The sequence below is a fragment of the Pseudonaja textilis genome, chromosome 1 (assembly GCF_049901715.1).
Source record: "Pseudonaja textilis isolate UNSWEBS1 chromosome 1, rPseTex1.2, whole genome shotgun sequence".
NCBI lineage: Eukaryota > Metazoa > Chordata > Lepidosauria > Squamata > Elapidae > Pseudonaja > Pseudonaja textilis.
The window spans coordinates 608,525-730,534 of NC_141990.1; the positions used below are offsets into that span (position 1 = coordinate 608,525).

A 122,010-nucleotide genomic window follows, 5' to 3' on the forward strand; every position below is an offset into this window, starting at 1 on the left:
TGAAGTCCACCAGGCTTCAAGCTTCAAGGTTGGAGACCCCTGGTCGGGTCTCTGCGGGAGGGGGCCAGACCCGGCCCGGCTCGGCGCAAGGAGCCGCATTGAAGCCCCGGGAAGCCGGAGGGGGGACTTTGCTCCAGCCCGCGGCCAGCACCGCCGGGGGTCCCCACCTGCCTGGCCAGCGGCCACCCCGTCCTCCCCCCCCCCGCCCGCCTCCGGCCACCGCAGGGCTGGACTTCGGCGCGGGACCCGCTCCGCTTTTTCAGTGTCATTTTATTTACGACCTAATTGCGCCGCCGAATCTGAACTGTCAAGCGAGACCCGCCGGGGTCTCCCTTTCTAGGGCTTGGGGCTCCCGCTTCTCCCCCACCCACCCCCGGCCCCTCCCCGATGCCCAGAGCAGGACCCCATTCGGGAAGGGGGGGCGGGGGTCTCCTCTGACTGCAACGCGGTTTCTGCAGGTGCGCTCGCGTCTTATCTCCTTCCCCGACAGGTAGAGGGGGGCGGGGAAGCCCCAGAAATCAACCGATCGCCCGCTCTCTTTGATCGCTTCCTCCCCGCCCGCCCCCGCCCCCTTTCGCAGACAGGTGTCCCTTGGCCGGGTTCCTGGGGCTGGATGAGGCCCGATCTCCCCTTTCTTGCGCCCAGCTGGTCTACCAGGTGAGCTCGGCTCCCTGCAACTGCCTGCCTTGAGAAAACGGGGGGCGGGGGGCGGGGGCGCTTCTCATCCCCGCCAGCCTTGTCGGCAGGCCCTGGATCCGGAGGCTGTTCCCTGCCGCCTCCCCCCGCCGACAAGTGGAAGCGTGCGCGCACCGCCGGCAGGTCCAGCAGGCAGCTGCGCGCAGCCCTCGCCGGCTTGGAATGCGCCCCTCCCCCCGGCTCGCTTTCGGGGCTTCGCGCGGGATTTCCTCCCTTTTAAACTCCAAAGGCGGCGCGGGGCGGGGGGGCGGGGGGGCATTTGGCCCCACTTTCCCTCGGGGAACCAGGGGAGCCGCAGCGGGGAGGGGGCGCCAGGAGCGCTCCGTGTCTCCTCCGCGCTGCCCCCTCGGACACTAGATAGATTCAGATTCACCGAGTTGGAAGGGACCTTGTAGGTCATCTAGTCCATCCCCCCCTCCTTGCAGAGGGCTCGCGCTCCCCCCTCGGAATACACCCTCTCCAAGAGAACACCTGTCTCGGCGCTTCTCTTCCCGGGCCCCCATTTCTCCAGGTGTTTCAGGAGGGGCAGGTGGGGGGAATCCCGGCCCAGGTGAAGGCTGGAATGCCCCCTTGGGGGGGTGGGGGGGTTGGGGGGGTGGGGGGGGAGGCGGGGCTTCCATAGGGGGCTTCTTTCACCTTTCTGCCCTAGAGCCGTTTCTCGACTGTGGCAATTTATAAGATGTGTGGTGGACTTCAACTCCCAGAATCCCGCAGCCAGCAGAATTAGAACTCAGAGTCTCTCCGTTGATGTCTTCTGACCCCCTCCCTGGGACACCCCTGTCCTTTCCAGACCCCCTTTCCCCCTTCTGGCCCTCTGGGGCACTCAGCCCTGTCCAGGGGGGGGTGAATTGAGGGAGGGGGCCTCTCTTTGATTTTATTGATGTACAGGTCATGTTTCTAGACAGGGGGTCTCCAACCTCCACTTTACGATTTGGGGACTCCAACTCCCAGAATTCCTCAGCTTGGGAGTTGGAGTCCCCAAATCTTACAGTGCCGAAGGTTGGAGACCCCTCGTCTGCTGGCTGGGGAATTCTGGGAGTTGAAGTCCCCAAGTCTGAAAGGGGCCCAGGTGGGAGACCCCCCCCTCCTCTCCCTCAAGGAGGGGCTCTGGGCTGTGGCTTTGCCAGAGATGAAAGAGGATGGAAAGACGGGGGGGGGGTGCGCCCAGCCGGCGGAGCTGAGCCTAGTGGTCAAAGCCTTGCTCGGAATCCAGGCTGGCCTCTTCCCAAGCCCCTTTTTCCTCTTTGTCCCCCAGATCTGACCTCCTTCCTCCCTCCCATTCTGGGTTTTTCTCCGGCCACAGATCCCCAGCTGAGTCCGGCGATGGTTTCCTTGTTCCAGGATCAAGCCAGGATCACGTTTCCTTCTCTGGATCCCCTGGAGAGCAACCCAGGTGGTGACCGAATGCAGGCCTGTGAAGAGTCAGCCTCTCCTGCCCGGCAGGTAAGGGTCGCTCCTTGGCCACCTTTCCAGGGAGCCCGGGGAAGCCCCTCCCCAAGAAGCTGACCCCCCCCCCGTCCTTCACCTGAGCTGGGGAAGGGGAGGGGGCTGCTCTAGTGGGGGAGGGGTTTGGGCAGTATCTTCCCCTCGCCAAGTTGAAATACCTCCCTCCCCCTGCAAGGTTCCCCCCCCCAGCTGCCCCCCCACCAAGACTGGGAAACTAGGAGGGGGGGGTCTCTCTTGTGCCCTCCTGTTCTGCAGCCCCATGGCGGAAGGGAGGCTCCCAGGCAACGGGGTCAGCGGAGGTGGGGGCAGCTGGATGGTGTCTCGGTCAACAAGCAGAAGCTGCCCCCTCCCCGTTTCTAAAGAGAACTGGCCGTCCGAGGAGGAGCAGCAATGGAGGGGAGCTCCTGCTCAGCCGGGGGGGGGGGTCCCAGAGGGCTCCCTGCCTGCCTGCAAGTCCCACCAATTCACCTGGGACCCTTTGGAAGGCAGGGGGCAGATTCCACCAAAGGACAGCCGGCTTCTCCTTTGGGCTTTGTTAAAAAGAGAAGAGAAGAGAAGAGAAGAGAAGAGAAGAGAAGAGAAGAGAAGAGAAGAGAAGAGAAGAGAAAATAGAAAATAGAAAATAGAAAATAGAAAATAGAAAATAGAATAGAATAGAAAATAGAATAGTGAATAGAATAGAATAGAAAATAGAATAGAATACAGAAGGAATAGAATGCAGAATAGAATATAAAATAGAAGAGAATAGAATAGTGAATATAATAGAATAGAAAATAGAATACAATAGAATAGAATAGAAAATAGAAAATAAAAGAGAATAGAATTGTGAATAGAATAGAATAGAAAGAATAGAATACAGAAGGAATAGAATGGAATAGAATAGAATAATGAAGAATAGAATAGAATAGAAGAGAATAGAAGAGAAGAGAATAGTGAATAGAAAATAGAATAGAATACAGAAGGAATAGAATGGAACAGAATAGAAAATGAAGAGAATAGAATAGTGAATATAATAGAATAGAAAATAGAATACAATAGAATAGCATAGAAAATAGAAAATAAAAGAGAATAGAATAGTGAATAGAATAGAATAGAAAATAGCATAGAATACAGAAGGAATAGAATAGAAAATAGAATAGAATACAGAAGGAATAGAATGCAATAGAATAGAATAATGAAGAATAGAATAGAACAGAACAGAATAGAAAATTCTTTCTTGGCCAAGTGTGATTGGACAGACAAGGAATTTGTCTTTGGTGCAAAGGCTCCCAGTGTGAATAAAAGAAAAGAGAAAAACATGTTTTTAAGAAGAGATTAACAGCCATTAGTCTGAAATGGCACAAATGGCACCTGCTTGAGCCAGGGGTTGGACTAGAAGACCTCCAAGGTCCCTTCCCGCTCTGTGTATCCTATTCTGTCCTATCCGATCCTATTCCTATTCCGGAGATCTCCAAACTCGGCACTTTTAAGACTTCAACTCCCAAGTCCGCAAGTGTCAAAGTCGCCAAGTCTGGGGACCCCTCATCTCTTCTTCTCTTCTTCCATCCTATTCCATATTTCCTCTTCTCTTCTCTTCTCTTCTCTTCTCTTCTCTTCTCTTCTCTTCCTCCCCACAGGAGCACCCAGCCTTCCACCGCCAGCGCCCCGAGGGACACGGCCAGCCGGGATCCCCGCCCAGCTCCGGCGCCTCTCCGCCCTGCCCCGAGCGGCTCTTCGCCCGCTTCCCGGCCGAGAAATTCCGGCGCTCGGCCTACGAGGAGGGCGGCCCCCGCGGCGGCCCCCGCTTCGCCAAGGCCGCCCTGCGGACCCCCTTCCACCCGTACCAGCGGCAGGGGCCGGAGGAGCCCTTCCCCGCCGCTGCCCAGGAGGGCTTGGAGGAGACCAGGCAGGCGGCCCAGGGATTCCCCCCGCCGCTGCCCCACCTGGGCCCCGAACCGGCCTGGAGCAGCAACGGCATGCAGTACGGCCGCCTGGGGCAGGAGCCCCACATCCCGCGGGCCCTGGTGAGTCCTCCGGCTCTCCAGCTGAAAGGCAGCGCGGGGGATTTACACCTAGTCAGAGGGGGGAAGGGGCCTTGGAGGTCATCTAGTCCAACCCTCCCCCAACAGGAGACCCTACACCATTTCTGACAGGATGGGCTTGGTTCTGAGCAGCCTCAGCGGCCTGCAGCTCAACCTCCGGGTCCCCCAGCCGGGCTCTGTCTCTACACCCACCTCCACCCTCCAGAGCAGGTGGCTCCCACCTTGGCCACTTTAAGACCGGTGGACTTCCACTCCCAGAATGCCTCAGCCAGCTTTACTTGTGGACTTCCACTCCCAGAAGGCCTCAGCCAGCTTCACTTGTGGACTTCCACTCCCAGAATGCCTCAGCCAGCTGGCCAAGGAATTCTGGGAGTTGTAGTCCACCGGTCTTAAAGTGGCCAAGGTGGGAGACCCCTGCTCCAGAAGACCCCCCTCCCCCTCCCCCCAATTGCTGAACCCGAGAGGGTGCAGACATTTCGGATGGAGACGTTTCCGATTCTCTCGAGGAAGTTCCTTCCATGAACTCAAGAATCCCAGGGTTGGGAGGGGCCTCAGAGGCCTTCTAGTCTGACCCCGCCCCCCGCCCAAGGCAGGCGTCCTCGTTCCCTCAAAGTTTTGTTCCCATTCCTGGAGCATTAACAATGTTTTATTCAATGTTTTATTCTCACTCCTATTTTTATGTTTCCTAGCCAGGCAGGGGGTTGGACTAGATGGCCTCCAAGGCCCCTCCCAACTCTGTTCTCCTGTTATCCTCTATACAGCCTCGAGTTACAGCCGTTCATTTAGCGACCATTCGAAGTTGCAACGGCACTGAAAAAAAATTGACATGTGGCCCGTTTTTCACACTTACGGCTGTGGCAGCAGCGTCCCCCAAGCTCAGGGGGATCAACGTTCAGACGCTTGGCCACTGACTCGTACTTATGACGGGCGCAGTGTCCCCTTTGCAACCTCCTGACGAGCAAAAGTCGGGGGGGGGGACACCAGATTCACTTAATGACCGTGTTACTAACTGAGGAACTGCAGCGAGAAAGGTTGTAGAATAGAGCAGTGCTCACTTAACAACTGTCTCATTTAGCGATGGAAAGTTGAAAGGGGATCACATGACACGGGGACATTGTAACGGTCATAAATAGGAGCCAGTTGCCAAGAGTCCTCACTTTTTATCCAGTGGCCATGGGGGCGGGAATACTCTGCAACGGTCGTAAGTGTGGAAAACGGTCCTGAGTCCCTTTTTTTCAGTGCCGTTGTAACTTCGAATGGACACTACATGAGTGGTCGTAAATCGAGGACTTCCAGTAACATTAGGCTCAGGGTGTCAGGCAGCCCTCCAAGGAAGGCTGGGTGGGCACCGATCCCTCCGTGCCCCCCTTCTGGGTTGAAGGACCCTCGGAGCCAGGCGGAACAGATGGGCTGGCAAATAACCCTTAACATGGATGGCGAGAGCGGTGGAGGATGGAGGATGGAGTCCAAAACGCAGGGTTTCCCCCATGTTCCATAGCCCAGAGGTCTGGGCTGGGCATCCTTTCCCTCAGCTCTCTGACCAGTGTAGGTGCATCCGAATATTCTCTGCCCATTGGTCAGAAATGGTGTAAGGTCTCCTGCTTGGGCTGAGGGATGGGGGGGCTGGACTAGATGACCTACAAGGTCCCTTCCAAACCTGTTCATCTGTCAAATCTGGGCTAAAACTTTGATGAAAGGGAGCAGAGTGACATCTGTCAGAAATTGTGTACGGCCTCCTGGGTGGGGTGTGTGTGTGTATGTGTGTGTTGGACTAGATGACCTCCAAGGTCCCTTTCAACCCTGTTCATCTGTCAAATCTGGGCTAAAGCTTTGAAGAAAGGGACCAGTGTGTCAGAAATTGTGTACGGTCTCCTGGGTGGGGTGGTGGTGGTGGTGTTGGACTAGATGACCTCCAAGGTCCCCTCCCAATTAACCCCTGTGATTTCTGTCATTTCCCCTCCCCCGCAGGAAGTGGATGCCAGGCTGAAGACGGGCCCCCTGGAGGAGCAGCCCTTCTGCTGCCAGCCTCACGGGCTGCCGGAGTTCTGCCCCTCTCACCCCTTCCACCAGGTAAGGGCAGGAGTGAAGATAGCGCCCCTCCCCCCCGGGCCCACTTGGGGGTCCAGGAAAAGCCTTGGGGGTCCCCCATGCCCAGTGCCTGGTCATGGTGGGAATTCAGGTGAGAGAGAGGGAGCTTGGAGGTCTTCTAGTCCAACCCCGCTCAGACAGGTGAGCGTCTATCTGAATGCCCAACCTCGGCCCTTTAAGACTGGTGGACTTCAACTCCCAGAATTCCTCAGCCAGCAGACCGGGGTCTCCCACCTCGGCCCCTTTAAGACTGGTGGACTTCAACTCCCAGAATTCCTCAGCCAGCAGACCAGGGTCTCCCACCTCGGCCCCTTTAAGACTGGTGGACTTCAACTCCCAGAATTCCTCAGCCAGCAGACCGGGGGTCTCCCACCTCGGCCCCTTTAAGACTGGTGGACTTCAACTCCCAGAATTCCTCAGCCAGCAGACCGGGGGTCTCCCACCTCGGCCCCTTTAAGACTGGTGGACTTCAACTCCCAGAATTCTCAGCCAGCAGACCGGGGGTCTCCCACCTTGGCCCCTTTAAGACTGGTGGACTTCAACTCCCAGAATTCCCCAGCCAGCAGACCAGGGGTCTCCCACCTCGGCCCCTTGAAGACGTGTGGACTTCAACTCCCAGAATTCCTCAGCCAGCAGACCGGGGTCTCCCACCTCGGCCCCTTTAAGACTGGAGGACTTCAACTCCCACAATTCCTCAGGCAGCAGACCAGGGTCTCCCACCTCGGCCCCTTTAAGACTGGAGGACTTCAACTCCCAGAATTCCTCAGCCAGCAGACCGGGGTCTCCCACCTTGGCCCCTTTAAGACTGGTGGACTTCAACTCCCAGAATTCCCCAGCCAGCAGACCGGGGTCTCCCACCTTGGCCCCTTTAAGACTGGTGGACTTCAACTCCCAGAATTCCCCAGCCAGCAGACCGGGGGTCTCCCACCTTGGCCCCTTTAAGACTGGTGGACTTCAACTCCCAGAATTCCCAGCCAGCAGACCAGGGGTCTCCCACCTTGGCCCCTTGAAGACATGTGGACTTCAACTCCCAGAATTCCTCAGCCAGCAGACCGGGGGTCTCCCACCTCGGCCCCTTTAAGACTGGAGGACTTCAACTCCCAGAATTCCTCAGGCAGCAGACCAGGGTGTCTCCCACCTTGGCCCCTTTAAGACTGGAGGACTTCAACTCCCAGAATTCCTCAGGCAGCAGACCAGGGTCTCCCACCTCGGCCCCTTTAAGACTGGAGGACTTCAACTCCCAGAATTCCTCAGCCAGCAGACCGGGGTCTCCCACCTTGGCCCCTTTAAGACTGGTGGACTTCAACTCCCAGAATTCCCCAGCCAGCAGACCGGGGTCTCCCACCTTGGCCCCTTTAAGACTGGTGGACTTCAACTCCCAGAATTCCCAGCCAGCAGACCGGGGTCTCCCACCTTGGCCCCTTTAAGACTGGTGGACTTCAACTCCCAGAATTCCCCAGCCAGCAGACCAGGGTCTCCCACCTTGGCCCCTTGAAGACATGTGGACTTCAACTCCCAGAATTCCTCAGCCAGCAGACCGGGGGTCTCCCACCTCGGCCCCTTTAAGACTGGAGGACTTCAACTCCCAGAATTCCTCAGGCAGCAGACCAGGGTGTCTCCCACCTTGGTCCCTTTAAGACTGGTGGACTTCAACTCCCAGAATTCCCCAGCCAGCAGACCGGGGGTCTCCCACCTCGGCCCCTTTAAGACTGGTGGACTTCAACTCCCAGAATTCCCCAGCCAGCAGACCGGGGGTCTCCCACCTCGGCCCCTTTAAGACTGGTGGACTTCAACTCCCAGAATTCCTCAGCCAGCAGACCGGGGTCTCCCACCTTGGCCCTTTAAGACTGGTGGACTTCAACTCCCAGAATTCCCAGCCAGCAGACCGGGGTCTCCCACCTCGGCCCCTTTAAGACTGGTGGACTTCAACTCCCAGAATTCCTCAGGCAGCAGACCAGGTGTCTCCCACCTTGGCCCCTTTAAGACTGGTGGACTTCAACTCCCAGAATTCCCCAGCCAGCAGACCGGGGGTCTCCCACCTCGGCCCCTTTAAGACTGGTGGACTTCAACTCCCAGAATTCCTCAGCCAGCAGACCGGGGGTCTCCCACCTTGGCCCCTTTAAGACTGGTGGACTTCAACTCCCAGAATTCCCCAGCCAGCAGACCGGGGGTCTCCCACCTCGGCCCCTTTAAGACTGGTGGACTTCAACTCCCAGAATTCCTCAGCCAGCAGACCGGGGTCTCCCACCTCGGCCCCTTTAAGACTGGAGGACTTCAACTCCCAGAATTCCTCAGGCAGCAGACCAGGGTCTCCCACCTGGCCCCTTTAAGACTGGTGGACTTCAACTCCCAGAATTCCTCAGCCAGCAGACCGGGGGTCTCCCACCTTGGCCCCTTTAAGACTGGTGGACTTCAACTCCCAGAATTCCCCAGCCAGCAGACCGGGGGTCTCCCACCTCGGCCCCTTTAAGACTGGTGCACTTCATTTCCCAGAATTCCCCAGCCAGCAGACCGGGGGTCTCCCACCTCGGCCCCTTGAAGACGTGTGGACTTCAACTCCCAGAATTCCTCAGCCAGCAGACCGGGGGTCTCCCACCTCAGCCCCTTTAAGACTGGAGGACTTCAACTCCCAGAATTCCTCAGGCAGCAGACCGGGGTCTCCCACCTTGGCCCCTTTAAGACTGGTGGACTTCAACTCCCAGAATTCCCCAGCCAGCAGACCGGGGGTCTCCCACCTCGGCCCCTTTAAGACTGGAGGACTTCAACTCCCAGAATTCCTCAGGCAGCAGACCAGGGGTCTCCCACCTTGGCCCCTTTAAGACTGGTGGACTTCAACTCCCAGAATTCCCCAGCCAGCAGACCGGGGTCTCCACCTCGGCCCCTTTAAGACTGGAGGACTTCAACTCCCAGAATTCCTCAGGCAGCAGAGGGGGTCTCCCACCTTGGGAACTTTTTTGCTGGCTGGGGAATTCTGGGAGTTGAAGTCCACACGCCTTCAAGGGGCCGAGGTGGAGACCCCTGCTCTAGGCAAAGGCAGCCTGGGGAATTCTGGGAGTTGAAGTCCTCCAGTCTTCAAGGCCGAGGTTGAGAAACGCCGTTTGCCTGTCCTCCCAATTTTGGGCCGTTGGCGGATCTGTGAGGCGTTTCGCCCACCTCTTCATCCAAACTGTTGCAAAAATATGAAACAGGGCTGACTGGATGGGGGTGGGGGTGGGGGTGGTGGGTGGGGGTGACATGATAACAGTCTTCCAATATTTGAGGGGCCATCAGAGAGAAAAAGGGGGTCACCCTATTCCCCAAATCCCCCAGAAGGCCGGACAAGAAGCAACGGATGGCCGCTACTCAAGGAGAGAAGCAACCTGGAACTAAGGAGGGATTTCCTGATCGTAAGGACAATTAACCAGTGGAACGACTTGCCACTAGAAATTGGGGATGCTTCATATCATTGGAGGATTTTAAGAAGAGCCTGGAATGGTCTAGGGCAGGGGTATCCAACCTTGGCCACTTTAAGACTTGTGGACTTCAACTCCCAGAATTCCTCAGCCAGGTTGGACACCCCTGGTCTAGGGCCTCCTGACTAGGCAAGGGGTTGGACTAGAAGACCTCCAAGGTCCCTTCCACCTCTGTGATTCTTTCACTTACGCCCTTCTGTCTCCTCTAATGACCAAAATGCTCCCGCGTGGCCCTTGAGAAAGACAGGGAGGGAAGGCCTCGCCGGCTGTGGATTCTGGGAACTGCGGCACCAACCGACCCAGAGGGATGGCCACGGGTCCCCTTTGACTTACAACCCCACAGCAAGCAAACTGTTCTAAGTGACAAAAGCACAGTCTTCACACTTACGACCACCGCAGCGTTCCCCAAATCCAGGCCTTTGCCCACAAGCCCTATTTAGGACCGTTGCACGTCACGTGGTCACCTGTTTCGGGACCTTCCCAGCCGGCTTCCAACAAGCAGTCGGGGGGAGCTGGATTCACTTAATGATCCCATGACACACTTAACGACTGGGGCAATTTGCTTAACGGCTGTCCCCCCACAAAAAAGGTTGTAAAAGGAGGTGCAACTCCCTTAGCAACCGTCTCACTTTAGCACCTGTCTCGCTTAGCAATGGAAATTCCCCTCCCGATGGTGGTCACAAGTCGAGGACCCACCTGCATAGGAGAGCAGGAGGCTGCGGGGCGAACACCCCGAAGGGAAACTGGGGTCCTTGGCAGAGTTGGAGAACCCCAGGTGGGCTTCCCACAGCGAAATCTTTGGGTTCCTTACCCCTAAAAAGGCGGGTGACTGTTTGGCCGTAAAAATCAGACCGAGAAAGCAAGCCAGGCTGCATTTCTCCTTTTGTTCTTCTCCTTCTTCTTCCAGTATCTCGCCAGCGGTGCCCTTCCGCTCCCCTTCCTCTCGGCCCCTCACCACCCGTACCAGAGGATGGGGCCCCCAGGCCCCCAGCAGCCGCCCCCACCGCCCCTCTTTCCAAAGCCCATCTACTCTTACAGGTAAGCGCTCCCCAGCTTTCGCACCCGCATCCTCTCGGCTGCTCCAGGGAATTGGGCTCCCAACTGGGCGGGGCCTCTTCAGGAAAGTCTCTCCGTTCCCACGACAGGACGGGGACGCGGGAGGGAGGCCCAAATTGGAGGCAGGTCTGCCACGGGCGACAACGGGGATGCAGACCCACTGACCCCCACCCCGCACAGCCCCTGGGAGGAAGACGGAGGAGAGGCCACCACCGAGGCCGAAGGATGTGCCGTGGCTCTCCGGGGCAGAGGCCCACCGATCGGGGCTGCAGATTTGGTCGGGAAGAGGGGATGGGGGAGGCGCACCAGGATCCGGTTTTGCCAAGAAAAGAAAACCTGGTCTAGTGCAGAAGTCTTCAGCCTTGGCAAGTTTAAGGCTTGTGGGCTTCAATTCCCAGAATTCCTGAGCTGACATGACTGGAGGAATTCCGGGAGTTGAAGTCCACAAGCCTTAAACTTGCCAAGGCTGAAGACACCTGGAATAGATAGATAAAGAGAGGTAGAATAGAGAGAGAGAGAGAGAGAGAGAGAGAGAGAGAGAGAATAGATAGAGAAGAGATAGATAAGATGGATGGATGGATGGATGGATAGATAGATAGATAGATAGATAGATAGATAGATAGATAGATAGATAGATAGATAGATAGATAGATAGATAGATAGATAGATAGATAGATAGATAGATAGATAGATAGATAGATAATATAGATGATGGATGGATAGGTAGGTAAGTCGGTAGATAGGGAGAGGGAGAGAGAGAGAGAGAATAGATAGATAAAGAGAGAGAGGATAGAGAAAGAGAGAGATAGGATAGATGGATGGATGGATAGAGAGAGAGAGAGAGATAATATAGATGATGGATGGTAGGTAGGTAGGTAGAGAGAGAGAGAGAGAGGATATAGAAAGAGAGAGATAGGTAAGGATAGATAGATGATAGATAGATTGATATGCAGGGATAGATAGATAGATGGATTGATGGATAGATAGATAGATAGATAGATAGATAGATAGATAGATTAGATCGAGGGTCTTCAAACTTGGCAAGTTTAAGGCTTGTGGACTTCAACTCCCAGAATTCCCGAGCTGACATGACTGGAGGAATTCCGGGAGTTGAAGTCCAGAAGTCTTAAACTTGTCAAGGTTGAAGACACCTGGAATAGATAGATAGAGAAAGAGAGGTAGAATAGATAGAGAGAGAGAGAGAGAGAGAGAGAGAGAGAGAAAGATAGAGAGATAGATAGATAGATAGATAGATAGATAGATAGATAGATAGATAGATAGATAGATAGATAGATAGATAGATAGATAGATAGATGATAGATAGATAGATAGATAGATAGATAGATAGATAGATAGATAGATAGATAGATAGATAAGATCGAGGGTCTTCAAACTTCGCAAGTTTAAGACTTGTCGACTTCAACTCCCAGAATTGACATGACTGGAGGAGGAATTCTGGGAGTTGAAGTCCACAAGTCTTCAAGCTGCCAAGGTTGAAGACCCCTGGATTAAGTAGTGAAGGCACCAGGCTGGGAATCAGGTGGCTGTGAGTTCTAGTCCTGCCTTAGGTGTGAAAGGCAGCTAACTGGGAGTGCGGAGGTGTGCAAAACCAGTAAATAAAGCCCGCAGCCCGCCTGTCGTTCTGCAAGATGACCGGCTTTGCCTACCTCTGCGATCCCACGGGATTCTCTCTTTTGACTGGGACTTTTCGTAAGGAAGCAGCCGGCTGAGGAAACGTTGCAAAGTCCCTCAAAGGAGTTGGGGCTGTGACCTCCCCAAGAAACCCTGGTCAGAAGAAGAATTGGGGGTTCCAACTCGAGTCGGGGTTGCACAAGAGCCTGTCGAAAGGGAATCCAGACAGCTGTGAGGAAAAGTCATTTCTTTATTCCACAGAGGAAAGAGGTTTGCAGCTGAGGGTAGCTGGTCAGACAAGGGGCCGGAAAGGGCTGCTTTATAGGGGGGGCTTGTCCTTGGTGGGGGTCTTGAGGGGTGCAGATGTGTGTGCGAGCTGGTTCTAGAGTGATGCTTGAGGGACAAAGGTGTATGTAGATGTTGACCCCCAAGAAAGCGGGGATTAAATCCAGAGAGGTAGATGGAGTCTCTACATCTGAACAGTGGTCATAATTAATATTTACATTGTGTTAATTGAGTCATGTGTGTGTTTACAATCTTCTCTCTATATATAAAAGTGGAATATCGCTCACGCATCGTCACAAAATCTCCAGCACCGTAAAGCCTACACACTTGAAATTTGGCCCCTAGGTTCCTCTTGGCTTCTAGGGGCTCCCTAAGAAAGGATTTTTCCAAAGGACCCTCAGAGCATTTAGAGTATTTCCGATATTATTATTATTATTATTATCAACACACTCTGATGCTAAGGAGTTCTACTCCCCCTCCCCACCTGGAAAGAAATCTCTTCCAAATGCAAAACACAAGCAGAGGAGTCTCAATTTCAGAGCAGCTTTAGTGTACTAAACAGTACACCAAACAGTTGAGCTAAGCCACGCCCAGGCTCCTTGGTGTCGTCTCCTCGCTCACAGCAAATACTGTTTCAGTTTCCAAACAGCCCTCAACTCACACACCGACAGGATGCTAGCCAGAAGAATACCAATGGATGCTGGTAGGCAGAAGCAGAATTTCTACACGCCCCTTATTTTCCTCCCCCCCAAAACTAAGCCCGGCCACATAGTTTCGTAGCGAAGCCCGGGGACAGAGCTAGTTTGGAATAAGCGTGTAACCAATGTTTACGTTGGGTGCCCAACAGGTCTTCTCCGCCATGCTAGAGTCCCTCCCCTCCCTGGTCCTTTCCCCTATCATCCTCTCCCCCCCCAACCCACCCCCCCGTCCCCCAATCCACGTAGCAAAGCAAGGGAGACGTCCCACGCTAACCACGGCTTGTTCTCTCTCCTCCACAGCATCCTCATATTTATGGCTCTCAAGAACAGCAAAACCGGAAGTCTACCTGTCAGCGAGATTTACAACTTCATGACCGAACACTTCCCTTATTTCAAGGTGAGTCACGGTCCCCCCGGTCCCCCCGGAGGTGCTCCTTCTTCTCATCGGCAGAGGCACGGGGCAGACCGGGGGTTGGGAACACCGGGCAATTCAGTGGGGAGAAAGAGCCAAATGCACAGGTGGTCCAGGTCAGGTGAGAGCCCTGGCTGGATCCCTTCCACCTGAGCCAGCCAGGTGCGGCACCTGCCAAGGAAGCCAACGCAACCCCAGGCTGCATTAAGAGCAGGACTGGATCGAGATCACGCTGGAGTCTTAACTCCATTTTGGAAAGGCCAATCCTTGGAATATGACGTCCATCAGTATTTCTGTTGCTGGCTGGGGAATTCTGGGAGTTGAAGTCCACAAGCCGAGTTTGGAGGCCTCTGCCCCAGACAGACAGCTTAACAAACAGCTAAACTGCCCCCCTTTTGCACCCTCCTCCCTTCACCCAGCACTGGGGAAGGACGGGGAGCCCCCAGTGGGAGGGGACGCAAAGAGAAGAGAACCCCCCTCCCAATGCCTTCATTCCCCCCCACCATTAAACTCCCAAAGACTGCAATGAGGGAAAACAGCAATTGTGAGTTTGGGACCAGGTGTGTTTTTTTGGGGCTGCCAGGTGCCCCTCGGGCACTCTTTCTGCACGACACACGCGTGTTTTAGGCGTGTCTCCGGGGCGCAGAGGCCGCCTCGAGCCGGCCTGCCGATTTCCCTCCCCAAATCGCAGCGAGGCTGGCAGGCCTGCGAGTGGCTCCCCCGAGAGCAGCGCCCAGGGGTGGAGGCGCGATTAATCCTTTGGCGCGAGAAGCAAAGACGCCCCGCCGGGAGGGAAACACCCCAGTGACACAACACACACTCCTCCCGGGCTGCCCAGCCTCCCTCGCAAGGGGGGCGTTGACACAAGAGGCTGCTTGGCTCACTCCTACGTCCGTCCGGCAACCTCTTTGAAGAGCCCAGCCCTGTTTTCCAAAATGGGGGTGCCGGGGGGGGGGGGCCTTGCGCAAGGCGGGAGGGAGGCGGCCCAAAGGTTTCGCCGAGGGCGGAGTGAGCGATGGGCAGGCACAGCCGTTGTCAGCCTTAACATGCATGGACTTCAACTCCCAGCATTCCCCAGACAACATACTGGGAGCGGAAGCCCTCCCCTCTTAAAGCATCCTGGCTGGGGGATTCTGGGAGTAGAAGCCCTCCTCTTAAAGGCGGCTTCCTGGTGGATTCTGGGAGTGGAAGCCCTCCCTCTTAAAGCATCCTGGCTGGGGATTCTGGGAGTGGAAGTCCTCCCCTCTTAAAGCATCCTGGCTGGGGATTCTGGGAGTAGAAGCCCTCCTCTTAAAGCAGGCTGGCTGGGGATTCTGGGAGTGGAAGTCCTCCCTCTTAAAGCATCCTGGCTGGGGATTCTGGGAGTGGAAGCCCACCCTCTTAAAGGATGCTGGCTGGGGATTCTGGGAGTGGAAGCCCTCCTCTTAAAGCAGGCTGGCTGGGGGATTCTGGGAGCGGAAGCCCTCCCTCTTAAAGCGGGCTGGCTGGGGGATTCTGGGAGCGGAAGTCCAACTGCTTTAAAGCATGAGGCGGAAACAGTGGTTGACCTGAGGCCAGTCCCAGTGGCTTGGTGAGCAGAAAGGCACCCAAAGGCCAGGCTGAGTTTGGGGAGGGGCATCAGCCTTCGGTCCCGGTGTCCTCCTCCTCCTCCTCCTCCTCCTCCCTTGGGGTCTCCCACCCTATTGTTTCCCTGGAGTTTTGCTGGCCAGGCCAGGGCAGGGCCTCCAGGGTCCCGGTGGGGAATTCCGTCTCCCTTTTCTGGCTTCTTTAGATGAACAGAGTGGGAAGGGGCCTTACAGGTCATCTAGTCCAACCCGTTGCCCAAGCAGGAGGCTCTACCCCAACAAGACTGGCTTCTCGCTGCTGGGGGAGTGGAGGGGGGGGGGAGACAACCTGACCTTGGCACATTGGCAGCGTGAAGGGGGGAGGGTCAACGGGAGGGTCTTTCTCCCTTCGGAGGATGGGCAGAAGGAATGTCTACTACCCCAACGTGACTCCCAGCCGGACAAAACTCACCCAGGGCTCCGCTCTCCTTCCACCCAGAAAAGGGGGAAGGGGCTGCAGGCAGACTCAAGCCCCCTCCCCCAGTGGAGGGATTCAACAGTTTTTATTACAGGGTCTGCGGGTGTGGCTTGGTGGGCGTGGCTTGGATTGGTGGGCGTGGCAGGGGAAGGATATACTGCCGAATCCCCCTCCCCACCCCACTGACCTGCTTTCCAGCTCCGTTCTCCCGTGCAGGGCAACCCAAGGAGACCCAGCCGATCAGTTGTGGGCATGGCTTGGTGGGCGTGGCATTCTGTGGGTGTGGTTTGGTGGGCGTGGCTTGGATTGGTGGGCGTGGCAGGGGAAGGATCTACCGCAAAATCCCCCTTCCCTCCCCACCCCACTGACCTGCTTTCCAGCTCCGTTCTCCTGGGCAGGGCAACCCAAGGAGACCCAGCCAATCAGCTGGGACTCGATGGGAGGCGGAGAAGAGAGATGGGGGTTGGCGGGGCCGGTCAGAGGCGGGATTGGCCGGTTCTCCGAACTACTCAAAATGTCCACTCCCAGATCTCCAGAACCGGTCAGAACCGGCTGAATACCACGTCTGACCCCTGACCTCCCCTCCCCATGATGGGATACGTCCCTGGATTTTCCTCAGCTGTGCAGGAGGAGGAGGAGGAGGAGGCTTCGAATCCTAGAATCCAAGGGTGGGAGGGAGCCAAGAGAGGATTCCCCCCCCCACCCGCATTCCCAGCCCATTTTCCTGCTCCTAGGGTTTCCTGGTGGTCTCCCGTCCCATTGCCAGCAGCTCAGGCCCTGCTAAGCCTTCCCCAGGGACCTGCTCGGCTCTTACCCCTCCGAGGCCTAAAGGAGGACCGTTTGGGCAGGCTGCCTCTCTGAATGCGTGCCAGGGGCCCCGCCCTGTGTGGAAAAAATCCCCAAATCCCCTGGGAACCTCTGAAGGGCCCCGTGGCGGCCCCTCCCTTCTCAGGGATGAAAGTCCCAATTATCCGGCTAAGCCGTAATCCGGCCCTGGAATAGAGCCGGCTCCTCGACTGGCACCGGAAGGGGCTCCCTTGGCTCACCCTGGCACAGGGGTTGGGGGCCGCTAGCAGAAAGAGCCTGGGCCCCTTTAAGACTTCAACTCCCAGAATTCCCCAGCCAGCAAGGTAACATGGTCGTTAAGTGAATCTAGCATTTCCCCCCCCTTGACTTTTGCTCGTCAGGAGGTCGCAAAAGGGACATTGCGCCCATCATAAGTACGAGTCAGCAGCCAAGCGTCTGAACGTTGATCCCACTGAGCTTGGGGGACGCTGCTGCCACAGCCGTAAGTGTGAAAAATGGGCCACACGTCAAAAAATTTTTCAGTGCCGTTGCAACTTCGAATGGTCACTAAAGGAACGGCTGTAACTCAAGGATGTATAGAGGATAATAGGAGAACAGAGTTGGGAGGGGCCTTGGAGGCCATCTAGTCCAACCCCCTGCCTGGCTAGGAAACCTAAAAATGGGAGTGAGAATAAAACATTGAGGAAATGTTAATGTTAACGCTCCAGGAATGGGAACAAACCTTCGAGGGAACGAGGACGCCTGCCTTGGGCGGGGGGGGTCAGACTAGAAGGCCTCTGAGGCCCCTTCCAACCCTGGGATTCTTGAGTTCATGGAAGGAACTTCCTCGAGAGAATTGGAAACGTCTCCATCCGAAATGTCTGCACCCTCTCGGGTTCAGCAATTGGGGGGAGGGGGCGGAGGTCTTCTGGAGCAGGGGTCTCCCACCTTGGCCACTTTAAGACCGGTGGACTACAACTCCCAGAATTCCTTGGCCAGCTGGCTGAGGCCTTCTGGGAGTTGAAGTCCACCGGTCTTAAAGCGGCCAAGGTGGGAGCCACCTGCTCTAAGCACATCGATGAAATAATAGAACAAGATCATAAATATTGTGAATGTAACGTACAGCAGGTCCTTGTCTTACGACCACAATTGAGCCAGGCATTTCCATGGCCAAGTGAGACAATTGTGAAGTGAGCTGCGCCCCATTTTACGACCATTCTTGCCATTTGTTGCTAAGCGAATCACTGCATTTCTTAAGTGAGTCAGACCCGGTTCTTAAGTGAATCTGGCTCTGGGTCACCAAAGGGGATCACGTGTCACCCCTCCGGGACGCCGTAAACATGAGTCAGGAGCCAAGGGTCTGAATTCATGCCAGCCACAGAGATGCTACAACGGACATAAGTGTGAGAAACGGTCATAAGCCACTTTTTTCAGTGCAGGTGTTCGAGGGGATCTGGCAAGGTAATACAGATGGTCCTTGACTTATAAACATTCGTTTAGTGACCACTCAAAGTTGCAATGGTACTGAAAAAAGTTATGACCGGTTTTCACACTTAACGGCTGTTGTAGCTTCTCCACTGACACGTGATCAGACGCTGGGCAACCGACTCACATTTACGACGGTCGTAGTGTCCCAGGGTCACCTCGTGACCCCCTTTTGCGATCTTCCTGATGAGCAAAGTCAATGGGGAAGCCAGATTCGCTTAAGGACCGCGGTACCCATTTAACAACTGCAACGATTCATTTAACAACTGTGGCAAGGAAGGTCGCAAAGCGGGGCAAAGTTGACTGAACAAATGTCTCGCTTAGCAACAGATATCGGGGGCTCGATTGTGGTTGTAAGCCGAGGACTACAGTACAATGCAACGCAACAAACACAACACAATAACCCAATATACTGCAATACAGTAGAATTATGAGACAATTATTATGATTAACGTATAGTATAATTTAAAAAAACAAATCCCAAATTTGGGGAAAACTCAGTGGGGCCAAGGTCTCCCTGGGTCACATGACCCCTGTTTCACTTAACGACTTACAGCAATTCACTTTCTTTTTTTTTTGCAAATTTTTTTTTTTTTTTTTTTTACCAACAGTCCATCTCCCATTTAAGTCTCCAAACTTGGCCACTTTAAGACTGGAGGAATTCAACTCCCAGAACTCTCTAGCCACCATAGGGACCCTTGGAGGTCAACTAGTCCAACCCACTGCTTAAGCAGGAGATCCTGCGCCAGCAGGGTCCAAACTTTGGAACTCAAGGACTGGTGGACTTCCACTCCCAGAATCCCCCAGGCAGCAGAGCCAACGTTGCAAGCCAGACCTCTTCCTGCTTCTCCTCCTGAGTCCATCCGTCCGGATGACCGGGGTCCCGGGGCCAGGGTCCCAGGGCCTGCTTCCTCTTCCCAGCATCCCCCTCTCCTTGTTTTTTTGGCTTGCAGACCAGGTTGTGTGTCGGGTGACTCACTCGCGGCCTGTGGGACGGTGCCTCCTCGCCAGCTGGCCAGAGGGGAGGGAAGGCCCTTGCGACTCCCATGCAGCGGGAAGAAAGCGCACTTTCAGAGGGCGCGGCCATTGTTGTGCAGGAAAGGTGTAATTAGCACACCTTTCCCAGCGAAAAAAGGAAAACACACTTACACACACACTCTCACACACCGCCTCCTGTTTGGGCCCTGGAGGCAGAGCGCCCAGCAGGCGGCTGATCCCATCTTCCCGGAGCTGTTGGCAGGCGGCGGGCAGAGAGTTTGGAAAATGGGTTTCCTTACCTCTCCGGCCGGCGAGAGGCAGACGGAGAAGCTGAGCAGCTCCATGTCCCCGGGGGAGGCCCCAGCATCGCCCCTGCAAAGTGGGTCCCGGTTGGAAGGGACCCTGGAGGCCATCTAGTCCAAGCGGAAGACCCGACACCGTTTCTGACCAATAGGCCGTCCAGTCTCTTTTGGAAAGAAGGTGAAAGGAGGCCCCGGAGCTGCGTCAGGACCTGGGCACCGGCATCCCCACCCTGGCTGGGTGTGGAAGGCCTGCCGCTGCCCCAGGGAGCCTGGCCCCCCAACACTCAGGGCCACAAGGCCGAGAGACCCCCGTCCAGCTCTCCAGCCCTGACGGGAGAGACGATTCGTAGCTCAGGGTTGAAATGAGGGGAGCTGGGTGGTTTGTTTCCAGGCGTTGAATGACCTAACTAGGTAACATTATCAGTGCTAGAAGGGAGTGGGGTTTGCAGAAGGAAGGGAGGGAGGAGGAGGAAGGACTGTGGGGTCCTTGGCGCCCTCTGAGCCTGGTGATTTTCTTGCAGACATTTCAGGACCCAACTAGGGAACATCACCAGTGCCGGAAGCAGAAGGGGTTTTGCTCCCTGTTTACCTGCAAGCGATTTGCCCCATTGGTGGGCGTATTGTCGGTGGTTCCTTGAGTAGGTTGTTGTTTATGGTTACCTTGTTTGTCTGAATCGGCAGTTCCTTGCTTGGGACTTTTGTTTACTTCTGGAGGGTTGGTCTACCTCAGGTAAATCTCGGTTTCCATCTCTGTTTATCTGGGTGCTGATCACAGGTGAGGAGGTGTTCTGGCCCTTTCGGTTTCCTCTCTGGTTCCTCGGAACCGCATGCAAATGTTGTTTATCTCTCTGTGCCTGTGGATGGCTGGTTTTGTCTGAGGTCCAGGCTTCCAGGAATTGTCCCGCCGACTCGGCTCAACCCGAGGCGGTCGCTATTTCCCCGTTGAAACGGTGGTGAAATCTGTCCGTGTCTTGTGAAATGAAGGGGTTTTCATCGGGCCTTCAGACCCGTCGTTGGTGCGCAGGAGTGTGGTTTACAACGGACTAACAAGAGAGTGGGAAGGGGCCTTGGAGGTCCTCTAGTCCAACCCTTTGCTCCAGCGGGAGACTCAAAGGCCTGCCCAATCCCCTCTTAAGAAACCTCCAACGTTTTACGCCGGATGTTGTAGAGGCCTCCTGTTTTATCCCTCCTGGAACCTCCTTTCGGTTTATGTAGGACAGAGGCCTCCAAACTTGGCCACTTGTGGACTTCAACTCCCAGAATTCCTCAGCCAGCTCTGCTGAGTCCACCAGTCTGAAAGTGGCCCAAGTTTGGGGACCCCTGAGGAAGTTCTGGGGGGCTTTTGTTGCTGTGTCGCCAGTCTGTCGGTTCTGGCGCAGCTCCTCTTGCGGAGCACCTTTCTCAACACAACTTGCTGTCTGTTGAGGCCTTTGCGCTTTTCTTGGTCTCGCCGGGAATCCTCCACTTTTTCACAGAATCGTAGAGGTGGAGCAGATCCTAGAGGTCATCTAGTCCAGCCCCCTCAGATAGGACCCACCTTTTCGTACGCTGTCACCGTGCCTGCCCGAGAGTGGTCGCTAGTTGGCTTTTTCAGAGCCGGGATTTCGGCCTCTGTGGCTTTGAAGGCTCCCTTGTCCTCTGACGCACTAGCAGGTCCTGTCGTGCAACTTTCCATCTTGTCATCCGATGACTTTCCATCTCAGAATTCCGCAATTCTGCTTTATTCCTTGTTAAGGTGAGATAAGAAAAAGAAAAAAAAACCTCACAGGGACAATCTGTGTCAGCAACAATGAGAGCTTCGGCATTGTCGGCTCTGCCTGGGCGAGGGTTTCCGTGTCCCAAACGATGCGGGCAGGTGTATCTTTGGGAGGAGCCGAAGGTGAGGTGCACCTGTTGTTTTGGGAAGCATCCTGGAAGGGAGTCAAGGACAGGAGGGGGAGGAAGGCTCCGTGGGGTGTGGGTCCTTGGGGGTCTCCGAGTTCGGTAGCTTTCTTGCAAACATCTCACGACCCGACTGGGAACATCTGCGCAATATTGAGGGGTGAAAAGCCTGCAAGAAAGAAGCACCAAGGACTCCACAGTCCCCCTCCGCCTCCTCCCCTTCCTCTTCTTCCCTCTCCTCCTCCTCCTCTTCTCTGAACGCCCCCCTTCCAGCACTGATGATGTTCCCTAGCTGGGTCGCGAAACGTCTGCAACAAAACCACCAAGCTCAGAGAGCCCCAAGGCCTCCATAGTCCCTTTCCTCCTCCTCCTCCTCCTGCTCCTCCTCCTCCTCAACCACCCTCCCTTCTAGCACTGATGATGTTCCCTAGTTGGGTCACGAAACCTCTGCAAGAAAAGCACCCGGCACAGAGAGCAATAAGGACCCACAGCCTTCCTCCTCCTCCTCCTCCTCCCCCCTTCCAGCACTGATGATGTTCCCTAGCTGGGTCACAAAACGTCTGCAACAAAACCACCCAGCTCAGAGAGCCCCAAGGCCTCCATAGTCCCTTTCCTTCTCCTCCTCCTCCTCCTTCCTTCCAGCACTGATGATGTTCCCTAGCTGGGTCACGAAACGTCTGCAACAAAACCACCCAGCTCAGAGAGCCCCACCCCCACAGATATCCCCTTCCATTGGGATTCCCCTCTAGCTGTGGGGAAGCCTTGTGTGGCTCTTCCTCCCGAGGGCCCCTCCAAGCAGGACCCACAACAGTGGAAGAATTGGGAGCGCTTGTGTGTAAACACAGAGCAGCCGCACACGGGGAAGGGCATTCCAGCTCCGACAATTGCGCGACACGGATCTCTCTGGCCGGCTGCCTTCTCTGCCCCCATCGCCCGTTCCCCTGCCCCGTTTCCCACCCCCCCACTCCCCGCACGACTGAGGGAATTTTAAAAGACCCCACCACCACCCCGCCACCAGAGTAGGCTCTGCCCACCTCGGCCCCTTCCTGTGTGGGGCGCTGCGTGGTCACCTGATGGGGGTGGGGTGGGGGCTGGCTTTTGCTGCAAGCATTTGGCTGCGCAAAGAATAAAACGCGGATTAGAGCAAAGCTTCCTGAGGTGAGCCCCAACTTGGGTCTGGGGTCCGGGGGGGGGGGTTGCAACTCACTCGAGGAGGTCAATTTTTTGTCCAGTTTATTCGGCTTTTAAAGGAACTTCGCTATTCTACGCCTTGAGAGAGTGAGAATCTCAGAGACACAAAGACAGGCAAATTCCCACAACAAAAGCTTGGATGGTAAAAGGGAGTGAGCAGACAGAACAGATAATCAGAACTGGAAGGGACCTTGTAGGTCATCTAGTCCAACCCCCTGCCCAAGCAGGAGACCCTTCTACACCATTTCTGGCAGATGGCAGTCCAGTCTCTTCTTGAAGGTCTCAAGTGATGGTGCTCCCACAACTTCCAACTTCTCTTCCATGGGTGGATTGTTCTCCCTGTCGGGAAAATTCCTCCCTATTTCCAGGTTGAATCTCTCCTTGTTCATTTCCATCCATTGTTCCTTTTCTGGCCTTCGGGTGCTTTGATGGTGATATTGACTGTTTTAATTAAAGAACCATAATTTATCTAGGTTTGTTTTTGCTCGCAAACAAATTCTGGACTTTTGCTCGAGATTAAAAACGAGGAAAAGGAGACGGTAACAAGCCCAAAGTCACCCAGCTGGATTTCGTACCTAATTTGGACCTAGAACTCACCGTCTCCTGGTGACTGGCCCAAAGCCACCCCGGTGGGCTTTCACACCTAAGGCTGAACTAGAACTCGCAGCCACCTGATACCCAGCCTGGGGCCTTCACTACTCAACGGCTGGACCATTTCTTTCCTCCAATTGCCGCTGTCTGAATGGTTGTGATTCTGCTTCCTTGCTCTTAGACGGCACCGGATGGTTGGAAGAACTCGGTCCGGCACAACCTGTCCCTGAACAAATGCTTCGAGAAGGTGGAGAACAAGGCCGGCGGCTCCTCCCGGAAGGGCTGCCTGTGGGCCCTCAACCCGGCCAAGGTCGACAAGATGCAGGAGGAGCTCCAGAAGTGGAAGCGGAAGGACCCCGTGGCCATCCGGAAGAGCATGGCCAAGCCAGGTGGGGAGGGAGGGGCCCCTTGGCAGAGCCGGCCTCCGGGCCCCGGGCACCGGGGGTGGGCCCTCGCTGGGAAGCAGCCCCCCCAGAGCATCAAGGCAGGAGGGGTGGGATGGGGACTTAGGCTCCGCCCTTTAGCATCCCTGGTTTGGCAGGAGAGGGGGGGGTCTCCCTTTTGGATGAGGTTGAGAAGGAAAAAGAAACGGGCTTTTTCCCCCCTATTAATTTTTATTACTTCATTTGCCCAGAACGGCTGGACCAATTTTCATTCCCAGGGCAAAAGATTTATAGTTGTATAACTGTGGTCCAAGCTAAATGGGAAGCGGGAGGCGGGGGGCAGCCAGGTGGAACCCCCCAAAATAACCCCAATTTTCCGAGAATGCCTCTTGCATAGTCAATCCGGAGTTAATCTGGGAGAGGTTGCGTGACAATAGCCAAAGAGGGAATTAAATTGGCAAAGCCGATCGGGGAGCTAATTTGGCAAGGTAACTAAACCTGGGAATTAGTCACCTGGGAACAAAGCAGAAAGAGAATTCAGCCAACAGGTAACCCGATATTCTCTCTGGCAGGGACTCCAACCTTTGGCCACTTTAAGGCTTGTGGACTTCAACTCCCAGAATTCCTCAGCCAGCTTTGGAGTTGAAGTCCACAAGTCTTAAAGTGGCCAAAGGTTGGAAGAGCCTTGCTCTACGGCAATTCTGGTTCTCCCCAAAAGTTGGACTTCTTGAAGACTTTCTTTTCACCTTGAAGACATTTTGCTTCTCACCAAAAAAGCTTCCTCAGTTCTTCTTCGGTTCATTCTTCACCCTTCACTCAGAACCGAGGAAGCCTTCTTGGATGAGAAGCAAAACCTCTTCGGGGGGGGAAAAAAAACTCAAGAAAATCCAAACTGCCATTTTGTAAAAACCACCTTTGAGCAAGCCAACATTGTTTGAGTTGTCAGTTAAGATCCAAGAGCTGGAGGTGTTGGGCTGCGGAAGTATAGATAGCAGTTCTAGGGGCCCCTGCAAAACGCAGCCTGGGTGGGGCCCTGAGCATCTAGTCGGTCCTTGGGCTGTGTACGTTTTAAAACCCTTGGAAGAAAACCCCTTTGGGTGACCAGAAACCTTTTAGCATCAAAGAAAAACCCGTGAAGAAAAATAGATGGTGCAGGAGGCTGGATGGCCCCAATTCCAGACCGGGTCAGGCAGAGCTTCACCCCCCTCCCCAGGTGTGTCATGCCCCTCCCCTTGGAGTCTGAATCTGAGCGGGGAGATGAACAGTTGACCGGGAGAGGGGCTCCGTCGGCTGTGGGGATGGAGTTTAAAGAAGAGGCGGTTGGGAGGGACGTTTGGCAGGAACAAACGCTGAGTTCATCTAGCGTTGTGAGTTTTAGCCTGCATTCCTGGCCTTCCTCCTGTCTGTGTGAATTATCGCCGTGCCTCTCTGTGCTTCTCTAGCCCGGCTGGACTGCTTGATTGCAGCCATTCTGCTTACAGCGTTTGGACTGCAGCCAGAGGCTGTTGCAGGTTCGTGGGAGAGTTTTTCTCCAGGCTGGAGAGTAACCGGGACGTTGGGGGCAAAATTGGAGCAAATAAAGGGACTCAGGCCTATTTTCTGGCAGTGTTGCCTTCTTGCTGCATCCCAGGTCACCACAGGGCACTTCTGAGGGGTCTCGGGCACAGGAGCAGGAGGCTTTGAGGGGGCAGAAGCGGGGAAAATCCACCCTGAAAAGTCTTCTTCGGTGCTGAGGCTTCCTTTTCATTATTTTTTTTTAGAAGAACTGGAAATTCTGATCGGGGACAAGTCAGAGAAGCGCCTGTCCTGCAGTCCAGCTGGCGTCGGGGGTCCCTCCGACTCCGGGCAGATGCCGCTCCAGCCACTGCCTCTCTGTGAGCCTCCAACCCCTTGCTGCCCCCCTCCCCCAGCACAGGGAGCGGGTCGGGGGGTGGAGAGCACCCCAACCTTCCTCCAAGTGAATGGGGAGCGAAGGAGCGGCCCCATCCATCCTTTGGGGCAGGGAGGGGTGGGGAGCAGACGAGCCGGCCCAGCCACCATCTGGGGAAGTGGGAGAACAGGGAGTCAGGGAGAGCCCCCCTCCCCGTCTTCTTCCCTCCCACCCCTCCTGCCTCACCCAACGCCGGACACTCACCACGTTCTCCCCACTCCCTGCAGATGCCCAGAATGGACAGGGGGCTCTGCCTTCCCCTCTGCCGGCCCAGAGCCCCCCGGGATGTGGGATGAAGATGCTGGCAGCCTCCAGGCCGGAGCTGCTGCTTCTGGATGGCGACCTCAGCATGGATGTCGACGCCTTGAACCCCTCCATCACCGGGTTCGACCTCCAAGGTACCCCTTCCCCTCTGGATCAGGGTCCCCAAACCTGGCCAACATTGGCTGGAGAATTCTGGGAGTTGAAGTCCACCAGTCTTAAAGGGGCCAAGGTGGGAGACCCCGGTCTGCTGGCTGAGAATTCTGGGAGTTGAAGTCCACCAGTCTTCAAGTGGCCAAGGTGGGAGACCCTCCCGGTCTGCTGCCTGAGGAATTCTGGGAGTTGAAGTCCACCAGTCTTAAAGGGGCCAAGGTGGGAGACCCCCGGTCTGCTGGCTGGAGAATTCTGGGAGTTGAAGTCCACCAGTCTTAAAGGGGCCAAGGTGGGAGACCCCCCAGTCTGCTGCCTGAGGAATTCTGGGAGTTGAAGTCCACCAGTCTTCAAGTGGCCAAGGTGGGAGACCCTCCCGGTCTGCTGGCTAAGGAATTCTGGGAGTTGAAGTCCACCAGTCTTCAAGGGGCCAAGGTGGGAGACCCTCCCGGTCTGCTGGCTAAGGAATTCTGGGAGTTGAAGTCCACCACTCTTAAAGTGGCCAAGGTGGGAGACCCCCTGTCTGCTGGCTGAGGAATTCTGGGAGTTGAAGTCCACCAGTCTTCAAGTGGCCAAGGTGGGAGACCCCGGTCTGCTGCCTGAGGAATTCTGGGAGTTGAAGTCCACCAGTCTTCAAGGGGCCAAGGTGGGAGACCCTCCCGGTCTGCTGGCTAAGGAATTCTGGGAGTTGAAGTCCACCACTCTTAAAGTGGCCAAGGTGGGAGACCCCAGTCTGCTGGCTGAGGAATTCTGGGAGTTGAAGTCCACCAGTCTTCAAGTGGCCAAGGTGGGAGACCCTCCCGGTCTGCTGGCTAAGGAATTCTGGGAGTTGAAGTCCACCAGTCTTAAAGGGGCCAAGGTGGAAGCCCCCAGTCTGCTGGCTGAGGAATTCTGGGAGTTGAAGTCCACCACTCTTAAAGTGGCCAAGGTGGGAGACCACCCCGGTCTGCTGGCTGAGGAATTCTGGGAGTTGAAGTCCACCAGTCTTCAAGTGGCCAAGGTGGGAGACCCCCGGTCTGCTGCCTGAGGAATTCTGGGAGTTGAAGTCCACCAGTCTTGAAGTGGCCAAGGTGGGAGACCCCCGGTCTGCTGCCTGAGGAATTCTGGGAGTTGAAGTCCACCAGTCTTCAAGGGGCCAAGGTGGGAGACCCCCGGTCTGCTGCCTGAGGAATTCTGGGAGTTGAAGTCCACCAGTCTTGAAGTGCCCAAGGTGGGAGACCCCCGGTCTGCTGCCTGAGGAATTCTGGGAGTTGAAGTCCACCAGTCTTCAAGTGGCCAAGGTGGGAGACCCTCCCGGTCTGCTGGCTAAGGAATTCTGGGAGTTGAAGTCCACCAGTCTTCAAGGGGCCAAGGTGGGAGACCCTCCCGGTCTGCTGGCTAAGGAATTCTGGGAGTTGAAGTCCACCACTCTTAAAGTGGCCAAGGTGGGAGACCCCTGTCTGCTGGCTGAGGAATTCTGGGAGTTGAAGTCCACCAGTCTTCAAGTGGCCAAGGTGGGAGACCCCCTGTCTGCTGGCTGAGGAATTCTGGGAGTTGAAGTCCACCAGTCTTCAAGTGGCCAAGGTGGGAGACCCCCGGTCTGCTGCCTGAGGAATTCTGGGAGTTGAAGTCCACCAGTCTTCAAGGGGCCAAGGTGGGAGACCCTCCCGGTCTGCTGGCTAAGGAATTCTGGGAGTTGAAGTCCACCACTCTTAAAGTGGCCAAGGTGGGAGACCCCAGTCTGCTGGCTGAGGAATTCTGGGAGTTGAAGTCCACCAGTCTTCAAGTGGCCAAGGTAGGAGACTCTCCCGGTCTGCTGGCTAAGGAATTCTGGGAGTTGAAGTCCACCAGTCTTAAAGGGGCCAAGGTGGAAGCCCCCAGTCTGCTGGCTGAGGAATTCTGGGAGTTGAAGTCCACCACTCTTAAAGTGGCCAAGGTGGGAGACCCCCGGTCTGCTGGCTGAGGAATTCTGGGAGTTGAAGTCCACCAGTCTTAAAGTGGACAAGTTGGAGACCCCTGGTCTGGTTGGACCCCTTTTGGGGGAGCAGCTGAGAGAAAGGGGCAAGCAGAGACAGCCTTTCTCTCAGCCCCTCTCCGAAAATGGCTTTTGGAAGGAGGTGGGGTCATGTGCCATCCGGTCAGCCCTGGCAGGGGCAGCCATGGGGGACGGTGGCTCTTTTGACGGCTGGCATAGAGGCAGGTGGGCCCAGGCACGGTTTAGCTCTCTCGGCGGTGGGGGGGCATTCACAAATGCCCTTCAAGTCGAGGGCACTGCCAACTCTCCCCTTTCTCTCCATACAGGCAATCCTCGACTTATGACCACAATTCAGGCGTGGTTAAGAGGATATTATTGCCCCGTTTGGTCCCCGTTCCTGGCAGGGGCTTCTTAAACAAATCCCTGCCATCGTTCAGTTAGTCGTTAAGTGAATCTGGCTCCCCCGTCCCTTGACTTTGCTGGTCAAACAGTCGCAAAGGGGGTTCACGTGACACCCCCCCAGGACACTGCGACATAAATACAAGTCAGTGGCACGAGCAGCGGCCATAAGTTGTAATCTTGAACGGTCCCTAAATCATCCCCACCCTCTTTTAACGACCCCATAATCCCCTGCGGGGTGGAGTCTGGCCAATTGAATGGAGCAGAGCGTTTGAATGGCCGGATGCCCTTCCTGTCCCCAGGGCGGAGTTTTTTTTTCTCAGCAGATAATATTCTCCTTGTGCTGAGAGAGAGAAATAGCTGCTGCTACCCAGCATCGAACTCACAGCCTCCTGGTTGGGGGGGGGAGAGCTCCACCTCTAGGCCACCGCACTGCTCCCGTGAATGGTCACTAAATGAATGGTTATAAGTCGAGGATTACCTGTCCTGTATGCTCCTCCCCCCCTCCGCCCACTGACCCCTTTCTGGCTTTCCTTTGGGGGAGAGGAAAACGGTCCCCCACCTCTTGCGCCCCCGCCCACCCCACCTGGTCTCTTGTCATCCTCCCCGCAGGGACCCTCTGGGAGGCATTGAAGGATGACAGCCTGGCGACGGAGCCGCTGGGCCTCATTTCGGCCTCCCCGACCGCTGCCCAGCCGGACTTCCTGGCCCCCTGCCCAGCGGATGCCAACCACGGCGGCGACAAACTCCCCCAGCACCACAACCTACCGGATGTTCAACTGACCACGCTCTACTCCGCCTTCCTGGAACTGGACACGGGACCGGCCCCCACCTACCTGAACCCTTCGGGCTCCAAGCCCATCGCTCTGGTTTAGACCCCAAGCCAGACCGGGGGAGGCTCTGGCAGAGTTTGGCTTGAAAATCCCTTGGGCAAATCCACAGGAGGCCCCCCACCCCACAACCCCGAGATCCTCCAACGGTACCTAAGTGCCTCTTGAAATGCCATCCTGCACCTGCTCACGATGCCGGGGACCAAGGGATGACTCGCCACAAGCCGGGACGGTCAGAAAGCACGTTGGCCGAGAGTCCAGACGAAACCTGGGCATTTTACAGCCCTCCGGCCCTTTTGGCTCTGCCTGTCTGGCCACTGGGATTGCTTTCCATTTTGAAGACACGTGCTATTGCCCCCCCGCCCCCATTTATGTATGTGCAGGTATACATGCCTACACAGCCTTCCCAGCCCTCCACCAGAGTCCCAGGTTCTCGTGTGGCACCCTGGGCAAATGAATCGGCACCCCGTCTTCCAGACAAAGGATTGAGGCCACCAGGGACGACGTTTGCGAAACGAGGTTCAAAATTACGCTCCGAATGGCTTTCTGGACACATGCTCAAAACAGCCCAGGGAGGGAGGAAGGAGAGGCTGCCTTACCCAGGTGGTGCCAGGGCTGAAGAGGACCCAGCCCAACTCACTTGGCCAAGCCTAGCGCCGTAGCCTAGGAAAAGTGCCCCCCCCCAAAGGCAGACACCTCCCAGAGAGAAGACTGCGTGTTTGTCGCAAGCGATGTAAAATCTTCTTAACTGTACGGATAAGGAATGTAGCACTTTGGACCAAAGTCTTCCCCCTCGGGGCCATTTTAATCTTGCAAAGACAAAAGTAGGGTTTGATTTGAAGGGGGCCAAGAAAGGCGCAAAATCTTTGGGAAAAACCTTCGAATGAATTTTATTCATGTAAGTTGCATCTCCAACAAGATGTGTTTACACCAGAGGTGGCCAACTTGGGCCTCTTGAAGACCTGTGGACTTCAACTCCCAGAATTCCCCAGTCAGCGCATGCTGGCTGAGGGAATTCTGGGAGTTGAAGTCCGCAAGCCTTCCAAGTGTCCCAGGTTGGACACCCCCACACGCATCCGCTCCACACCTGAGTGATGCTTGATTAATGTACAGCAATTTCAGATTTTCGCCTTTAATGAAACCCTGCAAAGGCTTCACTCACCTCACGGCTTTTTTTCCCACTTCCCAGCACTCTGGATTTTGTCCAAAACTCCGCACAATAAATTCTCTTTATTTGCACCGTTTATTTGAAAGGGAAGGCTGCCCTCTAGTGGAGCTGCTGACTGGTGAGGCTGGGAATGTCAGTGTGTGGTTGTTCCTTTGGCGCCACCTAATGGCAGCTGGGTAAATGAGGCCAAGTTAGACTAGAATAATAGAGTTGGAAGGTACCTTAGAGGTCTTCTAGTCCAACCCCCTGGTCAAGCAGGAGACCCTACACACCATTCCAGACGAATGGCTGCTCAATCGCTTCTAAAAAGCCTCCGGTGATGGAGGCCCCTCCCCCCCAAGCCTCTGGAGGGAAGAGGAGGAGGAAGAGGAGGAGGAGGAGGAGGAGGAGGAAAGAAAATGAAAAAGGAAGGAAAGAGAGAGAGAAAGAAAGAAACTGGAAGTTAGGAAGGAAGAAAAAGAGATGGCCAAGAAAGAAAGAGAAAGAAAGAAACAGAAAGACAAGAAGGAAGGAGAAAGAAAGGAATGAAAGAAAGGAAGTGGAAGGAAGTTAGGAAGAGAGGAAGAAAAAGACAAAAGAAAGAAAAAGAAAAGAAAAAGTGGAAGTTAGGAAGAAAAAGAGAACAAAGAAAAGAAGGAAGGAAGGAAGGAAAAGAAAAGAAAGAAAAAGAAAAAGTGGAAGGAAGTTAGGAAGAAAAAGACAAAAGAAAGAAAAAGAAAAGAAAAAGTGGAAGTTAGGAAGAAAAAGAGAACGAAGAAAAAGAAGGAAGGAAGGAAAAGAAAAGAAAGAAAAAGAAAAAAGAAAGTAGAAGGAAGTTAGGAAGGAAGGAAGGAAGGAAGGAAGGAAGGAAGGAGGGAAGGAAGGAAGGAAGGAAGAAAAAAAAGAAAGAGAAATGCTATTTGCTCTGAAATTCTTTCAGCTCCTCAAGACTGGGTGCATCCAGGGGGGCCTCGTGGCCCAAGCAAAGGTGCCCCACTCCAGACCCATAAGCCACAGCCAAGACAGAGGTGGTGGTCAGTGGCAGAGAACAGCTGATGGGGGGACACTCTGGGGGGCACCCACCCATTTCCTTCTATAAAACCAACTCCAAGCACAGGGTGCCTGCTTGACATGCTTTAAATATATATATATTTTCATCTTTTCTGTAAGAAAATGGTCCTCGCCCAAGGAAAACACGTCTCTTTTTTCGTTCCTGAGAGAGGAAATAGGATCCATGTATTATCCCGGTTGTGCTTTTAAATAACTAGACAAGAGGGGCAGGCTTTGAATCAGGGGTTTTTTGGGGGGGGCGTCCCAGGCTGGGATAGGGGCTCCCATACAGATGGCAACCTACAATGGCTTTTAAACGTTTTTTTTCTGGCCACGGAAGCCCTGATCAAGAGGCCAAAAAAAACATCCCAGGAAGTTGTAGTTTTGAGAAAGAAAATCTTTTTTAAAAAATTAAATAATTGTAAAGTAATTTTTATTTTAATTTAGGATCATCTGCTGCTAAAGTTCCAAGAATCTTCCACCTTGACTGTTTTAAGACTTGTGGACTTCAACTCCCAGAATTCCTGAGGTTAACATGACCGGAGGAGGAGGAGGAATTTTGGGAGTTGAAGTCCACAAGTCTTCCAAGCGGTCAAGTTTGGAGACCCCTGTGCTAAACGATGGCGCTGCGGGGAGATTTGGTGGGTGCTTGTGCTGGAAATGCAGAGCAACGTGCTTTAAAACAGGGGGTCTTCAAACTTGGCAACTTTAAGACTTGTGGACTTCAACTCCCAGAATTCCTCCTCCACCAGTCACGGCAGCTCAGGAATTCTGGGAGTTGAAGTCCACAAGTCTTAAAGTTGCCAAGTTTGAAGACCGTTGCTTTAAAAGTAGTGCTTTTAAACCGTGGGAACTTGAAGAGGTGTGGACTGCAACTCCCAGAATTCCCAGCCAGCATAGCTGGCTGGGGAATTCTGGGAGTTGCAGTCCACACCTCTTCAAGTTCCCACGGTTTAAAAGCACTACGCTCTTTTTAGCCTGTTTCCTCCATGGTCTCTAGCCTCAAGGGTCTCTCCTTGGGGCCAGCCCCTTGGCAGATGCCCCCAATCACCCACCCTGGGACCCCCACGGGCACATCCGCTGTTTCTCACAGAGCTCTGTTTGCCGACTCCCAAGACAAAATCCGACGTTTTCAGTTCCTGTTTCCATGTCAAGATGCCCCAATTCGGCTAGCCAACACAACCAGGAGCAAAAAGGCCCAGCATCCACAGCCAAACAATGGAGAGTTTTGTCCCTGGCGGGCGGGCGGGCGGGCAGACAGCAAAATAAAACAGGGACAGTCTAGCAGGCCATAAAGGAGAATATTTATATAGCTCGGGTGAATTGAGGAGCCCTTGGTGCCCTCCCGCCTCTCGCAGACGTTTCATGACCCAGCTAGGTAACATCATCAGCGCAAGTGGGACAAATGTGTGCCGCAGAGGGTTAAAAACGGACCGGAGGGTTGCTTTTCTTTTGTCTGTTTGAACTTCCAAGGCGATGCTTTGTTCATGCAGGTAGAAAGCTTTCCCCGTTTACTCAGAGGAGGAGGAGGGCAGCCAAGGTCGCTGTGCCCGCCTGGCCTCGGTGTCCCCCCCATAAGGAAGGTGGCTGCTCATCAACTTTAATCCTGATTTAATTATCCTCCCTGGCTGGATTATCTGGGCATCCAGCTGGCGAAGGCGGCTGCCTGCTTTGGGGGTGGTCCAAATGGAGCTGCCCGGTGGCCCAGAAACCCGCGGTGGCCCCCTGACCGGCAGGGCCGAGAGTGGGAGGGGGGGCCTGGGTCCTCCTAAATCCAGGGCATCGCAGTGCCCCTCTGCTTGGGGGGTGGGGGGTCTCCTCAGCTTCCCAGTGGAGGGTCCAGAGCTCAGCAACCAACACACAGCAATTCCCACCAAGTGCGTGTGGACGCACCCAAATCCAAGAAGAGATTGGACAGCCATTCTGAGCAGGGGCTGGACTAGAAGACCTCCGAGATCCCTTGCCACTCTTATTATTCTATATAAGCTTTGCTGGCTGAGGAATTCTGGGAGTTGAAGTCCCCCAGTCTTAAAGTGGCCGGGGGTGGGTGGGGGTGGGAAGGCCTCTGGGATAAGGTGAGGTCTTCCATCTCGCTCTCTTTCTCTGAGGGTTATTTTTAGGAAGCTGGCAAGCGAGGCTCTTGGGCCGGCTAGCTGGGAGCAGTGAGGCTGTGCCTGGCACCTGCCTGGGCGACCCACAACCGCAGGCAGCCCCGAGGCGGCTATTTTTAGTCCCCGCCGGAGCCTCTTAGCTGCCCGAGGGCAGGGAACGAAATGGGCCGGGCGTCAATTCCTCCCAGCTCAGCCTGGGATAAAGAACTGCGCTACCTGCTCCGTCATCTCCCCAGGATGCAAACGTTGCAGAAATAAACTGGGAGGGTTTTGTGTGTGTGTGTGTGGGGGGTTGCAAGCCTTCTTCCTTCCTTCCCTCCTTCTTTCTTCCCTCCTTCCTTCCTTCCTTCCTTCCTCCTTCCCATCCTCTTTCCTTCCCTCCTTCCCATCCTTCTTCCTCCTCCCTTCCCTTTCCTTCTTCTTTCCTTCCCTCCTTCCCATCCTTCCTTCCTTCCCTCCTTCCTTCTTTCCTTCCCATCCTTCCTTTCCTTCCCTTTCCTTCCCATCCTTTTCTTCCTTCCCTTTCTTCTTCTTTCCTTCCTTTCCTTCCTGCCTTTCCTTCCTTCCTTCCTCCATCCCATCCTTTCTTCCTTCCCTTTCCTTCCCATCCTTCCTTTCCTTCCCTCCTTCCCATTCTTTTCTTCCTTCTTTCCTTCCTTCCCATCCTCCCTTTCCTTCCCTTCCTTCCTTCTTCCCTTTTTTCCTCCCTTCTTCCTTTTTCCTTCCTTCCTAGAACTGATAATGTCGCCCAGTTGGGTAATGAGACATCTGCAAAAAAGCAGCCAAGCTCAGAGAGTCGGACCCCAGACTCTTCCTCCTCCTCCCACTCGTTTTTTCCTCTCCCCCCACCCAAAACCATTTCTGCCTATTTGCCTCGCCTGGGGGGGGGCAGAAGGAGGCCTCCCACGACTCCAGAGTGGCTGGCGGTGCACCAACTGATCCCAGAACTGGGCAGAATCAGGACGGGCCTGAGCAACAGCCAGGGAGGGGGGGGTTTTGGGGGGTGTTGATCTGCATCTACCAGGACCACCTGCAAGGTGTTTCCCCTGATGGGGGGGCTGGGGGGCGTCAGTGAGCAGTCAAAGGGCAGAATGAGCTGCAAGGAAAGGATTCCCTCGCGCGTCATTTTGCATGCTGTATTATTATTATTTTTGTGGGGGCACTCCAGATTTAATCCTATTCAGAATAAAACGTGGACATTTACGATGAAGTCTTGATTTGATACAGTTGGCCGAACTTTCAGAGCGAGGCCCCACCAAAAAGCCCCCCCCCCCACCCCTTATATCCTTACCTTTCCCGCCTCTGCTTTTAGGGCCAAAGCGCTCCAGCTCCCTCCCGGGCGGGGTGGGGGGGAACATGCCAGCTTTCAGAACTCAGTGGCGCCATTTTCTCTTCCCCCGACTTTTTATTTGCACGCCCTGCAGCACACACGGCTGCTGCCCAGGGGAGGGGGACGCTGACCCCACCTCCAAAGGTGGCACCTGAAGGTTGGACCTTCCGCAGAAACGCACCTGAAGGCTGCAACCGGCCCGGTTTCTAGTTTCAGAGACCTGCACCTCTCAGGTGACCCTGAGGACGCAGACAAAGACCTCGATGCAAATGACCGGCGGCCTGCAAGGAATATAAATCCTTCCCTTCCCCACCATCCAGTAGGAGCCGAAGAAGCTCCTTGGAGGAGAAGGGAAACGTCTTCAAGGAAAAGAACGGAAAGTCTTGCGGGGGGGGAAAGCCCCCTTGGGATGGTTTCAGAGGCGTTTTGCTGCCCATGCGGTGGGTAGCCAGGTCGGTGTTAAGAGTGGACCGACTCCTGCCACACCAACCTCTGGGGGCCCTTCCCCCAAAGGCTTTGCAAGAGGCGCCTGAAGGCCCCCAACCACCCAGGCAGAGACCTCGGAAGGTTGTCCGGAGGCCTGAAAATCAGTCAAGTTGCAGCGATTCAATCTCCAGGCCACCTTCAGACATTTTCATGTGATTTTGATTCAGAATCAGAATAGGGCTGGAAAGGAGCTCAGAGGCCATCTAGTCCAGCCCCCTGACCAGACAGGAGAACCTATAAGCACTTCGGACAAGGGGCTGTCCAGTTTCTTCTTAAAAGCCTCCAGGGATGGAGCCCCCACTATTTCGGAAGGCAAAAGCCCACTGGGAGTCGTTCTCAGGGTCAGAAAGTGTCTCCTGAATTCCAGGTTGCTTCTCACCTTGATTAGTTTCCATCTATTGCCCTCCCTCCCTCCCTTCCTTCCTTCCCCCTCCCTCCCATTCCCATCTCCTTCCTCCCTTCTCTTCCTTCTTTCTTTCTTTCCTTTTTTCTTTCTTTCCTTCCTTCCTTTCCTTCCTTCCTTCCTTCCCTTTCCCTTCCTTTCCTTTCCTTTCCTTTCCCTTCCCTTCATCAAAGAATCCCGGGTTGCCCCTTGGAGATCTTCTAGTCCAACCCCCTACTCCAAGCAGGAGGCTCTAAACCAGTGGTTGCCAACCAGTTGCCTGGAGACCCCTGGTGGTCCGCGAGAAAATTTTGGTGGTCCGCAGAGAAATATCCCCCCAAAAGCAATTGATCCAGGCTGCGCAGGAACACAAGGCTTGCGTTGCTTGCATTGCGGACAACACGAGGTAGGGAGGGGAGGGGGGAAAGGGCAGGGGGGGGAGAACTTGCCCCGCGCGCCTGGCCTGGCCACCGGGCTGCTTCTTTCCGCTTCTTTCTTCTTCTGCTTTTGGCTGCATGCAAGGAAAGCAGCCAAAGTCTGTCTTTCTCTCCCCCAAAGTCTGCCAGAAATGAGTCTTTGGGGCCCTGCAAGGCCTCCTGCCCCAAGAGGCTCCACTGGTGCAACGAGTCTCACAAAGACTCATTCCTGGTGGAGTTTGGGGGGGGGGGAGAGAAAGAAAGACTTCTGCTGCTTCTGCTGCTTTCCTTGCACGAAGCCAAATGTCTCTCCTCTCTCTCTCTCTCTCCCTCTGAGAACGGAGCTGGAGACAGGATCCTGCGATCCCAAATAAAGGACGATCGATCGGGAGGAAAACGGGGTGGCGGATTTTCCTGCAGACATTTTTGGGGGATTTTCCCAGGGTCTCTGGTCCGCGGGATTTAACATTTATGAGTTTGGTGACTCCTGAGGTCCCAAAGGTTCTGGAGACCCCTGCTCTAAACTGGCCACGCCCAATTCCTGCAACCATTCTTCATAGGTCTTGGTCATGGCCGTTTCCAAACCGGACTTAAGAATTCCAAATGACCCCACAACCAGCTGTAACTTTAAGTCGGATTCAGCATTCCCCCAAATATTGACAAGCCCCCCGCAAGAGGCTACCTGCATCCCACAGCCCTGAGCTTTGAGGAGGGGTGGGCTTCCTTTGCCCAACTGACGGTTTCTTAGTGACCCCCCCCCAAAGAAAGTGGCAGCTTCTCAGCTTGCGCCACACACGCCCCAAGGAGCCCCTCCCCCCTTCTGTCCCCCCCCCCGGGTTGCCCCTGCCTAAGAAGGAAGGCTCAGCTTTGACGGGTGATGCACACAGGCAGATTGTGCGGGATGTAACACAACCACACAATGTCTGATCATGGGGGTCTGCAGGGGGACGGAGAGAAAGTCACACCCTCGGATGGCACCCATCAAAGCTGGGCGTGGTTTTCACGCCTGTTGTGTTCGATTGCAGGGCGGGGGGCTGGGGGTGGGTGTGGACTTTTCGAATCACACCTGGGAAAACTTTCCAGAAGAGATCGGGCTGTCATTTGTCAGAAATGGAGTAGGGTCTCCACCTTGGGCGGGGGGGTTGGACTAGATGACCTCCAAGGTCCCTTCCAACTCTGAGGATCAAAATCAAATCACACGTCCGAACACAACCGACTCCCCAGAGGAACACAGCGGGTCACAAACGGAAGCCCCCACCCCAAAGCTGCCCCGCAAAGCAGTTCTTTCAGGAACCCCTCCCCCCGCCCCACTTTGGAAGACCCTTCCCCAAATGCAAAAGAAGAGAAGAGAAGAGGGGGGCTTAGGGAAAAGACGCCCCCTCCCCAGTCTCCGCCCCCCCAGGCATTAGGGGGAGCAGAGCCTGCTCTTTCCAAAGAGGGTTGCCCACCGAGCAATTTTTGGGGGGGGGGTCCCTAGAGGTTTGGGGGTACGAAAAGTCCAATGACAATTCTTGGAGAAAGCAGGTTTTCTATTCCCTCCGCCGCCCCCTCACATCAAACCTGGTCCCAGAGCCCTTTCGCAACGGCGGGATCCCCCTCCCCTTCTCCCACCAAGACGGCCAAGGGGGAGGGTCCCCCCAGGAGAGACCCTCCCACAGAGTCTTTGGCAGCCCTCACCCCTCCCTCGGTTCCCCCCTGGGTGAAGGACCGAGCCCCAAAGAAATGGGTCTGGGGTCTTGGCCCAAGGATGTTGGGATCTGGGAACGAGGAGCGGTGGGGAGGGGGTGATCTGGGGTCGTCCCGGAGCCCCCAATTCCTGCTGATCTTCAGCGCCCCATTCTTGAGTGGGGGGAGAGGGGGACTAGAGTTCCCACCCAAAACGAGCCCCCACCCCCAAGCAAGAGGGGGGACTTCCTCAAACAATAGGGGAGGGGAGACCCTCCACTGCCCCCTCAGCTGCGGAGGGAGGGGCGCTGCCTCCAGAGTCCGGGGGGGGCGGGGGGGACACACGGGACGACATCCTAGCGGGGAGTCGAGGGGAAAAAGCTTCAGCTAGTCCGTCCCAGAGTCCGGTTCTGCCGAGTCCAGTCCGGCTGCCCCTCTTGCAGCCACCTGGCCAGTCGAGGCTCCCGGACCCCCATCGGGAGGGGGCGTGGAGGGTGTGGGGGGGTCCGCGCCGCCCATCAGGGCCCCCCGCTGTAGGAGTAGTCGGCCTTGTTGTGCATCACCAGCTTGTTGTCCACAAAGTAGAAACTGTCCGACTGCGTCTCGTAGGGTGCCGGACCATCTCCTGGACTGGGGGAGAAGCGGGGGGGAGGGGGTCAGCTTGACCGGAGGCAGCCCAAACCCAAAGCGCCAGCCCTCCCCCGTGCCTCCCCCTCCCCCCTTGCTCACTGAGGTCCTCGGAGAGCTGGGGAACTCGTAGATGTGCTCGCAGGTGTTCTTGGAGGACGGGATGCAGAAGCCGAACTGGAAGTCGAAGCTCTTGAGCAGCCGGTCCCGGAAGTAGTGCCTCTCGATCATGCGGAAGTGGCTGATGGGCTTCTCCCCACCGTGAACTCCACCCTGCGGAGGGAGGGGGGAGGGAGGAAGGAAGGAGGGAGAGGGAGGAAAAGGGGGAGTGGAGGGGAAGCAAAGAGGGAGGAGGGAGGGAGGGAGGGAAGGGAAGGAAGAAGAATAGAGAGAGGGAGGAAAGAGGGAGGGAGGGAGGGAAGAAAAGAGAGGGAGGGGAAGCAGGGAGGGAAGAAAGAGGGAGGAGGGAGGGAGGGAGGAAAAGAGGGAGGGAGGGGAAGGGAGAAGAATAGAGAGAGGGAGAGGAGAAAGGGAGAAAAGAAGAGACGGGCTCTCATTCCCAGCTCCAACCAAGCCGGGATTAACTCCCACCGTTGCCCCTAGTTTGCACATCACCTCCAGATCCTACAGTTTGCAATCCCTGGCAGGGACTGGCTCCGCGGCAGCACTCGCATTCAGAGCCCTGGCAGGGTTGGGCCCCGCCTGGAGTGGGGGGGGCTGGGGGCCGGTCTACAGAGGGAAATTCTCAGCCGTCCTTCCGAAACGTTGCCAGGCAGCCTAACCCCCACCCCCCTCCGGCCCAGAATCCCCCTGAGCGCGAAAGAGGGCCAACCCATGGCGAGTGCACAGATCCCACCTGGGAATGATGGGAACTGTAGTCCAGGACTCCTGGAAGGCACCGTGAGCCCAGAAAGTGGGGGTTGCCCCACCCCTGGAGGCTTTCAGGGAGGGACTGGGGGCAGCCGTTCGTCTGGACCGGTCTGGGGTTGGGCTAGATGACCTCCGAGGGGCCCTTCTGAGGGTGCAGGGGCAGGTGGGATAAAGCCAACCCTCCCCCTTTCCGCCCCAAAGGCGGATTCCCTGCGGTGACGGCCCGGCACTTACGTGGCTCCCACTTGCCGCAACCGCAGGAACGCCGGGGTGAACTGGTAGCGCACGAAGCGCCCAGCGTTGGGGTCGCCCTCCTTCTTCCCGCCACGCTCCCGTTCTGGCAGGAGGCAAGAAGAGACGAAGCCCGGTTGCCCCGTGGCTGGAGGGGGGGCCCCCACCCTGCGCTCCCCCTTTTGGAAGGCCATCCTGGCACGGACCTCGCCCAGCCGATCTGCACCCACCCAACACACACACACACACACAACCCCGTCTGCACAAGGGATGCCCTGGCATGGCGGGACTGGCACGCTTCTCTGTGGCACCAGAGACGGAGCCCAGCAGGGTGGGATGAGGGTCTAAGCCAGGGCAGTGCGACCGTGGGCACCTCAACTCCTCCCATTCTCCCTCCCTCCTTCCTCTCTTTCCTTCCTCTCTCCCTCCCCTTCTTTCCTTCCTTCCTCTTTTCTGTCCTCTTGCCCCCTCCTTCCTTCCTTCCCTTCCTCCATTCCCCTCCCCTCCTCCCTCTCTCCCATCTTCTTTCCTCCCTCCGTCTCCTTCCTTCTCCCATCCACCTCTTATCCTTCCTCCCTTCCTCCCCTTCCTGCCCTCCTCTCCTTCCTTCCTTCCTTCCTTCCTTCCTTCCTTCCTTCCTTCCTTCCTTTTCCTCCCTCCCTCCCATCCACCTCTTATCCTTCCTCCCTTCCTCCCCTTCCTGCCCTCCTCTCCTCTCCTCTCCTTCCTTCCTTCCTTCCTTCCTTCCTTCCTTCCTTCCTTCCTCCCACCTCTTATCCTTCCTCCCTTCCTCCCCTTCCTGCCCTCCTCTCCTTCCTTCCTTCCTTCCTTCCTCCTTCCTTCCTTCCTTCCTTCCTTCCTCCTCTCCTCCCTCCCTCCCTCCCATCCACCTCTTATCCTTCCTCTCTTCCTCCCCTTCCTGCCCTCCCTCCTCTCCTCTCCTTCCTTCCTTCCTTCCTTCCTTCCTTCCTCCCTCCTTCCTCCCTCCCTCCCTCCCTCATCCACCTCTTATCCTTCCTCCCTTCCTCCCCTTCCTGCCCTCCTCCCTCTCCTCTCCTCTCCTTCCTTCCTTCCTTCCTTCCTTCTTTCCTTCCTTCCTTCCTCCCACCCACCTCTTATCCTTCCTCCTTCCTCCCCTTCCTGCCCTCCTCTCCTTCCTTCCTTCCTTCCTTCCATCCTTCCTTCCTTCCTTCCTTCCTCCCTCCCTCCCTCCCTCCCTCCTCCCATCCACCTCTTATCCTTCCTCCCTCCTCTCCTTCCTTCCTTCTTTCCTTCCTCCCATCCACCTCTTATCCTTCCTCTCCTCCTCTCCTTCCTTCCTTCTTTCCTTCCTCCCCTCCCTCGCTCCCTGACCTGGCCTAAGAGACCCACAGCCCTGATGGGGCATGGAAGAGCCCCCCATTAACCAGGATCGGCCGCTCTGGCTACCAATGTTGGGGTCCCAGGGGCAAAACCATTTTTTCCCCATCTGTCCTATTTGACCCACTCAACATTTATTGCTTGAAGGGAAAACCGGCAAGGAATTTCCCCACCCAAAATACATCCAGGCCACTCTCTCTGCCACAATCCTCCCCGTGTGGCCAGCACAGGTCACCCTCCACTTGCAACCGTTCGCTTAGTGGCTGTTTGAGACTGATTTTCACACTGAATGACCATCGCAGCCTCCCCAGGGATTGAAATTCGGACTTAGGACGGTGGCCAGGTCACGTGGTCCGTCTTTTGGGGACTTTCTCCCAAGCCAAATCAACGGGAGAAGCCAGACTCACTTAACAACCCTGTTAACCAATTGGTTCACTTAACAACGCTGGCAAGAAACGGTGCAGCCACGGGGCAAAACTTATTTAACGACCGCCTCGCATAGCAATGGAAACTGGGAGCTCCGTTGTGGTCATAAATTGAGGACTCCCTGTAATCCCTCTAACTCCGGGGTCTCCCACCTCGGTCCCTTGAAGACTTGGGGACCTGAACTCCCAGAATTCCCTAGCCAGCAGGCCAGAAGTCATAGGCCCCCTCCCAAAGTCGGTGAAGGAGGGGCGCGGGAAGGGGAGTGGGGGGCCTTCCTGCCCGCTGCCGTCTCACCTGAAGCCGGGGGCTTGGTGATCTCAAAAAGCACCGTGCCGGATTCCATATCCCGGATCTTAAACCGGGTGAAATCGATCTTGAAGACGTTCTCCTCCGGGGTGCACAGGTAATCTGCAGGACGGGGGGAAAAAGCGCCAGTCAGAACGACAGCGGCACGGAAAAGGAATGACTGACGACTGGTCCTCGTACTTAGGACGGTTACAGCATCCTCGCAGCAAAATCCGGGTGCTTGGCAACCAGCAGGCATTGACAAGGATGGTGGCCTTTTACACCTGGGCAGGAAGAGCCAAAGGGACAAGCCCAGGTTAGGCGAGGCCTGGCTCAGCAACAGGGACCTCGGAGTCCTCGTGGACGATCCCTTGACTGGGAGCCAGCCAGGTGCAGCCAGCAGCCAAAGAAGCGAAGGCGATCCTGGGTTGTGTGAACAGAGGCAGAGGATCAAGATCCCATGAAGGGTTAGTACCTCTTTAGAAAGCCTTAGGAAGGCCACACCTGGAATCCTGCAAGCAATTTGGGCCACCCCCTTCCAAAAAAAGATGCTGAGACTTTGGGAAAAGCGCAGAGAAGAGCAACAACTAAGAGGATCGAAGGCCTGGAGACTAAAACGTACGAAGGACGGTTCCGGGAACCGGGAATGTCTCGTCTGACGGAAAAAAGGACCAGGGGAGACAGGAGAGCATCCTCCAGCATCTCAGGGGCTGCCCCAGAGAAGAGGCAGTCAAGCTCTTCTCCAAGGCACCTGAAGAAGGCAGGACAAGAAGCAACGGATGGAAACTCACCCAGGAGAGAAGCAACCTGGAATTGAGGAGGAATTCCCTGAATGTCAGGACAATCAACCAGGGGAACTACTTGCCACCAGAAGTCGTGGGTGCTCCATCACTGGAGATTTTAAAGAAGAGACTGGACCATCACTTACTTGAAATAGTCTAGGTTCTCCTGCTCGAGCAGGGGGCTGGACTAGAAGACCTCCAAGGCCCCTTCCAGCTTTAGGATACTGAGTGCCATGAGATTAGCTTCCCCGGGGCTAAAAGAGATTCTCCGGCCATAAAGTCAGCCCTGCTGGTCCTCTTACTAGCCAAGGTGGGTTCAGAAAACCCGAGCGAATCCAGCTCAACGGCTGCTTGGAGGAGAGCCAAGCTGGGCCCAGACGGAGCTAAACTCTCGGGGTTTGCAATCCGAGGCTCACAAGACTGTCCCGGGGGGTTGGGGGCTTCTTGAGAGCCCCCAAGCAAGGGGAGTCAGGCAGACAAACTTTGGGCCAGAGGAAGCCAGCCGATCGGGGGCAAAGCGGCAGGAAGGCAGGCCAACACCCTCAGTGCCCGTGTCTGCGGGGGGGGGGCATGTCAGAAGAGGGGCTGGTGCGGCCTCCCCCGGCTGCCCACTCTGGGGGGGCTGGGACACGACAACCCCCAAATCCCCTCCCAGTTGACACACACACACACCCACCCCGAGCCCACCTGGCTATGGCTCCCTCTGGCTGGGCCTGCCTGCCAACTGGCTGCCGATGCCCACCCACTGCCATGGCAACCACCTTCCCCTCCCTTGGCCGCAGGGTTGCCATAGCAACCCTGGGGAGCAATGCCCAGAGGTGCCAGAGGGGAGAGCTGGTGAGGGGCCTGGGCAGCCCCCCCCCAAAAGAGCTTAGCACCCCAGGAAATCCTGCGCTCTCCCCCAGGAGCCCCCAGCGGCCCTGCCACCTGTGAGCCCCCCCCACCCCCCTCTTCCGGCTGAGGCTGAACCCAGGGAAGGAGCTCCGGGGGGCTGTTGAGGGAGGGGCTTCCATGGGGCAGCTGTGGCTCCTCCCCAGGGGCAGATTCCATGGTGCACAGCTGGAGGAGGAGGAGGAAGAGGAGGAGGAGGCCTCCAGACCGCAGACCTGGCAGGCACAGGGGTTGCCCAGGCTGGGGGGGCTCTCCACGGAAGTCAGGTGGGAAGAAAGAGGGAAGGGCATCAGCCGGAAAAGGGGGCTGAGCTCTTGGGGGCTGGGAGGGAGGGAGGACAAGATGGGGGCTCTCGCTCCGGCTGGGCAACCGAGCGCCAGGGAGGCTCTCCCGGTCTCCCCGACCTGACGGAAGGGGATAATCGATCGAAAATCCCCCATCGACAGATCATCCCCGGACACAACCACCCTGCCAAGCCGCCTCCTGCACCAGAGACCGCCCGATCCCGGAGACGGAGGGCCAGATCCCGGAGCGCTGGAGCGCCCAATGCCTCTCGCTGGCTTCCCGCGAGCAGCCCAGAGCCCCTCGGAGCACTTAAGCCCCGACCCCCAATCCAATGGCAGAGCGCGGGCTCCCTCCCTGTAGCCCGACTGGGGTGGGATTCAAATTTGGTAACAACTGGTTCTGTGGGCGTGGCTAGGTGGGCGTGGCCATGTAACTGGGTGGCTGTGGCTTTTTGCAGCAATCCCCCATTTTGGGGCCTTCTGGGCTTCAGGAAACGCCTCCTGGGCGAAGCAGTAAGAGAGCGAGGGATCCTGGCACAGCTGATTGTTGGAACAGCTGATCATCCTCTCCTTCCTTCCTCTTCCTCTCCTTCCTTTTCCTCTCCTTCCTTCCTCCTCCTCTCCTTCCTTCCTTCCTCCTCTCTTTCCTTCCTTCCTTCCTTCCTTCTTTCCTTCCTCCTGGGAGAAACAGTAAGAGAGAAGGGATCCCGGCACAAGCTGATTGTTGGAACAGCTGATCATCCTCTCCTTCCGCCTCTCTCCTTCCTTCCTCCTCTTCCTCTCCTTCCTTTTCCTTCCTTCCCTTCCTCCTCCTTCCTTCCTTCCTTCCTTCCTTCCTCCTCCTCTCCTTCCTTCTTTCCTTCCTCCTGGGGGCGAAACAGTAAGAGAGTAAGGGATCCCGGCAAAGCTGATTGTTGGAACAGCTGATCATCCTCTCCTTCCTCCCTTCCTTCCTTCCTTCCTTCCTTCCTTCCTTCCTTCCTTCCTTCCTTCCTTCATACATCCACTCCTTCCTTCCTTGCTTCTCCACTCCTTCCTTCCTTCCTTCCTTCCTTCCTTCCTTCCTTCCTTCCTTCCTTCCTTCCTCTTGGGTGAAGAAGTAAGACAGCGAGGGGATCCTGGCACAGCTGATGATTGGAACAGCTGATCATCCTCTCCTTCCTCCTCTCCTTCCTTCCTCTTCCTCTCCTTACTTCCTCCTCCTCTCCTTCTTTCCTTCCTTCCTTCCTTCCTCTGGGCAAAACAGTAAGAGAGTGAGGGATCCCAGCACAGCTGATTGTTGGAACAGCTGATCATCCTCTCCTTCCTCCTCTCCCTCCTTCCTTCCTCTTCCTCTCCTTACTTCCTCCTCCTTTCCTTCCTTCGTTGGAACAGCTGATCATTGGGAGAGAGAAAAAACGAAATACCTTAAGGACGGACTGGGGAGGAGGGGCGGGCTGGGCGGAGACCTGTATCATGAATTATTAGATAATGGTTTATCAATTAACTGATTGGTGTAACAATTAATTAGTTAATTAACTACTGATTACTGATGCATTGATTAGTATAATTCTTCGGTAGTTATTTATACTGTCTCGTTGATTGCCTAGTTGACTTATGTTGATTGTCTCGTACATCTATAGATTAGTTTAATTGGTCAGAGTGACCTTAATTACTGATTTGTTCACTGATTAATTAGCAACATAATTAATTAATTGATTGCCTATCATATTGAATCATTGTTATTGATTAGTGTAGCACTGATTACCAACAAATAAGAGAGTGATGAATCCATACCAGCAAATAATTCAACATTAATTAATTAATGTTGATTAATTCATTCAACATGGAACACCAACAAATGAGAGGGGCTCAACTAGGCCTCTCCTAAACAAACCCACCAGGCCAGCCAAAGACCCCAAAACCTCCACTACCCAACACCAACGAAAGAGAGACATCGCTACCAACGGCTACCCAAGCGACTCCTGCGTGTGCCTTAAATGTTCTGGAACCATCACTGAAAAGGAGGATCGCATTAAATGCTGCTACCTGTGTGACAACACCGGCCACCTCACCTGCTTAACATTAATCTAACGCCCAGCCCATCTCCATCAGCTACCTATGAGGAAGGGGGAGGAAGGAAAGGGGGGGGGAGGGGAGGAAAGAGGGGAGAGGAGGGAGGAAGGAACGTGAGGGGAGGGAGGAGGAGGAGGGAGGGAGGAAAGGAGGAAGAGGGAGGGAGGGAGGAAGGGAAGAAGACCGGGTAGGAGGAAGGAAGGAGGGGAGGGGAGGGATGAAGAGGGGAGGGAGGGGGAAGGAGGAAGAGAGGAGGGGAGGGAAGAAGGAAGAAAGGAGGGAGGAAGAAGGGAGGGAGAGAGGGAGGAAGGAGGGAGGTGCAAGGGAGGGAGGGAGGGATGAGAAGAGGGGAGGGAGGGAGGAAAGGGGTAAGGGAGAAAGGGAGAAGAGGGGACGGTGGAGGGGAGGGAGGAGAAAAGGGAGAGGGAGGAGTGGGGAGTGAGTGAATGAGGAAGGAGGGGGAAGGAGGGGAGGGGAGGGAGGAAGGAAGGGAGGAAGAGGAAGGGAAGAGGAGGGGGAGGGAGGGAGGAGAGGGGAGGGAGGAAGGCAGGATGGGAGGAATGGAGAAGAGGGGGGATTAGGACCCTCCCATCTCCCCCCAGGCTTCCAAGACTGCTGGGAGTCTGGAGACCCCTGGGGTTGCTTCCTTACAAACCAAGGATCCGCCTGGATCCCCAGCCTGGATCCCTCGGTGCCCCCCAGCCCCCCCTCCCTACCAGCCCAGCCTCCTGAGAGGCTGCCAGGGGGGCCATGAGTGACCCCACCCGCTGCTAAGGGTCCGGGTTTGGCTGAGCTGGCTGAGCCCTTTTCGATCCAGACCTCGCTGGGGGCCAGCCAAGGGCCTCCCCCCCACCCCAATAATCCTGAAGACCATTTGAGGATCTAAGGGCCCCAAAAGGTCTTTGAGGTCACTTAGTCCACCTTCAAGTTTAAGCAGCTTAGGGGTTTGCTGCCGTGGCCCCTTTAAGACTTGTGGACTTCAACTCCCCGGGGAATTCTGGGAGTTAAAGTCCACAAGTCTCCAAGAAGCCAAGGATGGGGAATCCTGGCTGAGGGGAATTGGGACACCCGCATCCAGCCAAGGGGAGCCCGCCTGCCCTCAAGATCTGACCTCCTGCCCGTGTGGACGCAGAGAGAGACAGAGCCATCCCGGTCTCCTTTGGTGTGAGACCCCTTGAGGTCTTCAGAGGGCGTTCATCTCGCCTTGGTGCCCTTTCCCCACGCTCCCCTCTCTCTCTTCCGCACCGTGTCCCCGATTATCCTGGGTCTGTCCACCCTTCTCCTCCGGGCATAGGATTTGGGGAGGGGGGTCTATCCAAAGAAAAACCGAGTAGAGGCACAACTTTGGTCTGCGGACATTGGACACCTGTGGGGGGGGTCTCCAAACGTGGCCCCTTTAAGACTTGGGGACTTCAACTCCCACAATTCCCCAGGGCCGATGCCACAGCTCTGAAACGTTTCGTTCAGGACGTTACAGCCTTTTATTTTTATTTATTTAGTTGCATTCCATCTCTATTATTTCAATGGTCATTTATAGAAGGCGGCAAAAACACACATAATACTCCTTCTTCCTCCTATTGTCCCACGACAACAACCCTGTGAGATAGGTTGGGCTGAAAGTGAGGGATTGGCCCAAAGTCACCCAGCCAGCTTTCATGCCTAAGGTGGGACTAGAACTCCCAGCCTCCTGGGGATTGGCCCAATATCTCCCAGCCGGCTTTCCTGCCTGAGGCGGGACTAGAACCCCCAGCCTCTTGGGGATTGGCCCAAAGTCACCCAGCCGGCTTTCGTGGCTGAGGCGGGACTAGAACTCCCAGCCTCCTGGTGATTGGCCCAAAGTCACCCAGCCGGCTTTCGTGGCTGAGGCGGGACTAGAACTCCCAGCCTCCTGGGATTGGCCCAAAGTCCCCAGCCGGCTTTCCTGCCTGAGGCGGGACTAGAACCCCCAGCCTCTTGGGGATTGGCCCAAAGTCCCCCAGCCGGCATCCGTGGCTGAGGCGGGACTAGAACTCCCAGCCTCCTGGTGATTGGCCCAAAGTCACCCAGCCGGCTTTCGTGGCTGAGGCGGGACTAGAACTCCCAGCCTCCTGGGGATTGGCCCAATATCTCCCAGCCGGCTTTCCTGCCTGAGGTGGGACTAGAACCCCCAGCCTCTTGGGGATTGGCCCAAAGTCACCCAGCCGGCTTTCGTGGCTGAGGCGGGACTAGAACTCCCAGCCTCCTGGTGATTGGCCCAAAGTCACCCAGCCGGCTTTCGTGGCTGAGGCGGGACTAGAACTCCCAGCCTCCTGGGGATTGGCCCAAAGTCCCGCAGCCGGCTTTCGTGGCTACGGCGGGACTAAAACTCCCAGCTTCCTGGTGATTGGCTCAAAGTCCCCCAGCCGGCTTTTGGAGCTGAGGCGGGACTAGAACTCATGGTCTCTTACTTTCTAGCCTTAATCACTACTAGATGAAACTCTCTTTATCGTTACGGTCCTTCCAAGAGCCTCCCAATAGCCAAAGCACCAAAAAAAGAACGTTGGCAGGAAACGGGAATGTCTCGTCTGACGGGAAGAAGGACCAGGGGAGACAGGAGAGCATCGTCCAGCATCTCAGGGGCTGCCCCAGAGAAGAGGCAGTCAAGCTATTCTCCAAAGCACCAGAAGGCAGGACAAGAAGCACCGGATGGAAACTCACCCAGGAGAGAAGCAACCTGGAATTTAGGAGGAACTTCCAAACAGGGAGGACAATTAACCAGTGGAACTGCTGGCCACCAGAAATCGTGGCTGCTCCATCACTGGAGGCTTTTAAGAAGGGACTGGACAGCCACTGGTCTGGAATGGGATCGGTTCTCCTGCTTGAGCAGTGGGGCTGGACTAGAAGACCTCCAGGGTCCCTTCCAAGCCAGAAGCTCCCTTGCCCAGGCAGAGGGTGCGTGCCTGGGGCCAATTTGCACAGCCTGCCTCCCCCCTCATCGTCTCCCTGACACCTGCCAATCACCGGCCGGGTTACAAGCCCGAGAGGCAGGGACACCTCCAGCTCGGCCGGTTGCGAAACCTCCTCCCGGCAGCCTCCCACCAACCGCCTCGCGCTGCTGCAGCTGCGACTCATTTCCTTTTGCCGAAGCCACAACCTCTCATTGCCAAACCAAATCTCAATGCCATTCGGAACGCAGGCAGAGTCGGAAGGGACCTTGGAGGTCTTCTAGTCCAGCCCCTTGGCTCAAGCCGTCGTCCTAACAGAAGGGGTGTCCAACTTTGGAACTCTAAGCCTTGTGGGCTTGTGAACTCCCAGAAATGGCTGCGTAGACTCTTAAAAAACCTCCAGCGACGGAGCGCTGGATATTCTCTGACAGAACATAGAATAACTGAGTTGGAAGGAACCTTATAGGTCATCTAGTCCGGGGGTCGTCAGCCTTTTGGACCTCAGGGACCCTCAAAGTCATCATTTTATATCCTGCAGGCCACTAATATGAATTTTGACTGATGGTGGCTGCAAGAAAAACGTCTGCAGGAATATCCCCACCCTGTTTTCCTACCGATCGATCGTTCTTTATTTGGGATGGCAGGAGACCGTCTCCAGCTCCGTTCTCGGGGGAGAGAGGAGAGACTTTTGGCTTCGTGCAAGGAAAGCAGCAGAAGCCGCAGAAGTCTTTCTTTCTCTCCCCCAAACTCCGCCAGAAATGAGTCTTTGTGAGCCTCTTGGGGCAGGAGGCCTTGCAGGGTCCCAAAGACTAATTTCTGCTGGAGTTTGGGCGAGAGAAAGAAAGACTTTGGCTGCTTTCCTTGCGTGCAGCCAAAAACAGAAGAAGAAAGAAGCGGAAAGAAGCAGCCCGGTGGACAGGAGAGGCGCATGGGGCGAGTGGGGCAAGTCCCTCCCCCTCCCCCCTTTCCCCCTCCCCTCCCTCCGTGTTGTCCGCAATGCAAGCAACGCAAGCCTTGTGTTCCCGTGGGCCATGTGGGCAGCGCAGCCTGGATTAATGGATTAATTGCTTTCGGGGGGGGGGGGACGGACATTTCTCTGCAGACCACCAAAATTTTCTTGTGGACCACAGTGGTCCCCGGCCCACCGGTTGGCAACCACTGTTCTAATCTAACCCACTGCTGGAGCTGGAGAGCCTATACCAGACGTGTCCAATTTTGGGAACTTTAAGACTTGTGGACTTCAACTCCCAGAATTCCCCATCCAGCACAGTACAGCTGCCTGGGGAATTCTGGGAGTTGAAGTCCACAAGTCTTAAAGTTCCCAAAATTGGACACCCTTATTCTTATTCCAGTCCAAATAAAATGGCAGTCCGAAAAGTTTCAAATTCCGCTGTATGAATAGGATCGCCATTGCGAGGGGCAACTCTGCGCCCCAGGCCAAAATGGTAATTTTTTAAAAAATTTGAATTTGAATTCAGTCACAATTTCAGGCATTTGCACGCCTTCGGCTCTTTCCTCTGTTCCAACCAGCAGCCGAGAAGTTGTGCAAAACCAGGAAATGTCTCACAGCTATTTCTGCTTCGAGGGTGACGTCATTTCCAGACAGAACCAGACCGAAAGGGGCTTTGTTCTGAACGAATAAATTTCATAGTTTAAAGAAATTAAATAGAGTAACAAGTGGAACATTAAAGAGAGGTCCAACCTGGAATTAAGGAGAAACTTCCAGACAGGGAGAACCATTAACCAGCGGAACTACTTGCCTCCAGAAGTTGTGGATGCTCTAACACTGGAGGTTCTTAAGAAGAGACTGGCGTGGACAATCACCTGTCTGAATAGGGCTGGTATAGGGTCTCCTGCTTCAGCAGTGGGGTTGGACTAGACGACCTCCAAGGTCCCTTGCACCAATGTTCTATTATTAATGTGCACAACAGAACAATCTCGAAACCACCGCAAAGGCAGACAAGTTGTGCCCCACCAAAAACTGCCAGGAAAAAGAATAGACAATAAGGAGACAGACCAGTTTAGAGCTGAGTTTTACAGATTAACAGAGTGGGAAGGGACCTGGTAGGTCATCTAGCCCAACCCACCGCCACCCAAGCAGGAGACCCTCCACCATTTCTGACAGATGGGAGTCCAGTCTCTTCTTGAAAGCCTCCAGGGATGAAGCTCCCACAACTTCTCTTCCGTGGGTCAATTGTTCAGAAAATTCCTCCTTATTTCCAGGTTGAATCTCTCCTTGTTCCGTTTCCATCCATTCTTCCTTGTCTGGCCTTCAGGTGCCTTGGAGAATAGCTTGACACCCCCTCCTCGCTCCTCCCTGGCACCTCTTGGCAGCTGCCAGCTCCAGAAGATGCCCCCCTCCCCAGGCCCTGCTCAGTGACCCCCACCCACCTCAGGAAGACAGGATTACGCCCCACCTCAAAGGGATTTGGGCAAGGTAAGTTCATTAGCCAAGGACTCCAAATAGACCGCTGATCCGTCAAGGAAAAACGGCCGGGCGGGGTGACCGGAGCCGCCTCAGGGCCCCCAGCCCTTCCAGAAAGTCAGGGGGCAGCCGCTGTGGTTGCCCACCTACCGACCCAGGAAACCAGGCCACGCACTCGCTAAGTTCGGCCATCCTGCATGCCCGAAAATATGCACCACCAACAAGCAAATATTTGCAATTCACACATTCTGGCTGGCTTCCAAAACAGACCTGGGCACTTTTTTTATGCCCCATGGGCCCTATCAGGCCCATCTGTGCAGGTAGTCCTCGACTTACAACGGTTCATTTAGTGACCGCACTGAAAAAGAGGACTTATGCCCGTTTTTCACACTTAATGACCATTTTTTTCACACTTATGACCACTGCAGCATCCCCATGCTGGTCAGGCAATCAAATTTGGACACTTGGACACTGACTCATACTTATAACGGTTGCAGCGTCCCCAGGGACCCCTTTTGCGACTTTCTAAGAAGCAAAGTCAATGGCGGAAGCCGGATTCACTTAACAACTGTGTGACTCATCTAACAACTGCAAGGGTTCACTTAACGACCGTTGTCAGGCATTTTCTCAAAGTTTCCTTTTTATGAGAGCAATAATGGCTTCCAAATAGCAGGAAAAGTCAAAAGTGGGAAAAAACAAATGTTTCGCTTAGCAACATCAATTCTGGGCTCCGTCGTGGTCGTAAGTCGAGGACTATCTGCGTTGCTTTTATTTTGAAGGTCAGCTGCTAATTCCCCCCCTCCCCGCATGGACGTAGGTGTGATTGTGCACACCTTACACACCTTCCCAGCCCTCCACAACAATCCCAATTTCTCAAGTGGCCCCGTGGGGAAATTAAATGGCTCATCCCCGGTTCCAGGATGGCGCAGCTGGGCAACAGGGCACTCAGCCACGGACGCCCAACAGGTGCCACCAGCATGGTGACCTCCAGTAAATGACACGAATTGTCACTGGTGTCAGAGCGGAACAAGTGAGGTCATTTCCTCCCCCCCAGGGGAGAGAGAGAGAGAGAGAGAGCTGCTTGCACAGAATGAAACGAGAAAAAGAAAGAAATGTTCTGATTTTAGGTGGCAGGTGAGAATTTATTGTCAGGGTGCATCAAGCACAATTCCGGCTTTTTTTCGGACAGAGCGTGTGACTTTCTCCCCCACAGTTATGGTGCAAGTAATGTTTCCCGACCTTGGCAGCTTTCAGAGGGTGGACTTCAACTCCCAGAATCCTCCAGCCGGCATGCGGAGTTGAAGTCCATTCATCTTAAATTAGGGTCTCCAACCTTGGAGTTGGGAGTTCTGGGAGTTGAAGTCCTCCAGGCTTAAAGTGGCCAAGGTTGGAGACACCCCCCGATTTAAGGATGAACGGACTTCAACTCCGCACGCCGGCTGGGGAATTCTGGGAGTTGAAAGTCCACCCTTTGAAAAGCGGTTCAAGTTGAAAAACACCCTTGCGGAGTAAAAACTACACTGCCAATCACCCAGGGACCCTCATGAGGTCTCCAAGCCCGCCTGTGAAGTGGCTTAATGCTGGGGTGCAAGTGGAGGCCACCCGGTGCCCGCTGGGTGTCCTCTGGCAGTCGAGGATCTTCCGGGAGGCCATTGGCAGAACCGGGCGGGATTAAGGATTTGCCGAGGTCTGTCAGGACGATTTGAAAGACGAGGCTCACCGCTAAATAAGATGCTCGTTGGCTGCCCCCGAGTCTCCTTCCGATCCACTCCCCACCCTCCCTAATGCCCAGTAATCTTGGACTGACCTCACGGCACAGGAGGGATGCACCTGCTACTTTCGGGGTGGGGGGTTGGGGGGTTTAAGCCAGGGCCAGGCCAGGCCTTGGAGGGCAGAGCTGCCAGGGCTCAGGAAAGGGGGGGTCTCTAAACCAGGGGCAGCCACCGCTTGGCAGCCCCCTCAAAGCTCCTCTCTCGGGGCTGGAGACCACCCCCCAGGCTCCCATCTGCGGCAGCCTTTCCCAGGAGAACCCAGGGTGTGTGTGTGTGTGTGTGTGTGTGTGTGGGGAGATGCTCCCCACCTGTAGATTCTCCCTTTGGGAAACTGGGTCAATCTTTGCACTGGAGGGGTGTGTGTGTGTGTGGGTGGGTAGGTGTCCCATGGGCTGCCTTGACCCAACCCCAAGAGTTCTTTCTCGGGGTTCACACAACCGCAGCTTAATCCTGCTTAAGACTCAGGGGCTTAGCCGAGGGTCAAGGCGGGCCAAGAGCCCTTGGGAAGAGGAGGCCCGGGAGGGGCAGCTTTTGGGGGCCAGGCTCTGCCGGGGGGCTCGGAAGAGGAAGCGGGCCGGGCCCCCAAACCCCAAAGAACCTGGGAGACGCCCAACGCGCCCCGCTTCCCCTCGGCCGCGCCTCCGCCCGGAGGAGCCTCTTCCGCGGGGCCCGGCTGGCAAGGGGCCCCCTCGCCCTCCCGGGGCCGGCCGAGAGGCTGCAGCCCCCCGCGCTTCCCCGGCCACGAGCAACTTCTTGCTCCGGCCCCGGACCGGCGAGGGGGTGGGTGGGCCCGGACGCCCCCCTCATGCCGGCGAAAGCAGCCCCGCCGGAGGAGGGGGACCCCTCTCAGGACCGCCCCCGGAGGCTCTGCGCGCCTTGCGCCCGAAGCGGCGCAGCGCAGCGCAGCCCGGCTGGCTCCCTCCCTCCCTCCCCTCCCTCCGGCGGGGGTCCCGAGCCTGCCCGCCGCCCGCCTCACCTGAAGTGATCTTGCCCAGCCCCAGCACGTCCTCGGGGCTGATGCTCGCCTGCGCAGCAGCTCCTCCTCGGTGCACAGGCCGGCGGTGGCGGCGGCGGCTGCGCCCGCTCCGGCTGCCCGTTGCTCGCGGCGCCGCTGCTGCCCTTCTTCACCTTCATGGTGCCGCCGCTGCCGCTGCCGGTGCCGGTGCAGATGCTGCTGCTACTGCAGCCGCCGAGACTGGAGCCCTCGGAGCTGCGCGCACCCGGCCGCCGCCTCCGCTCCTCCTCCTCCTCCCTCCTGTCCGCCCGGCCTAAGCCCTGGGCGGCTGCAAATCCTCCCCTTCGGCCGGGCTCCGCCCCGGAGGGAGGACCAGGGCGCCCCGGAGCACGTGCAGAGCGCCGCCCACCGGCTGAGAGAGAGAGGAGGGGGGGGGGGTGCACACGCCCCTGGTCGTCCAGGGATGGCGGGGCAAAGCGGCCCCTGGGCATGTGCAGAGGGCTCAGCTTGTGGGTGGGTGGGCTTGCCCCGCGGCCGCTGGAGGTTTTCAAGAAGAGATCGGTCGGAAATGGGGGTCTAGGGTCTCCTGCTTGCGGGGTGGGTGGGTGGGTGGGTTTGGACTAGATGACCTCCGAGGTCCCTCCCAACTCTGTTCATCTGTAATATCTGCCTGGGATGCTTCTCTCTTTGCTAAGTCGCCTTGCCTTTCCAAAACCCTCCGGCCTCTTCGGAGCCAGTCCCAGGTTTGTTGAATCCTGGTTTGTTGAATCAACCACATTGACTTCAAACAAGCTAGACCGGAGATGTCCACCCTTGAAGACCTCTGGACTTCAATTCCCAGGATTCCCCAGGTGGGAGACCCTCCGGTCTGCTGGCTGGGGAATCCTGGTAGTTGAAGTCCACAAGCCTCAACGTGGCCAAGGTTGGATTCCCACTCTAGACTGCAAATCTCCGTTTGCAAATCCTCATTTCTGGATCCGTGCAGAACGGCGTACAGCTTTGTGGCAACACCACCGCAGCTCCACAGATATGGCCGGGGCGGGGGGGTCTGCCTTGCACCCCTTCCATCAAGCAACGCCACTAAGTGGGACCCTGCAGTGGTGTCCTCTCTCTCTGGTAGCCCCTGCCCTCTGCAACCCCAACAGGTGCAGGTGTACTCCCAATCGGTCGGCATCAAAGTCCTGGGCTGTTCCCCAGGGATCTGGGTGCGAGGTCAGGCTGCAATGCCGTTTTATGAATGTGGTGTGTACCATTTCTCCACGGTTGGGGCCCAGAATCGCTGCTACGGTGTCTCTGACTTGGTTGGATCCACTGATCCTCTATTGATCCCCCAAGGTAACTTGTCAGACAGGCAGTTTGGTCTAGTGGTGAGGGCCGCAGAGTGGAAAATGGGAGTTCTAGTCCCGCCTTAGGCAGGAAAGCCGGCTGGGTGACTTTGGGCCAATCACCAGGAGGCTGTGAGTTCTAATCCTGCTTTGGGCCCAAACCTCAGCTGGGTGACTTTTAGCTGGTTGCTGTGATGCAGAAAAGAGGAAACGGAAGGTATATCGGATATATTTGTCGCCTTGGGTTACTTGTAAAAAGAATAAATGCAAGAGACAAATAAATAAAATTGCCCACAGGCCGCAAGTTTGGACACCCCCAGAATCTCCTTGGCTGCTTAAAACCCAGCATTTTTTTTTTACTTTTTATATTATAAGCTGTCCTCTGTATCAGGGAACTGGGCGGCATAGAAATTTAATCAACCAACCAACCAACCTGCTGAATAGGATATAAATAGAATAACAGAGTTGGAAGGGACCTTGGAGGTCTTCTAGTCCAGCCCCCATGCCAAGGCCCCCTGTTCAACCGTTCCAGACAAGCAGCTGTCCAATCTCTTCTTAAAAGCCTCCAGTGACAGAGCATTCATAACTTCTGGTGGCAGGCTGTTCCGCTGGTTAACTGTCCTCCCTGGTAGGAAGTTTCTCCTTCGTTCCAGGTTGCTCCTCTCTCCTTGGTCAGTTTCCATCCGTTGCTTCTCGTCCTGCCTTCGGGGGCTTTGGAGAAGAGCTGGACTGCCTCTTCTTTGGGGCAGCCCCTGAGATACTGGAAGGCTGCTCTCCTGTCTCCCCGATCCTTCTTGTCATGAAACGAGACCTATTTTAGCTTTCCCTGTTTGCAAGCGGCCTGTCCACACTGGCTGCTCCCCACCCTTCCCTGCTCCAAAAACACAGAAGCGAACTGCAAAAGAGGCTCAGCGTTCCCACCGGTCAGCCAACGCAACTTTAATGGGAGAGCGGTCCGATGCTTGCTCGGGAGGCAAAGGGGGGGATCTCCCCCTTCCGCTCCATTATGGGCATCCGCTGGGCAGGTTTCAGGGGAGGGAAACGCCCAGCACCCTTGGCAGCTGAGCCTTGAGCCGGAGTCGCCTCTCCATCCAGCCCGGCCAGCATTAAGGAGAATTCCCGAAGTCCTTTGGGCTCGTTCGCAGCGAAAGGGACACGCTCCCTTAATAGGGGCAGCCTGTGGAAACCTCGGCCCCGCCTTTCTCCAATGGGGAACTCTGCCATGCTGTCTGGGCCGACCACTATCAGGGTAGTTGCCCAGCCAAGAGTCTGCTACGCTTCCCCGGGCGTCCAGAGACCCCGTCCCCTCAGTCCATCTTGGTGGGCTCCTTCCGGCGCTGCTTCCTCTCCCAAACCATCTTGGCCAGCGAGAGGAGGATGGGGACGGCCATGGGCAGGAAGAGCGGGATGTAGATGGCAAACTTCTGGTCGTCCGGGAAGTAGAGCAGGTGCAGGAGGGAGGGGTCGAAGAAGGCCCGCTCGGACGAGGTGGCCGCAGCCTTGCTGGCCTGGAAGGCCGAGTCCAGGCGACCCAGGCTCAGCTCTGTCATCGCCTGCTGGGCAGACTCTACCGCGTGGTAGACCTGCGGGGGGAGGGCAAGAACACCGATGGGGCATCCTGAGGACCCCTGAGCCCCCACCCTCCTGACCCTCAAGGCTGCCCACCCCCCGTACCTCCGAGGCCACGGCATCCTTGATGACAATGTTGCCGATCTTGTCCAGCAGCTGAGCCAGCGAGGTCAGCGTGGTGGAGACGGTGGCCACATTCTCCACCGTCCGGCTCCACAGCAGGCGGTCCAGCTCCCAGTCCGCCAGGCCCTCGTTCCCAGGGCTCTCCAGCAACGCCCCTTCGGGCAGGGGGCCGGAGGAGATGCCGAACAACAGCCTGGGGAAGGCAGGGAGGCAAAACGTCACCGGTTGGGAGTCCCGCAAAACCCCAGAGCTTTTTTTTGGGGGGGGGGGAAAGGCCTGGGGGGCAGCGGCCGAGCCCTGCTGCTTTATGGTTGTCTGGCTGGTCAACATTCTGGCCAGCGGTCAGGCTGGCTAAAGAGGTGTAGACCCATAACAATAACCCTCAGGAAGGCCGCTAGAGCAGAGGTCTCAAAGGGTGCAGCTGTCAACTCATCACACATTTTGTATACACGTTTTATAGTTGACAACAGAAAAAAGGAGGGAGTTTCAAACAGCAGGTGGCAGTGTGGAATCGAAAGTACATTCCATTCGTATTTTCTTCAGAGACCAACTAGATGACTGAAGCTTCGGCCACGCAAAAATCTAATTGGAGAGCAGGATTGATGACTCTGGGCTGTGGATGTGTTTCGTTGGATGATATATCGAGGGGTGGGGGGGTGGGGGGGGGTAAGCAGGATCAAGGGTGACAGCAAATTACGTATCTCAGAGTTGGCTCTGCCCAGGTTATAATGCCGGAGGTAGAATGTTAACATCAAATAAATCCTCTTTAGTTTCGGGAGTGCGGCTCGAAGACTCATGACTGAATTGGGGTAACTGCCGGAATCCTGACAGTGCCCACTGTCTCCTGCCTGAACGGAGAGTTAACCAAGACAGCCCCCACCCCAAAACCACCCCCACGCTGTGCTCACCGCAGCTGGGCCAGGAAGACCTCCATCGTGCGCACCATGTCCACCTCCACCGTCCTGGGCAGGGAGGTCTTGTTGGCGCCTTCGGGCTCAATGTTGTAGACCTGGTGAAAAGGGGCGGCAGCAGCTCAGAATGGAAGCGGAGCCTGTGCCCCCTCCAGATGCCCCCAAAGGACTCCCCCACTCTTTCTCCGCTGGCTTTTGCTGGGGCCAAAACCCTGCTTCGACTCCCCCCACCCTCCAAAGGAGACCAATTATTTCTGACGGGCCACACGCTGTGCCCCGCCCCCCTCACCATGATCCCGCCCCAGCGGGGGCTGTGGAAGGCGTTGGTGGGCACGGGGGCCCCGTCCTTCCCGCGAATGTAGAGGGGCGAGTGCAGCCGCTCAGGGATGTAGAGGAGGAAGTTGAGGACGGGGTACAGAGAAGCCGCGCTGGAACCTGCAAAGGAAGCCGGAGAGGTTGGGCTCACCTGTCCCAGGTGGAGGAAGGAGGCGCAGGTCAATTCCCTGGGATGCCCGAGGGGAAGAATGGCTGGCGAGGGCAGGAGGACAGTTGGACTCCGAAGGAGGAAGCGCCCCCCACCTGCCCCCTCCCAATTCCCCGTTGAGTTGTGGGAGCCCCCCTCTGGGAGGGCTTTCAAGATCCGGGTGAGATAGACTACTCTCTGGCATGGCCTCAGGGAGCGTTCCTCAACCGTCGAGTTTTCAGACCTGTGTCCCAAAGGTGGTTTTTTTCCCCAAAAGGCAACTAGACTTTGTTTTTCTTTGAAGACGTTTCGCTTCCCATCCAAGAAGCTTCTTCGGCTCTGACTGGAGGGTGAGGAATGGAAGGATTTCTACTCCTTGCAGACAGCTGGTTGTTTGCATCCTTTTAAAGTAAGGATCTCTGAACTGGGCGACTTTAAGACTTGTGGACTTCAACTCCCAGAATTACCCAGCCAGCAAAGCTGGCTGGGGAATTCTGGGAGTTGAAGTCCACAAGTCTTAAAGTCGCCCAGTTTGGAGATCCCTGTTTTAGAGGGTCGTTGAGGCCACCTGGAGGTCCATCTACATCCTCAGGGTCACTCCAGGAGTGCAAATGTGTCTGCAGCCTTCTTTGCACTACTCAGGTGACCCTGGGGATACAGACGGACCTCCAGGTGAGAAACACAGGTGCATGGAATCGACTCAGGTTTATGGGCTCTTACAACCCACTCAGAGAAGAATACGACCGGGCTGGGTTTGGAGCAAAATCCTCTTTTTATTGCTTCTTTTTGTAGTTTTGGAATTGTAAGCAACCCCAAATCACTTGGCTGTGATGGGATGGCTGGCTGTAAAAAGTGGATGGATGGATGGATGGGAGGGGGGAGGGAGGGAGGGAGGGAGGGGAGGGGAGGGGAGGGGAGGAAGGAAGGAAGGAGGGAGGGAGGAGGGAGGGAGGAGGAGGGGAGGGAGGAAGGAAGGAGGGAGGGAGGGAGGAGGAAGGAAGGAGGGAAGGAAGGAAGGAAGGAAGGGAGGGAGGGAGGGAGGAAGGAAGGAAGGAGGGAAGGAAGGAAGGAAGGGAGGGAGGGAGGGAGGAAGGAAGGAAGGAGGGAAGGAAGGAAGGAAGGGAGGGAGGGAGGGAGGAAGGAAGGAAAGAAGGAAGGAAGGAAGGATGGAAGGGAGAGAGGAGGGAGGGAGAGAGGAAGGAAGGAAGGAAAGAAGGAAGGGAGGGAGGGAGGGAGGAGGAAGGAAGGAAGGAAGGAGGGAAGGAGGGAAGGAAGGAAGGAAGGGAGGGAGGGAGGGAGGAAGGAAGGAAAGAAGGAAGGAGGAAGGAAGGATGGAAGGGAGAGAGGGAGGGAGGGAGGGAGGGAGGAAGGAAGGAAGGAAGGAGGAAGGAAGGAAGGAAGGGAGGGAGGGAGGAAGGAAGGAAGGGGAGGGAGGGAGGAAGGAAGGAAGGAAGGAAGGGAGGGAAGGAAGGAGGGAAGGGAGAGAGGGAGGGGGAGAGGAAGGAAGGAAGGAAGGAAGGAAGGGAGGGAGGGAGGAAGAAGGAAGGAAGGAGGGAAGGAAGGAAGGAAGGGAGGAGGGAGGGAGGAAGGAAGGAAAGGGAAGGAGGGAAGGAAGGATGGAAGGGAGAGAGGGAGGGAGGGAGAGAGGAAGGAAGGAAGGAAAGAAGGAAGGGAGGGAGGGAGGGAGGGAGGGAAGGAAGGAAGGAGGGAAGGAAGGAAGGAAGGAGGGAGGGAGGAAGGAAGGAAGGAGGGAGGGAGGGAGGGAGGAAGGAGGAAGGAAGGAAGGGAGGGAGGAGGGAGGGAGGGAGGGAGGAAGGAAGGAAGAAGGAAGGAGGGAAGGAAGGATGGAAGGGAGAGAGAGGAGGGAGGAGAGGAAGGAAGGAAGGAAAGAAGGAAGGAGGGAGGGAGGAAGGAAGGAAGGAAGGAAGGAAAGAAGGAAGGAGGGAGGGAGAGAGGAAGGAAGGAAGGAGGGAGGGAGGGATGGGAGGGAGGGAGGGAGGAAGGAAGGAGGGAGGGAGGGAGGAAGGAAGTAAAGAAGGAAGGAAGGAAGGAAGGAAGGAAGGAAGGAAGGAAAGAAGGAAGGAGGAGGGAGGGAGGAGAGGAAGGAAGGAGGGAGGGAGGGAGGAAGGAAGGAAGGAGGAAGGAAGGAAGGAAGGGAGGGAGGGAGGGAGGAAGGAAGGAAAGAAGGAAGGAGGGGAAGGAAGGATGGAAGGGAGAGAGGGAGGGAGGGAGAGAGGAAGGAAGGAAGGAAAGAAGGAAGGGAGGGAGGGAGGGAGGGAGGAAGGAAGGAAGGAAGGAGGGAAGGAAGGAAGGAAGGGAGGGAGGGAGGAAGGAAGGAAGGGAGGGAGGGAGGGAGGGAGGGAGGAAGGAGGAAGGAAGGAAGGAGGGAGGGAGGGAGGGAGGAGGAAGGAAAAGAAGGAAGGAGGAAGGAAGGAGGGAAGGGAGAGAGGGAGGGAGGAGAGAGGAAGGAAGGAAGGAAGGAAGGGAGGAGGGAGGGAGGAAGGAAGGAAGGAGGGAAGGAAGGAAGGAAGGAGGGAGGGAGGAGGAAGGAAGGAAAGAAGGAAGGAGGGAAGGAAGGATGGAAGGGAGAGAGGGAGGGAGGGAGAGAGAGGAAGGAAGGAAGGAAAGAAGGAAGGAGGGAGGGAGGGAGGGAGGAAAGGAAGGAAGGAAGGAGGGAAGGAAGGAAGGAAGGGAGGGAGGGAGGAGGAAGGAAGGAGGGAGGAGGAGGGAGGAAGGAGGGAAGGAAGGAAGGAAGGAAGGGAGGGAGGGAGGAGGGAGGGAGGGAGGAAGGAAAGAAGGAAGGAGGGAGGGAGGGAGGGAGGAAGGAAGGAAGTAAAGAAGGAAGGAAGGAAGGAGGAAGGAAGGAAGGAAGGAAGGAAGAAGGAAGGAAGGAAGGAAGGAAGGAAGGAAGGAAGGAAGGCCCATTTCTGAAGTCTTCTTGGCAACTGTTGGAAAGAGGCCTTTCCTTCCCAGCCCTAACCTCAGCTCCAGATCTCCTGGTGGCCTCCTTTCCATCTCATCCTGCTATTTTGAATTAAACTAGGACAAATATATTATTTTCCGATCCAGCCGTACAGCCCCCAACCCATGGCCCCAGGCCGGCCCTCTGCCCAAGACCGGGGAGGCCCCATGGGGAGAGGAGGGGGGGGCCCTTAGCAAGTTCCCAAACTGAGATGGCGTCGCCTTGGCTTACCCAGCCGGGCCTCCACGGGGTTAATGACATGCGGGAGACTGTGCACGCTCAGGGTGTAGCTGGCGGAAGCAGAGTCGAAGCGGGGCGTAACTCCCAGCGCTGCGTAGTAGAGGATCTGGGGTGGGGAGAGAAACAGGGCCCATCAGCCTGGGCCGGGCAGAGGGTCCGGCTGCCCCCCCCGCGGCCTCTGGCCTCACCCACTTGAGAGTCCACCGAGAATTCGGCCAGCGGGCTCAGCTTCTCCAGGAGGGGCTTCACGAAGCGCCGGAGGGCCCCCTCGATGTCCCAGTGCACGTCGTGGGCCTTGGGGTCAGGGTTCAGCAAACTGAAGGTGATCTCATATCCTGCAGGGGAGCCAGGAAAGTTGTTTTTTTTTGGGGTGTGTGTGTGTGTGTCAGGAGCCTCCCCAGGTCCATTTAAAGAGAACAAGGTACCTTCCATCATACGTGGTGGTCATGCCCGGAAGCCCAAAAATATTGGACTAAAATATGGCTTAAAAGAGATAGCGGAAGAGCGAACGGAATTTAAACTGGAGTTGTTTTTGTTGGGTATAACTAAGGGGAATTATAGGAAGATGATTGAATATAGGTTACTACATATTTTGACAGCATCAAGAATAGTTTACGCACCATGTTGGAAACAAAATGAAATGCCTTCTGAAGAATTAGTAATTCAAAAGATTCTAGATTGTGCCGAAATGGACAAACTGACATTAAAACTAAAAGAGAAAGAAGAGTCGGAGTATTACAAAATCTATATAATTGGTATAAATGGTTGAACAATAGAAAGAGAAAGGAAATAAGAAAATTACTTGAGACCTTCGAGAAGAGACTGGACTGCCATTTGTCAGAAATGGTGTAGGGCCTCCCACTTGGGTGCGGGGTTGGACTAGATGACCTACAAGGTCCCTTCCAACTCTGATTATGTTAGATATTTACATGAAATTGGTATGTATAACAACTTGTGTAATGATGATGACACAGTACTGTTAAAGTCAAGATCAATATGTGTAAAAGGTGAAAAAAGCAACAAAAATTAGGTTGGAGACCCCTGTTCTAGTCCAACCCCAGGAAGCGCTACACCCCGTTTAGACAAACATCTGTCCAATCTCAGGTTACAAACCTCCAGGGTTTTCTTGGGGTGCGACTGGCTGGAAGGGCTGAAAACAGGCCTGTTGGGATGGGAAGGACATGTGAACCCACTTAACAACAGAAACTCTGGGCTCAATTATGGTGATAAATTGATGAGCCCCTGTATTTTTATTTTTATTTGTACATTTAACGCGTGGCATCCGCAGAGGTTGGGAGCGGGAGAGGTTAACCCTTTGGAGAAGGACTCAGTAATCAGGAACGTATTAGAGTATGTGCAGAGATGAATGGACAAACACTGGCAACCAAGGAGGAAGAGCAATCTTGAGTATTATATGATGTGGAAAATATTTTATCAATGGTTATTAAGAGAATAGAAAGGGAATTTGGAAATGAAGAATCAAGGAGACTAGAAAATGAAGATATAGAAAAAAGACAAAAATTGTTATTATATACTTATGACTGTAACTTTGTCGCTTGCATCCTTACGATTTATATGGACTGTTTCCCGGTGTGATTTGATTGCTTATTGTACCCTATGACTGTCATTAAGTGTTGCACCTGATGATTCTTGACAAATGTATCTTTTCTTTTATGTGCACTGAGAGCATTTGCACCAGACAAATTCCTTCTGTGTCCAATCACACTTGGACAATAAAGAATTCTATTTTCTATTCTATTCTATTTTTATTGTACCCTATGACTATCATTATTAAGTGTTGGACCAGATGATTCTTGACTTTTGATGAATCTTTTCTTTTATGTACTCTGAGAGCATTTGCACCAAGACAAATTCCTTGTGTGTCCAATCATACTTGGCTAATAGAATTCTATTCTATTCTATTCTATTCTATTCTATTCTATTCTATTCTGTTCTGTTCTGTTCTGTTCTGTTCTGTTCTGTTCTGTTCTGTTCTATTCTGTTCTGTTCTGTTCTACCCTATGACAATTATTAAGTGTTGGACCTGATGATTCTTGACTCTTGACAAATGTACCCTGAGAGCATTTGCACCAAGACAAATTCCTTGTGTGTCCAGTCACACTTGGCCAATAAAGAATTTTATTCTATTCTATTCTGTTCTATTCTATCTCTATCCCATCCCATTCTATTTAAATTCTATTCCTATATCCTTCTATTCTATTCTTATTGTACTCCCTGACTATCACTAAGTGTTGTACCTGATGATTCTTGACTCTTGACGAATGTACCTTTTATGTGCACTGAGAGTTTATGCACTAAAGACAAATTCCTTGTGTGTCCAATCACACTTGGCCAATAAAGTATTCTACCTACCTATATGTAGGATGAGAACAATAAGATATAATTTCAATATCATCATTAGAAGAGCTGTATAATGTTTAGCTGTGTGATGTTATCTTAATTCTAAGCTTAGAGAATATCAATGTGAACGTGAATGACCTTGTAAATCAGAGGTCTCCAAACTTGGCAATTTTAAGACTTGTGGACTGCAACTCCCAGAATTCTGGGAGTGGAAGTCCACAAGTCTTAAAGTGGCCAAGGTTGGGGACCCCCATTGTAAATGGTGATGGATATGGCAAAGGGGTGTTTAAGCCCAGACACAATGCTTGAGAAAAAAAGAAAAATGAAACGTTTGTGTTTTTGAAACTGAAAAGATAAATATTATTAAAAAAAATGGAGAAGGACCTGACGCAGTGGGGCGGGGGCTGCCCCCCTCTCCTTCAAGCTTCCCCTCCCCCCCCCATTCCCAGGGTCTGGCCATACCGAAACTGGACTTGAAGGGGCGCTTCCACTCGGCTCCCGGCTGGCCCAATGGGACTCGGTCGGCCAGGGCCTCCACAAGGGTCTCGGGGGTGAAGGACATGGCCTGGATCAGCTGCTGCAGCCGGTCGCTTCAGGGCCCCCAGCAGGTCCTTTGCCCCCGGGGGCCCTGAGGATGGCGCTCCGGTGCTTCCCAATGTACATCTCTGACCCCTGCCGGAAAGAGACCAAGAGCTATCAAGATCAAGGGAGGCACTAATCCCACCCTGTAAAGCCTTAGTAAGGCCACACCTGGAGCCCTGCATGCAGTTTTGGTCACCACACTATAAAAAAGAGACTCTGGAAAAAGTGCAGAGAAGAGCAACCAGGAGGATGAGGGGACTGGAGGCTGAAACATACGACGGACAGTTACAGGAACTGGGCCTGGCTAGTCTAGGGAAGAGAAGGACCAGGGAAGACAAGAGAGCATCTTCCAATATTTGAGGGAGGGGCTGCCCCGGAGAGGAGGAGGAAGGGGTCAAGCTATTCTCCAAGGCACCTGAAGGCCAGACAAGGAATAATGGATGGAAACTGATCCAGGAGAGATTCAACCTGGAAATAAGGAGGAATTTTCTGACAGTGAGAACAATCAACCATTGGAACAAAAGTTTCCTTCGGAAGTTGTGGGAGCTTCATCCCTGGAGGCTCTCAAGAGGAGATTGGACTCCCATCTGTCAGAAATGGTGTGGGGTCTCCTGCTTGGATGGGGGGTTGGACTAGATGACCTACAAGGTCCCTTCCAGCTCTGTTTATCTGTTCTCTGTTAAGATAAGGCAGACTTGCCAGCGGCCTTTGGCCCTCGGCCAGCTGGACGGGGCCAAATGACTGACCGCCCCTCCGAGGGGAATTTGCACAGGCCCGGCACGGAGCGCTGTTTGTAAATGCTCCGCTGCAAAACGAGGACGGTTCCATCTTCCGCAAGGCTGGGGATTTTCTGCTAAACTCTTGTTCTCAGGAAACAACTATTGGATGGGAAACTACTGGGGACCTTCTACCGCTGCACCAGAGAGAGCATCTTAGCTTACTGCACCTCTGTAGGGTTTGCCAATTGCACAGGGACAGAGATAGGATGTCACTCCAGAGGGTGGACGTCACTGCCCCTCAGAGGCTCCTGGGTTGCCCTCTCCCCTCTTTGGAAGAGCTTCATAGCTCCCGCTGCCTCAAGAAAGTTCAAAACATCCTCAAAGATCCATCTCATCCTGGGGACCCCTTTTTTTGAACTATTACCATCTGGCAGACGGTACAGGAGAATAATAAAAACAAGGACAAACAGGCTGAAAAGCAGCTTCCATCCCAGGGCAGGAGCTCTGATGGATTCTACCGTAGAGGTCAATATTATGGCAACATCAGAGGAGTTTTCAATTCAATTGTACAGAATGCAAAGGAGGCGTGTTTGTGTTTATTTCCATGGTCATAAACTGTACATGGAAGATGGTGTTTGATTTCGTCGTACGGGGTGCAAGGACAATCAAGGAAACTAAGAAAGTAACGGAGGGCGCCCGACAGCCTACCTGGGGCAGGAGCAGAGAGCCGTGGGGGATCACGTAGATGGTGAGGGAGCCCACCGGCAGCCCTTCCGCCGGCTGCAGCCCCTTGTCCGCCTCTGGAAGGAAGAGGAGGGGCGACACTCAGCTACCCAGGGGGACCCAGTCCTGACGGGCCCCTTCCCTGGCGCGCACACACTCAAGAGCTCTGGGGAAGCAGGTCCGATGGCCAAGAGGCCGCTCCGGTCCCTGGATGTGGCCAGGCAGGACCTGGACAGCCCCCTCCTCCCCATCCCCCTCGGCCGTTACCTTGGACTGAGGCCTGCAACAGCAATGCCTGCTCCTGGGAAGTGGCGAGGCGAAAGGAACGGTCGTAGTGAGCAACCACCCCGGTCTTGGCTGAAACAAAAGGGGGGGAGAGGACTAAACACCTGGCGAAGGAAAAGGACAGGTGCCGCGTCCAAGGGGAGGGGCTGCTCCGTGTAAAAGGCAGGCAGGCATCCTGTCCAAGGACCCCCGTGTGCCGCTCCAAGCGAGAGGAGGGCAACAGACTGCAGAGGCCGGGGGGCTTCTCTGGGGGTGCAACTGTTTAATTCATTTATATGCCGTCCGTTTCATGGACATGAAAATTATCTTTTGCCTGCCCCTCTGGCGCGCTCTGTGCCCAGGCTGACTGGTGCCACCCTTCCTGTTGGCAGGGAAAGCTGCAGGCGCTCCAGGTGAGATGGAAGCAGGGGATTTATTCTGGACCTCCTCTCTTTCTCTCTTTCTTTTATCTGATCTCTTTTTTTATTCTCTTTTTTTCTTTTTTGTCTTTCCTTCTCTTTCTCTTCCTTTTTGTTTTTCCTCCCCTTTTTCTCTTTATCTGACTTTTTTCTTCTCTTCTTTCTCTTTCTCTCTTTCCCTTTTTTTCTCTTTCTCTACCTTTCCTTCTTTCTTCTTTTCCTTTCTTTCCCTCTTTCTCTCCTTTCCTCTTTCTTTCTCTCTTCTCTTTCTCTCTATCTCTGTTTCTCTACCTTTTCTTCTTTTCCTTTCTTTCCCTTTCTCTCCTTTACTCTTTCTTTCTCTCTTCTCTTTCTATCTCTGTTTCTCTACCTTTTCTTCTCTTTCTTTCTTTTCCTTTCTTTCCCTTTCTCTCCTTTCCTTTTCTTTCTTCTTTCTCTCTATCTGTTTCTCTACCTTTTCTTCTCTTTCTTTCTTCTTTTCCTTTCTTTCCCTTTCTCTCCTTTCCTCTTTCTTTCTCTCTCTCTCTTTCTATCTCTGTTTCTCTACCTTTTCTTCTCTTTCTTTCTTTTCCTTTCTTTCCCTTTCTCTCCTTTCCTTTTCTTTCTTCTTTCTCTCTATCTGTTTCTCTACCTTTTCTTCTCTTTCTTTCTTCTTTTCCTTTCTTTCCCTTTCTCTCCTTTCCTTTTCTTTCTCTCTCTCTTTTCTATCTCTGTTTCTCTACCTTTTTTTCTCTTTCTTTCTTCTTTTCCTTTCTTTCCCTTTCTCTCCTTTCCTTTTCTTTCTTCTTTCTCTCTATCTGTTTCTCTACCTTTTCTTCTCTTTCTTTCTTCTTTTCCTTTCTTTCCCTTTCTCTCCTTTCCTTTTCTTTCTTCTTTCTCTCTATCTGTTTCTCTACCTTTTCTTCTCTTTCTTTCTTCTTTTCCTTTCTTTCCCTTTCTCTCCTTTCCTCTTTCTTTCTCTCTTCTCTTTCTATCTCTGTTTCTCTACCTTTTCTTCTCTTTCTTTCTTCTTTTCCTTTCTTTCCCTTTCTCTCCTTTCCTCTTTCTTTCTCTTTCTCTCTATCTCTGTTTCTCTACCTTTTCTTCTCTTTCTTTCTTCTTTTCCTTTCTTTCCCTTTCTCTCCTTTACTCTTTCTTTCTCTCTTCTTTCTATCTCTGTTTCTCTACCTTTTCTTCTCTTTCTTTCTTCTTTTCCTTTCTTTCCCTTTCTCTCCTTTACTCTTTCTTTCTCTCTTCTCTTTCTATCTCTGTTTCTCTACCTTTTCTTCTCTTTCTTTCTTTTCCTTTCTTTCCCTTTCTCTCCTTTCCTCTTTCTTTCTCTCTTCTCTTTCTCTCTATCTCTGTTTCTCTACCTTTTCTTCTCTTTCTTTCTTTTCCTTTCTTTCCCTTTCTCTCCTTTCCTCTTTCTTTCTCTTTCTCTCTATCTGTTTCTCTACCTTTCTTCTCTTTCTTTCTTCTTTTCCTTTCTTTCCCTTTCTCTCCTTTACTCTTTCTTTCTCTCTTCTCTTTCTATCTCTGTTTCTCTACCTTTTCTTCTCTTTCTTTCTTCTTTTCCTTTCTTTCCCTTTCTCTCCTTTCCTCTTTCTTTCTCTCTTCTCTTTCTATCTCTGTTTCTCTACCTTTTCTTCTCTTTCTTTCTTTTCCTTTCTTTCCCTTTCTCTCCTTTCCTTTTCTTTCTTCTTTCTCTCTATCTCTGTTTCTCTACCTTTTCTTCTCTTTCTTTCTTCTTTTCCTTTCTTTCCCTTTCTCTCCTTTCCTCTTTCTTTCTCTTTCTCTCTATCTCTGTTTCTCTACCTTTCCTTCTCTTTCTTTCTTCTTTTCCTTTCTTTCCCTCTTTTTCTCCTTTCCTCTTTCTCCCTCCTTTTTTGTCTTTCTTTCTCTCTCTCCCTCTCTCTCTGGGATGGCTGGCCCCAAATCCAAAGCCCACGTGGCCCAGCCACTTCAAGCACCAGACCAGGGGAGCCTGGCCTCACACCACGGCTCAGCTCTGCAGCGCTGGCTGAAAGGCCATCTGTGAAGGCTTATGTGCCACGCCAGCCCCAGCCCAGAAGTACCCCCACCCACCCCCGCCCACCTAGAACCCCTTACCATTCAAGGGGATCTCCGTCTCCTGCACCTGCTGGAAGGGGAGTTTGTGCTCCTGGTCTTTCGGGAGGACCCCCTGGGCAAACACCACCGAGACGGGCACCGTCAGCTGGAACTGAATCAGAGCGCGCCCCATGAGCCAAAAAGAGGCACAACGACACGCGGAAGACCCCCGGGTCCCTGCCCTTAAACCAGCCAGGAATCCTCAAAGCTGCTGTCCAAGACGTGTAAGAGGGCTTCCGGGTTGAGGATATTAGGTTTAAACAAGGAGTGTGGCTTCACACCCACGAGGGGAATTATCTTCTGTCTAGGACGGCCAGTCTTGCTCATCTCTGCACCTTTTCTAGAGTCTCAACATCTTTTTTTTACATTATAAAAAAGAGGTTGAGACTCTGGAAAAAGTGCAGAGAAGAGCAACCAGGATGATGAGGGGACTGGAGGCTAAAACATACGATGGACGGTTGCAGGAACTGGGCCTGGCTGGTCTAGGGAAGAGAAGGACCAGGGGAGACAGGAGATCAGTGCTCCAATATTTGAGGGAGGGACTGCCACAGAGAGGAGGAGGGGGTGAAGCTATTTTCTAAAGCAGCGGTCGCCAACTGGTAGGCTGTGAGAAAATTTTGGTGGGCCTCAGAAAAATCTCACCCCAAGAGCACCCTCCCCCCAAAGCAATTAATCCAGGCTGCGCAGAAACACAAGGCTGCTCAGCCCACATGGCCTGCAGAAACCCTCCCCGCTCACTCACTCCTTACCCGGCAAACTTGTCTGCTAAGTTGCTATTTTTCCTTTTTCCAACCATCCTCTGTTCTGCTGTGCCGGGAGATTTAGATTAGCTAGGAAGCAGGAAATGATTGGATTTCTTGCTTTCTAGCTAAGCACAGCCAAACTCCCTTAGGACTGAAGGTTTGCTTGCAAGCAAATTCAGTGCAGACTCAAAGCAAGCAAATTTGAGAGACTGAGCTAGCCGATGGCAGATAGATTGATCACTGATTCTGTGATTCTGTGAGCAACTCAATCTGCCTGCTTGCTTTGCCTCATTTTGGATAAAAGTTGCTTTTTTAATAAAAAAATTCAATATTTACATACATGGTGTGTTGTGAGTTAATTTTGTGAGTTTGTTTGCTAGCAAATTTTATGAGTTTGCTTGCAAGCAAATTTTATGTGACAGACTGAGCTAGCCCACCGATGGCAGATAGATAGATCTCTGAATGAATCTGTGATTCTGTGAGCAACTCAAATCTGCCTGCCTGCTTTGCCTGATTTTGGGTAAAAGTTGCTCTTTTTTAATAAAAAATTCAATATTTATATAAATACTTATGATATTTACATACAAGACATGCCCAGCCAGTCACACGACCAAGCCACACCCACAAACTAGGCCACGCCCACAGAACCAGTTAGTGGTCCCTGGGATCTGAAATTATGAGTTTGGTGGTCCCTGAGGTCCAAAAGGTTGGCAACCCCTGGTCTAAAGCACCCGAAGGCCAGAGAAGGAAGAATGGATGGAAACTGAACAAAGAGAGATTCGACCTGGAAATAAGGAGAAACTTTCTGACAATGAGAACAATCCACCCATGCAAGAGAAGTTGCCCTCGGAGGTTGTGGGAGCTTCATCCCTTGAGACTTCCAAGAAGAGACTGGACGGCCATTGGTCAGAAATGGTGTAGGGTCTCCCGCTTGGGTGGGGGGGTTGGACTAGATGACCTCCAAAATCCCTTCCAACTCTGTTCATCTGTAATCTGAGTCTGCGGCTTGTTTTGGGGAGCGTGTCCCTCCAAATGTCTCAATCTAAGCCACAGCCAGAAGGGGTGAGTCAGTCCCTGGTCAGTCCTTCGGGGTCAAAGGGCAGGCTGGACAGGGAGCGGAGTTCGAAAGCTGCCCGCCTCCAGCGCAGCAGCCAGCCCCAGGGGGTCCTGGAGTACAACTCCCATCGCCCACAGCCATCGAAAGGCCGGGCTGATGGGGCCGGGAGTCCCTTCTCACCAGAAGCGCGTCCAGCGCGGCGATCTCGGAGTCCGGCAGCGCCGCCCGGTAGGTCTCGGTCGTCTTCCACCAGAGGGGCAGCCCCACCAGGACGGCCATGGCGGCGAAGGAGAGGGAGGCCTGCTTGCCCCGCGCCTTCTCTGCAGGGCGGGAAAGGGAAGCCCCGTTCATTCCCGCCTCGCCCGTGGCGGGGAGTTCCGCAGGACCCGCCACAGTGGGCAAGGGGGACCCCGAGCCCCCGCCAAGGGGACCCGGCGCGGGGAGGGTCACAGGAGCCCCCTACAGACTACCACCACCCCCACCCGGCCCCAGCTCCGCACCTGCCGCATCCCGAGCCGCCGCGCCTCTCGCCTCGGCCGCCATCGCTCCGCGCGGAAGCCGCCTTCGAGCCCGGCCGGCGCGGGGGCGGAGTTACGATGCTTGGAACGAGAGCCAGCCAACGGAAACGAGCCTCGTCTGATCGGCAAGCGGGAGCGTCCAATCAAAGGCTCGAAAGGACACACGCCGCGTGAAGGAGCGTTTGCCCATCTTAAGGAAGGGCAGGGAGGGAAAGCGGACGGGGCTGGGCGGGGCTCGGAGGAATTTATTAGGCTGCCTCCAGAGCCCGCAACTAGCAAAGAGAGGCCCCGCCTTCCGTACGGCAACCGAAAAGGGATAAATCAAGCAGCCTCCTTTGAGCGCTTTTTGTTTAACCCTCTCCTGCCCGAGAGCGAGCGAGCCAGCGAATGGAGGCAAGGGAGGGAATTGACGAGTTGACAGCTGGAAGGAACCTTGGAGGTCTTCTAGTCCAACCCCCTATTCAGGTTTACTGAGCCGGCCTGGACTTGCATGACAGCAAAATAGTGTCCAGCTTTTCCAGTTTGAAAAAAGTACGGGTAGTCCTCGACTTATGACCATAACCGTGCCTGAGAATTCTGTTGTTAAATGAGGCAGTTGTTAAGTGAATTTGGCCCCATTTTGCCACCTTTCCTGCCACGGTCGTTAAGTGAGTCTGGCTTCCCTCATTGATTCTACTTTTTCCCGACTGTCACAAAAGGGAATTGCCTGACCCCGGGACACAGCGACCGTCGTCAATGTGAGCCAATTCACCAAGTGTCTTATAATCATGTGACTCTGGGGATGCTGCAACAGTCGTAAGTTGGAAATTCAGTCATAAGTCTGAGGAACAGTCACTAAATGAGGACTGCCTGTAAACATCTGGGCCATCCCTGCCTGGAGGGGAGGGGGAACCTGAGGGGGAGGAAGGGGCTTCTCCCCGTTTCACCTGCAGCCTCCTCATCCCTCTGAGCGAAGTCCTTCCTTTGAGGTCACTAAACAAATGGTTATAACTCGAGGACTACCTGTAAAATCCTCCCTCCCGGCAAGCTGAGTTCCTGGAGACGACACAGAATCACAGTTTGAGGGCTTCCCAGAGGTCATCTAATCGAGCCCCTGGGTGCCCACCAGAGCAGGGTTTCTCAACCTTAAATCCTGGGAATTGAAGTCCATTTTCAAGGGGCTGTTGAGAAGCACCGGAGCGTCTTCGAAGAGAATGAGCGGGAAGGGACCTTGGAGGTCTTCTAGTCCAGCCCCCTGCTGTCTAGGCTCTTAAAAACCTCCAGTGACGGAGCACTGGATATTCTCTGACAGAATATAGAATAACTGGATTGGAAGGGACCTTGGGGGTCTTCTAGTCTAACCCACTGCTGGAACTGGAGAGCCTCTACCAGGGCAGTCCAACTTTGGGAACTTCAACTCCCAGAATTCCCCATCCAGCACAGTACAGCTGCCTGGGGAATTCTGGGAGTTGAAGTCCACAAGTCTTAAAGTTCCCAAGGTTGGACGCCCTTATTCCCACACTAGACGCTAGACCATTTCAGACCAATGGCTGGCCAGTCTCTTCTTGAAAACCTCCAGCAATGGAGCACGCACAGCTTCTGAAAGTAAGCCATTCCACCTCTTCTTTGTCAGAGTCTATTCATGAACCGGAATAGGGTTTGGTCCAAGGTCAGCCAATGAACAGGCATAGCAACTAAGTCAGCCAATGATGACTGTTTGGAAACTGAAACTAGAAGTAGCCTGGGGTGGCTCTATATTAAGCTCGCAGCTCTGTTGAGCTCTGAGTCGGCCTAGTGAAAATGAAACTGCTTCTCTGCTCTGCTGTGTATAATTCTTGCCAGCTGAACTGAAGTGAAAAGGAGGTCTGTTTCTGAGCTGCTGAGTTGCTGGCAAAGTTCTGAACCTGTAACATGTCTACTTCTGTCCAAGTTTGCTCCATGTTGGAGAAATCTACAACTGGTTTGTAAAATTATACTTATTATGTTTATAAAGACGTTAAATGAAGCATCCGCCATCTGTGTTTATTTTTGTGGCGCTGAATTAACACTGCAAAAACTCTGAACGCTGCTCCAGCCTCTTTGAAGCTCTCTAGTGGGGGTGTCTTCCCCTCACCCCCCCACCCCACCCTCCCCTCACCCCGGTCAGACCAGTCTATTGGGGGAACCTGGTCCAGCCAAATATGGGGTGGATGCAGCACCCTACTTCCGCCTTTCAGCCCCAATCCAGGGCCCTCCGTAGGTAGGCAGCGGCTTTCGCGACAAAGCTATTTTTGTGTTGAATTTATATTTACAGACAAAGAACTTTATATTTACCGACCCTTATTTCTTTGTCGGTAAATATAACATTCAACTCGCTAAACTTCCTTTCCTGGTGTTGGAAGAATTATCCTTCTGGGTCCTGTTCCAAGTGGGGGAAAAGAGACTGGAAACATGGAGGCTGTTTGGAAAGATGGTTTAAGGGTGGACAGCAGGACCCCGTGCCTGGGAGGAAGGAAGAACGATGATCACTGGCTTCCAGGTGAAAAGAGAAAAAGCCCCCCCACCTGCCCCCAGATGCTGGGAGACCCTTATATACAACCTCTGTTGGGCCCCACCTTAGTGTTTCCTGTTCCTGTGCCAGAAATGTATCCCATTGGCTGCCAGACTCCCAGGAGGCGGGGTCTTAGCTAACCTTGTAGGCTTTACCTGAACCCCATGGCTTCACCTGAGTTCCAGCCTTGGTTGAGCCTTGCTGGATGATGATGATGTCATGAAAGGACTTTAGGCAATTCCTATAGCTCTACCTGGGGATCTTTGTTATGTAAAATATTCTGGCCCAGGCCTTAATGGCCCACCTATGAACAAAGGTGTTGGGGGTGTTGAGCTTCTGCTTCTGAGTTTCTACTCTTTTTAGGGGAAATATTCTGCCTTTTAAATATTTTTAAGAAGAAGAAGAACTTTATTGTCATTGTACCATGAAACTAGGGAGGCACCCCAGTGACTGTTCACAATACAATAAAACCAGAGCACTTAAAAATGAAGATAGAAAAATAAAGTGCCCACGTTTCCTAAGATATTTCATTTTCTTTGGAGAGTGGGGGGGTTCTCACTTCCTACAATGGGGCCGCTCTCGTTCCTCCAGCCAGCAGATCCCAAGTTAGAACATTCTTGCTAATGTCCGGCCTAAACCGCCTGCTGTCGGTTCATCTCCCCCACCCCCAGTCCTCCCCCCCCACCCCAGGTTCTGCTCCCACCTTCTGGGCCCACCTTCGATCCAATAGCAGCTATTCTATCTCCCTTGTTGGGGGCCCAGGAAGTATCTCATAACAAAATAGACCCGGAAAATCAGATTTCAAGGCATTCTCCTTAAAGAGAACGCGGCCTTTTGGCTTGGACGCTATATAGTTTGGGACTGTGGTTGGTTCGTTCATTCCTTCCTTCGTTCATTGTCCCAAAGGTGTTTTGTTTTTTTGTTCCCCCCGCCCCCCAGGAGGCAAATGGATTTTCTACTTTTTCTTTGAAGACATTTCACTTCTCCCAGAAGCTTCTTCAGCTCGGACTGGATGGTGGAGAAGGGAAGGGTTTATCCTCTGGGCAGGCAGCTGGTCATTGGCATCCTTTTTTAGAGGCCACCTGGAGGTTTCAGTTGTGTCCTAAGAGCCACCTGAGAGGTGCAAATGGGTGTGGGGCCTTCTTGGAATTGCTGGAACTTACTGTCAAAAGATCCAAGGAGGCTCCAATTGCAACCCTATTTTTTTTCCCCTGTTTTAGGGATGTTATCATCGTAAAAGTTATCTAATCCAGGGGTCTCCCACCTTGGCACCTTTAAGCAAAGCTGAGGAACTCTGGGAGTTGAAGTCCACAAGTCTTAAAGGTGCCAAGGTGGGAGACCCCAGCTCTAATCAATCCATAAATTTTCCTGCATTCCAGTCCGATGGCTTTATAGAACCTTGCCACCATTTTCCGAGAGAGAAAAGTGGGTCAAATCAAAGTACAAAGTCAAAATTCAACAGAACTGTTAGGAATAACAAGGTTACCTAACATAGTTTGGGTAAAATAAAACTATGATAGTAAGTTTAAGTGTGTGTCATTTTAAACTGCAAAGCATGTAATTTTGGGTGCAGTGTTGAACCGCCATAAGAGGGAGCAAGAGAACCTACTGGATTGCTGACGATTGCTGGTTTGATGGATTGATGGTTTGCTAACTGCATGTTCCCTACTGCTGAGTTGCTGAACGTTGAAGGAAGAAAGGAAGTTTGACTTCTTCATATCTCTACTGCGAGGAGATATATTACTGGACTGATATTTGTAAGTTTACTGACCTCTTTTTCGACACTGGAATTTGCAACTGAATAATCCCTGGACGGACTGAACTAGTGAATGATATATGGACTGTTTGACTATGCTATAACTCCTACTGGAATAAACTATTTAACTAGTACGGTGTATCTGTTTCACTGAGTGTAAGCTACAAAAACGTTTTATCTCACATATTTTGCCTGCCTGCCTGACTGCCGTGCAGATTCTGCTAGGGTGTATCCCTAACAAGAACTCAGCTTGTGAACGAATGACCAAAGCCCATGCCTTGTCTCTCACCAGCTATGCCATCTTGGCAGAAGAGGTGATCTGTCCGGCCCGGAGAAAGAAAACCCAGAGACAAAAACTGTGATGGTATCTCTACGGTTTATTAGTTACAAGGCTACTGGTATGTTGAGGGGGGGCACACGCGCCCCCTCCCCTCCCACTGGCCAGGCTGCTGCGGGGAAGGGGCACAACGGCTGCACCACAAAGCCACAATTCACAGTGCACAGCCAAACAGGTTATTGGTCCTCAAAGAAATGAAAGGCAGATGGGCAGAGGGGTAGAGATGACCACACAGCAATGACCCCCCCAAATCTCCTGGCCCCCGCCTTCCCTCTGCGGAGGAGACCCCTGCAACGGATTCACCCCCATTGTGTCTTCCTGGGTGCTGACCCAAAACCTTTCCAGGGATCTCAACCTGGCAATCTTTCAAGACTCGTGGACTTCAACTCCCAGAATTCCCCAGAAGTCCACAAGTCTTAATGGAACATTATGGAATTCTGGGAGTTGGGAGTCCACAAACCTTCGACTGTGGAATTCTGGGAGTTGGAGTCCCCAAAGTCTTAAACCGGCCAAATTTCTAATTCTAGAGGCCTTGTTCAGCTTTGGATCCTGGCTGGGGCTTTTGTGCACACAACAGCCCTGTGAGGGAGGCCTGGGCTCTCCTCCCCTCCTCTCCACTTGCAGGACTCGATTCCCCTGTCGTTCCCCCCCCCCCCCAAAAAATTGGACACTCATCTGCCTAATTTGCTGCCTGTCGCGGCTACTCTAGGAAAAGCTTGGAGTGACGGGTGGGGCGGGATGGAAAGCAGCGGAGGAGCCAGGGGCCCGGTCCTCAGGGCCCGAGACCTTCACCCGGGGGCTAGTAGGCATGGTTGGCTACGTAGAGAGACTGTCCGGCCGCCCCTGAGCCGTTGCCGCTGGCTTCGTAGTGGCCGAGAGCTGCTTGACCGTTGACCTGCAAAGACACAGAGGGATGCTGGCGGCCACATCTTCCCTTTGGGGCCCACCCCAGAAGAGAGAGAGAGGGACCCCGATTAGGAGGGGCTCCCCTTCCTGGGCAGTGGGGTGCGCCCCCTCCATCCCCCTCCCAGGCCACCCACCTGGGCTCGCTTGAGGAACTCCTCGGTGGCCAGCTCCTCGTTCTCCCGCTGGCCCCGCCAGGTGTTGAGGGCCGAGGCCTGCAGGGCCCGGCCGTAGGAGAAGGTCAGGGCCCACGGCCGGGGCAGCGGGCAGTTGTTGATGGCATTGAGGTTGAGGGAGGCCTCCTCCTCGCTCTGGCCGCCGGACAGGAAGGTGATTCCTGCAGGGGCAGAAGGGAAGAGCTGCAGCCCCAGAGCCCTGCATGGGACGCCAACCTGGGCCCCTGGAAGGCTTGGGGACTTCAACTCCCAGAATTCCCCAGCCAGCTATGCTTGACCCCTTCCTCTCTCTGGGGCAGCCCCTCCCTCAAATATTGGAAGATGCTCTCCTGTCTCCCCTGGTCCTTCTCTTCCCTAGACTGGCCAGGCCCAGTTCCTGCAACCGTCCGTCGTATGTTTGAGCCTCCAGTCTCCTCATCATCCTGGTTGCTCTTCTCTGCACTTTTTCCAGAGTCTCAACTTCTTTTTTATAACATGGTGACCAAAACTGGATGCAGGACTCTAGGTGTGGCCTTACTAAGGCTTTATAGAGTGGGATTAGTACCTCCCTTGACCTCGATTGTATCCCTTTGTTAATGCAATTTAGGATTGCATTGGCTTTTTTGGCTGCTGCTGCTGCACCTGACTGGCTCTTATATAGCTAAGACTCCAAGATCCCTCTACCAGTCACTGCTATATGCAACAAGACAAATTCCTGGTGTGTCCAATCATATTTGGCCAAGAAAGAATTCAATTCAATTCAATTGTTTTATTCCTATTCTATTCCATTCTATTATTGCTTTATAATTATTCTATTCTATTTCCATTCCATTCCATTCCTTATTCTATTCTATTTATTCCATTCCATTCCTTATTGTATTCCATGTTCTAGTCTATTATACTCCTATTTTCTATTCTTATTCCATTCTATTCTATTCTATTCTGAATTCTATTCCATTCCATTCCTTATCCTATTCTATTTATTCCATTCCATTCCTTCCTTATTGTATTCTATATTCTAGTCTATTATACTCCTATTTTCTATTCTTATTCCATTCTATTCTATTCTATTCTGAATTCTATTCTATTCTGAATTCTATTCCATTCTATTCCATTCCATTCCATTCCATTCCTTATTGTATTCCACGTTCTAGTCTATTATATTCTTATTCTATTCTGAATTCTATTCCATTCCATTCCTTATTGTATTCTATATTCTAGTCTATTATACTCCTATTTTCTATTCTTATTCCATTCTATTCTATTCTGAATTCTATTCTATTCTATTCTGAATTCTATTCCATTCTATTCCATTCTATTCCATTCCATTCCTTATTGTATTCCACGTTCTAGTCTATTATATTCTTATTCTATTCTGAATTCTATTCCATTCCATTCCTTATTGTATTCTATATTCTAGTCTATTATACTCCTATTTTCTATTCTTATTCCATTCTATTCTATTCTATTCTGAATTCTATTCTATTCTACTCTGAATTCTATTCCATTCCATTCCATTCCTTATTGTATTCCACGTTCTAGTCTATTATATTCTTATTCTATTCTATTCTGAATTCTATTCCATTCCATTCCACTGAGCCCGGTTTCACCCAGTCCACCTATGTGTGTCCTTTGGGTTTTCCTTGCCTAAGGGTGTGAGCTTCGCTGGAGGTGACCTTACCTGGCACGGCAGGGGGCACAGTCCGGCGCAGGGCAGTGACGGTGGCCATGGCGATCTCTTCCGGGCTGTACTTGGTTGGGCAGGCGTGGCCGGGGGTCACCATGTTGGGTTTCAGCAGGGTCCCTTCAAGGTAGATGTGGTGGTCGCTCAGGGCCTTGTAGACGGCAGCCAGGACCTGGGAGGGGGGTCGGAGCCAGGCCGATCAGGGTCCACGGACAACCGCCAGGGAAGCAAAGGGAATCGCGGAAAGGGAACACACACACACAGACACAATTTCCACTTAAGCATATCTTTTGCTCCAGCGTTTGTGCAATAAATGACTGAGGGGTTCAGCCTTGTTGGCATTTTACTCTCTGGCTTTAGAGCAGGGGTCCCCCACCGTGGCCATTTTAAGACTTGTGGACTTCAATTCCCCGGACTTAAAGTTGCCCAATTTGGAGACTCCCATTCTAGAGCGGGGGTCTCCAACCTTAGTAACGTTAAGACTTGTGGACTTCAACTCCCAGAATTTCAGGAATTCTGGGAGTCGAAGCCCCCGAGTCTTAATGTGGCCAAGATGAGAGACACCCCGGTCTGCTGCCTGAGGAATTCTGGGAGTTGAAGTCCACCAGTCTTAAAGGGGCCAAGGTGGGAGACCCCTGGTCTTCTGCCTGAGGAATTCTGGGAGTTGAAGTCCACCAGTCTTAAAGGGGCCAAGATGGGAGACCCCTGGTCTGCTGCCTGAGGAATTCTGGGAGTTGAAGTCCACCAGTCTTAAAGGGGCCAAGATGGGAGACCCCTGGTCTGCTGCCTGAGGAATTCTGGGAGTTGAAGTCCACCAGTCTTAAAGAGGCCAAGGTGGGAGACCCCCGGTCTGCTGCCTGAGGAATTCTGGGAGTTGAAGTCCACCAGTCTTAAAGGGGCCAAGATGGGAGACCCCTGCTTTAGAGTACTGCATTCTGGGTAACTGCACCTTCTAAGATCCCCCAGCGGCATCCTAGAGGGTGTCTCCCTTCCGTGTATCCCCCCCACCAACCCCTCCGCTGCCAATGGTTGGGCCAGAGAGCAACTGGCTCCGCGTCGTCTCTTGAGGTGCCGTGGATTGGGCCCCGATCACCGTGCGCTGCAAGAGGAACTCCAGCCTGGCTCTGACTGGAGAGAGCCCCGGGGTCCCCTGCTCACCTTCGTGCCCTCGTCCTGCCGGTTCGACCCCCCTAATCCACCAGCCGAGGCAGCCCTACCTTCTCAGTCACATACTGGCAGCGTTTCAGGTCGTGTTCTCCGTCCGGCAGGATCTCCGGCTCCACGATGGGCACGATGCCGTTCTGCAGGGAGGGAAAGTCGAGCCCTGAGACCCCCGTGGAGGCCAGAGCAGCCCAGAAACCCAGCGCGAAGGGAGGGGGGCAGCGGCCTCACCTGCTGGCAGATGCTGGCATAGCGGGCAAGCACATTGGCGTTCTCCAGGATAGCCAGGGCCGAGGGGGTGTTCTCGCTGATCTTCAGCACGCAGCGCCACTTGGCAAAGTCTGCGCCGTCCCTCTTGTACTGGGCACAGCGCTCTGCCAGCCCATCCAGCCCTGGTGGGAGGAAGGAAGGAAATGAAGGGAGGAAGAGGAAGAGAAAGAGATAAATGAGAAGGATAGAAGGGAAAAGGGAGGGAAGAGCGTGGGGGCGGGGGAAGAAGGAAGGGAGAAATGGAAAGGAAGAAAAGATGGAGGAAGAAGGGAGGGAGGAAAGGAGGAAAGAAGAAAAGGGGGAAGGGAGGAAAGGGGGAAGGAAGAGAGGAAAGAAAGGAAGAAGGGGGCAGGAAGGAAAGAAGCAAGGGAAGAGGGAGGGAGGAAAGGAGGGAGGGGGAGAGAGGGAGGAAAGAAAAAGGAGGGAGAAAAGGAAGGAAAGAAGGAGGGAGGGAGGTGGGGAGGGAAGAAAGAAGAAAGGAGGGAGAGAGGGTTGGAGGAAGAAGGGAAAAGGAAGAAGGGATGGAAGGAGGAAGGAAAGAATGAAAGAAAGGAGAGTGTGAGGGAGGGAGGAAAGAAGAAAGGGAGAAGGGAAGAGGAGAAGGAGGAAAAGGAGGGAAGGGAAGAGAGGGACGAAAGAAGAAAGGAGAGATGGAAAAAGGGAGGGAGGAAAGGAGGAAGGAAGGGAAAAGAAGAGAGTGGAGGGAGGGAAAAAGGAGGGACAGAAAGAAAAAAGGAAGGAGGGAGGGAAGAAGAAGAGGAGGGGGAGGGTGGAAGAAGGAAGGCAGGAAAGAAGAAAGGAGGGAGGGAAAGAAGAGGGCAGAAAGAGGGAGGGAGGGAGGAAAGTAGGAAGGGAGGAGAGAAAGAAGCGAGGGGAAAAGGAGGAAGGGAAGGAGGGAGGGAGGAAGAGGTCAAAAGGCGATGGCCACCTTGCGGCCTGCCCTGGACCTTTTGCCCCACCAAGGCCTGATTGGACCACAGAGCGAATCCAAGCGAGGGGCTCAGGCTCACCCCCAGCCCCAAGTGACCCCCCCCGCCTCTGCCCCTCCCTACCTTGGGTGGTGGTCTCTCCATCCGTGCCAGCCAGGGGCACCACCCCTTTATCCACCTGGGAAGGAAGCAGAGAGCTGGTTAGGGCTGCAGCCTCCCCAGGACCCCCTACCCCCACCCCCCAAAACAAATTCCCAGATCCCAGGATCATTCAGGAAAGCAGGAGGGAGGGGGCTTCTTTCTCGGTTCCCCCATCCCACCCCAGACAGTTCCCCCTAAACGAGAGCCAGCTCTTCTCTAATGGAGGAGACTCTTTGGGGCTCAGGCGTGAGAGGAGGGGTCCCTGGTGCTCTCTGAGCTGGGGGGCTTCCTTGCAGACGTTTCCTGACCCAACTAGGGAACTGCTTCAGTGCCGGGTGGGGTGAGCTTCGCTCCCCGTTTATGCAGGGCAAACGGCTAGTATATATAAACGAGGGAGCAAACCCCCCACTCCATTCCAGCACTGATGAGGTTCCCTAGTTGGGTCAGGAAACGTCTGCAAGGAAGCCCCTCCCCCCCCAGCTCAGAGGGCACCCATTGTTCTCCTCCTCCTCTCTGCACACCCCACTCCCCTTCTAGCACTGATGATGTTCCCTAGTTGGATCAGGAAATGTCTGCAAGGAAAAGCCAAGCTCAGAGAGCACCAAGAACCCCAAAGTCCTCCTCCTCCTCCTCCTCCTGCCCTGATGAGGTTCCCTAGTTGGGTCAGGAAATGTCTGCAAGGAAGCCCCCAGGACCCTTCAGCTCTTCTGGACCAGTGGGCTTTCTGTCCGATTGGTCCAGCCGGGTGGGCTTCACCCCCGCCCCTCCTGGGCCGCAGAGCAGCTGCTGGACCCCAAAGAGCTCAGGCAGGCGGCTGATTCCCTGTAGGAATCAGATGGACTAGAAGACCTCCAGGGTCCCCCTCCAACTCTGTTCTTCTACTCTTCCTTCAACCGCTAGTGGGACAACCCCTCCCCCCCCGGTCTTTTCAGGAGCTGGGAGGGGAGGGGGGCGCAAAGATGGCAGGGGGGAGGTCCCGACCGGCACCTTAATGCCGACCACGATGCCCTTGTCCTTGATCAGGTCCACGAAGGGCGTGCCGTCGTCCGCCTTTTGGTACAAGGTCTCGTGGAAGAAGATGACCCCTCCAATGCATTTCTTGACCCGGCTGTCGGCGCTGAAGAGGATCTGGCGGTAGAGACGCCGGTTCTCCTCGGTGTTCTCCACCCCGATCTGGTTCAGCCGCTTGGCCATGCTGCCTGCACGAGACGGGAAGAAGCCGACGGGAGTTTGTCCCGCCTCCACGCTGTCCCTCCCTCCAGCCTTGGCTCGTCCCAACCACAGGCAGGCCTGACGTAGAAAGTCCCCCCACCAACCTCGTAGAGAGTGAAATAATTGGGGGGGGGGGATATTAAAAAAAGGGAGGTAGAAACCAGCCCCGTTTCCATGCCCCAAGCAGAGACTGAGAAGGCCAGCTTTCGGAAAGGCAGATTTGGGGATCCTTTCAGAAAGGCTGGGTCAGACAGAAACTCCACAGATAAGCCACAAACCAAAGAGGGACAAGATTAGCCCAGACAAACCCCTAGGATTTGCATTTCCCATTGCCTATAGAGCCAACCGTGACCTCTACATGACCCCATAGGAATCCCGAAGGCATCAAACCCACCCGCTCTGGAGCCCATTGTGTCAGCTGCCCCAGAACTGCACGTCAATAAACAAGAAACTTTCTTTCCAATCCGCCTCTAGAGGTTTTTTTCCGGCATTTCCTCCCCAGCTTGGAACTGAACCAGATGGATTTTTCCTTCCAACCCTGACCACGATTTCTGATGCTAAGTGAAACATTTCTGAAGTGAATCTTGCACCATTTCACGACCTGTCTTGTCACCGCTGCTAAGCGAAACACTGCGGTGGTTAACTGAGTAACCCGGCCGTTAAGCGAATCTGCCTTCCTCCTATTGACTTTGCTTGTCAGAGGGTCGCAGAAGTGGGATTATGTGACGGGTGTCCTAAGTGTTACTCTCAGCCACTGAAGGCTTAATCCTTCCCCACCATCCAGTTCAGAGTGGAAGAAGCTTCTTGGAGGAGAAGCGAAACGTCTTCAAAGAAAAAAACCCAGAAAGTCCAGTGGACTCTTGAAAAATAAAATAAAGCACCTTTGGGACAAAATCTCCATAGAGGAAGTCTTAATTCCTTTGTTCAGTGCAGTTGTACATTAAATGGTCACTAAGTGAACTGCTGTAAGTCGAGGGCGGCCTGTATCCCAGGGGCATCTCAGGGCCAGGGCTCCGGTAATTCCGCCCCATTTAAATCAGGGATCTCTAGCCGGATTTTCAAAGCTTAAAGATGATTTATTGGGAGTTCACATGTCGGCACAGTTTGAGTGCAGTCGACTCTGAGACACATCATTCACTGTCACCCTTGACCCTGGTTTCGCCCCCCCACCCCCACCCCTGGGTGTATCGTCATTCATATCCTCCAATGGGACACGTCCATAGCCCAGAGCCATCAATCAGGATCTCCAGTAAGAATTTTGCAGGGCAGAAACTTCAAATCACCTAGTTACTATCTCTGAAAAAACATTGATGGAATGCGCTTTTGGTTTGCAAGCAGCCATACTGCTCCCGCCTCCCTTTCTGTTGTCCAGGGAAATATTTGACGAGATGACACGGAGATTTCGAAGACGCAGATTGCCAGCCATGAAGACTGAAAATGGGGCCCTGGTGAGAAATCGTGGTTACAGGGGGCTTCTTCTGCCCCGGGGTCCACCCAGCAGCCCCTCACCCTTCCATTAAGAGTCAGGGGTCCTTCATGTCCCTCGGGAGGGAATCCAAAGGGTCCTGCCCTCTTGGAAAACTGGGGGGTATCTGGAGACTGCAGGAGAAAAGTGGGTTCAACTAGGACGCCCCCTTCCTTTCCCCACTGGGGAGGCCATCCCACCTGGAGGAGGGGCCTCCAGACCCACCCACCCCAAATGTTGGTCTGCTCAGCCCCTCCCCCCGCAACATACACTGCCTGCAATCCAGACCCACCTACGGATTCATCCGCCGCCAGGATGCCCTTGCCCGGGGCCACGATCCGCTGGGCGATGTCCGAGAGCGCCTTCTTCTGCTCGGCAGTGAGCGCGGGGTATTGGTGGGTCATCTTGGTGGGCGTTCCCTGCAAGGGCATCCAAACGTGTCACTCAACAAGGGCTATCGTGTCGTTTATCGTCTAAGATCAGGGGTGGCCCCTTTACGGCCGCTGGACTTCAACTCCCAGAATTCCTGAGCCAGCCATACACGGGAACGGCTTGTATATGGTATTACGTAAAAGCAAAACATTGAAGTTATATGTCAGGGGTCTCCTTTAAGAGTGGTGGACTTCAACTCCCAGAATTCTCCAGTCAGCTTCCGGGAGTTGAAGTCCGCCAGTCTTAAAGGGGCCGAGTTTGGAGACCTCTGTGGTATGTTAATGACCTTATTCTCTTGTGCCAAAAAGAGTTGGAAGCCAAGGCTTTTCTTTCTTTTTTCCCTTTTACCCAACACTTTTCCCTCTTCCCCTTCTCCTATCTCCCCATTATTCTCGTTCCTCTTCAAATTTCTGTATTTTTATATTTTGATAAACTAGAAGACATAACTCCAGATGTTTCCCCTTTCTCATGATTTGTGAGTGCAGGAAAAACCTTCTCTTCTCGAGGATAGAAAGACAGAATAACAGAATAACTCACTGGGAAGGGACCTGGAGGTCTTCTAGTCCAACCCCCTGCTCAAGATGGAGACCCTAGACTAATCCAGACAACCCAGTTCCAAGTGGCTTCCCTCCTCGGTTAGTTTCCATCCGTTGCTTCTTGTCCTGCCTTCAGGGCCTTTGGAAAATAAGTTGACCCCCTCCTTCTTTGTTGCGTGTTGTGCAATAAGGTCACACACTGCAATAAGATTGGGACCCGGTTAGGGGCGCCTGTCCTCACTGTGAGTTGTATTGGGGGGGGGTGTGTACGAAGGGAGGCTCAGCCAATCTCATTATATCCATGTTGTCCTCTGACAATAAAAGTAATAATAATAATAGTGGCAGCCCCTCAAATGTTATAATTCTGCTATCGTATCACCCCTAATTCTTCTTTTCTCTAGACTAGCCAAACCCAAATCCTCAAACTTTCATAGGTTTTAGTCTCCAGGCCTTCGATCCTCTTAGCTGCTCTTCTCTGCAATTTTTTTTTTTTCAAACTCTCAACATGTTTTTTTTGAATATCGTGGCAGCCCAAACTGACCGTAATACCCCGAGTATGGCCTCCCCGGAGCCTTATAAAGCAGCATTAACGCTTGGTGTGATCTCGATTCTCCACCCCTCCATTAATACAGAGGAAGGTCAAGTAAATAAACAGCGCTCTGCACGCGCTCAGAGTCAGCGTGTGCCTGCATTTCCCCCTCCCCCCGGCAGGCCATTGGAGAAAACCAAACCAAACCAAAACAAAATCCCCCTTCTGCCAGCATCCTTAGGAACGGTCCCCGTTGTCATGGCTACGGTCACCGGCCTCTTTGCCCTCCTGCCAACCCGGCCTTTCTGGAACATCCATTGCGTAAATGGAGCGGAGTGGCCTATTTCGGGCAGCCGGCATGCATGCGCCCGGCCTCGTGGCCCAGCCAGGCAGATGGGAGCCCTGCCGCTGACCCCCCCCCCCCCCCCCCCGCTTAAGGCCGGCTACTGTGAACTACCACGCAGCAGGATTATCCCCATCCCTCGCCTGCCCCAAGCGGCTTCCTGGGCGGGGTTGATTCGCTGCCCACCAAGGATGGGCGCACACAAAACGCCATCACAATGTTTACCAGGCTGCTGAGTCAGGCTTGCGGCCTTTGATGCTCGCTCGTCATTCTTCTCGGCTGCCGCGGCGGTTTTCTTTGGCCCTTTTTCAAACCCGCCAGGAGGCTTTGGAAAGGTTTCACACACACACACACACACACACACACACACACCTCAAATTCAGGGTTCTCCAGACTGGGAAACCTGAAGACGTGTGGACGTCGGCACCCAGATTCTGAGACCTGACACCCCCAAGTCTTCCAGTTGCCAAGACTGGAGACCTCTCCCCTAATAGAGGGGCTTTGAGGGGCTGCCCCAAAGGAGGAGGGGGGTCAACTTATTCTCCAAAGCCCCTGAAGGCAGGACAAGAAGCAACGGATGGAAACTAACCAAGGAGGGAAGCAACCTGGAACGAAGGAGAAACTTTCCAACAGAACAACAATTAACCAGTGGAACAGCCTGCCACTAGAAGTTGCGGGTGCTCCAACACTGGAGGTGTTTTAAGGAAAGACTGGACAGCCATTGGTCTGGGATGGTATATAGGCTATTCTGCTTGATTAGGGGGCTGGACTAGAAGACCTCCAAGGACCCTTCCAGCTCTGTTCCGATGGATCGGTTGATTCCTGCTTTCCTATCCTTGCATTTTGACAGGGAAAAGAGAGAGAGCAGCGTGACCTAGGAGAGGAAGAGGAGGGAAGACTAGGGCAAGCCATTCTCCAAATTGGTGGGACTGTCACTCGTGTGCCACAGCTGGGGGGTGGGGGGTCGAAGGGAGATGCATTCCAGCTCAGTCACCCTCTTTGAACATCTGGACACAGCCGGCGGGGCACGGAAATGTCCGCCTCACTTTGGAGAGATCGTGCCCAGGTGTTCTTAAGGCCAAGAGACCCTCCCTGCTTAGCCAAGGCGGCAGCCAAGAGACCCCCCCCCCCCTTTTGGCCAACAGAGCCAAAAGCCAGCAGGGACCCCAGGCAGCGGTTCGTTTTCTTGACTGCTTTGGCGCCTGTATGTCCCCCCCTTTCCACCCCCGAGCCAGACACCCCTTTTAGCAGCCAGGTACAGGTGTGTCCTTCTCCTCACCACTCACTCTAAAGCAGGGGTTTCCAACCTTGGCGCTTTAAGCCTGGAGGACTTCAACTCCCAGAATTCCCCAGCCAGCTTTGCTGGCTGGGGAATTCTGGGAGTTGAAGTCCTCAGGCTTAAAGCGCCAAGGTTGCAGACTCTAAAGGACGTTTGTGGCAGCTCTGCCTCCCCCGCTGCCAGTTTCAAACCAAATCACCAGACTCCAGATGGATGGAGACAGCCCCCCACCCCCATGCCATCAGAGGCCCCTGCAACCCACCCGGCCCCGGAGAGCCCTTAAGACCCCTTCATCTCCCAACAAAAAAGGAGAATCGGGGTTGAAAGGGGAGTGGGTTTTCTCCGTCTTGAGCTCCCCGGTTTTCTGGCAGGCGTTTCCGTTTCGTGACCCACCTTAGCTCTGATGATGTAGCCAGTTTTGGATCTTTGAAATCATCCGCAAAGAAACTACCCAACCCAACTCGGAGAGCACCATGGGCCACACAGTCCCCCAAACTTCCTCCCCTCTCTGCACCCCTCCCCTTCTACAGTCATGACTTCCCTAGTTGGGTCCTGAAAGGTCTGCCCCTCAAAACACCGCCACCCAGCTCAAGATAACAGATCACCAGAGTCGGAAGGGACCTTGTATGTAGGCCAGGGGTCTCCAACCTTGGCGACTTTAAGCCTGGAGGACTTCAACTCCCAGAATTCCCCAGCCAGCTTTGCTCTCATGCAGGGGTCTCCAACCTTTGCTGGCTGGGGAATTCTGGGAGTTGAAGTCCTCCAGGCTTAAAGTTGCCAAGGTTGGAGACCCCCCTTGTAGGCCATCTAGTCCAACCTCCCCGCCCAAGTGGGAGAACCTACACCATTTCTGACCAATGGGCAGTCCAGTCTCTTCTTGGAAGCCTCAATCAGGATTCAATCCTGGTTAATAATTCTGCCGTTAACACATGCTAAGCCATGTTCGGGTCTCCAATAAGAATTCTTAAAGAATAATAGCGAGGATGAAACTGTGATGTAATAATAATAGTGTCTATTAAAGAAAAATGTATAATAAAATCTTTCTTTTTTAAAAAAATAATAATAAAACTGCCCAGCTCAGAGGCCACCAATCAGGGAGCCCCCCCCCCCCACGCCTTAATTTCCCAAATTCAGCCCGGCCGGGTCTGCCTTCGCCCCGTCTGGGAGCTGCGATGCGCAGTTGCACCAGAGCCAGCCGGTTTCCGAGTCATACATTGGGGGGGCGGGCAGCAGGAGCGCCTTTAAGGATGCTTGACCCCCCCCCCGCACCCCCAGCCCACCGGCGGCAGGAGGAAGGGGCTTTCGGGGTTCTCAGAAGGGGGGGATTCCCGGGACCGGCGGGGCGGGCAGGAGCGAAGCCCCTGCGGGAAGGAGACCCTCCCCGCGCCCCTCCCTGCAAAGGGCCCGTTTTGGGGGCGGCGGGGGGGGGGGAGGGCAACGCAAAGCGCAGCAGCCGCGCCCGGTCCGCAGCTCCCGGGGACGCGACGGTGCCGGAGTCCGAGGGCAAGAGGGGCGGCGTGGGGGGGTCTCAGGGAAGACCCGGCGCTCGTGGGACCCCTCCAGCCCCTCCAGCGCTCCGGGGCGGGCTCGCCTACCGGGTCGCCTTCTTACCGGTCGAGGCTGCTTTCTGCGTCCGCCGTCGGGGCTGCCTCCGCGGCTTGTGCGGCGCCGGTTCTGGCGCGGGGCTGTAAAGGCGCTGCCGGTGCCGCAGGAGCTACGTGACGGGGGGGCGGAGGGAGGGGAGGGGCCAGACGGAGGCCAGACCTCCCCCCCTCTCCCTCCCCCGCTAGGAAGGCAGCGGCCGCTCCGGGGCTGGGAGCCTCCCCGAGGACCCCCTCCTCGCCTTTCCCGGCTCCCAGGCCCGTCCGACGCCGCAGGGGCGCAGCCACCCCGCACCCTCAAGAGCGCCCCTGGACGGGCTCCGAGGGGAGGGCGCCTCTGAGCGCGTGCAGAGGGCCTCCCCGCCCACGGGCTCGCCCCTTCCCCACTTGGGCTGAACGAGGCCGCCGCCCGCCCGGCGTCGAGCCCCCGCCACCCCTCTTCTGGGTAGAGGAGTCCCGGGGTCACCCCGAGACCTGCAGCCGGGGGGGGGCTGCCCTGGAGAGACGGGGCAGAGGGCCCGGGGCCGGCGATGGGGGCCGGATCCCCTGCACGGGGCGGGTGAAAAGGGGCTGGAACGGACGCCATCCGGTGGGGAAGCCGGGATGCATTCCTGCCCTGGGTAGGAGGGTGGGCTAGATTCTCTCTAAAGTCCCCTTCCTTCCGCCGGGCTCCTTTCCGCTGGACCCTCAAAGGACCCCAACCCGTGGTTGGCGGGAGGGGGGGTGGGGTGAGGCTCAGCGCCGAGGCTGGGGCTGCAAAGTCCGAAGCCCCCTTGCGCTCCCTCCTGGTCAGGCAGCCGAGGGAAGGGGCGGGGAGACGGCGGGGGGCGGCTTGTGCTAGGATGGAGCTGCGGCTCCCGGTCCAACTGGCGCCTTTGCAGCTTTGGTGTCTCTTTTGTGCTCTGCTGGTCATCAAAAGGCAGGAAGGGAACTTGCCCTGCGGCTGTGGCACCAGCGAGGCCATCAATGGGGGGAGTGGGGGCGCACGTCATGCCCATAAGCCCCCCCCCCCTCCATCGGAAGCGCCCAGACCAGAGGCTTTGCCCCGTGCACCATCTGCCACCCTTCCTGCAGAAGCTGCCCCTGGCCAGGGCGCCCCTTGCCCTTCTCAACACCTGCCCAGGTGAGCGGGCGCCCAGCACCAGCAGTTAGTGCCAAGCTGCAGTTGTGGCTGATGCCCAGGTCCCCCACCTCTGTGGCGGGCACTGCCCAGTTGCTCCTGGGCATAATCCAGACTGCTGGTGGGGGCACCTGTCTAACGCAGGACCACCTGTCTGAGAAGGGGGCCCATCAGGTGTGTTTGTCCGGTTGGGCCAAGCCTTAAACCTCCCTCCGAGAGATGGGGGGGGTGCTTTTCCCCCTACACCAAAGATGCCAATGTTAGGAATAACATAGGTTACCTAACGTAGCTTGGGTAAAATAATATATATATAAACTATGATAGTAAGTTTAAGTGTGTGTCACTTTAAACTGCAAAGCATGTAATTTTGGGTGCGGTTGTAAACCACCATAAGAGGGAGCAAGAGAACCTGCCTGATTGCTTGCTGACGATTGATGGTTTGATGGATTGATGGTTTGCTAACTGCGTGTTTATCCCTACCGCTGAGTTGCTGAACGCTGAAGGAAGAGAGGAGTTTTGACTTCTTCATATCTCTACTGCGAGGAGATATATTACTGGACTGATATTTGTAAGTTTACTGACCTCTTTTTCGACACTGGACTTTGCAACTGAATAATCCCCGGACGGACTGAATTAATGATAGATATATGGATTGTTTGACTATGCTATAACTCTTACTGAAATAAACTATTTAACTAGCATGGTGTATCTGTTTTACTGAGTGTAAGCTACAAAAACGTTTATCTCACATATTTTGCCTGCCTGCCTGCCGTGCAGATTCTGCTAGGGTGTATCCCTAACACTGGTTATGTGCCCAGCTGCACAGTCAGACTAACCAGGATATAACAGGCTTATATAAAGTGAGAGTTAGTGTAGTTACACAATACTGTAAACAGACAGCTGTTTTATTAATTATAGTTTAATATCCAGAGAAGCACCAGCATGGGTGCATATTCCTACACAACTGAGACATAAGGGGCAGCATAGGGCTAAAAGATTATTTTTTGTAGGTTACTAATCTAACCATAAATCTTACAGGTTCTGGGAAAAAGGTACATCTAGAGTTTACTGTAGTGCTAGTACACAATTCCTTGAACATGTAGGATGGGAAAAACTGGAGCAAGATTCAAATAAAGATGTAATCATAGAAACCTACAAAAGACCAAACCACCATATCAGTAATAAGAAAAGTCCAATTAAAGAGGAAGTACAAGAAGAGCAAATAGGACCAGAACAGGAAGAAATAAGTGAAAAGGAAGAAATAGATAACCAGGAACAGGTAATAGATGAAAGTCCACCTGTAAGCCCTGTAATACCTAGACGGTCAACACGTGAAACCAGACCACCTGATAGGTACCAAGCAAGTGTAGTTTGCCAAGTTAGTAAAGTTCCAACTACTGTGGAAGAACTTAGAATGTATCCTGCAAAGGATCGAGAGAATTGGCATAGAGCAATGGAAAAGGAACTGAATTCATTAAAACAGATGGGAGTCTATGAGAATGCTAAATTACCTCCAGGTGAAAAGTCCATTGGCTGCAAATGGATATTTAAATTAAAAACATGTAAAAATGGGACTGTTACCCATAAGGCTAGATTGGTAGCTCAAGGATTTAATCAAACTGCATGTGATTATGATGAAGTGTTTGCACCGAGTCTAAAAGCAACAACCTTGAGAGCAGCTTTAGTGTGGGCAGCTAAGAAAAACTATGTCATAAATCATTTAGATGTAGAAACTGCTTATCTGCATGCACCATTGCAGCACACTATATACCTAAAGAAACCTGTAGGGATTAAGGATAATAATGACTGTTGGAAGCTGAAAAAGAGTCCCTATGGATTAAAACAATCTGGTTATGAATGGAACCAATATATTGTTAAGGAGTTAAACAATATAGGGTTTAAAGCAAGTTTAGCTGATCCATGTTTATTTAAAAGAGAGACAAATGGTATAGTGTCATTATTATTGTTGTTTACAGATGATTGCTTTAATTACAAAAACTAATAATGAAGCTACTGAAATAATAATATTAGGTAAGAGGATAAAATTAAAGCAATTAGGAGAGATAAAACAGTATTTCGGATTGACAATAAATAAAACCAACGGTGGCTATAAGATATCTCAAGAGGATAAAATTTATCAATTACTAAAAACATATAATATGGAACTTTGTAAGCCAGCAAAAACTCCAATGAGTCAGGAATTTTGCCACACTGATGCTCAAAGTTCAAAATTCAATAAGACTATCAGTCATTAATTGGTAGTCTATCGTATATTAGTAATTGGTCAAGGCCAGATATTGCCTATAGCGTTAATCAGTTGGCTGATTCAACGCTGAACCCGCTGAACGACACTGGCAAGCGGCAAAATGTATCTTAAGATATCTTAAAAAGACAATGCACTATGCATTGTATTTGGAGCCAAAAGATTATTTGATTTTAAGTGCATATGCTGATGCGAGTTTTGCAACAGACATAAACACTAGGAAATCAACTTCAGGAATGGCTATACTGTTAGGAAAAGCATTGATTGGTTGGAGGTCAATTAGACAGCAACACATAAGTATGTCCACAATGGAAGCAGAATTTTCATGTCTATCTTTATTATGTACTGATTTAATTCTGTATAAACAGTTATTATTAGATATGGGATTAACTGTTAAAGATTGCATTGTAGTGTATGAGGACAATCAAGCAGTCATACGGTTGGCTACAAATATTGCTGTAAAAACGAGATCTAAGCATACAGATCTGAGATATCTGAATGTAAGGCAATCTGTAAAAAATGGTTTAATAAGATTGGAATATTGCATGACTGAGCAAAATATTGCTGATCAATTTACAAAGGCCCAAGGTGCAGTGAAACACAAAAAAAATTGTGATGACTATGGGTTGAGGTTGTAAATAGATATATATATTATTATATTACCCGTGTGGAAAGGGAACTTCATGAGGACAGTGGTGACACCCAAGCAGGAAAAGCCCAAAGGGAACATCAGGCCAGCCATAAAACAAACTTGCATAGGAAAAGAGATTTAATAAAAGGTATTGAAAGAAGCCCCCTAGACAAAAGCCAAGTAATTAAGAAAGCTAGGGAAACAAGAAAAAGAAATCCCTTACAAACAACAGGTCATGCCAAATCAGCAAAACAAATAGACAAAAGACACGAAATAAATTCCATAGCAGACAGGAGATTGCCACCAAACAAATATAAGAAAACATTAGAATGAAACTGATAATCCAATCAAACCACCCCGTGGAGTTTACCCTCCGGCGGAAATGAAGACAACCCCTGACAGGATTTAAAACATTAAGAAATACAAACACAAGCACACACACACAAAAGGAGAAAAAGGTATAAAAATCAGGGGTTTATTATACAAAGATGGCTAGCCCCAGGAACGCAGACTTCTTGCTATTTCTTGCCTTCCTGAAAAATAAAAGGAACCAGCTTCCAAGCAGTTGTCTCTGTCTTTAAACCGAAGTTCTCCCAGCAGGAAAATCGAGCTCTCAGAAGAAAGGCATTTTCCAGCCTTTCAACACCCAAAAGGGGAGAATGTTAGGAATAACATAGGTTACCTAACGTAGTTTGGGTAAAATAATATATATAAACTATGATTGTAAGTTTAAGTGTGTGTCACTTTAAACTGCAAAGCATGTAATTTTGGGTGCGGTGTTGAACCGCCATAAGAGGGAGCAAGAGAACCTACTGATTGCTGACGATTCCCTGACTATACTGGATTGATGGTTTGTTAACTGCATGTTTTCCCTACTGCTGAGTTGCTGAAGGAAGAGAGGAGTTTTGACTTCTTCATATCTCTACTGCGAGGAGATATATTCCTGGACTGATATTTGTAAGTTTACTGACCTCTTTTTCGACACTGGAATTTGCAACTGAATAATCCCTGGACGGACTGAACTAGTGAATGATATATGGACTGTTTGACTATGCTATAACTCTTACTGGAATAAACTATTTAACTAGCACGGTGTATCTGTTTTACTGAGTGTAAGCTACAAAAACGTTTATCTCACATATTTTGCCTGCCTGCCTGACTGCCGTGCAGATTCTGCTAGGGTGTATCCCTAACAGCCAGTCTAATTTGCTCCCAAGTTCCCCCGAAGGCCTTGAAAACAGAACTCTGCCCAAGGGGGGGTTGAGGGCTGGCCTCCCTCCCTGCAGAATTACGTCCCCTGGAGATTTTTATTGATAAAACTGTTGATTTAGTTTTATGGGTGAGTCTGACTGCAATGTGCCTCGACTGAAGGACGGGGTGTCCTCGACTTAACAACCTCAGTGGAGCCCAAAATGTCCCTTGCTTTGCAAGACAGTTAAGTAAGTTTTGCCCTATTTTACAACCTAAGGTCTACTTGTAAAATATTCCTACACTTGTTTCCAAGTTGGCATAAGAAAGAGGGGGAAGGACCGGAGAAGCATACGGCCAATTAATTCCAACTTTATCTTGAAAAAGACTGCAATGGAAGCTTTTGCCCCGAAAAACTTTTAATTGGAGAACGTGACAGATGACACCCAGCCCCTGTGTTTAATTGGAGAGGTTGATTTATGGCACACACCCAGGGGGGAGGGGGGGAAGCCAGGTCACAGGTGACTGTCATTACCTGTGCCAGAATCGGCTTCATGCAGATCAGGCCAGCGTGTTGCTCCTAATGAATCCTTTGAAGTTTTTTGAAGTTTGGCTCATGATTTAATTTAGGCAAACCCTGGAATCCTGCACTTGTCTTGCCACAGTCGTTAAGTGAATCATGCGGTTGTTCAGTGAACCTGGCTTCCCCATTGCCGGGCAGAGGGTCACAAAAGAGGATCACGTGACCTCAGGACACGGCAACCGTCACACGTGCACTCCAGGTGCTGAGGGGCCGAATTTTGATCACGTGTGTATGTGTTGCTGCAACAGTTGTATGAAAACCAGCCAAAAATCAGGGTTTTTTTTCAGTGCCGTTGTAACTTCCACTAAACAAATGTTTATAAGTTGAGGACTGCCTGTATAACCTGCCACAAGTCTTGGGAAATTCAGCAGACACAAGTAGTGTGGCAACTCATAAAATATTTCTCTGGTCTTTTTAGAGTGGCCGTAACAGGGGGAGCAGTGGGGCAGCTTGCAAACTGAAAGCGCATTCCATCAATGTTTTTTCAAAGATAGTAACTAGGCGACTGAACTTTCTGCTGTGCAAAATTCTAACTGGAGAGCCTGATGGAGGACTCTGGGCTATGGACGTGTCCCATTGGAGGATATGAATTATGACACACCTGGGGGGTGCAGGGGGGTGAACCAGGGTCAAGGGGGACAAGGAATGATGCGTCTCAGAATCGGCTGCACCCAGGCAGGGCCGGACAGTTTAACGCCCCATAAATCCTTTTGAAGTTTTGGAAGTTTGGCTCGAGACTCGTGATTTAAGTGGGGGTAGCTCCCTGGAGCCCAGACAGGTAGTCCTCGACTTCCAACTGTGATTCTGCCCCAAATTTATGCCGAGAACTTCGTTAAATGAGTTTTGACCCCTTTTACGATGTAACCTGCCAGTTGTTAAGCGAATCAGTGAACAAAGGTCAGTGGTTAAGTCAGGGAACACGGTTATTAAGCCGATCTGGTTTCCCCATTGACGCTGCAACCGTCATAAATGAGAGTCCGTGGTCAAGCACCTGAATATAAATCATGCGATGGTGGACGGATGCTGCAACGGTCATAAGGGCGATGAACGGTCACAAGTCATTTTTTTCAGGGCCGTTGTAACTTTGGTCACTAAGTTAACCCGCTTAAAGTCGAGGACCGCCTGCCTTTAGCTCCAAACTGCAGAAGCAGCCAACTAACCTCTCCGTGCGTTAAACCTGGGATCAAACTTTGCACTTGGATCGCAAGAAGCCTGATTGGACTCGGGGGGCAGGGGTCTCCCACCTTGGCCTCTTTAAGGCTTGGGGACTTCAACTCCCAGAATTCTCCAGCCAGCTTTGCTTAAAGGGGCCAAGGTTGGAGCTGGCTGGGGAATTCTGGGAGGGGAAGTCCACCAGTCAAAAAAAAGGCCCAGCGTTTGCCACCCGTTTTAGACAAACCCTGGGGCGCCTCTGCTTAGTGTTTACAAGCAGTTGTATGCCAACCCAGAGTAGGGAAACAGGCAATGCAGGGGAGGGGGCTGGAGGTGGCAGGAAAGGGGGCGTCTCCTCACATGGGCTTGAATGCGGCCTACCATTGGCCCAAATTGGTGGAGAGAGGAAGGAGGGGGCCGGAGGGGGGAAGGAGTGAGGAAATGGGAATAAATTTGATTTTCACTAAGGGCTCCCAGAGCTGCTTTGGGTGGGAAATAAAAGCTTCCTTCATTCCTGCCAGTGGCGAAGTCCGGCCCAGCCAAAGCAGCAGGGGGGCTGGCCTCGTGCCCAGGAGGAGAGGGGGGGGGGCTCCCTCTGGCCAGCAGACGCCCTCAAGGCAGCTGCCAAAGCCCCTGTGTCCCCCACCCTCTGGGGAGGGGTCCAGACCCCACCACTCAGGGGCAGAAAATGGCAGCCGGAATCTAGGCTGGGGGTAGTAGGGAGGGGTCCCAAGTAAAGCCAGGCCACTCGGCCTCCCACCCACCCAGTGAAGAAAAGGGGGGGGCATCAGAACATGCCAAGGGGGACGGGCAGCTGGGTTTGTAAACCCCCCCCCACTCCCCTTTGAAAGAAGGAAACCGGTCGATGCCCTAAGGGAGAGACCCCTCACCCACCCCACTTAAAGTGCCATCCTGGGGGGTGGGGGCTTCTTAGGCCGAGGACAGAAGTCGGGGAGGCGGGGGGCTGTGCTATTTTCCCCAAATAGCTGTGATTCCACCCCCCCACAGCCCCAGAAACCTCTCTGCTGCCCCCCACTCACAAGCTGCCTTTTCCCAGGCAAGACTCTGGGCTGTGGCCCCCCACTCCCCCAATCTCTTTCTTACAACATCCTGGTTGCAAGGAAGGCTGGGTTAGTCTGACCAAGAGGGGGGGGGGGTGAGGAGGGGAAGGGGGTCTTTTAGCCCCGACTAAATCAGGGGTCTCCAAACGTGGTCGTTGGGTGTGTGTGTGTGTGTGTGTACTTCAACTCCCAGAATCCTTCAGCTGCTTCCAAGACTTGCAAACTTGCCAACTCCCAGACTCCTTCAGCCAGCGATGTGGGCCCCCCTTGGAGACCCCTGCCCCAAAGGGAGCTGCCAGGGGAGCCAATCCAGAGCATTTCTGATTTTCTCCCCTGCGATGCGATTAAAGGCTCCAGAGATGGGAGGCATCGGGTGGGCAGCCTCTGGCCCCCAAAGGGGAGGGGTAGGGTGGATAGGATGGGGGTGGACACACATAGTTTCCCCCGCCCCTAACTGGAGCTTCTCTGGCCGGGCAGGGAGCCAGGACTGAGCAAAACAGGGGGTGAATTCTAGCAAATGAGCTTCTAAACCAGGGGTCCCCAACCGTGGCCACTTTAAGAGTTGTGGACTTCAACTCCCAGAATCCCTCAGCCAACCTTGGCCACTTTAAGACTTGTGGACTTCAACTCCCAGAATTCCTCAGCCAGCTTTGCTGGCTGAGGAATTCTGGGAGTTGAAGTCCACAAGTCTTAAAGTGGCCAAGGTTGGACACCCCTATTCTAAAATCTCCAACCGTGGCCACTTTAAGACCGGTGGACTTCAACTCCCAGAATCCCCCATCCAGCATAGCATAGGGACCTTGGAGGTCCATTAGTCCAGCCCCCCTCCTCAAGCAGGAGATCCTGTGCATAGCTGGCTGGGGAATTCTGGGAGTTGAAGTCCACCGGTCTTAAAGTGGGGCCACAGATGGGGACCCCTGGTTTAGCCGAGGACGTCGCCGCTGGAAACAGAGAGACAAACTGCCCAAGCCTTACGAACAAAGCAGTATTTACAACAGAGGTGAACAAACTCTCGCTCTTCAGTCAAACAGATCGCAAAGGCGCTGGATCTCAGCGAGGCTGGACACTTCAGCCGGCAGCGTGGAGAGGGCCTGGAGGGGAAACAGGAGAGCTACATTCAGGCCACGGGGCTCCGGCCTGCAACAACCAGGTGGAAAACAGAAGGGGGGGAGGCAGTGGGGTGTGGGGGAACCACCCTCCTCTCCGGGGGTCTTGAACCCAGGGCTGACAGCAGGACGGTTTCTGGTGAGGCTGGCTGGCCAGGCGTTTGGGTCTTGGAGAGCTGCAAGTTTGGCTGAAGGTCGTGGCAGCCGTTCCCTTAGCCAGCAGGTGGAAGAGAGCATATGAATCTCAGAAAGTAAGAATTGGAAGGGACTGTAGAGGTCATCTAGACCAGAGGTCGCCAACAGTGGTCCGTGAGAAAATTTTGGTGGGCCGCAATCTCACTCCAAGAGCACCCTCCCCCAAAGCAATTAATCCAGGCTGCGCAGGAACAAAAGGCAGCGCCGCCCACATGGCCCATGGGAACCCCGCGGCCTACCCCTTACCCAGCAAACTTGCTATTTTTCCTTTCCCCCCCCCACCCAGCCATCATCTGTTCTGCTGTGCCAGGAGATTTGGATTAGCTAGGAAGCAGAAAATGGTTGGATTTCTTGCTTTCTAGCTAGTTTTAGATCTTCGGCTCTGCTTTTAAGCACAGCCGAACCTCCCTTAGGACTGAAGCTTCTGTTATTCAGTGCAGGCTCACGACAAGCAAATTTTATGTGACAGACTGACCTAGCCGATGGCAGATAGATAGATCACTGAGTGAAACTATGATTCTGTGAGCAACTCAATCTGCCTGCCTGCTTTGCCTGAGTTTGGGTAAAAGTTGCTCTTTTTTAATAAAAAAAAATTCAATATTTACATACATGGTGTGTTGTGAGTTAATTTTGTGAGTTTGCTTGCAAGCAAATTTTATGTGACAGACTCAGGTAGCCGATGGCAGATAGATAGATCACTGAATGATTCTGTGAGCAACTCAATCTGCCTGCCTGCTTTGCCTGAGTTTGGGTAAAAGTTGTTCTTTTTTTAATAAAAAATTCAATATTTACATACATGGTGTGTTGTGAGTTAATTTTGTGAGTTTGCTTGCAAGCAAATTTTATGTGACAGACTCAGGTAGCCGATGGCAGATAGACAGATCACTGAATGATTCTGTGAGCAACTCAATCTGCCTGCCTGCTTTGCCTGATTTGGGGTAAAAGTTGCTCTTTTTTAAAATAAAAAATTCAATATTTATATAAATATTTATAATATTCACATACAAGCCATGCCCGGCCAGTCACATGACCACCAAGCCACCCACAAATTAGGCCATGCCCACAGAACCAGCTAGCGGTCCCTGGGATTTAAAATTATTTGGAGTTTGGTGGTCCCTGAGGTCCAAAAGGTTGGCAACCCCCGGTCTAGACCTCCTGTTCCTATCCCCAAATGGTGGCCATCCAGCTGCCCTTTAAATCTTGCCCCGCCCCCCGTCCTGCCCCCCCACACAAAAGAACAGTCACTATGATTCTGGGGAGAATCGTCTTATTTGAGGGGTCTCCAAGCTTGGAGATATTTGAGGATATCCAACCGTGGTCACTTTTGAGACTTGTGGACTTCAACTCCCAGAATTCCCCAGCCAGCTATGAAGCAGAGAGGACTGTGGGGTCCCTGATGCTCTCTGGGCTGGGTGGTTTCCTTGCAGACGTTTCATGGCCCAACTAGGGAACATCATCACTGCTGGAAGGGAGTGGGGTTTGCAGAAGAGGGGAGGAGGAGGAGGAGGAGGAGGAGGAGGAGGAGGAGGAAGAAGAGAGAAGAAGAAGAAGAAGAAGAAGAAGAAGAAGAAGAAGAAGAAGAAGAAGAAGAAGAAGAAGAAGAAGAAGAAGAAGAAGAAGAAGAAGAAGAAGAAGAAGAAGAAGAAGAAGAAGAAGAAAGAAGAAAAGGACTGTGGGGTCCTTGGGGCTCTCTGAGCTTGGGTGCTTTACTTGCAGACGTTTCATGACCCAACTAGGGAACATCACCAGTGCTAGAAGAGAGTGGGGTTTGCAGAGTGGGAGGTCTTAAAGCATGCTGGCTGGGGAATTCTGGGAGTTGAAGTCCACAACTCTCAAAAGTGGCCACGGTTGGATATCCCTGCCCTACGTGAAGCTTTTAATTTACCGGGCCGGTGCCAACTCCGCTCAAAACAAGAGGACTAGCCCCTTAGGCGTCCCAACGGATTGGAACCCGGGCTAGAGACCTCAGCATTTGTCCCCAAACCAATGGCTCCTCCTGGCCCTTCTCGGAATAAAGCCGGGGTCAGGCTGCGGCCCGGCCGGATGTCCGCCTGCCCCCAGGACACTCACCTGCTTCAAGTCCGCCTCCACCTTTTGCTGGCGCTGCAGCCGGTGCTGGGCCTGGCACAGCCGCTCCTCCAGGGCCCTCACCTGTGGGCACAACCCCCAGAGGGGGCAGTCAGGGCGGGAGCTGAAGGTCGGCCCAGAGGTGGGGGGGACGGGACCCCAGCACACACCACCTGCTTCACCTGGCCGGTCAGGACCTTCGTGTGTTCGGTGTCCTTTTGCAGAAGCAGCTCCCTCAATTTTCCAACCTGTGGGGGGGGGAGGGGTGAGAAGCGGCCATGAGCCTGGAGAGAGGGGGCACCCGGGCATGCGCAGAGTGCCCGCTCTGCTCCGCGAGCCTGGAAGGACTTGTGGTTGGTACTGAGCGCGATTTAGCAGGCGGTCAAGCTGTTTGCACAGGAAAGAGATTCCACGCTGGCAGAATTTATAGCATTTGTTCAATGACCGTCTGAAGCAGCGGCCTCCAAGCTTGGCCCCTTTAAGACGGGTGGACTTCAGCTTTGCTGGCTGGAGAATTCTGGGAATTGAAGTCCACCAGTCTTAAAAGTGGCCAAGTTTGGGGACCCCTGAAGTTACAACGGCACCAAAGAAAGAGACTTATGACCCGTTTTCACACATACGGCCTTTCTCGCACCCCGTGAACATGAGGTCAACATTCGAAGGCTGGGCACCTGGCCTGAATTGATGACACTTGCGGTGTCCCAGGGCAGGGTGTCAACACAAATGGAAGCCCCAAATTTCGGTTCCTAAGCGAGGCGGTTGTTTCGCTGTCACGACCTTTCTTGCCCCCGTTGCTCAGTGAATCCCCTAACTTAGTCACAGGGTGATTCTGTGAATCTGGCTTTTTTATTCATTTTATCTGCTTGTCAGAAGGTCGCTAAACGTGACTCCGGGACACTGCAACCGTCATAAATGTGAGTTACTTGACAAGCGTCCGAATGCTTCAACGTGCAAAACGGTCGTCAGTCACTTTTTTTCAGTGCTGCAAGTCGAGACTACCTGTAGTAGTTCAAGCATCTCGTTCTGGTGTTGTGGTTCGCCGGCAGCAGACGTGGACGGCTGAGGCCTCGGCCTCGGATGTGGGGCCTGCGTGTGATGCAGGGATGGGGCCAGGACCCTCAGGGGGTGGAGTGCTGCCTTCGGAGCTTGTGGGGGCTGCCAGCAGTGAGGAAGAGGCCCCCGAGGAGCCTGTGCGCATGCACACAGGGCTGCTCGAAGGAAAGAGCAGCTGCAGCCGCACGGGCGACTCGGGAGTAAGGCTGCAAGGTCACGGCCCCTCCCTTAAGAGATAAAAGCCAGCTGAGAATCGGGAGTTCTTTGCAGGAAGCAAAGACGTTTTTGCACTCAAGTCTTGTGGACGTTCGGACTCTCTTAGTTTGCGTTTGGAGACTTTTTTTGTGTTTGAAATAGTTCTTGGCAACTTTATCCAGTGTTCTTGGCAACCTTGCACCACCTTGGCAAGGCTCATTCTCATCAGAGACAATTGAGTTCGAAACAGTTTTTGAACCAGGAAGGAACGGAATTCGTAAAGAATCCTTAAAAGGTTACCTCTGTTACCTCCGTTTCGTGTTTGTTTCCTTGGAACCAGGTTCGGGTCAGAACATCTAGGTAAGAGATTCCAGGTCAGAGGTGGGCAGGTATGTCCCCCTTACGACCTGTGGACTTCAACTCCCAGAAGGCTGGCTGAGGAATTCTGGGAGTTGAAGTCCACCGCCATAGGGTAGGAGATGACCAGGCTGAGCCCAATGGAAGGTGTGTGTCATAATTACTAAAGTATTAAGATTTAGAAACCGACCAGCAGTGAGCAGCTGCACGATGCTGGGAAGCTGATGTAAGTCTGGCTGACGTAACAAGAGTGATCCAGCAGAGTAGATGGGTATTTCCCTTTAAGGCTGGAGAGTAAGGATCCTCTTTAAGAGGTGGTGCATAGATAAAAGGCAGCCATTAGAGGGATGGGGGTCTCTCTTTCCTCGGGGCCAGCTTTCAGGGCAGAAGTTCTCTGTGCGTTAGGAAGAAGAAAAGCTGGCTTGTAAAGGTATTGTGCCTACCACCTGTACGTTGTCTGTATAGACCTGTCATATATTAAAGCACTGTTAATGTCTAAGTCTCTCTGTGCTCTGTGTTGCTCCTGGGTTGTCTCCTACAGGTAGTCATGCCGCCAAATAATTCCCGAGTCCCTCCGTGCCCACGAGAGATCTAAGTCCAGCCCAGCTGGAGTGCCTTTCTTATCTTCCGCTCATTTGCCTTGACTGTTAGTTGGCCAGATTCTTGTAGGGAGCTTAAGCGGGCAATCCGTTTTGATAAAGCATTTGAACTGCCTGGACCTCTTGAGTTGCCCGGCACCCACCTGTTATGACTCCCCTTCAAACTTCAAACGAACAAAACAGAAAGCAGCCGTTTCACAATTAAATCAAACGGAAAGAAGTCTTACAAGATAACGGCTGGCAGAAACCACAGCATAAATCTTTACTCTGTCCGGCAAACCAGTCCTGGCAATAAATCTCCAGTCTCAGAGCTTCTTGCTGTAACGTCCTCACTCAAATAGTCACTTTGTTCCTGGCAAATTGTACCAGCCCAGCTGTGTCCTTTTATACTCATTAAGGCAACGTGCTAATTTACTGACTCGCTCTCCTCATTCGCTCCGGCTGATTTTGTCTTCTCAACCGTCTTCTATTTTTTACATTTAACCACAAATTTTCCAAGTTCTCATCTCCACTAGAAGACTCTCAAAACTTCCCTGTCAGCCATTGCCGGCTGTTGATCAGATAAGGAACCAGAGGAGGTCAAAGGTCCTGACAATTCTAATACATCAGGTCTGTCGTCCTTTGTCACGTCCATCTCCTCATCCTGGTTATCAGTCCAATCACTGAGCCAGGCCGGCTCATATTTTTCTGCCATGACCTCCTCACTTGAACTCATATCAATCACAGGAGCTGAATCCAAGCCCGGAGCCACAACACCCACCTGTGTTCCAGACAGGAGGGCACCCCGAGAACCTAAGCCCCAGCAAGGGTCCCCAGAGCCAGGACCGGTGCAACCCGCGCCCCCACCTCGCCCCCCCCAACCCTTAGCACCTCCTGCCTCAGCCAGATCTTCTCCTGGGCGTCCGGGCGTTGGCTCCCGCTCATTTCCTCCCAGAGGGTGGCGGCGGCCGTCTCTGACTTCTGCAGCTCCAGCTTCAGGTGGGCTACCTCCTCCCGCAGGGTCTGGGGGTGGGGGAGAAAGGCCGGTCAGTCGCTGGCGGGGCAGGGCAGGGAGCCCGATAACCCCAAGCCGCGCCCCCCTCCCCAGTCACGTACCGCCGCTTCCCTCTTCTGATCGCTGAGCTGGCATTCTTTTTCCTCCTGCCGGCGCAGCAGCTCCTGAAGCTCCTTCTCGCTCTGGGGGGTCGGGAGAAAGAGGGGGGGTCTTTGGGGCAGCCGAAGCCTGCCCAGCCTTTGCGTGGCTGGGGGGGCAGGACAAGCAGGCCCCGACTGCCCCCTTCCAAGGGCTGAAGGCGGAGTGCGCCAGGATGCAGGTGGCCTGGCTAGATGACCTCTGGAGGCCTCTCTGAGAATCCCAGCTGGGAAGGGCCCTGCTAACAACCCCCCCACCCACCCCCAAGACTGGATTTTACTGAAATACTTTTAATCACAACATCAAAATACAAACTTCACAGGAAAAAGAAAACATACCAGAACAAAGCAAAACTAAACTCTGCTGACCGGAGAATTCTGGGAGTTGGAGTCCCCAGTCTTAAAAGTTGATTCTGGGATTCTGGGAGTTGGAGTCCCCAGTCTTAAAAAGTTGACTCTGGGATTCTGGGAGTTGGAGTCCCCAGTCTTAAAAGTTGATTCTGGGATTCTGGGAGTTGGAGTCCCCAGTCTTAAAACAAGGGCCTTCAAACTCGTTGACAGCGTCAATAAGACTTGTGGACTCCAACTCCCAGAATCCCCCCTCCATTCCTGTTAGCTCAGGAATTCTGGGAGTTGAAGTCCACAAGTCTTACTGACGCTGTCAATGAGTTTGAAGGCCCTTGTTTTAGAAGTTGCCCAGTTTGGACAGCAGAGGGCTGGAGTGTCCCAGGCCACGCGCCCCCCCCATCCCCGGCGCACCTGGATTTTTATGTGCAGCACCTTCCTGAGCTTCATTTGGGCGGCTTGGGCGGCGTCCATCTCTGCCTGGTGCTGCGCTTGCGAGGTTTGCAGCTGTTGCTCCAGCTGCAAACTGCCGGGAGAAAGGGAGCTCAGGGCAGGGCAGCTCCCGCCCCGGAGGAGGGCTAGTAAGACCCTCCCTGCAGCCCCTCCCTCCGGCCAGCGCCCCTGCCAATGCTCACCTCTGCTCCCGCAGCTCTGCTAGGTCCTCTCGGCAACCCTTGGCGAGGAGGTGGAGCTCCTCCACGGCCAGGCGCAGGTCCTGGGTGTGAGCGGCCAGCGAGTCTTTAATCTCTGCAGGGAGAGTCCGGTCAGGGAAGGAGGTTAGGAAAAGGGGTTGCCCCCCAGGGAGGAGTCAGAATAACTAGGATCACAGAGTCGGGAGGAACCCTGGAGGTCTTCTAGCCCAACCCCCTTGCTCTTCTTAAAACTCCCCAGCGATGGAGCATCCACAACGCCCACAGATTCATTCATTGATTAGCAGAATCACAAGAGTTTGGAGGGACCTTGTAGGTCATCTACTCCAACCCCCTGCCTAAGCGGGAGACCCTACACCATTTCGGACAGGTGGGAGTCCAGTCTCTTCTTGAAAGTCTCCAGGGATGAAGCTCCCACAACTTCTCTTCCACTGGTTGATAGTTCTTGTTGGGTATATGAATACTCCAACTGGTTTGGTTGAATAAATATGTAAACCTAGCTTAAAGTGCTATGTAGCTTTAAGCACAAGAAACTGCAATGTCATTGTGGGTGCGGTTGCAGGCAGCCATATAGGTAGGAGGGGAAACGTAATAGCCCCGGCTTCTGGATGCAACTGTATGAGTCCGGCTTCTGGATGCACCTGGTTACTGTTCCAGGTCTGCTGCCTGCTGTGTATTGAAACGTCTATCTGCTTACTCTTGGAGGCTACTGTGCCAGATACAATTTCACCTGAACACAAGGACTGTTTGCCTAGTGAGCTGAGGATTCAGCATTGTCTTGGTGAGAAAGGTATCATAGAGAGAAGTTAAACAAGCAGATAAGAACTTTGTACTGACTGTAAATGGACTTGATAACTGGATTGATAAACTGGATACTGACATATGGACTGAATGACTATTCTTAATCTCTGTATGAATTAAATACCTATTTAAAAACCACAAACAGTGTATTTGTCTCAAGTGTGTGTATACTCTAGGGCCCAGCCTCACTCTCATTTGGCTGCCTGGCTTGACTGCTGCTGTGCACTCTGCTAGGGGGTTTGTCCCCAAACACTAACAGTTCTCACTCTCAGAAAATTTCTCCTCATTTCCAGGTTGAATCTCTTTCCCTGTTCAGTTTCCATCCATTCTTCCTTGTTTGGCCTTCGGGGGCTTTGGAAAATAACTTGACCCCCCGCTTCCTCCTCTCTGGGGCAGCCCCTCCCTCAAATATTGGAAGATGCTCTCCTGTCTCCCCAGGTCCTTCTCTTCCCTAGACTAGCCAGGCCCAGTTCCTGCAACCGTTCATCACAGGTTTTATCCTCCAGTCCCCTCATCCTCCTGGTTGCTCTTCTCTGCACTTTTTCCAGAGTCTCAACACCTTTTTTATAGTGTGGTGACCAAACCTGGATGCAGGACTCTAGGTGTGGCCTTACTAAGGCTTTATAGAGGGGTGTTAGTACCTCTCTTGATTGTATCCCTCCGTTAATACAATTTAGGACTGCATTAGCTTTTTTGGCGGCGGCTGCACACTGTTGGCTCCTATTTAGCTGGTTGTCCACTAAGACTCTGAGATCCCCCTCCCAGTTCCTGCTATTGAGTCCAGTTGCACCCAGTGTCCTTTTGGTTTTCCTTGCCTAAGTGGAGGACTTGACTTTTCTCCATACTGAATTTCATTTTGTTAGATATGGCCCAGGGTTCGAGTCTGTCAAGATCCCTCTGGATCTTGAGCCTATCATCTTCTTGGGTGTTGGCTATTCCTGCCAGCTTAGTATCATCTTAGTAAATTTGGGTAAGTTCTCCTTCTATTCTACTCTTCTAGTCCAGCCCCCTGTTCAAGGAGATCCCCCCCCATGACAGAGTTGGAAGGGAGGCTGGAGGTCTTCTAGTCCAGCCCCCTGCTCAAGCAGGAGACCACCCCCCCAGACCAGGGGTCTCCCACCTTGGCCCCTTTAAGACTTGGGGACTTCCACTCCCAGAATCCCCCCAGCCAGCAAAGTCCCCAAGTCTGAAAGGGGCCAAGGTGGGAGACCCCTGCCCTATTCCAGTCAGGACAAGGGGCTATTCAGTCTCTCTTCTTAAAAAGCCTCCATCTTTGGAGCCCCCGCAACTCCCAGTGGCAAGCCGTTCCACTGGCCAACCGTTCCTACCTGAGAGCTGGGGAGGGGGCGCCGGAGCTGCGCGCATAAATGCCGTGGTCTCGCTCCAGAGGCCGGGGGTCTTTGGGGCTGAAAGAGAGCGACATTTCCTCCTTGGAGAAACGGCCCCAAATAGCAGACCTTGCATCGAAGCCGTGCTCGATTTACAACCAGCGACCCTTCGAAGTTGCGTCGTTGGAAAGAGGCATGACTTATGGCCGTTTTTCCACACTTACGGCCACTGCAGCCTCCCCCCCCCCCAGGGTCACATGACCCAAACCCAGACTCTGGGCAACTGACTCATATTTATGACAGACACAGTGTTCCTGTGTGTGTGTGTGTGTGTGTGTGTGTGTGTGTGTTGGGAATCCCCTTTTGTGACGTTCTGAGCAAGTAAGTGGGGGGAGCTGCATTCACTTAATGACTGTATAACTAACTGAAGAGCTGCAGCGATCCACTTAATAACGGTGGGAAGAAATGTCACAAAATGGGGCGAAAACTCACTGAACCAGGGAAATTTGGGGCTCAGTAAGTCAAGGACTATCTGCGCAAAGGCAAATATCCGGAGGAGGTTGTCAGGATGACGTCACTTTAACCCCATTTCAATTCTGAGTCTTGAGCCAAACTTGCAAAGGATTTATTGGGAGTTAAAAGGTGAAAACCCTGCCTGGGTGCGTCCTAATTCATATCCTCCAATGGGACATGTCCCTAGCCCAGAGTCATCCATCAGGCTCTCCAGTTAGAATTTTGCATAGCAGAAACTTCAGTCACCTAGTTACTATCTTTAAAAAAAAACATTTATGGAATGCGCTTTCAGTTTGCAAACGGCCGCGTTGCTCCCCCCTCCCTTTCCGTGGGCAGCTCCAAAAAAAGACCCTAGCAATATTTTATGAGTTGAAATATTTTTTGAGAAATATTTCCTGAGTTGGCAGAGGCCTCCTTCCGGGGTCGCTCACCTCTCTGGGACGCGGCTCGAAGGACGCTCTCCACCAACGAGACCCCCGGGCGGTGCGGGGTGTGCCGGGCCGGGGTGCGTGTGCTGCTCTGGGGGGCCACTTGGGCTGCCTGGGAAACAAGCCAGAATTGAGACACACGCACACACACAATGCATGAGAAAACCGGGTTGGCACCCCCAAAGGCCGGAAAAAGGCGGCCCCTCCTACCTCGCCCGGCCTGGCCATCTGCAGAATGTCGGCAGCCTCCAGGAAATGGGTGTGGAGAACCCCCAACTCCCCCACGGCCCGGGAAAGCCCCTCCAGGCCCGCTTGGGTGTCCTGCAGCTCGGCCCTGGCGCTGCCCAGCTCTGCGCGGAGGGACTCCTGCTCCTGCCTGGGGGTGGGTGGGAAAGAGAAGAGGTCAGAGGTCGGCTGCCCACCCTAAGGGGCTCTGAGAGGCAGGGGGTGTGGGAGCCCGGCCCTTACTGGAGCTCCTGGTGGGCGTCCTTGAGGTCCTCCAGCTGGCTGCCTCGTTCCCGCAGAGCGGCGAGGGTGGCCTTCAGCTCTTCTTCAGTCTCGCTCAGCTGGCGGCGGGCAACCTCGTTCTCCTGCTCAAGAAACTGCGGGGGGTAGAGGGGTAGAAGGGCACCCCAAAATAAGGCCCATGGCAGCCCAGGTCTCCCCCTCCCCTCCCAGCTCCCCGCCAACCTACCTCCCGGCAATCGGAGGCCTCCCGGGCGTCGCGCTGGGCGCTGTCCCTCTCCTGCTGCGCCCGCTCCTTCTCCCGTGCCAGCCTGTGGAAGAGGAGCCCCCACCCCAAGCCATAGTTAGGGGAGGGGGCTCCCTGCCAGAGCCCCCCCCTTCCCCCTGCAAAGCCGCCCCGTCGCTGGATGAATCCGGCCGGCTGAGTTTATACAACACCGGAGTAGCCAAAAACCGGTGGAAAAGTCGGGACGGGTCCTCGGCTTACGACCAGAATCCAGAGCTTAGGTTGCTAAGCGAGACCGTTCTCTAAGCGGATTTGTGCCCCGTTCCATGACCTTTCTTGGCACGGTGGTCGTTCAGTGAATCTGGCCTGTCAGAAGGCCGCCAAAGGGGATCACGTCACCCCGGGACGCTGCGACCGTCATAAACCTGAGCCGGTTGCCTAATTTGGATCAGGGGGAGGCCACAGCGGTCGCAAGTGTGGAAAAACAGCCCTTTTTTCTCAGTGAAGTTGTAACTGTGGATGGTCACTAAGTGAATCGTCGTTAAGTCGAGGACTACTTCTGTCCAACGGGCGAACCCACCAAGGGTGAAATGGAAAATGGGTTCAGGGTTTCAGTGCCCCTCCGCCCCCAAAAAAACGACCAGGGGTCTTCACAGCTGCTTCCTCCCCAAAAGCCCCCAAGTCTCCCCATACTTTCTGGGGGGAAGGGGCTGCCTCTGCCCCCCTCGACTCCTGGGGGGCTCAAGTCCACCCCCAGGGAAGGAACTAAGGGGGGCAACCCTTGTGAGAAGGGGCCATTTAGGGTGGGGGTCTCTTTAGCCAAGATTGGGGTAATCCAACCGTGGCCCCTTTAAGATCGGTGGACTTCAACTCCCAGGACTTGATTAGTATATTTTTAATGAATTAAATATTTCTCTTTTTTTTTTGTAAAAAGTTTTTTGTTCTTATCTTTTACAAACATCTCCTTTGGTGAACAACGTGGCTTCAGGATTTTACATTTCCATGCAAACATGACCGTAATTACATATTTATCCTATTCAAGTTTCGTATCGTTACATTTTCCATCTTCTGTGAATTTTCACAAATATTCTTACATTTTCACACTTATTTTATCCATTTTCAATGAATTAAATATTCTATTATCCACTTGCGTAAGACAATGAGAAAGTTTGATAAATTTGGCTAAAAGAAAATAAGAGGAAAAATGTATTTGTATAAAAATGAGACGTTAAGGGGAAGGAAGGACACTGAAAACAGAAATATATGTAGCGGAGGCAAATATAATAATGGAAAGAGGAACCATTAAGGGATAACCACAAATTAAGATGAAATTTTGAATGATTAATGAAATGATATGAATAAAGTGTAAACATGTAGAATATATGATTAAGGAAGATCGAGAATGAATAAAAATAAGGAGGCTGATACAAAGGAATTTATGAGAATATCAAGAAGAAAAAAATGATAATAGATAACGAAGTGATGTTAGAAAGTAGTATTTGTGACTGTAGATATGACTGATTTAAAATGTAAAGCGCCTGGAACCAGACTGTTCTTGCAAAGATGTATTTAAATCATTAAAAAATTGGCACAAAATTGGCACACAAAAAAAAAAAAAGCCCCGTGGACTTCAATTCCCAGAATTCTTGGGGAATTCTGGGCGTCGAAGTCCACAGGTCTTAAAGGGGTCACGGCTGATAAATAATTCCCAGGTGAAATTAAATAAGAGAGACCCCAGGTTGACGTCAGTCCATCTGGGGGGGGTGCAACAGCTAGAATCCTGGGTGAAAACACCTGGAGGGGGAAAGCAGCCAAGCAGGCCCCCACCTCGCCGTCCGGGCCCCTCGAGACTCACCTGGCGACCTCGTCCTGCAGGTTCTGGGTGGCTGCCGCCTCCTCCTCCAGCCGCCGGGTGAGCCCCAGCTGTTCCTCCTCCCGCTGCTCCAGCCGCTCTTCCGAGGACGCGACTTTTTCCAGAGCGGCCTGGAGGTCTGTGGGCAGAGGGCAGAGGTCAAGCTGCCCCCCACCCTTGGTGGGAAGACCCCCGGTCTTTAGAAAGGGTCTTGTCCTGCCCCCGCAACGAGAGTCAGCTTTGGCCTCCGCCACCTGGGGTCAAAAGCCCCAGGAGCGAAGCTTTGCCGCCTCTCTGCTCCAGGCGCAGCCTTGCTGGGCCCAGCCACAATTCCAGCGCCCGCTTTGGGCTGGTGGTGCCCATCGCGGGGCGGCTCACCTCGGTCCAGCCGCGTGTTCGTCTCCACCAGCTCGTTCACCCGGCCCAGTGCTACAACCAGCTCTACCGTCGTCTCCTCCAGCTTCCGGCACACCTGCAGACGTTCGTGGAGGGCATGGGCTTTGTAGTCCCTGCCTGTCTGAAGCCGTCTGCCACGACCGCGGGACCCTCCAGGGCGTGAGCCCAGAGACGCCTGGATACGGGGCCTGCTCCATCCTGCCCTCCCCATTTCCCAAGGGGCTGTTTTGCCAACTGGGGGAGGGGCAGGTCCAGGAGACCCCTGCTAAAGGGGGAAAAGAGGGGGTCCCCCTGCGTGCACCCCACCCCTTCCCTGTAGAGGGGGCACCTTCCAGGGTCCGGATCCCCAGAAGCTACACTAGTTACGCAGAACGATTGATGGGGAAGCGTGAAAGCAGCTCAAAGGATACAAGTCAGTCCTTGACTTCCGACCGCAATGGAGCCCAAATTGTGTGTTACGAAGTGAGACATCCGTCAGGTGAACTTTGCCGCATTCTAACGACCTTTCCTGGCCACAGTTGTTAAGTGGATCGTACCCATTGCTAAGTGGGTGACATGGTTGTTAAGTGGGTATGGCTTCCCACCATTGGCTTGCAAAAGGGGATATCCCGGGACTCCCCGCCCCCCAGGAACACTGCGACCGTCATAAATACGAACAAGTTGCCTGATTGTGTGACCCCAGGGATGCCGCAACGGTTGTAAGTGTGAAACATGGTCATAATAAGCCAATTTTTTCAGCGCTATAATTTCAAACGGTGAAAGTCAACAGAAGAAAGGAGACTCACTTCCCAAACCGCTTTGCTGACTTAACCCCTGCAGCAATTCACTTAGCAACCGTGACAAGGAAGGGCGTAAAAGGGCACAAAACTCACTTAGTGACTGTCTCGCTTAGCAATGGAAATTTCAGGCTCCATTTGCGGTCATAAGCTGAGGACTACCTGTACATCTGGTACAGCAAAGTGGGAGCACAACCCAGGTGGGTCTCATAAGGGCGGAAACAGCCCCCCCCAGTCCGTTCTGCAGCCCCCCCGACCCCTTCCCCCCCCCCTTAAAAGGGGCCCCTTGCCTCTTGGTGCTGGGCGCTTTCAGTCCGGGCAGCCTTCACCTCCTCCGCCATCTTCCGGTGGGCCAGCAGGCATTTGCCGACGATGCTGCGGTAGCCTTGGTACTGTGGGGGGAGGGGGGGGGGGAGACCGGGAAGCCCCCCTGTCAGCACAGGGAGGGGTCAGGATTCCAGCAGTGACCCCCCATTGAAATCCTGAGTCTTGAGCCAAACTTCCAAAAACTTCCAAAGGATTTATTGGGAGTTAACACGCCGGCATTGCCTGGGTGCAGCCGACTCCGAGGCACATCATTCACTGTCACCCTTGACCCTGGTTTTTGCCCCCCCCCACACACCCCTGGGTGTATCATAATTTAGATTCTCCAATGGGACACCTCCATAGCCCAGAGCCATCAATCAGGCTCTCCAGTTAGATATTTCTGCGGCAGAAACTTCGGTCACCTAGAAACTATCTTTGAAAAAACATTTATGGAATGCGCTTTCAGTTTGCAAGCTGCCGCACTGCTCCCCCCCCTTTCTTTCTGCTATGGCCACTCTAAAGAGACCAGAGAAATATTTCATGAGTTGACAGGAGGCTCCAGGAGGGGGCCGGGTGGGGGTGGGGGGTTCAGCGAGTCGCACTCACGTCCAGCCGCATCCGCGCCCAGTCAGCCTGCAGGGCTGCTGCGAGGGTGTCCCCTTCGGCCACGTGGCGGCCCAATCCGGCCAAGAGATCCACCTGCAAAGGGGGGGGGGCAGAGGGCGCTGCAGACATTGGAGGGAGCAAGCCAGACCCCCCCTGCCTGCCCAGAGCCCCCCCAACCCTCCCCCGTCACCCCACCTGGAGCCCCTTTGCCTCCTGCAGCTGGGACCACAGGCGCTGCCGGGACGCGGCACACAACTCCAGCGTCCGGATCTTGGCGGCAGCTTCGGCCTGCACCGATTCCCGGACCAGGTTGGCCTGCAAGGGAAAAGGGGGGCCGAGTGAGAGGTCTCCGTCCGAGCCCCCCTACCCCAGGCCCACCGGACCTGACACAGGCGGTTCTTGACTGACGAGCGCAAGGCAGCCCTAAATTTCGGTCGCCAGGGGAGCTTTGCTGCCCTTTACGAACTTTCTTGCCACCGTTGTTAAGTGCATCAGTGGGATCGTTCAGCCCGGGGTCTCCAAACTCGGCCACTTGAAGCTATTGCGCCACCTCACATCAACCTGGGGGGGGGTCTCTTCTCATTTAATTTCCCCCGGGTGGCCCCTTTAAGACCGGCGGACTTCGACTCCCAGAATTCCCCAGCCAGCTCTGCTAACGACCTGAACTCTGGATGCTGCGACCGTCCTAAAGAGGAGCCAGTTACATCACACCCACCCAAGGATGCCCGGACGGTCGTACGCGTGAAAAGGCCCCCATGCCTACTTTGGTCACTCCACGAAGCGTTGTAGGTCCAAGGATCACCTGCGCAGGCCCACACCTGGGGCAGCGGATGGGCAGCCAAGGACGGACCCCCCTCCCAACAGCCCCTGCAATTCTGCCCCAGGCCCAGCGTTTCCCACCCACCCCCCAACTCCATGGGAGGGGTCCTTGGGGGGGGGGAGGGCTGGAGGCCTCTGGCTGCCATCTTGGAGCTTCCAGCCGGGCTCAGCTTTGGGGGGGAGTGTGGGGGGGGGAGAAGAGGGGCCCCATGCCCGCCTCTCCTACCGCGTCTTTCGCCTTCAGGGCCGCCTCCAGCTCCTGGGCCAACACCTGCTGCTTCTGGCTCCAGTGCTGCACCTGGTCCCTGGCCCGAGCCAGCAGTCGTCCCATCTGCTTCTGCTACAGGAGGGGAACGGGGGGTATTGAGCCAGGGGAGGGAGGGAGGGAGGGAGGAAAAGAGAGGGAGGAAGAAGAGAAGGAGGGCAGAAGGGTGAAAGAAGAGGTAAAGGGAACGAAGGGAATAGGAAGGGAGGAATAAAAGGGTGAAACGAGGGAGGAGAAGGAAAGAGATGAGACAGACGGAAGGAAGGAAGGAAGGAAGGAAGGAAGGAAGGAAGGAAGGAAGGAAGGAAGGAAGGAGAGGATGGGAGGGAGAGGGAGGCAGGGAAGGAAGGGGGACGGAGGGGATGGGAAGAGAAAAAGGGAGGGAAGGAAAGGAAGGAATGAGAGGATGGGAGGGAGGGAAGGAAGGAAGAGTGAGAGGAAGGTGGAAAAGAAAGGAGGAAGGAAAAGGAAGGAAAACAAAGAGAATTAAGGAAGGAAGGAAGGAAGGAAGGAAGGAAGGGAGGAAGGAAGGAAGGGAGGAAGGAAAGGGAAAGACAGCAGTGAGATTAGCACTCGCACAATGTTCGAAAGGGGATTCTATGCCGACAGATAGTTTAATTATCCAAAATATTTTTGATTGCGTGGAAATGGACAAACTTTCATTAGAATTAAAATAGAAGGAAGACTCAGATTATTATACAGTTTGGGAAAGTTGGTATCATTGGATAAATAATAGAAACAAGCAATTAAGTAAATAAGGAATGTAAAATTTAGAAAGAAGTAGATATAAAGAAGATACTACGCATGCATCACATCAAGACTGCCTTCAAAACAGACAGAAAAACAGCAGCCATCCTTAGAAACCCCAAAGGTAAAATTGACCTGGAAAACCAAGGCATATACGAAGTCCCCTGCGCATCATGCCCGGCCACATACATTGGACAGACCAATAGAAGAATAAGTACCCACCTGGATGAACACAAAAATGCAGTAAAAAAAGCTGGAACACACTTCCTCACTAGTCCAACACATGGAAGCCACAGGTCATAGCATCGACTTCAATGGCACCCAAACCCTAGCCACTATAGAAAACCCCAGCCACAGAATCATCAGAGAAGCCATAGAGATTGAAAAAAGACCTGAAAGCATGAATAGAAGAGATGATTCCACCAGACTGTCAATTTATCTGGAAGCCTGCACTCACAAACACAAAAATCTCCACACCACAAGCCAGGCCAACACCTGGGCACAAACAGACCCCCCGACACCTCCAGCTCAAACACACCCCAGCCAGGCACCCAGATGAAACCTAGCTTCCTAATAAATGATAGCCGTCCATTTACTCGGAGCCAAGCCGCACTAAAAGCCTCCAATACAGGAACACAATGTTGCCAGCCAATCAAGACACAAAAAGAGCCACAAAACAGACAGAAGATATTAGAAACACCAATCAAGCAGAACACAGCGAACTACAAGACCAATAAACACAGACCAAGACTCCCAACCAATCAGGATGAAGAAAAAACCATTCTGGCACAGCAGTAGGCTAGCCCCAAATTTAAAACAGAAACGGCTGTGAAAGTCTGACTTACAGACGAACACAACACAGAAGCCTGGTGATGGCAGATGAGATTCTGCCGAAACGTTGCTACAACTTTAAAAGCACAACTACAATGATGTGGGAAAATACCCGAACAAAGCTGAATACCATTAGGAGTATAAAATAGGCACTGGAATAACAGTTGAAGTGTAAGCACTGTCAAAATGGATTGTAATATACACAATACTTTCATTTTAAATATTTGTATTGTAGTTTGTGTTTTAATGTTTTAAATTTTCAATAAAGGTTATAAAAAAAAGGAAAGGGTGGGGAAAGGGAGATGGAGGGAAGGAAGAACAAGAGTGAAAGAGGAAGGAAAGGAAATGGAGGAAGAAAGCGTGAAAGAGGAAAGGAAGAGAGGAAGGAAGGAAGGGCCACTCCCCACCGCCACGGGTTGCTCACCTGCTGGCCGAGTGACCTCCGGTCCTCCTGGAGGTGCTGGAAGGAGCCGTCCACCGTGGCCTGGAGCTGCCTGGATTCGGACGTCCAGGCCCTCTGCAGAGGGAGGAGAGGGGAGGTGTTGGGCTGGGCAGCGGGGGGAGGAAGTGGCCCACCGGAGATTAATCCCCCAGGCCGCCCAGCAGGGCACCCTCCATGGCTGGCATACTCCAGGAATAGTGGCCACAGCGACTGTGGCCGGGAAAGGGAGGCTGCAGCAGGAAACAAGGGGCCCCTGGATCTTCGGACCCCTGACCCCCCTCCCCACGCCCAACTAAAAAACAAACAAACTCCTTTGGTCTTTTTTAAGGGAGGGGGGAAAGTAGTGCATTCCTTAAATGCTTCATTGTGCACGAGCTCGCGTGCCACACCCAGAAGACAATGTGCACGCCCCCCTCCCCCCGCTTCCTTACCTGCACTGCGCCTCTCAGCTGATATTCGGCCCATTTGAGGCCTTTCTCGGCCTCCCAGAGGCTTGAGGAAAGATTCTGCAGGCCGAAAAATGGGCCCGTTTGGTCACTTCCGGTATTTCCTCAAGCCTCTGGGAGGCCGAAAAAGGCCTCAAACAGGCCGAAAATCAGCTGTGAGGCGCGTCCATGTGCAGTGAGGTAATTTTGCCTGCAGCTTGCATGCCGGCACAAATGGCTCTATGCGGCACTTGTGGCACGCGTGCCCTAGGTTCACCATCACAGCCCCAGGGAGACACCCCGTGACCAATCGGTCACTAAGGAACTGGCCATAAGTCAAGGACCACCCGTAGAGGGTTTCTGTGCGCAGCTGAGACCCAACAGGGAAAGCGAGGGTCCTGCCCCCCACCCTCCCCAGTCCCTTCCCCAAGATTGAGCCCGGGCCTGGGTACTTGCCATCTCCTCGTTGGCGCCCTCCAGCCGCTGGACAAGGCCCTGCAGGTTCTTCTGGCTATCCTGCAGGGAGCGGAAGCGCAGCCGCAGGTCCAGGTAGAGGTCGTGGTAGAGTCGCTCCTCCGCCTGCCAAAGAAGACACCCCCCCCCAAAAAAAGACCCTCAGGACAGCCGGAGGGAGACCCCAGGTGCCGGGGGTGGGTGGGTGGACAGGACAGGGGGGCTGCCAGGAGTAAACGGGACTGTCAGGCCTGTCTCGGCCCTGAGCACCTGAGAAAGAGAGACTCTCGACTCCCCTTTGTGGCAGAAGGGACAGGCAGTCCTGGACTTACAATCACTTCGTTTAGTGGCCATTCAAAGTTACAACGGCACAGAAAAAAGTGAGTTACGACTGTTTTTCAGAACAGTGGCAGCAATCCCCATTTGGCTGCTTGGCAAATAAGGAATGTCACTGTCTTAGTGGACCATTCAGAGTTGATTGTTTTTTCGCACTTACGGCTGTGGTTGCAGCATTCCCCGTAGTCGCCCGATCAAAAGCCAGACACTTGGAAACTGGCTTGTGTTTATGACGGTCGCAGCATCCTTCCCACTACCCCCAGGCCTTCCATGCCCGCCACGAACGGCCCTTGACTCACAACCACAACTGAGCCCGAAATTTCTGTCGCTAAGGGAGACACTTGTTAAAGTGAATTTTGTCTCATTTTGCAACCTTTCTTGCCACTGTTAAGTGAATCACTGCAGTTGTTTAGTCAGATGGTTGTTAAGTGAATCTGGCTTCCCTAGTGACTGGGTTGCTGGGGCCGGTGGGGGTGGGGTGGGTGGGAAGGAAATGGGGTGTGTGTGATTTTGTTATATTGTACTATATTAATTTATTTAATTCTTTTTGTTAGTTTTTATTGTTTTAAATGTGGTTTTATATTCTCTAAGCCGCCTTGAGTGAATAGGTGGCAATATAAATTCAACAAATACATAAACAAACAAATAAAATAAATAGGAGTCACATGACCCCCAGGATGCTTGCGACTGTCATAAACACGAGTCGGTCTCCAAGGGGAGGGGTGGAGAAATCTCGGGGAGGAAGGGGCTTCTCCACCCTTCGACTGCAGCAGAGGGCCCAAACCTTGCCCACTTTAGGACTTGTGGACTTCAATTCCCGAAATGTTTACTACGTGAATGTTATATGTGGAAACTACATCTTGTAAGTTACACCTGAGAAAATGAAGAACAGAAGAGATTCCACGTTTATCCAATACTTGACCTGTGCAACGATTACCGGACAGTTATATAAGTGGATCTAATGAACACATGATGTTTGGTCACTTGTTATGTTTTGAAAGTAAAATGTCAAGTTCTTGGCTGAAATAGCGGTTCGTAATGTTGGCTTACAGATACTGGTGAGTCGCTAGGTCACCCTGAGCCAGCAGAAACCTCTTAATGATCCATTCTGCTTGGATGGACATAACAGGAAGACACGGCCGTGAGGACGAGGGTAGTTTCCAAGGACAAGGAAACAGGTGTTACGCTACAATAATAGGGGAGATATGTAGCTTGGGTAGAGTGTGAACCCAGGAAAGGGGCAGAGACTGTATATTTGAGCCTGTATATAAACCCCGGCCCTCCTGGGGAAAATGGTTTCTGTCCACGGACAGAATTCCCTTTGGCAAAAGCTTCATAATGAAACTTTTCCATATTGTTCACGTGTCTCTGGCTGTTTTTTGTAATTATCATCACAGTGAACCACGGGAATGCTGAAAACAACAGTCCTAAGTGCAGAAAAGTCTGAAGCTGGTCACTAAATGAACTGTCGTCAATTGAGGAGTACCTGTACACTTCTGCAATCCCTTTCACTTCGTGGGGGGCGGGGGGGGAGGAATCTTCCTCTCATTTCACCTGCAGGCGGCTTTTTTTTTTTAACCGTGGCCACTTTAAGACTTGTGGACGTCAACTCCCAGAATTCCTCAGCCAGCTGTGCTGGCTGGGGAATTCTGGGAGTTGAAGTCCAGAGGCCTTAAATTGGCCACGGTTGGAGACCCCTGACCTGCAGTCTCAGCTCTTCATCCCCCTGAGCTGTTGGGCTTTTGGAGGAGGGGCCAGGGCCCCAAATCATGAGTCCTTGAGCAGAGACGGACCGGGGAGACCCTGCCCCCTCCCAGCCGCTCCCAGGCAGAAGGAACAACCTCCTCGTCCTCATGAAGGCCGAACAGAAGAGGAGCAAAGGGAGAACTGACGAGCCTGACCTGCCCATCAAGCCCACCGGTCACTCTCCTGCGTCCCCCCTCCTCCCCCCCCAAGCTCACCTGGCTGGACTCGGCGGTGGGGGTCTGGGTGGCCGCCTCCCTCTGGTCCGCTGGCCCCACGGGGGCTGCCGATGGCCGGAAGCCTTGGGCAGCCCGGATCTGGTACGAGAGGGCCTCCATGATGATGAGGGTGCTCTCCAGGCGCCCCTCCAGCTCCGCCCGGGAGAGAAGGCCCAGCTGGTCCCGGGAGCAGCTGAGGAGACAGGAGCCCCCCCACTCAATCCGGGCCGGGGAGGGGGTGTCAGCCCCCAGGCCACGGGTGCGAAGGGGTGATGGCTGTGGAAGAGGAATGCCTCTGGGAGGCCTTGACTCTCCAACTGACCCCTGCACCCGTCCTGGAATTTCAGGGGACCCCCACCCACCTTCTCCCCAAACGTAGCCCCTCTCTGGGCTCTCACCAAGACGAAGGTAGACCCTTTTCTATAAGCCCTCTAACCAGGTTAGTCTAGGCTTCCTCCACAGCGGCACCTTTATGATGAATGGACTACAACTCCCAGGATTCCCCAGCCAAGCAGGGGAATTCTGGGAGTTGCAGTCTACCCATCTTAAAGTGATGTGGGCAAGAACTTACGGCTGTGGCCTCATTGCAAAATACAACAAGAGTTAAATTACGGGCTGTTGCAACCACTTGCGGAAGCCAGTCGCAAGAGTGGAAAAACGGAGAGGTGGTTTGCTCTGGAGGCGACCTAGAAACCGGGTGACGGGGCGTTCTAGTCCAGACTTAGGCAGGAAAACTAACGGGGTGCCATTGGCACAGCCCCTCTTCCATGCACGTCGACCCACCTCACAGGGTAATACAGCTGGGTGAAAAACCGTCATAAATCTGTGCCCGGCGCCCTGGAATGACTGGGACACGCCCATGATAACCCCCGCCTCAGTTTGGGCGCCCTCCTTCCCTGCCCACCCACCCCCACACCTCATCCCCTCCTCTCCCTTCCCTTAAACTCCCCAGCAAGAGCCAGAGGAGGGAAATTGGCACGGCCGCCTCAGTTTCCCTCCTGGCCGCAGCCTTGAAGGGCTCAGGGGAGGGAGGCAGCGCCCGCTGTGCCCCAGGCTCTGCCCGCAACACTTACTGCCAGAGAAGGGAGTCGGTCTCGGCTGTGCTGTCCGTGGTGGCGGCCTTCTCCGCAGGGGAGGTGTTCACGCCAGCCTCCCGCAGGCTCAGCTGGGAGGTCCCGGCAGCCACAGAGACACGGGCGACGCCAGCGCCCCGATCCTGCTGGGGGAGGCCGCCAAAGGGCATGCAGGCGTGGGCACAGGTGAGGCAGGGAGGGTGGGTGCTCGTCCCTTGGGGGCCTGGCCAAGAGGGCTCCTTCCCTGCCGGAGAGACCCCCAGCCCATCGCCCAGGAGGCTCAGAGGAGACCCCCACAGGCCGTGGCACCTGCAGCCCGGCAGGGAGATGCGGGCAGTGCCCGGGTCCTGGCACACGACAGGCAAGTCCTGGCCCTCCGGGGAGGCCTCTGTGGCAGCCAAACGGGGCGGGGCGATGGCCCCAGCCTGCTCCAAGGGGGCAGGGCTCTCCTCCTCCTCCTCCTTTGGCCCCGAGTCCTGGCCGCTGGGGGGGCTTGCCCAGGCTCCTGCAGACGGCCCCGAAACAGGCGTGCTGGTACGATGGTCCTGCCCCAAGGCTGGGCTCAGGGAGGGGCTTCTGCGAGAGCCCAGGGGGGCAGGGCTGGCCGTGGCCCCGAGCTCAAGGGCCCGGATGGCCCCCTCTTCTTCTTCCTCCTCCTCCTCCTCCTCCTCCTGCTGCTGCTGCTGGGGCCTCCCTACGGAGAGGCCTCGTCGGAGGTCGGCCAGCATGGGCGAAGCGGGCAGCAGCTGCTCCAGCCAGTCCAGGGGAGCCGTCCAGGAGATGGCACCAGGTGCGGGGATCCGTTGGGCCCCTTCTGGGCAGAGGAAGCCGCGGGGTCCTGCGGTCAAACAGGGGGAGGATAAGGTTGGGGGAGGACGGGACACCCAACTCCCACCTGCCATTACGGAGGAGGGGATGGAGCCCAGAGAGGGAGGCGGGCAGCGACCCCTCCCTGCTGCCCTGCAGAGCAGTTTGCCTGGGGGAGGAAACCATGGCAGGGGAGGGGAGGCAGGCGGCACAAACTTTCTAGTCCTCAAGACTTTCAGGGCCCCCGCAGCCCAGCAGGCGCCCCCCTTCCCCAATTCAGCGCCCCTCCAGATGTTTGGGGCTCCAGATCGGGGTGGGTGGGGTCTCCAGCCTGGGCCGCTCAAAGCCTGGCGGACTTCCACCCCCAGAATCCCCCAGGGCCGAGAGCCCCGCGCCAGATCCAACCGCTGGGACTGCCAGGCCCCGCACTCACCGGGCCGCTCCCGGTCGGGGGCCTCGACTCGGCCATGCCGGGCAGCGAAGGACTTTCTTCTTTTTTCCTTTCCATTTTTTTTGAATGAAACCGCCGCCGCCGCGCGGCTCTTAATTGGCTGCGTGACGTCACGACTTTGGGTGGAGGGAGAGGCCCGCCGCGAAGCCGCGCCCCCAACGGGGCTCCTTCGGGACGCTGATTGGCGGAGACGCTGCAGTTTCCGAAGACGCGTGCGCGCCCCCACCTCTCTCTCTCTCTCTCTCCTTTTTTTTTTTTCTTTCCTTTTCTCCCTTTCCTCTCTCCTTTCTCTCCTTTTTTTCTTTCTTTTTCTTCTCTTTCCTTCTTTTCTCTCACCTCTTTCTTTCCTTTTTATTTTTCCTTCTTTCCTCTTTCTCTCTCTTTCCTCTCTCCTTTCTCTCCTTTTTTTTTTTTTTTCTTTTCTTTCTCTTTCCTTTTTTTTCTCTCTCTCTTTCCTTTTATTTTTCTTTCTTTTCTCTTTCCTTCTTTTCCCCCTCTCTCTCTCCCTTTTTATTTTCTCTTTCTCTTTTTTTCTTTATTCTTTCTTTCCTTTCTCTTTTCTTTTTCTTTCTTTCTTTTTCTTTCCTTCTTTTCTCTCTCTTTCTCTCTCTTTCCTTTTTATTTTTCTTTCTTTCTCTTTCTCTTTCTTTCCTCTCCTTTTTTTCTTTCTTTTTCTTTTTCTCTTTTCTTCTTTCTCTTTCTCTCCTTTCTTTCCTTTTTATTTTTCTTTCTTTCCTTTCTCTCTCTTTCCTCTCCTTTCTTTTTCTTTCCTTTTTCTTTCTTTCCTTTTCTTCTTTCTCTCTTTCTTTCTTTCCTTTTTTTTTTCTTTTCTTTCTTTTCTTTCTTTCCTTCTCTCTTTCCTCTCTCCTCTTTTTTTTTTCCTTTTCTTTCTTCTTTCATCTTTCCTTCTTTTCTCTTTCTTTCTTTTTTTTTCCTCTTTCTTTCCTTTCTCTTTCATCTTTTTTTTCTCTTTTTCTTTCCTCTGTCTTTTCTTTCTCCGTTTTTTTCTCTCTCCCTTTTCTCTTTCTGTTCTCCTCTTTTTTTTTTCATTCTTTCTTCTTTCCTCTCCTTTCTCTTTTTTTTTCTTTCCTTTTTCTTTCTCTTTCCTTTTTTCTTTCTTTTTCTTTTTCTTTCCTTCTTTTCTTTTTCTTTCTCTCCTTTCTCTCTTTCCTCTCCTTTCTCTCCTTTTTTCTTTCTTTTTCTCTTTCCTTTTCTCTTCTCCTTTTTATTTTTCTTTCTTTTCTTTCTTTCCTCTTTCTCTCTCTTTCATCTCTCCTTTCTTTTTTCTTTCTCTTTTTCTCTTTCCTCTCTTTTTCTTTCTCCCTGTTTTTCTTTCTCTCTCCTCTCTTTTCTTCTCTCTCTCTCTCTCTTCTCCCCACTTTCCGAATCTTAGGAATACTCCAACACGTGTCTGGCGGCTCCCAATGGGTGTGAGTCAACGTTATTTCTACATAGCAGCCGGGGGGATTGCCTGGAGCTAGAGACGGGAGGGCCTTTTCCCGGGGCTAGAGAGATGTGAGGCGAGATGTGAGTCGTGGGAATCCTCCAACACCCGTCTTGAACAAACGTTATTTTCCTGCCACAGAAAGGATCCTTATCTCTGGGGCCAGAGAAGTGAAGGTGAAGGAGTTGAGAATTTGTAGATAAAATTACTTCACAAATGTTTAGTTTTTTACTACCATCTTGTAACGTGGGAATGAAACGAAAGGAGGTTGCCCAGAAAACCAGATGTGCGCAAGTCATTAACCACAAGGTCAGGGGCTGTCCCAGAAGGGAGGGAATTGGCTTGGTCCCCAAAGCCCCCGAAGAAGGCTGGACGAGAAGCAACGGATGGAAACTGACCAAGGAGAGAGGAGCAACCTGGAATTAAGGAGAAGCTTCTTCACGGTGAGGACAATTAACCAGTGGAACTGCTGGCCACCAGAAGTTGTGGGGGCTCCATCACTGGGTGTGTGTGTGTTATAATAAGAGACTGGGCATCCCTTTGCCAGAAGTGGGATAGGGTCTCCTGCTTGAACAAGGGGTTGGACTAGAAGACCTCACGGGTCCCTTCCAACTCTCCGTTACATCTCTGGGTGATACGGGTGGGTGGGGTGATTTTTGCATCCAGTCTTCTCGTGTCCTTTTTTCCCTCTATTGAACTTCAGATAAAACGGACAGCTCAGCCTTGGTCTCAGTTTCCCACTTTGGAGAGAGAAACTTTTTAGCCGAAACGCCACTAATAAAAAAAATCGTTCGAAATGTTTTTTTCCGACTCAAGTGACCAATTGGAGCGAGTGTGCAGAGAGAAAGACTCTTAGGGCAGGTGGGTGAGCAG

At 53.6% G+C, this 122,010-nt stretch overlaps 5 protein-coding genes across 5 annotated transcripts; 1 reads left to right on the forward strand and 4 right to left on the reverse strand.

Annotated features, from left to right (window-relative positions):
• Nucleotides 1-2,019: 2,019 nt before the first annotated feature.
• Nucleotides 2,020-30,116, forward strand: FOXN1 (forkhead box N1). The gene is made up of 10 exons (XM_087924078.1): nt 2,020-2,139; nt 3,759-4,145; nt 6,132-6,233; nt 10,611-10,741; nt 13,675-13,771; nt 23,204-23,411; nt 25,166-25,279; nt 25,563-25,733; nt 28,712-29,893; nt 29,941-30,116. The coding sequence occupies exons 1-9, from the start codon at nt 2,020-2,022 to the stop codon at nt 28,972-28,974; spliced, it is 1,593 nt and encodes a 530-aa protein (XP_087780204.1). The 3' UTR covers nt 28,975-29,893; nt 29,941-30,116.
• A 7,782-nt stretch (nt 30,117-37,898) lies between these two features.
• UNC119 (unc-119 lipid binding chaperone) lies at nt 37,899-53,632 on the reverse strand. Its single transcript, XM_087924084.1, is given in 10 exon segments — nt 37,899-38,126; nt 38,129-38,146; nt 38,246-38,263; nt 38,266-38,403; nt 38,406-38,416; nt 39,248-39,350; nt 41,324-41,437; nt 53,403-53,453; nt 53,456-53,524; nt 53,527-53,632. Coding segments are annotated over 10 exon segments (648 nt in total). The 5' UTR covers nt 53,561-53,632; the 3' UTR covers nt 37,899-38,034.
• A 1,998-nt stretch (nt 53,633-55,630) lies between these two features.
• PIGS (phosphatidylinositol glycan anchor biosynthesis class S) lies at nt 55,631-70,539 on the reverse strand. Its single transcript, XM_087924093.1, is given in 14 exon segments — nt 55,631-56,289; nt 56,381-56,591; nt 57,307-57,407; nt 57,599-57,744; nt 60,966-61,080; nt 61,167-61,309; nt 63,798-63,921; nt 63,923-63,956; nt 63,958-64,007; nt 65,345-65,436; nt 65,627-65,716; nt 68,131-68,242; nt 70,111-70,250; nt 70,431-70,539. Coding segments are annotated over 14 exon segments (1,677 nt in total). The 5' UTR covers nt 70,474-70,539; the 3' UTR covers nt 55,631-56,013.
• Nucleotides 70,540-75,070: 4,531 nt separating this feature from the next.
• Nucleotides 75,071-87,929, reverse strand: ALDOC (aldolase, fructose-bisphosphate C). Its single transcript, XM_087924102.1, has 9 exons — nt 87,701-87,929; nt 83,263-83,389; nt 81,281-81,492; nt 80,276-80,330; nt 79,185-79,345; nt 79,010-79,093; nt 77,790-77,964; nt 76,091-76,290; nt 75,071-75,945 (listed from the first exon to the last, which is right to left on the reverse strand). Exons 2-9 carry the CDS (start codon nt 83,372-83,374, stop codon nt 75,850-75,852), a joined length of 1,095 nt encoding a protein of 364 aa, XP_087780228.1. The 5' UTR covers nt 83,375-83,389; nt 87,701-87,929; the 3' UTR covers nt 75,071-75,849.
• An 8,741-nt stretch (nt 87,930-96,670) lies between these two features.
• On the reverse strand, nt 96,671-119,738 carry SPAG5 (sperm associated antigen 5). The gene is made up of 23 exons (XM_026721170.2): nt 119,676-119,738; nt 118,436-119,273; nt 117,363-117,555; nt 115,069-115,191; nt 114,170-114,262; nt 112,129-112,242; nt 111,279-111,398; nt 111,084-111,176; nt 110,462-110,563; nt 109,378-109,471; nt 109,003-109,138; nt 107,151-107,232; nt 106,925-107,058; nt 106,667-106,832; nt 106,460-106,568; nt 105,516-105,593; nt 103,372-103,483; nt 103,151-103,262; nt 102,356-102,436; nt 102,131-102,262; nt 99,230-99,304; nt 99,060-99,140; nt 96,671-96,779 (listed from the first exon to the last, which is right to left on the reverse strand). Exons 2-23 carry the CDS (start codon nt 119,161-119,163, stop codon nt 96,708-96,710), a joined length of 3,030 nt encoding a protein of 1,009 aa, XP_026576955.2. The 5' UTR covers nt 119,164-119,273; nt 119,676-119,738; the 3' UTR covers nt 96,671-96,707.
• Between the last annotated feature and the right edge of the window lie 2,272 nt (nt 119,739-122,010).

Coding starts and splice junctions, on each gene's coding strand:
- ALDOC (XM_087924102.1), bottom strand. CDS start 83,374: ATGACCCACCAATACCCCGCGCTCACTGCCGAGCAGAAGAAGGCGCTC. Junction 80,331..81,280: donor GCATCGTGGTCGGCATTAAG/GTGCCGGTCGGG, acceptor CTTCCTTCCCAG/GTGGATAAAGGGGTGGTGCC. Junction 79,346..80,275: donor TGGAGAGACCACCACCCAAG/GTAGGGAGGGGC, acceptor TCCTCCCACCAG/GGCTGGATGGGCTGGCAGAG.
- SPAG5 (XM_026721170.2), bottom strand. CDS start 119,163: ATGCTGGCCGACCTCCGACGAGGCCTCTCCGTAGGGAGGCCCCAGCAG. Junction 103,484..105,515: donor GCCCCCTCCCCAGCTCTCAG/GTAGGAACGGTT, acceptor CTCTCCCTGCAG/AGATTAAAGACTCGCTGGCC. Junction 102,437..103,150: donor TGCTGCACATAAAAATCCAG/GTGCGCCGGGGA, acceptor CCGACCCCCCAG/AGCGAGAAGGAGCTTCAGGA.
- FOXN1 (XM_087924078.1), top strand. CDS start 2,020: ATGGTTTCCTTGTTCCAGGATCAAGCCAGGATCACGTTTCCTTCTCTG. Junction 4,146..6,131: donor CCCACATCCCGCGGGCCCTG/GTGAGTCCTCCG, acceptor CCTCCCCCGCAG/GAAGTGGATGCCAGGCTGAA. Junction 25,734..28,711: donor CACCGGGTTCGACCTCCAAG/GTACCCCTTCCC, acceptor TCCTCCCCGCAG/GGACCCTCTGGGAGGCATTG.